This window comes from Bufo gargarizans, chromosome 6 (genome assembly GCF_014858855.1).
Source record: "Bufo gargarizans isolate SCDJY-AF-19 chromosome 6, ASM1485885v1, whole genome shotgun sequence".
NCBI lineage: Eukaryota > Metazoa > Chordata > Amphibia > Anura > Bufonidae > Bufo > Bufo gargarizans.
This window is the reverse complement of record NC_058085.1, coordinates 72,287,597-72,391,961: the sequence shown is the minus strand read 5'-3', so window position 1 is coordinate 72,391,961 and position 104,365 is coordinate 72,287,597. Positions and strand designations below refer to the sequence as shown.

At 44.1% G+C, this 104,365-nt stretch overlaps 1 protein-coding gene across 1 annotated transcript; it reads left to right on the top strand.

Annotated features, from left to right (window-relative positions):
• The first annotated feature begins 26,623 nt into the window (after positions 1-26,623).
• LOC122941568 (BPI fold-containing family C protein-like) lies at positions 26,624-60,781 on the top strand. The gene is made up of 16 exons (XM_044298900.1): positions 26,624-26,748; positions 34,190-34,318; positions 37,579-37,690; positions 39,002-39,130; positions 39,231-39,386; positions 40,368-40,431; positions 43,066-43,126; positions 44,279-44,370; positions 45,501-45,680; positions 45,762-45,809; positions 48,040-48,210; positions 48,295-48,380; positions 54,434-54,476; positions 56,714-56,777; positions 56,864-56,931; positions 59,467-60,781. The coding sequence occupies exons 2-16, from the start codon at positions 34,210-34,212 to the stop codon at positions 59,497-59,499; spliced, it is 1,416 nt and encodes a 471-aa protein (XP_044154835.1). The 5' UTR covers positions 26,624-26,748; positions 34,190-34,209; the 3' UTR covers positions 59,500-60,781.
• Positions 60,782-104,365: the final 43,584 nt, after the last annotated feature.

Sequence of the window (104,365 nt, the reverse complement as noted above, 5' to 3'; positions counted from 1 at the left end):
AGGCGGCAGTACCTGGTAATGCTGGATCCGGAGAACTGCGGCAGGCTGTTCCAGCAGTAACTCTGCCACAGATGTGAAACTAGCCTTACTCTACCCCCTGTTGAAGGGTTATGTATTTTTTTGTTATCTGTTCTCTTTCATTACAATAATATATGCTTCATGCTATTTCTTTTCAATAAAAAGTTTGAAACATAAAGGGGTTGTCAAAACTTAGAAAAAAGGATCTGTGTTTTCCTATGATACAGCACCACTTGTGTGCATGACATGTGCCTGGTACCTGCAGTACCATATATAGTCTACGAACAAGGGTGACACTGTTTCTGGGAAAAACAGACCTTTTCCTAATCTGTTCTAACCCTCTAAAACCTTGCTGAAATGGCTGATAGTATCTGTTTCTATTTTACATTGTGACAGGTGTTTGAGCTGTCAGAAGATGTGATATAATCATGTTAAATGCAGGCCTGGAATTCTTTATAAATTCCTGGTGACTCATAGGAAAAGCAGGATACTTAGAATGGGTGTTGTCTTCTGTCAGAACATAATAAAGGCACGGGTCCATTAAACTTGACTGGTGATGCCCTAAAGTATCTTCTAAATACACGTGAGAGTGTTCATAGATGGCATGACTGGGTTTTAATGATGTTAGCTATATCTCTCATTATTGTTAGTACCTATCTATTTACTGTACGTCAACTGTTGACTTTTGATTGGTTTATTGGCCTTGACTAATAAACAATAAGGGGTACAGGATATCAACATGTGGCACATGTAACTGAAAGGTGCTATGCAAATTGTCACATCTCATTTGTGGACTTTTATCTTAAAAGGATTGTCCCACAATAAAAGGGACTTAGACTTACCGGTAATTTGATTTCTACAAGTCCCACATGGCACCTCCCTTGGCGGATATACCCCTTGACCTTCTTGGGACAAGAAACAGGTTTAAAAGGCCCCTCTCAACTTCACTCTTACAGATTACTACACCAGGATGGATGTAATTGATTTATTAAAACCAAAACAATTCTTCATATTCTAAATTCTCATAGTAGTTGTTAAGAGAGAGAAGGTAAGGTTGCCTATCAAAAGGGACTCTTGGAAATAGAATTACCAGTAAGTCTTATTCTTGTTTACAGTTCCTCCCTCATGACAACAGCACTGGAGCAATACAGGATTAAATATTTTTAATGGGGGTTTGGTGGGTCTAAGGACAAATCTCACATAGAAAGTTCTGACTAGACAGAACATCCTGGAATAATTGTGAGGAACAGAAAAGATCTGTTAAACCTTTATTTTAGGGGATTCTATTTAGGATAAACACAACTATTTTTAGATCCCAATACACTGAAATTAGAAGTATTTGATGAAGAAGATCATATTTGGATATCCAGGGCAAAGTTCTGAAACTACAGATCATCATCCTAACTCCACCAGTCCTACATCTGTATAGAAACTGCTATACTTAATAAAATATATAAGTAGTTCAAAATATTAATGATCTGGAGCCTAGTTGCAAACGGCTAAGGGCCCTTTCACACTTGCGTTCTTTTCTTCCGGCATAGAGTTCCGTCGTCGGGGCTCTATGCCGGAAGAATCCTGATCAGTTTTATCCTAATGCATTCTGAATGGAGAGAAATCCGTTCAGGATGCATCAGGATGTCTTCAGTTCAGGACCGGAACATTTTTTGGCCGGAGAAAATAGCGCAGCATCCTGCGCTTTTTGCTCCGGCCAAAAATCCTGAACACTTGTCGCAAGGCTGGATCCGGAATTAATGCCCATTGAAAGGCATTAATCCGTATCCGGCCTTAAGCTAAACGTCGTTTCGGCGCATTACCGGATCCGACGTTTAGCTTTTTCTGAATGGTTACCATGGCTACCAGGACGCTAAAGTCCTGGCAGCCATGGTAAAGTGTAGTGGGGAGCGGGGGAGCAGCATACTTACCGTCCGTGCAGCTCCCGGGGCGCTCCAGAGTGACGTCAGAGCGCCCCACGCTCATGGATGACGTGATCACATGGCACGTCATCCATGCACATGGGGCGCTCTGACGTCATTCTGGAGCGCCCCGGGAGCCGCACGGACTGTAAGTATACTGCTCCCCCGCTCCCCACTACTACTATGGCAACCAGGACTTTAATAGCGTCCTGGCTGCCATAGTAAGGCTACTTTCACACTAGCGTTCATAGGTCCGTTCGTGAGCTCCGTTTGAAGGAGCTCACGAGCGGACCCAAACGCCTCCGTCCAGCCCTGATGCAGTCTGAATGGACACGGATCCGCTCAGACTGCATCAGTCTGGCGGCGTTCAGCCTCCGCTCCGCTCGCCTCCGCACGGACAGGCGGACAGCTGAACGCTGCTTGCAGCGTTCGGGTGTCCGCCTGGCCGTGCGGAGGCGAGCGGATCCGTTCAGACTTACAATGTAAGTCAATGGGAACGGATCCGCTTGAAGATGTCACCATATGGCTCAATCTTCAAGCGGATCCGTCCCCCATTGACTTTACATTGAAAGTCTGAACGGATCCGCTCAGGCTGCTTTCACACTTAGAATTTTTTTCCGTACTGAACGGAGCCTCCGTCTGCATTAATATGATCGGATCCGTTCAGAATGGATCCGATCAAGCGCAAGTGTGAAAGTAGCCTAAGGCTACTTTCACACTAGCGTTCGATCGGATCCGTTCTGAACGGATCCGATCATAATAATGCAGACGGAGGCTCCGTTCAGTACGGATCCGTCTGCATTATTTTAGCATATAACAGCTAAGTGTGAAAATAGCCTCGTACGGATCCGTCCAGACTTTCAATGTAAAGTCAATGGGGGACGGATCCGCTTGAAGATTGAGCCATATTGTGGCATCTTCAAACGGATCCGTCCCCATTGACTTACATTGTAAGTCTGGACGGATCCGCACGGATCCGCACGCCTCCGCACGGCCAGGCGGCACCCCGCTCGCTGCAAGCCGCGTTCAGCTGTCCGCCTGTCCGTGCGGAGGCGAGCGGAGCGGAGGCTGAACGCCGCCAGACTGATGCAGTCTGAGCGGATCCGCTCCATTCAGACTGCATCAGGGCTGGACGGCTGCGTTCGGGTCCGCTCGTGAGCCCCTTCAAACGGAGCTCACGAGCGGACAGCCGAACGCTAGTGTGAAAGTAGCCTAACACTGAACGCATTTTGAATACGGATCCGTCTTCAAATGCTTTCAGTTCACTTGCGTTTTTCCGGATCCAGCGTGTAATTCCGGCAAATGGAGTACACGCCGGATCCGGACAACACAAATGTGAAAGAGCCCTAACACAGTCTCCTAAAATACTAGTTTATATGGAAAGTACCAATGAGGAAAGAGCAGAGTCTACTCTAATCCTATGATAATATATTGTAATATCATATATAAGTACTGCACTTAGCATTAAAGAAAAACTGTCTTCAACTTTATGCTGCCCATACTAACGGTAGCATAAAGAAGAGACAGGTGAGTTGATTTCAGTGGTCTGTCATTTAAAAGTTAAATGTAAGTGGTTGGCGAGAACTAACATCACAATCATTGCAGACCGGGCCTGGAAAAGAGTCACGGCCACCTGAGAAGAGTCATGGTTATTCATGACTTCCTGCTCTCCTGCCCACCTGCTGATGTCTGACAGTCTTCTACCTAGTTTTCTCCCTTACTCTCTAGGAGATAACTGCCAATCATCAGCAGATGGGCGGGGAGTGCAAGAGATTATGAATAACCATAACTCTTAAGTAGATTTGACTCTTTTCAAGGCCTGGGCTGCAATGATTATGATGCTGATTCTCGGCAACCACTTACTTTTAGCTCATGAGTGACACACCGCTGAAATCAGCATTTCTGTCACTATTTATGCTGTCCTCAGTGAGGTCAGCATAAAGTTGATGACAGGTTTCCTTTAAGAATATTGCTACAAGTTGTAGGCCCTTTGCTGCTTGGAAAACTTTCTAAACTAAGACTGTTAGATGAAAGAAAGTCTTCTAATATTAGTAATACATGTGTCCCAGCGATTAACATAAATACAGTATTTCTTGAACTATAAGAAGCTCAGGACTATAAGACACAACTAAGATTTACAGGATCAAACCCCCAATCCTAATCAGACCCCCATTATTTATCAGACCTCAGATAAAATCCCCAAATCAGACCCCCAAGCTCCATCAGACCTTAGATCAGACCACACACCAGCCCCCTTAAGTCTCAGATCAGACCCCCATGAGCCTCAGATCAAACCCCTATGAGCCTCAGGTCAGACTCACAGCAGACCTCTGATCAGAACCCCATCAGCCTCAGATCATACCCCTTCAGACCTCAGATAAGAGATGAAAAAAAATATATAAGTGTACCTCTCCTACTGCAGACGGTGCTACCACTCTGCAGATCCGCCATTTACCGCTCTCTGCTCTTCTTCGTGGTGTAACCCTGGAAGGTGGTAATTCACGGATGTTGGAATAAACACATTAAAATCAATGGGTACATGTGCTGTAGGTGGAGAACACAGACAGAACATGTCCATGACTCACTGACGTCTGAATAAGGCCTAAGACTGCTGTGGTTGTAGTCGGCAACTGAATATACTTTCTACAGGCTGTTCAGTGAGATATATGTGCACCTAACATACTGTTTATTGTATTGTTCAGATCTTCAGAGAGGGGGCCAGTGCACGCTGCAGTCTGGTGGCGGGATGCACAGTATTGCTAATTGCTGGGATGCACTTGTACTGGCCCGGCAATTCATGTGTCACAAAGAGGGGTAGAGGGTTGTGACCACTGTCTCTACCCACACCCTTGTCCCTGCCTACTTGCACCACTCGTCCTAGGCAACGAGGTACAACTGGACGACGTTCCCTAGCCTGGGTAAGTGCGGAGGGACATACAAGACAAACAACAGATATGTCAGCAAGCTGAGTCAGAACCAGGATGTTGCTAAAGTACAAAAGGATAATCAAAGAGAAGTCAAGTCCACGCCAAAGGTCAAACCAGGAGAAGCCAATAAATGCAGGGAGCAACCGGGGACGAAGTCAGGAATGGAGCCGGGAATCTATCCGCATGTTACACAGAACAAGTTCAGGAAGAGACTGAATTCACAGGCAACCACCTGTGGCCAGCAGGCTGCCTGTTAAATAGTGGAGAAGAGGAGTCATGTGACGTGGCCAGCGTCACATGACTCATTCTCCTGAATCCAGCCGAGCACCGAGTGATCAGCTCGGCGCTCAGGCTTACCGCAGTTGCCATGGACATGAAAGACGCTGACTGCGCCAAGGTAATACGCGCGACCACATCCTCCCCGTCCCTCGTTGCTGTGGAGACGAGGGCGTAGCGCACGTCCTTGCTCTGTATGAACCGCAGAGCGCTGACAGCGGTGAATGGGGGGAACCTGCCGTCGGTGCCCCGTGACATCATGGTAAACCACATGCAGGTCTTGCGGCTGGACGGCACAGTGTATGAGCACCCTATAGATCTGTTAATTGCATGTGACTCGAGAGTTATCGTTACCATCCACAATTACACATGGATAGTGAGAATTGTAAAAGCTACGGAGCACTATACCACAACATTTGGTACAGGCTTTTCATACATGCCATGTTTTGTCAACATTGCCCAAATGTTTTTTTCCCATCTGTTGCTTAACAGTATGGAAATGTGTAGTTTATGAAGGATTAGACATCATAAATAGATCTGCATAGGAGCAATCCCATTTGTTCCTTCACTTTTTTTCTATACTCTTATTTTTCAGCTCAGTAATTACAATATGTTTTTCTGGAATAATTCCAAAATCCAAAATAATTCCACATCAATTATACGTTTTGATAATATGATAATTTTGTATCTCCCATCGAGATCTTAAAGGGGTTGTCTCACTTCAGTAAATGGCATTTATAATGTAGAGAAAGTTAATACAAGGCACTTACTAATGTATTGTGATTGTCCATATTGCCTCATTTGCTGGTGTTATAAACTTGTTAAAAATAGTAAGAAACTGATGGAGATAGTAAGTTTGTACAGGTAGCCGTTAAGGGCATGTTGCTGCTGGAGCAGCCTATCAAGCATATACAAGGTGGAGTTCCAGCGCATCAGGCTGTCACAAATCAGACGTCTGATGGGCAGGTGGTGTCGCCACTGAACTTCAGCAAGGCGAGCCATAGCCGTGTAAGATCTTCTAAAATGGCCAGAGATTTTCCTGGCCTGCCACAAGACATCCTGGACCCCGGGGAATTTGGCAACGAATCACTGCACGACTAAGTTCAGGACGTGTGCCATGCATGGCATGTGTGTCATTTTGCCCTGTTTCAGCACGCTCAGCAGATTGACACCGTTGTCGCACACCACTTTACCAACTGTCAAATTGAGCGGGGGGGTGCACACAGCAGAGAGTGAGGAGGCTGCAGATACAGAGGATGAGGAGGGTGCAGAAGCGGAAGGCTGAATTAGCCACTCAACCAACTCTGGTGCGTCCTTTGAAGAAATCGCACGTGCCTTCTCCAACTTCCCACTTAGGCTCCGGCCTGGTGCACCTGGCCGACCCCTAACACCCCTGCGGAACAGCCTGCCTCTTACTCTGCCTATCATTTTCAAAATGACCCTGTGCCTAAGTCCCTAGACAAGAGCAGTATTTGTGGAAGAACAGTTGTTTTGTTCAGAAATGCAGGGTCACAGAATGGCTGTACTGACTCAGAAACATGGTGACCGCCAGCGGCCAGTGGCGTACTTTTCAGCCAGATTAGATCCTGTCTCCAGAGACGCCCCCTCCTTTGTCAGGGCGGTAGCGGCAGTGCAGGCAATGATAGAAAAAGCCTCTGAAATTGTGTTAGACTACCCGGTGACTGTACAAACACCTCATGAAATACAGGGCATATTAACACAGGTTCAAACTAAGCATATTTCTATGGCCAGGCAACTCAGACTCCAATGTGCACTCCTCATGCCGCTAACATTTCTTTCAAAAGATGTACTACTCTGAATCCTGCTACTTTGTTACCAATCACAGATTCAGAAATGGGGGAAGGGGGCATAGAAGGTACAGGCAGCCTCCTAAATGACATGATGGAACATGACCCCCAAGAAACGTGAGGATTTATTCATGTACATGAAAACCCCCTTGATAATCCTGATGTTGAATATTTTTTAGATGGAAGCAGGTTCATGGGAGAGGACGGCTGGATCTGCAGTGGTCACACAGCATAAGGTAGGGATAGCTGAACCACTCCAACCTCACATGTCAGCGCAAGAGGCGGACCTGAAGGCACTCACTGAGGCGTGTAAATTGGCCAAGGGGAAGAAGGTGAACATCTACACGGACTCAAGGTATGCTTTTGGTATTGCACATGACTATGGACCCACATGGCAGTCTAGAAACTTTCTAACATAAGCAGGCTAGCAAATTAAAAATAAAGACTCTGTACTTGGACTTATGAACTCTCTGTTATTACCAGAGGAGGTTGCTATTATTAAGGTAAAGGCTCATATAAAATGTACCACGGTGGAAGCAAAAGGCAATGATCGAGCACACAAGGCAGCCAAACAAGCTGATCTCCAGCCATTAAATGCTGATGCCACACCGGTGAGAACCTTGAGACTGAGTACATTTCAGTAAGTACATTTCAAAGAATGCTCGAACAAGCCCCTCGTGAGGAAAAATAACTTTGGGCAAAACAAGGGGCCAAACCTGATAAACATGGAATTTGGAGAAACAAGGACAAAATTTGTCTACCATGCCCTCTATACCCAGCTACGGCTCAGGAGGCCCAGGGGCCCACTCACCTATCAAAAGGTGCCATGGTAATTGTGGTAAAAGCAGGGTGGATTGCTCCAGAATTTTCTATTGTAGCCGCTCGGTTTGTACAAGGATGTATGGTCTGTGCATTGAACAATCCCGGTCAAGTGGTGAAGACTCCAATAAGGCACACCCCCCAGGCCACTTTACCCGTTCCAGAGACTGCAGATAGACTATATACAACTGCCTAAGGTAGAAGTATATGAATTTGTCCTTGTGTGTGTTGATCTCTTTTCAGGGTGGCCGGAAGCCTTCCCATTAGCAAAGGCAAATGCAAGAAACATAGCAAAGAAGCTGGTCAGTGAACTGGTGTGCAGATCCATAAAAAATACCTGAAACCCACAGCCCACAGACAGGGGACTGGGTGTTGGTAAAGAAGCACACCAGGAAGACCCTAGAACCAAGATTTAATGGCCAATTCCAAGTGCTATTGACATCTCCAACTTCAGTGAAACTATAAGGCCCCCTTGTTTGCCATCCATTGCCCCTTGTGCCATCCATTGCCCCCTTGGGCCACCCATTGCCCCCCTTGTGCTATCCAGTGCCCCCTGTTTGCCACCCAGTGCCCCTGTTTGCCATCCAGTGCCCCCTTGTGCCATCTATTGCCCCCTTGTGCCATCTATTGCCCCCTTGTGCCATCCATTGCCCCCTTGTTTGCCATCCATTGCCCCTTGTGCCATCCATTGCCCCCTTGTGCCATCCAGTGCCCCTTTTGCCATCCAGTGCCCCTGTTTGCCATCCAATGCCCCCTGTGACATGCACAGCATAGCAATCAGCCTCTGTGGCTGATCCCTATGCTGTCATTCCTGCACAGCGCTTACATCACACTGTGTAGTAGTCAGTACAAGCTTCATATAGAAGCCTGTACGATACAGAGACTGGCGGCCAGCCGGCGGTCCTGCACATGCGCACTAGCATTCAGCCTAGTGCGCTGTGAAGACTTGCCTGCCGGCGTTTTCTTCAGCAGGCGGTGACGTCACTCGCTATGATCCATATCCTGCTGGAGAAAGAAAGAGAAGAAGAAGGTCTTTGCCCAGAAGCACAGAAAAGCCATCTGGAGGGATTACATGATCAGGAGGCAGATCTCAAAAACGGTTGCACTCTGGAAGGTAAGTATGTGAGCAATAATCTTTCCTCCACAGGTTAGCTTTTAATAGCCAAAAAAAGGATAAGCCCGGAGAACCCCTCTAAGGTTGCTTCCATTGTATTAGAGTATGCAGATACAGTTACAAGAAAAAGTATGTGAACCCTTTGGAATGATATGGATTTCTGCACAAATTGGTCATAAAATGTGATCTGATCTTCATCTAAGTCTCAACAATAGACAATCACAGTCTGCTTAAACTAATAACACACAAATAATGAAATGTTACCATGTTTTTATTGAACACACCATGTAAACATTCACAGTGCAAACTGAAAAAGTATGTATACCCCTAGACTAATGACATCTCCAAGAGCTAATTGGAGTGAGGTGTCAGCCAACTGGAGTCCAATCAATGAGATGAGATTGGAGGTGTTGGTTACAGCTGCCCTGTCCTATAAAAAACACACACCAGTTCTGGGTTTGCTTTTCACAAAAAGCATTGCCTGATGTGAATAATGCCTCACACAAAACAGACTTGCATAAAGCTGGAAAGGGTTATAAAAGTATCTCCAAAAGCCTTGCTGTTCATCAGTCAACGGTAAGACAAATTGTTTATAAATGGAGAAAGTTCAGCACTGCTGCTACTCTCCCTAGGAGTGGCCATCCTGTAAAGATGACTGCAAGAGCACAGCGCAGACAGCTCAATGAGGTGAAGAAGAATCCTAGAGTGTCAGCTAAAGACTTACAAAAGTCTCTGGCATATGCTAACATTCCTGTTAGCGAATCTATGATAAGTAAAACACTAAACAAGAATGGATTTCATGGGAGGATACCACAGAGGAAGCCACTGCTGTCCAAAAAAACATTGCTGCACGTTTACAGTTTGCACAAGAGCACCTGGATGTTCCACAGCAGTACTGGCAAAATATTCTGTGGACAGATAACACCATAGTTGAGTTGTTTGGAAGAAACACACAACACTGTGTGGAGAAAAAGAGGCACAGCACACCAACATCAAAACCTCATCCCAACTGTGAAGTATGGTAGTGGGGGCATCATGGTTTGAGGCTGCTTTGCTGCGTCAGGGCCTGGACGAATTTCTATCATCAAAGGAAAAATGAATTCCCAAGTTTATCAAGACATTTTGCAGGAGAACTTAAGGCCATCTGTCCACCAGCTTAAGCTCAACAGAAGATGGGTGTTGCAACAGGACAACAACCCAAAGCATAGAAGTAAATCAACAACAGAATGGCTTAAAGAGAAGAAAATGCACCTTCTGGAGGGGCCCAGTCAGAGTCCTGACTGTGACGAACTGTGACCGCCGCGGCCACAATACGCCACAAAACAGTCACAGCGCCCCTAGTGGCCAATCCGCAAACAGGCCTCCCAGACACTTTCAGCACACCGACAGTCTAACTTGAGTCCGTACAGTCGATAGGCTGAAAGCGCAGGGAGTGGACCGCCGATTAACCGCAATTGGCGCGTGAGCGACCGGACCGGAACCACACACAGGGTAGTTTAACTGCCACCACCTTGCAATTTATGGGAGCAAGGAACCCACTATTTAGATAACAGAACCGAGTAGCTTTCTCTTCGGAGAGGCTAGGGTAAGTTTTTGCAGTGTTTGAAAACAGGCATATGGCTAGAGAAATGACTTGGAGGTCATTTATATATATATATATACATACACACACAATACAAATTATCAAGATGTACAGTAATTATTAAAACAATAATCAAGGAAAGTATAGTCCAATAAACAAAAAGGGAGAAAAGAAAGAAAATACTTATTTTCTACAGAAGAGATGTCTGTTGGTGAAATAGTCTGTTGCAGGGATAAAGTCCAAGAAACCTTTGTCCAGAGTGTAATAATCCAAATATGCCTACAGCCCACGGGTTCTCTGGCTGAGGCCCTCTTCAGGTGTTGTTAAAAGTGGAGAACTCTTTTAGCAGATTCTAGGTCTTTGTTATAAGGGTCCCAGGATCAAGGCGGGTAATTGAGAGTACGCCTGCGTGGCAGGCTGTATTCCTGAGGTGAATGTCAGTTCTGACATATGGTATGTGCCATATCTCATGATGTCTCCTCTGTACACAAGTAACAAGCACATATTTACATTCCCCACAAAATATGGAGTTCAGGGATACCAAATGTGACTATTATAACTGGTTCTATGATGGGGTACCACCATAACTTTACCTGGGCACCTCCCAGAATTATGTCTGTCATATGTACATGTCCAGTGAATTCTGAGTGACACGATGATGTAATTTTTACGTCCGTAAGATGCATGGTCTCTCTTAAAAAGGTAAAAATCATATCTCAGATTCATGTGTCAATCTGGGAACCTTGGTGCCGGCCTGTCTGCATCAAGCTAGCTTACAAGCCCCTTATGGCAGCGACACCAAATGGCTCCCCCCAGGTTTAGTCTTCACACCTAGCTGTGATATCTCTGCAGAAAGGGAAGCTCTTTTGTCAACCTAAGGAAGCCAACTGTAATTGCGTTATCTGCTGGGCATCTATTGACTGACTTGAACAAAAGGACTATTTTGTTCTCTGGGTACACAGGAGGAGACGCTCTGAGTAATCAAATTGTAGGTTCTGGGCCTAGGGAAATAAATACTGTTTAATAGATCTACTGATCAATAAGGGAGAGTAATATTGATAATATTGGGAGGACAGTTCAATATTCTCACGGATCATCCGTGACATGACTTTTGTAACAACCCGAGTGCCCGATCTGTGTAAATCTGCACCATCTAACTGGAGAGGAGGTCCGCCCAATGTCAGGGCAGACCCCCCTGCCTCTGTGGGCCGTCCACCACAGAGACCACCAAGTGCAGCTACTGCTTCCAGACCTGGGGCACCTAATGGAATCACCTGTCACTACTGCCGCAAGCCTGGACATATGAAATTCAACTGTCCTGAGCGGAGACAGCCACAGCCAGCGCATCCCAGCATGAACCATCATCTTCAACTATTTTGTTCGCCGGTGGGGAGGAGATTCACCCCATCACCAGCAATCACCAGCTTGTCACGGTGAATGACCAGCTAGTCACCGGTTTCCGGGACACGGGAGCCGATGTCACCCTGGTGCGTCCGCACCTTGTGCCCACAAAGGACATCATCCCAGACAAGTATCTCACCCTCACTGGGTTGGGGGGCACTCTTTCTCACATTCCCCAAGCCCGGGTTTCCATCGACTGGGGGGTGGGTGTTCAAGAAAAGGTAGTTGGTATCCTAGACCAGCTACCAGTTCCTGTTTTGTTGGGGTCCGATCTAGGCAAGCTGGTACCCTATTATGAACCCGCCACAAACCCCTCGGGATCCCAGGAAGGGGGTCCGCCCTCTGCCCCCACCCAGGTGCTTGGCACCCGGGGGCAAAAGTCTGGGGGAGGGGGGTTGAATGTATCCAATATTAATGTTGATGATATGCATGACGTACCTGCTAATGTGATTTCTACATGTGATATTGAAAATGCTAATCTGCCTTGCTCCGAAGTCATACCTGTCCTAGCTGTGACTCGGAGTCGGGCAACCCAAAACTTGAACTCAGAACAGGGGGAAGAGGCTCCGGTCTCTTCCCACGACTCTGACCCCAGGGAGGGTGACTGTCAGCCGCAGGCCTCGTACACCACGGGCCAGCTGGCTGAAACGGATCAGGCGGCCTTCGAGCACGCACTTCAAACCGATCCTAGCCTCGAGGGTCTCAGAAGACAGGCTGCTGAGCCCCTCGCGGATGGGGCCGGGTTCAAAGTGTACTGGGAAGGTGGGAAGTTGTATAGTGAGGCGATACAACCCACTGAAGGCGAAGTGACCGTGAGTACCAAGTCGCTTGTGGTACCTAGTGCCTTCCGGGGGCATGTGCTGAAATCCGCACATGACATCCCCTTGGCAGGGCACTTAGGAATTGGCAGGACACTTGACCGTATTCAGGGGCATTTCTACTGGCCTAGAATGAGGATAGATGTCATCAATTATCTTCGCTCCTGTACGGTTTGTCAGAAGGTTAAACGAGCTGGGAATCCGCGCAAGGCTCCCCTGTGTCCACTGCCAATCATAAGTGAGCCATTTCGCCGAGTGGCAGTCGACATAATTGGACCTCTGCCCATTCCCAGCCGCAGCGGCAAGAGGTACATCTTGACGCTGGTGGATTACGCGACTCGCTACCCAGATGCGGTCGCCCTCTCCTCCCTGAGGGCAGACAAGGTAGCAGACGCGCTAATTACCATATTTTCACGTGTAGGGTTCCCTGCGGAGATGCTCACAGATCAGGGACCCCAGTTTATGTCTGAACTGATGGATGCCCTGGCGGCAAAGATCCAGATGACGCACCTCGTCTCCAGTCCGTACCACCCGCAAACCAACGGCCTCTGCGAGCGCTTTAATGCGTCATTAAAGCAGATGCTGGCCACATACGTTGAGTCGCAGGGTGGGGACTGGGAACGATACCTGCCTCATCTGCTGTTTGCCTACAGGGAGGTACCGCAAGAGTCCACCGGGTTCTCCCCGTTTGAACTCCTGTAAGGCAGGAACATCCGAAGGCCACTACAGCTGATGCGAGAGACGTGGGAAGGCAAAGGTGATCCCACGGATGTCTCTGTAGTGGATTACGTCCTGAAGTTCAGAGACAAAATGGAGTCACTCTCTGCCATGGTAACGGAGAATCTGGCTCAGGCCCAGGCCAAACAGAAACTATGGTACGACCGCACCGCAGGAGACCGGGCATTTGAAACAGGAGACAAGGTCTATGCCCTTCTTCCCATACGGCACAATAAGTTACAGGCGGCATGGGAGGGGCCATACACCATAGAGAAGTGTTTAAACCCCCTGACATACTTGGTGAACATGGGGGGTAGAAAACAGAAGGCCTTTCACATTAACATGCTGAAGGCTCACCACGATAGAACCCAGTATGTACTCCCAGTGTGCAGCCGGTTAGAACAGGGCGAGACAGACCCTCTGGTAGATCTGCTAGCTGACACCCGGGAGACGGACGGGGACATAAATGTCAACCCGCAGCTCTCCCCGTCCCAGAGAGATCAGTTACAGGAGGTGTTAGGTCGGTACCACCGGACCTTCTCAGGTATCCCGGGACGGACCAATTGGTCGCTCACCGGGTAGATACCGGAACACATCCCCCCATCAAGCAATCCGCCTATCGGGTCTCTCCGGAGGTGCAGGCGGACATGCAGCGAGAGGTGGGGGAAATGCTAGAACTGGGGGTCGTTTAGCGGTCCTGTAGTCCATGGGCGGCACCCGTTGTGTTGGTACCCAAGAAAGACAGGACGATGCGGTTCTGCGTGGACTACCGGAAGTTGAACGCTGTAACCACTACAGACGCCTACCCCATGCCTCGCATCGATGAGATGCTAGATAAGCTGGCGGCTGCCAGCTATCTATCAATCATGGATCTGAGCCGGGGGTACTGGCAGATCCCTCTTGCCCCGGACGCGCAGCAGAAGTCGGCCTTTATCACTCCCTTCGGGCTCTTCGAATTTACGACGATGCCCTTTGGAATGAAAAACACGCCTGCCACGTTCCAGCGGGCTATGAACGACCTGCTGGAGGAAATGCAACCGTTCGCTGCAGCATATTTGGACGATATTGCGGTGTTTAGCCCCACCTGGGAAGAACACCTCAAACATCTGTCCCAGGTACTGCAACGGCTGGCTGCAGACAATTTGACAGTTAAGCCAAGTAAGTGTCAGATCGGCATGATGGAAGTCCAGTATTTAGGGCACCGAGTGGGAGGGAACACCCTGAAACCGGACACGGGAAAGGTTGACGCCATCTTAGCGTGGCCTATCACCAAGCGACAGGTTCAGGCATTCCTGGGGACCGCGGGCTACTATAGGAAGTTTGTACCGGCCTATAGTGCCATCGTGAAGCCCCTGACGGATGCCACTGGCAAGAAGCACCCGAAAGTGGTTACGTGGATCCCTGAGTGTGAGAACGCCTTCCGGGCCTTGAAGCAGGCGTTAGCTAGCGCCCCTGTGCTTCAAGCCCCAGATTTCAGCCGTCGGTTCATAGTGCAAACCGACGCATCAGATTACGGTCTCGGCGCTGTCTTAAGCCAGGTGGATGGAAAAGGGGACGAGCATCCTCTTCTGTACCTGAGCCGGAAACTTCTTCCCCGAGAAGTCTCCTACTCAACTACAGAAAAGGAGTGTCTGGCGATTGTGTGGGCCCTACAGAAGCTTCAATCCTATCTGTACGGCCGCTCCTTCACAATCATTACGGACCATAATCCTCTCAGTTGGCTGAACCGCACTGCAGGGTCCAACGGGAAGCTCCTACGTTGGAGCTTGTCGCTGCAGCAGTACGATTTTACCATCCAGCACAGGGCAGGCAGCAGACATCAAAATGCAGATGGCTTATCCCGATGCAATGGCGATCCAGACCGATCAGCGCAGGTTAGCGGCGACGCCACCCGTCTTGTGGACGGATGTCAAGCCGCAGACGCAGGGGGAGGTGTCACGTATGATCCGCGAGAATATTGAACTGTCCTCCCAATATTATCAATATTACTCTCCCTTATTGATCAGTAGATCTATTTAACAGTATTTATTTCCCTAGGCCCCAGAACCTACAATTTGATTACTCAGAGCGTCTCCTCCTGTGTACCGAGAGAACAAAATAGTCCTTTTGTTCAAGTCAGTCAATAGATGCCCAGCAGATAACGCAATTACAGCTGTCTTCCTTAGGTTGACAAAAGAACTTCTCTTTCTGCAGAGATATCACAGCTAGGTGTGAAGACTACACCTGGGGGGAGCCATTTGGTGTCGCTGCCATAAGGGGCTTGTAAGCTAGCTTGATTCAGACAGGCCGGCACCAAGGTTCCCAGATTGACACATGAATCTGAGATATGATTTTTACCTTTTTAAGAGAGACCATGCATCTTACGGACGTAAAAATTACATCATCGTGTCACTCAGAATTCACTGGACATGTACATATGACAAACATAACTCTAGGAGGTGCCCAGGTAAAGTTATGGTGTTACCCCATCATAGAACCAGTTATAATAGTCATATTTGGTATCCCTGGACTCCATATTTTGTGGGGAATGTGAATATGTGCTTGTTACTTGTGTACAGCGGAGACATCCCGCGATATGGCACATGCCATATTTCAGAACTGACATTCACCTCAGGAATACAGCCTGCCCAGCAGGCGGACTCTCAATTCCCCGCCTTGATTCTGGGACCCTTTATAACAAAGACCTAGAATCTGCTAAAGGAGTTCTCCACTTTTAACAACACCTGAAGAGGGCCTCAGCCAGAGAACCTGTGGGCTGTAGGCATATTACACTGGACAAAGGCTTCTTGGACTTTATCCCTGCAACGGACTATTTCACCAACGGACATCTTTTCTGCGGAAACTAAGTATTTTCTTTCTTTTCTCCCTTTTGTTTATTGGACTATACTTTCCTTGATTATTGTGTTAATAATTACTGTGCATCGTGATAATTTGTATTGTATATAGATATATAATAAATGACCTCCAAGTCATTTCTCTAGCCATATGCCTGTTTTCAAACACTGCAAAAACTTACCCTAGCCTCTCCGAAGAGAAAGCTACTCGGTTCTGTTATCTAGATAGTGGGTTCCTTGCTCCCATAAATTGCAAGGTGGTGGCAGTTAAACTACCCTGTGTGTGGTTCCGGTCCGGTTGCTCACACGCCTACTTGCGGTCAATCGGCGGTCCACTCCCTGCGCTTTCAGCGTAACGACTGTACGGACTCAAGTTAGACTGTCGGTGTGCTGAAAGTGGCTGGGAGGCCTGTTTGCGGATTGACCACTAGGGGCGCTGTGACGGTTTCGTGACATATTGTGGCCGCGGCGGTCGCAGTTCGTCACATATTGGTGGCAGCGGTGGGATTCTTTTTTGCATGTGTTTAGAACATCTGAACAGAGATTAACTAATTTACCTCTGTCAGAACCAAACCAATTTGGTGGTGGTGTGGCTGAGTGCAATACATTTATCTGTGTGTACAGAGAGACTGTGTAGTCCAGTACCCTCCCCGAAATCTTGTTTTCTTTATCTTTCTTTTATTTGGCGTGAAAATGTCACCTTCTGGAGTGGCCCAGTCAGAGTCCTGACCTCAACCCGATTGAGATGCTGTGGCATAGTAACATAGTAACATAGTACATAAGGCCGAAAAAAGACATTTGTCCATCCAGTTCGGCCCGTTATTCTGCAAGTTGATCCAGAGGAAGGCAAAAAAAAAAACAGTGAGGTAGAAGCCAATTTTCCCCACTTTAGGGGAATAAAAAATTCCTTCCCGACTCCAATCAGGCAATCAGAATAACTCCCTGGATCAACGACCCCTCTCTAGTAGCTATAGCCTATAATATTATTACACTCCAGAAATACATCCAGGCCCCTCTTGAATTCCTTTATTGTGCTCACCATCACCACCTCCTCAGGCAGAGAGTCCCATAGTCTCACTGCTTTTACCGTAAAGAATCCTTTTCAATGTTTGTGTACAAACCTTCTTTCCTCCAGACGCAGAGGATGTCCCCTCGTCACAGTCACAGTCCTGGGGATAAATAGATGATGGGAGAGATCTCTGTACTGACCCCTAATATATTTATACATAGTAATTAGATCTCCCCTCAGTCGTCTTTTTTCTAAAGTGAATAACCCTAATTTTGATAATCTTTCAGGGTACTGTAGTTGCCCCATTCCAGTTATTACTTTAGTTGCCCTCCTCGGGACCCTTTCTAGCTCTGCTATGTCTGCCTTGTTCGCAAGAGCCCAGAACTGTACACAGTACTCCATGTGTGGTCTGACTAGCGATTTGTTAAAGTGGTTCTTATCACGGGCATCTATGCCCCTTTTGATGCAACCCATTATCTTATTGGCCTTGGCAGCAGCTGCCTGACACTGGTTTTTGCAGCTTAGTTTGCTGTTTATTAAAATCCCTAGATCCTTTTCCATGTCAGTGTTACCGAGCGATTCACACTAGACATCCCAAGAATATTGCTGGTTCAACCAGTTATTAAATCCAAGGGTTCACATACTTTTTCCACCTGCACTGTGAATGTTTACATGGTGTGTATTCTTTGTGTGTTATTAGTTTAAGCAGACTGTGATTGTCTATTGTTGTGACTTAGATGAAGATCAGATCACATTTTATGACCAATTTGTGCAGAAATCCATATCATTCCAAAGGGTTCACATACTTTTTCTTGCAACTGTATAGGCCCTTGTATTAATCGCCAATTGGAGGAGTCCATGTATGACCCTCCCCTCAACTAAGGGTATAGAATGCTTGTAACTTCATAATAAAGTTAAGCTTTGACCTGATACAGTGTCAGTGTAGTACTTCCGTGTACGTATTACATATAACCTAATTTGGAGCAGGTGAACAAAACTAAGCTCTGCTTGTGAGCATCAATATCACTGGCTAGATTCATTTTTCCATCACATTATACACTGCTTGTTTTCATGGTTATGACCACTCTGCAATCCATCAGCGGTGACAGTGCTTGCACACCAAAGGAAAATGAACCGGCCTCTTTGGTGGCCAGGACTGTGGGAGCACGCATAGGAAGGTGCTTTTTTCTATAGCATGCAAGCACAGTCACCACTGCTGAATTGCAAGGTGGTCATAACCATGAAAATGAGCAGTGCATAATGTGTTGGAAAAATGAATCTAGCCAGTAAAGGAATCAATATGGACACAATACATTAGTAAGTGTCCTGTATTAACGTTGTATACATGATAAATGCCATTTGCTGAAGTGGACAACCCTTTTAAATGACATCAAATTATCTGATGTCATGAATCATGACAAGCTCCATGACAAGGAAAATACTGTTTGCCTGGTGACCTTTGCTAATAACATTGAGCGTGCCATCAGCGTATACACAAGACAGACATATATTACTGCAATTTCTCTACCACTTATAGTTAAATAGTTTTTTCAATGCTGCAGTAAATCAAACCTGTTAGACTGGAAATCACATGTAGTAGGCCAGTTTAACATGAGCGTGTTCGGTCTGGGAAACACGGTCCTTCTAACCCAAACTGAAAGCATCATTATTTAAGTGGTAGACTGTAGAGAAAAAGATATGGGTCGCACACCCACGTCATGCATTTACCTATTGTTTCTCAGCATCATTTGTTAAGATCTCTATTGAGGCACTTAAGTATACATTTTGATCAAAATGCGTAGCTTCTTACTTGGCGTAGTGCCACATGGCAACCACTGAAACACCTGCAGCTGATGAGACCCAGCAGCCCAACAAAACAACTGCTATCAGACTAAGCCCCCATGGCACTGGACCCCACCAGCCCACAGGCAGAGCAGCAAAAGCCACCATACAGCACTAAATCATGTGACCGTATGAATGAGTCTGCATCTGTTCATTTCAATGGGACCACAAAAGATGTGAACAGCACACCGTGTGCTGTCTGCCTCCGTAGTTCTTTAAGAGGGGGACCCGAGGGAGTCCGTTGAGATACAGTGAACCACACAAAAATGAATGCACGGACAGTGAGCTGTGTGAACCAAAATAAATTTACTGACTCTAGAGGAGAAAACTATATACAATATAACGTACACCATGATCCAGCCAGACCACACAGAGTGAGGTGCGCTCCGGTGTACTGAAGTGGTGGCACAATATTGTCTAAAGTGGGACCCCCAGCTAGGAATTCTCTAATTTAGGTACTGTACCTTTAAGGATTTATATTTTGCCTAAATGCCGCTAAATACTGCAGGATCTCCTAACCAAACACGGAGAACCGGAACCACTGGGAATCAACACCAAATTTGGGGTCTGTGTACCTGGGATCCCGGCTGCGCCAAAACTTGTCCTCACCAGGGAGGGACCTGAGCTCAGGAATTAAGTCTCATTCAAAGTGCGCACTAAAGCCTCATGCACACGTCCGTGGAACACAGACTTTGAGATACCGGCCTGGATTCCTGCTGAGTGCAGGAGCGCACGGCGTCATTAGTTGCTATGACGCCGTGCACTTCGCGCTGCTGCTGCTGTACAGTAATACACTCATATAGATAATACGAGTGTATTACTGTACAGCAGCGGGCGCACAGCGTCATAGCAACCAATGACGCCGTGCGCTCCTGCACTCCTCAAGAATCCAGGCCGGTATCTCACGGTCCGTGTTCCACGGACGTGTGCATGAGGCTTAACCAAGTGGACAATATTTCAGGCTGAGATCTCCGGTGCAGGCCTGAATGGCAGCTTGGTTTTCTTGATGGATGATCCAACGCTGGCCTCAGGGCAGGCCTCTGATCTCATCAGCTCCTAATTATAAATGAAGACTACAGATCCTCTTTAGTAGGAAGCAGATCTTCAACAAGCGTCCCTTGCTCACTGTGGATGAAGCCTTGGATCTCTGGCTGATCATAGGACACCTCAGGTAAACAACTTAGCAGACACTTCTGAATCCTGCCACTTCCTCTCCCCAGCCCCTCTAGCTTTTTCCAAGAAGTCAAGCAAGAAAATAACACAATGCACAAAATAAATAAATAGCTACTTTTAAGGCCCCATTCACACGTCCGCAATTCTGTTCCCCATTTTGCGGAATTGCGGACCCATTCATTTCTATGGGGCCGCACAATGTGCTGCCCGGATACAGAATTCCGTTCCCGAAAAAAATAGAGCATGTCCTATTCTTATCCGCAATTGCGGAGAAGAATAGGCATATTCTATTAGTGCCGGCGATGTGCGGTTTTCGTGTTTTGTGGATCCGCAAAACACATTACTGACGTGTGAATGGACCTTTACAGACCATTTCAATAAGAAAGCAAATCCTGTGCAGCTATAAGATTACTTTTCTTTTTATATTAATTCAGTGGGGGGATGTCAGATGTACCTAGTCAGTACACAAATGTGATACCTCTTGGCGCAAACATGACTTCAATGGATGTTTATAAAATCTTTTTTTTATTTAGTAATAAGCGACAATGCGTTTTGGAGTAAGTGTACTCCTTTCTCAAGTCAGTGGGGTCCATGCTAATGCAGATAGCGTGGTTTCTCCCATGTGGATAGTCAAAGCTGTGGGATCCATGCAGATACAGGCAGCGCAGCCAGTAGCTACATGGATCCCACAGCTTTGACTATCCACATGTGAGAATCCACGGATCGCAGCCGGGTCAAACAGTTGTAGCACACTCTGACAGTGATACTTCACACTGTCTGCCTTTCCTCCAGATTGAGACACATCTAAGATCTAGCAGCAGGATTAAATAGGATCCCTGGACATGAGCATGCCTCAAGTCCCGGACTGAAACCTGGGGAACAGGCACCCACCCAACACATTGCCTGTTCCCAGTAAAAGCCCGCCCTGAACTAGCTGAACCAGCTACACTATCTATTTTCTGTGTCCACCAGCTAACTTGGTCACCTGAACTAGGGCTTTTACTCCGCCAAGGCCGGGAACCTTGGAGGCACATTCCTGGTAAGCAAGCGGCTTTAGAATGCTTGCTGCAACATTCTGGGTGACACATATCGCCCCGCATAGATGACTCCTGTCACCACCTCACAGGCCCTATAAGATCTGTGTATGTCGCTGGTTGGAGGACAACCCCTTTAAGGGCTCTTGTACTCAACCATACAGAGTTGTTTTCTGTCTGATTCATATTGAATCCAGTTGAAAAATACTGGCTTTATCTGATGTCATATTATGGACATACTGGGGCACATTTATTAAGACTGGCGTTTTAGACGCTGGTCTTAATAACCCCTATACATGGTGGTGGTGGCTCTGCCAGAGTTAACAAGAGGTGCCGGCTTCTACATAACTTTGGCAGATTCACCGCCACTTCTTAATTTGCACCTTTGCAAATTGCAACACCATAGGGGTCGTATATTTTGCACAATGTATATGTGGATTAAAATACGTGGGGAAGACATGTAGAATGTTCAAGAAGAGAATTTTGGAGCATATTGGCTACATATGTAATAAACGGGATAAACCACTCGTAAGACATATATGGCAGCACCATGCTGGTAATATCAAATCAGTAAATTTTTTCTATGATTGAAACAATCAAACACTCGATTAGAGGTGGTGATCTGGATAAGATCCTAAAACAAAAAGAATCAAGATGGATCTATACTCTTAGTACAGTAGCACCTTTGGGATTAAATGAATGTAATGATTTTGCATGCTTCTCATTATTTACCAGCCAACTAACCTTTTTTTGGAGGGGCCTTATTTTCTTCCATTTTTTTCATCTTTTATTTTTTATTTTTCCTTTAGTAGATAGGGAGTTTCTAGCCACTCCCCATAAAAATGTAATTTTGGCCCCCATCATACAATTAATAACTCCATCATTTTTTATACATATATTTATTTTCTGATTTCTTTCTACCACCAGTTTTATATCTTTGCTTACCCTGAGGATTATGCTGGCTTTTTTTTTATTTTTTTGCCTATTTGTTCCTTTTTGTCCACCCTATTCTTTGTTTACCTTTCGTTTATTCATCTATTTAATAGATCATGTGACTACCTCCTTCATTATCCATTATCTGGATGTGCTGCTCAAGAACCTTTCTGCTGGCCTGTCTGTCACGTGATCGGGTCTCCAAGTCACGTGACCACTGACGTGTTCTTCATGTGACCTGTATCCCGATCACGTGCACATGGCGGTCACGTGACACGCCGCTCTCCCGGGCGGGCGCCATAAATCTAGCGTGCCTCTCATTCTGAGGAGGGACACCATCGTGAACGCCAGGCGTATCTGGGCCCCCACCTCCTTCTGATGAGCTGGCCGCCACACGCTATCCTTGGGCACGCAAGTCATTTATCTATAATGTTATCTATGGACATTGCATGTCCATTTATAAGGCATGTATCTGCTATTCAACCTTTGGATACTATTATCTGCTTCTAATTCCTGAGAACCAAACCCATTTGGATATAAGCATTTTTCAGGAAGGGGGGGGAGAACTATATTTGGCACTATTTATATGTATATCTACATCAAATAGCTGGCATCTATCTGCCTCATTGTATCACAACCGTATTTTGCTGATTGATATTCCACCCAAAGGACAATTATATTGAAAGAATTGGAGACACTTTTATGTATACTCTCCTATCAAGTAAATACAATGTCCCCTGATGAGCCCTGTAATTAAATGGGCGAAACGCATTGGAACAGGGTTATCATTATAAACCATCTAACATATTGAAATTATCTGAAATTTCAATAAGGCATTACTTTGTGATACTGTTTTGTGGTGGACTGTATACTCTTTGAGGTCAAATCCCTGATACGGGATCGCCCCTATCGGGGCGGCCATTCCGTTTTGTAGGCAGGGCGTCAATACATAGGGCAAGACTTAGGGATAGAGACCCACAAAGAAACCGGTCTATACCCATGTATTACTGCCCCCTTCTTTGTTATTTTTTGTTATTCTATGTAAGTGCAATTATTTATCTTTTTTGGATTGGGGGTTATTTTAATTTGATATTGAATAAAGGCTATGTTTTAATGGCGGTCATCTGTGAGTACTTGTATGTTTAGACACCATTTTTTGGACCACACCTTCTGGCAGGTTATTGTCTTAGATGTGAAAATACTTCTGAATGTAAGACAGCCTCCTAGCTGTCTTACATTTAGGCCATTTCTGAACCTAAAACAGGTGTAGAAAATGGTAAATAGTCCTCTTCCCCGCCCATGACCCCTTTTTTAGACCTATATAGCGAAGAAGGACCGGCACTCACTTTCTTGATGATATGAATAGACGTTTATTCAAGGCATGATAGCATCATCAGTGACTAGTTTCGGCTCAAGCCTGACCCTTTTCAAACTGCAAAAAGTTTGCTGTTTGAAAAAGGCTCAGGCTTGACCTGAAACTAGTCACTGATGATGCTATTATGCCTTGAATAAACATCTCTTCATATCATCAAGAAAGTGAGTGCCGGTCCTTCTTTGCTATATACAAGTGCAAACTGCAGTGCCAACCCATCTTCTTCAAATACCCTTTTTTAGACCTGGCGTGAGCAGGGAGAAGTCACAGATTGCGGCACAAAGGATCTTTGTCCTACAATCTGCGCCAGAAATACGCCTAATTTAGGCGTATTTCTGATTGATAAATGACCCCCACTATGTCCCAATAAGCAGTGAAAATCAATTTACAAGGTACTGTGCAGAGGTACTATATGGCTGGAGTTATATCCATCTCCACCTCTGTCTAATCTATATGATCTGTTAAGAACATTTATTTTTAAATATGTGCACTGGCTATTCCTCTTTCACATTTGGACCACTGTATGTTCAACCCAGGGATTTAGGTATCCCGATTAGTTGGGGCTGATCCACCTAAGTGCTTGTTGGGTCTATGTTTATTGATGACATTTCATTTTTTATTGTGCTATAGAATCTAACTGAAAAAATAATAATAGAACCCTTAAAAAAATATACTTTTATTGATATCCTTAAAATGACCCTTATTGGTCAATATAACTAAATAATGAAATAGAGGAAAAAAAACTTATTCAGATACACAATGGGTCCAGAAGTAGGTATATGCGAGGATACCACCATAGGAGGCAAGGTCCTTTCCCTACAAAGGTCCTAATTAGTCCTCAGCCCGGAGGCATCCCCTGATGGTGGAAATCCTCTGTCCCCGTGCCTATCCTAAAACGCCCTAAAAAAAACACAATAAGTACACTGTTACCCCAACGCGTTTCCCCCACAGCATTTGGGTTCACCAGGGGGTACATACACAGGGTAAAGAAAGAACTAATCAAAGGCAGTAACTGTCCCACCCTCCACTTCTCCAAAATTGTGGTGGAAAGGAACAAGTGACGCCTGAAGGTGGGGCTGGTTGATACCTAGATATCCCATGTGGACATATGATCCAATATGCAACGTTTTTGCTGATCCATGACGGATCCAGCGAAAAGGCTGGTGTGAAAGTAGCCTAAAAGTGACGTTTTATTTACTTATTGTTCTTACTTTGAGCAAGTATCTCAGGTGGTATGGCATATTTGTGAACAATTTCTGCATTTTGGTGTGACAACCACCTATTGAAGTTGTGTTTTCTGTATTATATGGCACCACACACTGTGTGCATGAGAACTAAGAAAGTATCAAACCATTAAAACCAATATAAGGACTAAGGCTACTTTCACACTAGCGTTCAGAGCGGATCCGTCTGCATTATATTGTCAAAAAATGTCTAAGTGTGAAATTAGCCTGAACGGATCCGTCCAGACTTTTACATTGAAAGTCAATGGGGACGGATCCGTTTGTAGATTGAGCCATATTGTGTCATCTTCAAACGGATCCGTCCCCATTGACTTACATTGTAAGTCTGGACGGATCCGCTTGCCTCCGCACGGCCAGGCGGACACCTGAACGCTGCAAGCAGCGTTCAGGTGTCCGCTTGCTGAGCGGAGCGGAGGCTGAACGCCGCCAGACTGAGGCATTCTGAGCGGATCCGCATCCAGTCAGAATGCATTAGGGCTGGACGGATGCATTCGGGGCCGCTTGTGAGCCCCTTCAAACGGAGCTCACGGGCGGACAGCCGAACGCTAGTGTGAAAGTAGCCTAAGAAGACATTCATTGATTTACATTTACCATGTATCAATATGCAATGAAGAGAAGAATCTATCGGACAGCTTAGCAAAAAAAAAAAAAATGAATAGACTAGGGGGTAAAATCAAAGCTGTGGAGTCAGAGCCATGGAGCCAGAAAAAGTTTTGGAGTCAGAGTAAGGCCTCTTTCACACGACAGTATGTCCATTTCAGTGTTTTGCGGGCCGTTTTTCACGGATCCGTTGTTCCGTTTTTTGCTTCCGTTGTGGTTCCGTTTCCGTTCCGTTGTTCCGTTCCGTTTTTCCGTATGGCAAATACAGTATACAGTAATTTCATATAAAAAATTGGGCTGGGCATAACTTTTTCAATAGATGGTTCCGCAAAAAACGGAACGGATACGGAAGACATACGGATGCATTTCCGTATGCATTCCGTTTTTTTGCGGACCCATAGACTTTAATGGAGCCACGGAACGTGATTTGCGGCCAAATATAGGACATGTTCTATCTTTAAACGGAACGGAAAAACGGAAATACGGAAACGGAATGCACACGGAGTACATTCCGTTTTTTTTGCGGAACCATTGAAATGAATGGTTCCGTATACGGACCGTATACGGACCGCAAAAAACGGCCCGCAAAACGGAAAAAAAAAACGGTCGTGTGAAAGAGGCCTAAGTGATAAAAAAGAAATCTCAGATCTGGCACACGGATCCGTGTTAATAGCCCCATTGACTATGGGTCACTGTCCTTTCAATTTCAAAAGATAGCACACTGAAGAAAAATATGGTCATGTGCATGAGACCTAAATTTGGTATAAGCAATTATTATACCAAAATGAGCAAAATGAATGAGTCAAAGCGTGGAAACTTAGAGAATTTAAAGTTAGAAGTTTGGCTTACTCCACAGCCCTGGTATTATCCCGTTCATAAAAAGGTTTATATACATCATATACTGAATGATCATCCACAAAGCTATGTATGTATGCCATAATGTATCAGTCATAATGACCAAGGAACGTGTGCCCATGTTCAACTGTTTAAACAGTCAAAGTACTTTGGAAGTGTTTAATTACAGATCTTGTCATAAATATGAACATCCAAGAGTGTCCAGAGATGTAGATCATCAGACTCAAAGCAATTGTTTGATATGTATCACGTTCTATTGTTTTTATTGCACTGTTAGAAATAGGAAAGTAATGTCACATCACATGCAGCTAACTCCTCCCTATTTCCACGCCCAAAACAAAAGAAGAAGAACAAGAACAGTCATTGCTTTCAACTTTTATTAGCTGACTGTCTGTGATCTTCACAAATCAGAAGCAGATGACACTGGAGTGAGGAACATCACTTGTGGTTTGCATACAGGTACGTACCCAGGCTTAGATTTGTCTTCTTCAGGAACATAGCTGGATCCAAGGTAAGATCATAGGCTGGATAAGAAGACACAAACATAGACATTCAACCAATTAGGATACAGCCACACGGCCAGGTTTCTGCATGCTGTTTTTGGAAGCCACATCCAGGAGTGAATTAATAAGAGAAGTTTTCTCAGTCCTTTATACTTTCTCTCCATTTATGATCCACTTCTGTTTTTGACTTTGAAAATTAAATGCAGAAGCCTTACCTTGTGGTTCTATGCTGAAGGAACCCATAAACATAAGTCTAAAGTCGATTAATTAAAATGAATAATTTCAACCAAATTGATTATTCAATACTCAATAGGTTCTGGGGGTTACTATTTTTCCTTGTGGAAAGCACCTAGCAAGTATAAGGAGTCTTGTAGGTCACATAGTGCTCCTATGGGAAAAAGGTATGCACAGTAGCTCTCCAAAAAAAGAAAAAGCTGTGCCTCTGGTGGTGGATATCTATCCTATGAGACAGGGTCAGACATTGATTTATAGGATAGCTACTAGAGATGAGCAAAGCTTTGAAAAATTCGACTCGGCAACTTCACCAAAGTTCGCCAAGAAAGTTGATTCATTCTGAATTAATTTGTCACGATTCGCTATAAACCAAGTATACCCAGGCCACTCTGCCTTAGGGTATGGCCACACGGAGAGGCCATGCTGTGGGCGGGTTGTGGCCATGCTGCGGTAAAGAGCTGCGTGGCCAATTAGCTGCCTTTTATTTAATAATGACTGCACTGTATAGTCCTTCTTCATTGTTAATGGCCACGCAGCACCTTTAAACAGGAGCTATTGCTGGTATGGCGTTTGGCTGGTTAGGTGGGGGACAATATACATATTGTTGTTCTGGCTTGCAATCTCCTGCAGGTTATTTGACAGTAAACACAGAATCAATATTAATCAGCTCTAGCATACCCACTTCTCCAACCCCAGAGCTCTTCCGTCCTACAAGTGGGAGCCTTTCTTCACCATCTGCTTTTCCTCCTTTTCATATCACCTAATATTGATGAGAATATGTTATCAGGAACATCCAGCTCCTCTCTCTGCATTTTGCTGACTTTCCTCTCATGATCTTCCTGTCGACTTTGAAGGATGATTTGGAATAAGTAAAGGCAGCAAAAGATGAGAATGGTCATTATTAAGACGTGCCCCCCCCCCCTAAGGCCTCTTTCCCACGTGACAGATTGGCTCCGGACGAGTTCAGGGTGCGTTCAGTGAAACTCGCACCATTCTGCAAGCTAGTTCAGTCAGTTTTTTCTGCGATTGCATTCAGTTTTTTCCGCGCGGGTGCGTTTTGATGCGTTTTTCACGCGCGTGATAAAAAACTGAATGTTTATAAACATCATCTCTTAGCAACCATCAGTAAAAAATGCATCGCACCCGCACTTGCTTGCAGATGCAATGCATTTTTGACGCAGCTCCATTCACTTCTATGGGGCCGGGGCTGTGTGAAAAACGCTGAATATAGAACATGCTACGATTTTCACGCAACGCACAAGTGATGCGTGAAAAACAACTCTCATGTACACAGACACATTGAAATGAATGGGTCAAGATTCAGTGCGGGTGCCATGAGTTCACGTTACCTAAGGCCCCTTTCACACGGGCGAGTTTTCTGCGTGGGTGCAATGCGTGAGGTGAACGCATTAAACCCGCACTGAATCCGGACCCATTAATTTCTATTGGGCTGTGCACATGAGCAGTGATTTTTACGCATTATTTGTGCATTGCAAGCTCTATTTTGTGCGTTTGTCACGCGACGCAGGCCCCATAGAAGTGAATGGGGCTGTGTGAAAATCGCAAGCATCCGCAAGCAAGTGCGGATGCAGTGCGATTTTCACACACGGTTGCTAGGAGACGATCGGGATGGGGACCCGATCATTATTATTTTCCCTTATAACCATGTTATAACATGGTTATAAGGGAAAATAATAGCATTCTGAATACAGAATGCTAAGTAAAATAGGGCTGGAGGGGTTAAATATTTTTTTATTTAACTCACCTTAATCCACTTGTTCGCGCAGCCGGCATCTCTTCTGTCTTCATCTGTGAGGAAAAGGACCTTTGATGACGTCACTACGCTCATCACATGGTCCATCACATGATCCATCACCATGGTGATGGATCATGTGATGAGCGTAGTGACGTCATCAAAGGTCCTTTTCCTCACAGATGAAGACAAAAGAGATGTCGGATGCGCGAACAAGTGGATTAAGGTGAGTTAAATTTTTTTTTTTTTTTTTTTAACCCCTCCAGCCCTATTGTACTATGCATTCTGTATTCAGAATGCTATTATTTTCCCTTATAAGCATGTTATAAGGGAAAATATTACAATCTACACAACCTTGAACCTTGAAGTTCGGGTCTGGGTACCACAGTCAGTTTTATATAACGTGCGTGCAAAACACATTGCACCCGCGCTATAAAAACTGAACAACGGAACGCAATCGCAGTCGAAACTGACTGCAATTGGGTACCTACTTGCGCGGGTTTGCCGCAACGCATCTAGACCTTATCCGGACACGCTCGTGTGAAAGAGGCCTAAGGGGTGCAGATTGGAAGGTATTGGTTGGCACAATGGCAGTGGAATAATAAAGGCATCCATCTTATTAATTTTGAATTACATATCTTGCAGAATAAGTCTCCCTGCACTTTCCCTCTCCAATATTCTTCTATTAATCGTCTTCAGCAACACTATCCCTAATGTATGAGTACTTGTCACGTCTCTCCTTATGCTCAGCTCACAGGACAATGGTGTAAACTGCACGGGTTGAGGGGTTTTATAGGGCTGTGATATCAAAGGGAATGGCTATCTGCAGACTGGCTGGCTGAACGGCATTATGGGTGATCTTGCATTCCTGGACTTCTCGCTACACTTAGTTTTGCTTTGTAACACATGCAGCCGACATTTAAAAAAAAAACAGATTCATTACCACGAATTTCAGACAGAAATACTTCACTTCATTCAACACTAATAGCTACTTTCAAAATGGTGGCACTAGAGGCACAATATTCTCTTCCTTTTTGAAAGAGAGCCAATTTGCATATCATTCATCAGGTGAAATTGAAAATACTATGCACACCTTCAATAGCAATTCTTTCTTTCAAAGTAAGCCATTTCAAAGTAACAAGGGTTAAAAATCAGTCTGATTGCAAGCTGTCACAGTCTGTTTTCTTTGAATCCTGTCATCTGACGGTTCATGTGTAGTTCTTATTTCTGATCTCTTGACCTCAAAAACACGCATTTAAGCCATATTCTTATCGGTTTGACAAGAGTTGAGCTATACTGAGCAGGGGCATAGCTAAAGGCTCATGGGCCCTGATGCAAGAGTTCAGCTTGGGTCTCTTTCCCTTTGCTTTGTGCAAGGGGCAGGGGAGCACTTAGCCTTTCTGCTGCCTGAGGTAAAAATTTAAACGGCAACCCCCCATGCCAAACTCTTAATTTAACCCCTTTCCTCCAGTCTTACTGTTAAAGATATACTTAGAAAACATTACATACCACGCTACAAAACATACAGGGTTATACAGCAGCACATACCTCTTACATCCAGTGAGGTCTGCTCTCTTTCCTGTCACCCTCAATACTGTGCCCCTGTGCTCCCCAGTACGATATTGCAGAAACAGTCCCCCTGAAAATGCTAGTACCCCTCAATAACAATTTGCTCACAGTGCTCTCAAAATACCCCCTAATGTGTTCCAGTACAAAAATACCCCCTTATAGTGTATGCCAGTACAAAAATACCTCTATAATGTGTACCAGTACAAATACCCCCTTACAATGTGCACCACTGCAAAAAATACCCCCTTACCATTATGATCAGACCCCCATATCAGATCCTCAAATTAGACTGCCATCATACATCCTCAGAACCCCACATCAGATCCTCAGATCAGACCCCCATATCAAATGAGACTTCATCAGACCTTCATGTAATACCCCCCCCCCCCCATTTCAAACCTCAGATCAGCCCCCCATTAGACTGTTCTGTCAGACCCCCTTCCCTAATATCAAACCTCAGATCCCCATTAGACCTCCATGTCAGAAACCTCCCCCGCCCCCCATTTTAGACCTCAGATCAGATCCCTATTAGACCTGCATGTCAGACATTAGATCAGGACTCCATGTTTGATCCCCTTTAGACCTCCATGTGAGACCCCCATATCAGACCTCAGATCAGGAACCCATGTCAGAGCCCCCCCTATATCAGACCCGCTTTAAATCTCCATGTGAGACCCCCATATCAGACCTGAGATCAGATCCCCTTTAGACCTCCATATCAAACCCCCCATCAGACCTCAGATCATGACTCCATGTCAGACCATCCCCCCATATCATATCTGGGATCAGACCCCTATTAGACCTCCATGCCAGACCCCCCAAGTATCAGACCTCAGATCAGGACTCCATGTTAGACACCCCCCCCATATCAGACCTCAGATCAGAACCCCATCTCAGACCCCCCAAGTATCAGACCTCAGAACGGACTCCATGTCAGATTCCCCACCCCCCATGTCAGACCTTAGATCAGACCCCTATTAGATCTCTCGTGCACCCCCACTCCTCTCTGCGTCCGGCAGTGTCCCCTGCATTCTCAGCTACCTGTACGCAGTCAGGACAGGCAGTGCATGCCCGGAGAAGAACAAGCACAGAGGAGCTTCATTCCTCCTGCAGACTGGACATATTTGAAGCGCTCACTAGTATACGCGCTGTGTATGGTCACCTTAAATGAATAGTCAGGTCAGAACAGTGATTAAAGTAGCTGTCCAATAATAATAATCTTATCAACTATCTACAGGAGGATACACATAGGAGATCGGTATCTGATCAGTAGGGGGGACCCCACTGATCACATGCAGGGCAGACTGGGAACTTAAAGAGGACCTTTTTATGTTTTTGTATTAATTGAGATAAATACATTTACTTGCGGAGTACCCCCGCTGATGCTGCCACCCTGCCTGTTTAAAAAAAATAATAATCGCTCCTACGCCCCGATGTGCCCCCTGGAGAAAGGCATAAGGGACCATCATAGATGGGAGATATGTGTCACTGAGGATCCTGGCCTCGGTGAAGTAGGAGCCAGAAGTGCATATGTCCACAGCAGTTGCTGATGGACACTTTGATAGTTTGCATAGCTGTGAAAAGCTAATCCGGGCCAGCTCTTACTGAGAGCAGCCAAAGTGCAGGGTGGGTGGCTGTTCCCCATGGTCCAGGCCGGGTTTTGACGGGCTTACAAAAAGTCAGCCAGCAGGGTCAGGGGTGATGATTACCTGGCTGATGGTGGAGCTCTGTGTAACTGTGTGTTTTTGGAGCCGAGTGAAAACCAGAGGGTCTCTGCCGAGAGACAAAGGACAAAGCAAGGTTCCCATCCACTCCGTGGGGAGTACGGTACTGTGCCCTAAAACTTGATTGTTCAGATTCAAGACCGAATTGTTTTTCTTTACATGTCAGCTAAAGTAAGCTGATCACTACCGCCTGTTGAATTGTGGTGTGCCAACAATAAAAATATGTAGAAACCACGGCACTCAATATTAGATTATCAAAATTAGTTCATTTATTAATTGTCCATCCCAGGTAGGATCATTTATAATGCAAATGGCCAACAATATCGTTTCGGTCCAGCAGGACCTTGTTCACGGCCTTACTGCCGGTGATCTGGAGGCATCGGGAGGACTCCCGATGCCTCCAGATCACCTGCAGTAAGGCCGTGAACAAGGTCCTGCTGGACCGAAACGATATTGTTGGCCATTTGCATTATAAATGATCCTACCTGGGATGGACAATTAATAAATGAACTAATTTTGATAATTTAATATTGAGTGCCGTGGTTTCTACATATTTTGATTGACCCTTTCCACTGAGCACCAACAGCGACACACAAGGAGTGCCATCCACTATAATTTTTCATTGCCAACAATAAAATACATTTATTACTTTAATTTCCACCACTAAAAGGCTGGTGTGTATTTATCTGAAGGCTACCCTTTGGGAAATCCCTATACCCCCTATATTTTTCCCATTCAGTATGCTAATACTGAGCATCAGTACAGGGAGGAGGAGACGCCAGGGTTTCTGAATGGGCGTCTCCTTTTCCCTGGCTGTGACGTTCTCCACTGTGATTGGATCGCGGCACAGCCAGGGAGAAAGAGACACTCATTGAGAAACCCTGGCATCTCCTCCTCCCTGTACCAATGCTCAGTATTAGCATACTGAGCGTAAAAAATACAGGGGGGCACAGCGGGGCAAAAGGAGTGATATTTAAAAAAATCAGGCAGGATGGCAGCATCAGTAGGGGGTACCCCGCAAGTAAAGGTATTTATCTTAATTAATAAAAAAATATGAAAGATCCTCTTTAAAGTAACTCTGGAAAAAACCTTAAAAGTGACATCCTGACCCCAGCAATACTGTAGTGCAGCACAAAATACTGCCCTAACAGAATCAAATACCACAGTCCAGCATAAAATCCTCAGCCTGTGACATCATATCCATTGGTTACATGGTCTTCCTGCAGCTCAGTCCCATTCAAGGGAATGGTATTGAGCTGCAGTGCACATGACGAAGATATTGGCCATCATGCTCGCTACCCTGACCCACTGCCATGTTCCAAATAACGACACAAACACCCGGTTGGATTGAATCGGCCACAGCAGCCGTTTTATTATTATATATGTAAATTTCCCAATAAATTATCTGTACATATGACACCACACCCCCCCAACATATGTATAACATATAATAACGACGAGGGAGGTCCTCAAAGCCCCAACTGTTTTGGTAAATCCTTCTCCACGGGGTACTCCATCTTGCCCCCAGCCGATGAGCGCCAGCTCGGAGGCACCACTGATGGACCTAAAAACCTGCCCCGAAAATACAACCATGGGAGTCCAGCCCCAACCATGGAGCCCTTCCATCCTCCAGAACCTGATATTCCACCAACTCCAAGGACCTCCCGCCACCAGAATGTGCAGGCTTGAGCCCTTATGACTGCGCGTCCCTCCACACTCCCAAAGCCGTTTCTATGCCCCCATGCAATCCAAGACACCATAGATCTATGCCGACTGCATTAAGATGGACCCCATCGCTAAGCCAAAAAGCCCCTGACCCTTGCTCCAAATCAGCATGCCTAACTGCGACAGCCCCATTTTGTGCCATGAACCTTCCCACCGCCCAATTCACCTTGATCCAAGCTTTGTTCACATGATCTGCTGACCGTGCCCCCCGTCACACATGCCTGTAAACGACTCGCCATAATAAAAAATGTTCAGGTTACTCTTGAACCATAGACATCAGTGGAAAGAGGTTGCCATTATTCTCATTTATTGGGGGGCAAATAATCAAAGCTGATTTAATCATGATTTTTATGTGTTCTTAGTCCTAACAATTATTTTTGGTTGTATTTCAGTTGCCAGATATTAAAGAACAATGATGTGGGTTCCCTGTATCACATTCCTTCTGTTGACCCTGTCCACCATTTGTTTTGGAGACAATCCCGGGGCCACGATTCAAATCACAGACTATGGCCTAAAAGGTGGTACGTATCAAACTTCTGATGTGTCTATATTGTAGTTATCCAGTGCAGAATCAAGTTTTTCCTGAGCTAAATGGCTCATATCTATAAGGATTTGAACTTACTGTAGAAACTAACTATGGTAGAGACATCACACAGAAACTGTGCTTGGCTTCGAGACCCAAGTGATCGGATACAACATTGTGGTCACCATTAGAATGTGATGGCCTGTCCGTCTGTGTATCCACGTGAGACATAGTATGTCTGCGCCTCCCATTAAAACAAACTGGTACAGGTTCAGATATACGAATATTTAGAGAGGGCTCACCTGTATAATCAAAAAATGGTATGGGTGCTCCTACAGAGAGGATTCACCCGATCCTCTAAAAATATTGGAAAACAAGGGGAAAAGTAGTAGGGCACACCACTATTCGGTTCCACACGGATAGTTAATATAATATTTATTGGTAATATACACTATTAAATAAACATACTTAAAATACACAAGCTAAAATCAATAAAAATGTTAAATACAATAGTATCAATGCTGTATTTTGACCAAAGTTTGTTGTATGGTAAAAAAGTGTCTTTCCAAACGGGTTATTTAACCCGATCAATACCCCAATAGGTAAGGTCGCAATAGTAAAGGTGAACTTGATATTTGGATACAGTTTTTGAATAGTCACTTGTATCTGTGCGACTTAGTAGTCGTAACACTTGTATTATCGCTACAATGTTGTTGCTTGTTATTAGGAATAAGCCGGAGCTGTTTTACTCACAGTTATATATGAAGTGATGCCAGCTTTTGTTGCATCACTGGTGGCGTCCCACGTGTGATGAAATTCTTTACAGGCAGCGATACGGTATGTGGAGATTTGATTCCAACTAAGTTCAGTGCGGATTCGGGATCCTCAGTGATTATGTACAGCCGTACTGTATTGGGAGTCGATCGGTAATATATTCCTTCTGCGTCTTTAGTGGATATCTCGCAGGGATAAACTTTACCAGAAGAGTCGACTTTCCAGGGAGGCAGATATCCGGCTGGTTTTTGCTTTTATAAGCCAAAATTCACTGATCCCTTGCGTCTTTCTTTCTTTTTAAGCGCTTATTGATCCTCCGGTATTGTGCTTCATTTCATGGGGTAACTACCCCTCGCCCCTAATGTTTTAGAGAGTCGGCTCACCAGCAGACCCTCAACCATAATTTTTTCGATAATCAGCTCAGCAGCAGGCCTTCAACCATAATTTTTTCAATGGTCAGCTCAGCAGCAGGCACTCGCCCCTAATGTTTTAGAGAGTCAGCTCAGCAGAAGACCCTCACCCCTAATGTTTTAGATGGTCAGCTCAGCAGCAGGCCCTCGCTCAAATTTTTTTAGTTAGTCAGCTCGGCAGCAGGCCCTCACCCATAATGTTTTAGATGGTTAGCTCAGCAACAGGCCCTCGCCCATACTTTTTTCCATGGTCAGATCAAGCAGCAGGCTCTCGCCCTTAATTTTTCCTCTAAAATCAATTTTATCTTCGGTTTTGTGCGCATTATTGCCAGTCTGTAAAATTGGCGTACTACTCTGACAACATCGTTCCCAGCAGCAACCTGGGAGTCCAAGATGCATCCAGACATCCTCCCCATGCTGTTCCCAAACCAGTTCCATCAATTTCTGACCTTTTCATGTGAACCAGACACCCTCCCCACTTCAGAGCAGGGGGTGACTGGTTTCTCCCATTGACTTCCATTGTGCTCGAGCACCCGAGCACTTTTGTGCTCAATCAACACTAGTCACCAGAACTAATGGGCACACCTGTCCATTTGCTGTCTGAAGGGAATTTCATTGCTTACTAGGCACAATTCCATACTCTGTAATAGTGCTTGTGCCTGGTATTGCAGCTCAGTCTCATGCACTTAATTTGGACAAATTCTCAGTAAAACTGCAATACCAGGCACAACTAAGAGTTCAGAGCCTTGCCTGGTAAATAATGAAGAGGGTGCACCACTGTCCCTTCTAAAAACTGACTGGCAGGGGTTCTGAGAATATGAGCCCCACTGAACTAATATTGATAGCCATCCTAAGACTAGGCCATCAATTTTAAGGAATGTATGATAATTATTTTACACAAGCATGCACCACTATGACAGGTATAAAGAACAAAGCAACACCAATCCTGTTGGGCTACTTTCACATTTCCAGTAAAGATATCCAGCAGGCTGTTCCAGCAGAGGCTGTGTAGCCAGATAGGGCAGTGCACCGCCGAAGGCCACTGAGATGCACTGGTTTTTGTCTAGCTGAAGCCCGGCACTCATATCGGAAACCAGCCGAATTCCCACCAGATCTCATTATAGCCAACTGCAGTATGCGGCTAGGCCATGTCCAGTGAACTCCAGGGGGATACATATATCATGAGGGGGAAATTTTAAGTCAGTTATGCTTGAGTCTGTGTTGGAGTACTTTATATCCCATTTATCAAATGTCTCATGCTACTTGATAAATTTGGCTTATCCCTAGATCTAAATTTGGAGTGAAACTCATTAACAAAGCTTACCACCCCTACTTTTCCACCCACATTGCAAAATTGGAGTGAGTGGTGTAAAAATGTAAATAGTCGCAAAAGCCCTTTTTTTCAACTTTTTGACGCTAGAAATCTGGAGCGAAGGTATGATAAATCGGGGGCCAGGTGTCTGTTCCTCGGCCAGAATAACCTGTCAGATATCTTAAGAGCAGATGTGAAATTATGTTTATTGTGCACATACTGTATATTGGAGTTGCTCCAAAGCAGTTCTCTATGTGCCAACATATTCTGCAAGAACCTGTCCTTAATGGGGCACAAAATCTAATTTCACTAATAACTTATCAATATTACCTATGAAATATGGAAGCAGGGCTCCCAGAGGAAGGCCTCACAAACAATATGCAAATGTTCTTGCACTACAAATATACACCAACATACAGATGTGTCCTTCCTTACCTTTTTTCTTGGCTTGAGATATCACAAGATGATGTGGAGCGAAATGAATGTCTTAAAAAATACTCTGTTGATGTTCATCTGTGGCCACCTTGTGGTTGCGATGTAAATTGCAGCCTGCAAAGTGTTTAGCTAGCCTGTTGCTATATTACTGTATATTGAATTTGTATAGTGAGAAATTAGAATCCTTAACAAAATTATTATAAAGGTAATAGAGGACACATCTGTAAATGTTCTTAAGTTGAATAAATACTGGCAATGTTCAACTTTTATTTTTTAAATGCACTCACCTTCTTTATTTTTTTATTTTATTTTTTATTTTTTCTACAGGAGTGCAATATCTAGTGAATACATTGATGCCAAATAATACAGAATACCAGCTACCAAATGTGACCGGAACGGAAAACATAGGAAACGAGGACATGAAATATGAGTTCACACGGTGAGTAACTGTAGCTGTCAAGGTTACTGTTTACATATAAGGAACAGCATTAATGTGGTTGCATTAGACAGATATCCCCCAATGCAAGGCTTGCCAGGTATATGACTGTTATTGTACGATTAAGAGAATGTAATAAGCAACTTGCCCTATTTCAAACGCCACGCATAAAAGATGTATTGTCACTTGAGATCAGCAGTGGAAGGCTTATGTATAGTTACACAGAGAAGTGCTTGAACATCACCATCGCATGCTGTCCACGACCGTACAATAGCCATTGTTAGGCCTCTTTTACACGGGCGAGATTTCTGCGCGGCTGCAATGCATGAGGTGAACGCATTGCATCTGCACTGAATCCGGACCCATTCATTTCTATGGGGCTGTGCACATGAGCAGTGATTTTCACGCATCACTTGTGCGTTGCATGAAAATCGCAGCATGCTCTATATTGTGCGTTTTTCACGCAACGCAGGCCCCATAGAAGTGAATAGGGCTGTGTGAAAATCGCAAGCATCTGCAAGCAAGTGCGGATGCGGTGCAATTTTCTTGCATGGTTCCTAGGAGATGATCGGGATGGGGACCCAATCATTATTATTTTCCCTTATAACATAGTTATAAGGGAAAATAATAGCATTCTTAATACAGAATGCTTAGTAAAATAGGGATGGAGGGGTTAAAAAATAAATAATAATAATTTAACTCACCTCATCCACTTGTTCGCGCAGCCCGGCTTCTCTTCTGTCTTCTTTGATGACCAGGAGGAAAAGGATCTGTGGCACCACAGGTCCTTTTCCTCCTGGTCACCAAAGAAGAAGACAGAAGAGAAGCCGGGCTGCGCGAACAAGTGGATAACGTGAGTAAAAAAATTTTTTTTATCCCTCCATCACTATTTTACTAAGCATTCTGTATTAAAAATGCTATTATTTTCCCTTATAACCATGTTATAAGGGAAAATAATAAAATCTACACAACACCTAACCCAAACCCGAACTTCTGTGAAGAAATCCGGCTTCGGGTTTGGGTATGCATTAAAACGCTTTGCACTTGCGCAGAAAAATCGTGCATTTTCCCGCGACACACCCGCATCTTATCCAGCCCTCACACGCGACGCCCGTGTGAAAGAGGCCTTAATCTTCCCAACTTCCACATGCATAATCAATCAAGTATGCATTTTCAATAAAGAAAGAGGAATCTTCCACAGGAGCAAAGGATTGGGCATGCTGGAATCCAACATGGCTAATCCTTTGTTTCCCTTTCATCTAATGTGTCACTGTCAAACTTTTTAGCAAAGTTTTTTTTCTTTTTGTGTTCAAGGATACGCTTGGTAAAGTTTAATCTTGGCAATTTGTCTTCACAATGGTTGCCTGGGACTGGAATGCGTGTATCAATGAAAAATGGCAATGCTACAATCAACTGTAACTGGAAAATAGACAGCTGGCTAATGTAAGCATCTTGATACTGGAAAATGACCCCCACACACACACACAAAAACACACCACGTTTGAAAAAAAAATACAGAAAATAATTTTTATTTTATTTTCAGAAACGACAGTGGGACAGGTGTGATGACCTTAACTGGATTATCTATCTCCATGATCATGGGAGTTAGTCGAATCGATCCAGGTGTACCATCTGTACACCTTCTTGACTGCCAATCAAGTGTTCAAAATGTTGACGTCCAGATGTTGGGTGGAGTTAGGTAATTGATATAATATGGACATTGCTTTTTTTTTTTTTACTTCAAAGTTATGTTAATGTCCATGCCACACTTCATGTTGCCACAGTGTTAGACATCGGAGAGATACCAAAAAGCAATAATACTGTATAAAGTACATTTTTGGCCTTATGCCTCACCAATTTACAATGGGAACTCCTGATTTGAATCACTAGCAGTGAATATGACCTTCATCACACCAAAAATAAGTACAGAACTCCTAAACTAATACAAACTCCCTAAATAAATACAGACCCCCTAGACCAGACGCTCATTGATCACAGACCCCAGACTAGATTCCCCATACATACAGAACTCTATTCCTAAAATATACACCAAAAACCAAACTGTCCTCAAAATACACTACAAAAGTATACCCTATTTTTCCTTGTTTACTGGTCCATCATGCCCATTATATTCTATGGGTCCACAAACACAACATGGATGCCATTGTCCGTTTCGTCCATATTTCACGGATCGTTACTAGTAGATGCTTTTTTAAATTAATTTTCAACTTAGTGTCCATGGAATATAGATAACACACGGAGGGCAAAAAACTGGCACACTGATCAAATATGGATCCATCACAGAGGAACCACTGACCATCTTGTCACTGATGTCATTACAGATACGGACGTGTGAATGAGGCCTTAGGCATTTTTTTTTCCAAGATGAGCAAGAACAATTTTTATAGAGACCTTCCCTCCTATTTAATAATTTGGTTATCTGCCCATGAATCCTCTCAAGCTCTCTTACGTCCTTTTCAGTATGAGGAGCCTAAAACTGAATTCCATATTCTACATAAAGCCTTATGAGGGATTTATAAAGGGGTAATATTACATTGGAATCACGGATTTTCATCTTTCTTATTACACATCCTAAATTCTTATTTAGCATAGGAGATCTAACTACAATTTTCTAAAAGATTACACCATGTGACTCAATTTTTTTTTTCTCCTTTTCTAGCTATATCTATGAGAGTATAAAAGAATCCATTCAAGATGTGGTACGAAGAGCTGTTGACCAGCAGGTAAGAACTAGTGTGGGTACAATATTCATATAGAGAGAACTAAGAACTAAAGGGGTCATTTATCAAACTGGTGTAAAGTAGAACTGACTTAGTTGCCCCTAGCAACCAATCAGATCCCTCTTTTCATTTTCCATAGGAGCTGTCCAAAATGAAAGGTGGAATCTGATTGGTTGCTATGGGCAACTAAGTCAGTTTTACTTTACACCAGATAAACAACCCCCTAAATGTTTAGGTGTGGGTACAGTATTCATATAGATAAATCATGGTGATCTTATTCTTAAAGAGGTTGTTCTATCAGGACGCCCCTCTCCATATGCTCCATTAGGATAAAAAGCGCTTCTATTCTGAAGGACCGAGCGCATTGATGCATTACAAGAACGGTCATTTATTTGAGTGACCAGTGGGCTACATTTCCTCTAAAGCGGCCACTGCAACTAAAATGTATTGGCTTGAATGACTGTCCCCAGTCGTTAGAGCCGATCACTGGGGCTTAAAGGGAATGTGTCATCAGAAAATGACCTATTGTTTAAATTACGTTTTTATGTTTAAGATATTTTTAAAGAATTTTTGATTTTTTTTAATTTTCCATGTCAATATCTTTATTTAAACAAAAAACATAAATTCCTGCATTTTTCGCAATGGCCACTAAGAATAATAATAGGTGCCATTTCTTGGTCTGTACAGATCACTTTACTGCAGTTATCTGCTTATATAATATTCTAATCCTGCCTGTAATCATAAGGAGATATTGTTTATGCGTATAGATAAGACAGGATCCACCATTCACAATAAGTGATTGTCAAATCTTATCTATTCTTTCCTTGTACAATGACCTCTGCACAGATCACAGAACATGCCTAGAAAACTCTCCTATAGAAGTCAATAGGGTCCCCTCCTGACCATTGTGTCTATGGACCATGGGGCTGCCGTAAAGCAATTTTCTTAATGCTGTGTAAATGCTGATAAAAACAGCTCAGGCAAGATGGCCACCCTCATAATAGTGTTCAGGAAGTAGAATACAATCAGAAAATAAAAACTGATTAGATAAAAAGGAGACATGTCACTATCTGATTTCCACTGGCAGATAACATTTTTGGTGACACATTTCCTTTACCCTGGTTTCACACCTAAGCGTTTCTCAAACGCGCGTTTCTATGCGCGTTTTTGTCGCGCGTTTTTTTGTAATAGTAAACGCGCGTTTGGGTGATTGACAGCAGTGTTGTCCAAAGAGTCTATGGCCCAAACGCGCGTCAAACGCGCCAAAAAAAGCTCCTGTACTTGTTTGAGCGTCGGGCGTTTTACAGTGCGTTCAAACGCGCTGTAAAACGCGAAAATGTGAACCAGCCCCATAGGGAAGCATTGGTTTTCATGTGTTGCGCGTTTTACAGCGCGTAGGAACGCGCTGTAAAACGCTCAAGTGTGAACTTAGGGTTAAGAGAAGCTGAATCTACAGGGATCAGTTGAATTATTTCATGAGAAGATAACATTTTATCTGCCTTGTGTAAATGACGTGCAGTCTTATTATTTTATATATGTAGGAGGGTTTGATGTGATATCCGCCCAGTTTTTGTAAAGTACAGAGAATATTCACATACAGGTTGTATGTTCATATGTGATAACAAAAATAATAATTAAAAAATGATGGAAATACCCCTTAAAGGGGTTGGCTGATTTCCTTTGTTAATTACCTATCCTCAGGATAGTTCATCAATATAGGAATCTGGCCATGCCCTTTAAAATGGCTTATCTCATGAAGGTAACTTCACATTAAATTGAAGCCAGCCTGTTGACCATATGATCACCAAAGGCCCATGACTGGGCATGTAATATATGGAAGGATCAGGCAATGGAAGCCAATCATTTTGGGTAGCCCTCTGCTCTAGCTAATATATAATACATGAGTAGGGTCCTAAGCAGGGTTGGTGCACACACACACTTTCAGATATGCAGAGGAGATTCATACTGTAGGCCTCAATACACCCAGTCTATGCCAAAACAGTGTCCCTTTGGCATATGATGGCCACATATCCATTGGCATACCCAGGGGAGTAGCTAAAGGCTCATGGGCTCAGGTGCGGGAGTTCAGCTTGGGGCCCCCCCTCCTCTGTGCTTTATGGTCAGGGGAGCACATAGCCTTCTTGCTGCTCTCCGCCATGCCAAATTCTTGACCTAACCACTTCCCTCCAGCCAGAGATGTAACTTGACCAGCATGCACTTCTATAATACCAGTATCTTCTTATGTGGCACAAGGGTCTTTGGGCCCCCTCAGGCTCCTGGGCCTGGTAGCGACTGCTACCTCTGCACCCCCTATAGCTACGCCCCTGGGCATACCCTTTTTTTTATATTGTAAAGCATAGTCTACTGCACTTTGCTATATAGATAATACAGTAAAAGCATACTGAGCGGTGTAAGCTTTTTTACAATGGAAGTCAACGGCCGGTATATACCATTGTACCTATATAGTGGCATACAGTACATCAGAGGTATCCATCGAGGAATATTCCTGACTTATAGCTTTAACAGAAGCAAGAATCAAGTTGTATATTGCGCCTAGTCTGTGTTCAGCAGACATGTATTACTATATTGATTATGATATGCTAAATGATGACATGATCACTATTATCTTTATTACAGCTGTGTTCTTCTATTAGAAATGAAGCTAAGAAATGGGATCAGTGGTTAAGTAATTTAAAAAGTGAGTATAAGGGCATACTCTCCAAAATGGGTCCAAAATGACTGGTATGACACTAGTGGCCCAAAAAATGTGCATGATAGCAGTTAGAGATGAGCGGCTCCTGTGCCAAATTTTCAAAATAATTTGCATAGGGACAAATTACTTTGTCGCAAAGCACATTTCTTTGTAAGTAGTGGGCGCAATGACGGGGGGAATAGCGATTGTTACACCCAACCGTCAATGAACCCCTCAGATGCCGCTTTCATTGCGGGATCTGATGTAAAAATGGAGGCCTTTCAGGGCTTAAAAATATTATACTAACCTTATCCGTTTGAGAGCAAAGAGGTTGCCGCAAACATCCTGCTTGAAGATCCCGCGGTGTGTGTGATGACATAATAACGCTGGCTAGCATGGTGACGCCATAAGATTTCATGCGGTATCTTCAAGCAAGATGTCCGTGGCGGCCTCTTTGTGCTCAAATGGATAAGGTGAGTATGATTTATTTTTATTTTTACCGCCATTTCAGGGAAAATTCATTCGTTACCATGAAGCATGAGGAAATTTGGCTTCGCGGTGAATCGACTTTTCACTGAAATTCGGATCGAAATGCACTCCGGATTCTTCGATTCGCTCAACACTAATAACATTAGTCATATGCAATTAGATTTTAGTGCCAAATGTTACAGTTGCATTCACATCAGAACTGGGGGCCAGCTGTCAGCTTTTAGAATGCTGGTACTGTTTGGCAATATAATGTGATTAGAGATGAGCAAATTTCCGCTTATGGAATTCGTTCACACTTCGTTTGGTGGTAAAAGGTGAATTGCGTTATGGATTCCGTCACCATGGACCATAATGTAATTCTATGATGGAATTCATCACAAAATGCCTTTATTCATTCCATCCCGTTTCCGCTATGCAGGGGAGTCCTCTCCTGCATAAGGGAAACGGGACGTATCCATTTTGCAGCCCATAGACTTCTATTATGACGGAATGCCTCTAAAGGCATCTAACATTGAGGCAGTTACAAAGATCTTTCCGATAAACATGATGTGTGTAAGGAACATTACTCTCAAGCAATGTGGCAATATCTGGAAATATCATAAAAGGCATAGATTCAAATTTTCTTTTAACAAGCATTGATTGACATTCTTTTATTACACTTATTTTTAGTGAAATTGCCAGTAAATCGTTTAATGGAGCTTGATTTATCTCTTGTGGGTAATCTAGAAGTTTCAGACTGCTATGCTAATATAGGATTAAAGGTAAGAGTTTTTCATCAGCCCAAGTTTGGTAAGATACTGCATGATCCAAATGGTTATTTGTAATTCCATAAAAATCACTTGTCAGAAGGATCAACCCCATTAACCCAAGCATACTGCTGATTAAAATGATACTTGTATTGAGAAAATCAGTTGCAGCTTTCCTGAGACAAAAGACTTTAAAAACGTTAACTCTTTACGCAAATGTGGGCTTCAGTGCACCGAGGGGTGGGGCCAGCACTGGAAATCTGAGCTTGCATTAACGGGTTAGGCCCCACCCCTCGAGGCACTAAAGCCCTCAATTGCATAGATAATACAAAATATTTTTTTCTCTGGATCGTCGCGACTGGTTTTCACAAGTATCATTTTAATCAGCAGGATCAACTCTACCAAGCGGTATGTCTGTTTTTCAAGGGCGTTGATCCTGCTGCCGGTGATCTTTAAGTACAAAACCTATTTTGGGGTTAAAGAGAATGTGTCATCAGAAAAATGAGCTATTGTTTTAATCAAGTTTATGTATATATTTTTTTAGAATTTTTGGAAAAAATTTGTTTTTTTTTTAAAATTGCCATTATATATGTTAAAAATATCCTAAAATGGTGCAGTTTAAGCACGGCCACTAGGCTTAATAATATGCTGAGACTTCCTATCCTAGTCCTCTGCTTCATTCACTTCTATGATACTAAGGGCTCATGCACACAACCGTATGCCCTCTGAGACATGCGGTCTGTGAGCGGGCCATATGTCCTGGAGCGGCATACATCGTGTGCACAGGAGCACACAGCATCATAGGTTACTACGATGCTGTGCGCATCGGGCTGCCCGCTGGACTATTGTCCTGCACTCATATGACATTATGAGTGCAGGACAATATTCCGGCGGGCGGCCCGATGTGATCGCGGAACATACATACCGACATACATATGGCCTTCTTTATATATATAGATGAATAAGAGAACTGAGACCTGGTTTACCTGAGCTAGCCATCAGTGAACCATGTCTGGCCTAACTATTTGATCCCAGTATCTGTGAGAATTAGGCCAGGCACAGAGGATACAAAATAGCACAGTTCTGTGCAAAACAGCACAATACAATATGAATATTCCTAAAATGAGATTATCTCCTCCACACAGGGCTTTTTCCAGTCACTTATCAAGTCACATGGTGAGACTGCTTTCTCTCCAGCACCCATGACACTCCCAGTCCAGCATGACTCAATGTTTTATGTTGGAGTGTCCCAGTCTTTCCTGGATTCCCTCGGTTCTGCTTGCTACTCTGCTGGATTTTTGACTTTTGAGGTCTCACATTTGGTGGTAAGTATGAATGATCAGGAGAGCCACGCATATTATCCCATCCTCTTCACTTGTCAATGATGATATAAATATCTTGTGCAGGGCTCCAAAGACTTGACAACCTCAGAGTTGGCTACTTACATGCCGGAGGTGAGTGCAATACATGAATGTACTGATTGGAACATGTTTTTAGTAGTTCACGTGGGATCTTCAGAAAGGCAAAGCTGTGATCTACTGAGATGCCCCATGGCAGTGCTCAGCAACCTACAGCATTTCATCTGCTGTAAAAAGTATAACTCACATCATCCTCTGTTCACTTTTATGGGTGTTCCAAGAACTAGGTGTGCAAGCTGGGAGTTATGGTTTCACAACAGCTGGAGTTCTGAAGGTTACTATACTGACCTCTTCCCTATGGCCTTCAGGGAACCTTTTGGGATTGCACACTGAATGTTATGTAATCCCACTCAGCTGAGTCTGATAGGGATGCACTGCTTCTCATGCAGCATGTGCTCTGATCAATTCATTAAACACTGTTTCGGAGGTCACAGAGTGGGTGCATTGCGAGCCATTAACATGGTCTGTATATCTGCTTCAGAGGATCACAAAGTGTAGCCCTAGTCATAAGTTGGATAAAAATAAACTGTAAAAGTAAAGTTGTTAAAATTAGAACTTTTGGCAATTTAATGTATGTTGTCATGTAAATGTAAGGTTACGTTTCATATTAGTCTTGCTGTACACATGACTCATTGTCATCTTCCTCCAATATCCATATGGTGTGCTGTTGGTGGATTTGGAGGACTGCTGTCAGGCCTTCAAATACAGTAGTCTCCGCTAAATGGCCAATGGATAACTATAGTGACTAGTCACTGATAACTGTACATACAATAGACAGAACATCACCCATGCCATGGTGCATAGTCACCACTAATGAGATCTGAGATTTGTATGAGTGACAATGAATATATGCAGAATCATAAGGTTGGTGTTTATTCAATCCGTCAACCTGTATGGTGGTAGAGCAACCCCCTCCAGATATGTACAACAGTATTCATGGTTGTCTGTACTAAAAAGCGTATGACATGTTTTCCCCAGCTTGCTATTGGTCTTCTGGCAAAGACCAGAACTACACTGCTGCATTGTATAATACTACATATATATTTGTATTTTATAGTAATATGTTGTTTGTCTTGTCATTGTATGGGTTCTAGTGTTTTGGAGGTTCTCCTAACTAGGACTTGCTTTTGCCTTATCTTAGATGTGATGAGGAAGTATGTCTCCGGGTGCCTTGAATGGTGGGAAAGAAGCATGAAAATGCTTGGGGGTCAGAATGCTACACTAATAGGGCAAATTAGCCTTTAGGGCTCATTCACATGACTGTATGGTTGCAGTGCTCTTATTGCAGACCGCAAATAGCAGTCAGCAAAACACGGGCACCAACGGTGTGAACTTCGCATCACGAATGTGGACCTGTTGACTTGAACGGGTCTGTGATCTGCAAGATATGGCAAAAGTTAGAAAATGTCTTATCTTTTGCGGTACGGAGACATGGATCCAAAAACCCATAGAAACACTAGCAAGCCCTTCCATGGGCTTTCGGGTCCACAACCCTGTCTGTGATGCACCATGGCCACTCAATAAATGTTTGGGCTTTAGAGCCGAGTGTGATGATGCAGCATCCTGGCACCATATTCAGTTAGTTTTCATGGATGCGGCACCTAGCACGTTTGCCAGTGTTTCTGAAAGTTCAAGAGGGTATTCTGGAAGACTTGGCAAGAATGCTGTAACGTCAGTGAAAATGACTCCCCTCACCATACTCAGCTGTACAAACAATTGACCCCAATAACAATTATCACAAGGGAAAGCAATCTTTAATTTCTTCACATACCACTGTTTTCCTTGAGTTTTTCCCTTAGTTATGGCTGTTTAAACATTTACAATATGAGAACCTTCTCAAGATGGCTCCTCTGCCAGTTCTCTGAGGCCAAAACTGCTTTCCCTCACTTCCCATACACTCTTACTGTAGCCAGCAGCTCCCTGCCAGCCAATCAGATTGGATTACTGAGATACACACCTCCTCACTCTGAAGCCTAATGCAGGCATGCAGTGTGAAGGACCACCCCTCCGTCTTCCTGTCTTCCTAGCCGGAGACAGACAAGCCATAGCAACGTTCTTTTAAGAGAGCAGTGGAAAGGGAGAGGGGACATTAATGAAGGCTGTTATTATAAGGTAATTACAGATCTTTTGACAATCATTGACAGACTAACTTAGGTATAACAGACTAGCTCTAATAAACTAGCAAAAAAATAAATAATATATGACAGTTATACTTTAAGGTCAGTTTGCATCCCATAGACATTAACTACTGTGCTATAATTTCTAGATTTCTCAACATTTTCCAAACCCTGCACCAGTGAAAATCAAGATGTATGCAACAAAGTCTCCAATGGTATTTCTTCAGTCAAACAATTTGACTATCCAGTTTAGTGGAACCTTGCAAACATATGTCTATCCTTCAAAGAACCAAACCGAGAATCTCTTCAGTGTTAACTTAGTAAGTATCCTGCATTTCCACTAGAAATGATTGAAGAATATAATGCAAACATGAAAGTCTGTAATGTGTGTGTTTCTTGTATAGGTGGTTAACTTACAAACCGATATTTCCTTGTCGCAAGCCAAAGGAGCTCCGGGTTTGAATCTCACAGGTTCCGTGATCTTAGACCGGTAATTTCAGTCTTCCTTTTCTATGCCTTGTTCATTTAGACACCATCCTTGTATGATTCTTCTACATTTCATGATGCTAGAAGAATATAGGTTTCCATATACATACTACTAAGGGGATTCACTAAGAATCTATAAATGGTGTGTTATCTGACTACCTACGGTAGGTTGTCTAGTCATAGGTCAATGAGGTACAGACTACTATACAGATAAGAAGTCTTTCACATTAGCGTTTTCAATTCTGCTATTGAGATCCGTCATAGGATCTCAATAGTGGAAAAAAAACGCTTCTGTTTTGTCCCCATCCATTGTCAATGGGGCAAAACTGAACTGAATGAAAAGGAACGTACCAAATGCATTCTGTTCTATTTGGTTGCGCCCCCATCATGGACAGAATAACTCTGCAAGCAGCGTTTTTCTGTCCACGATGTGGTGTGGAGCAAGATGGATCTGTCCTGGCACACAATGTAAGTCAATGGGGACGGATCCGTTTTCTCTGACACAATAGAAAATTTATCCGTCCCCCATTTTCTTTCAATGGTGTTCATGACAGATCCGTCATGGCTATAGAAGGCATAATGCAACCGTATCCGTTCATGGTGGATGCATGCGGTTGTATTATGGTAACTGAAGCGTGATGGATCTGCAAAAAACACTAGTGTGAAAGTCTGTCACCCCCTTAGCCATATAGTCTAGGTTGCAACCATTTCTACTGATGTTTTTTGGTAATGCAGTAAAGAAACTTTTTGGTATTGGAATGGGGAGTACTTGTTGTAAGTAGTTGAGTTTGGGAATGATCAGGGATGTGATAAGGTTCTTCCTTCCAAACCATGAAAGAGTTTGAAGATCTATTTGGGTAATTTGTTCTGTTACTGCATGGAGGATGGGGTGTAGTTTAGTCTGAAGAGATCTTGGGGATCTGGGCTTATTTTAATCCCCAGCTACGTGATATGTGGAGGGTCCCAGTTGAAGGGAGATTTGGTTTTTAGGGAATTTGCTACAGAACTATGGAGGCCTACGCCCATGACCTGGGATTTATTCATATTTATCTTAAAGTTACATATTGGACTGAATTTTTCCAATAAATTGTAGATGACAGTCAAGGAGGACTGCGGATAAGTAGTTAGAATCAGCAAGTCATCAGCAAAGGCGGCCGTTTTGTGTTCTTGTTTCCCCAATTTAATTCCAATTATTTTAGATTCTTGTCTGATGGCTTGGAGGAGTGGTTCCATTGTCATGACAAAAATTAGGGGGGATAAGGGGCATCCCTGTCTAGTTCCATTCCGGATACCGAAGGGGGGGGGGAGATAGACTCGTTTACCAGCACTGATGCAGAGGCATTTGTATACATAGCAAAGGTGGCAAGTATGAATGGCATTGGAAGGTCAAAGCTTGTCATCACATGGCACATGAAGTCCCAATTGACCCTATCAAATGCCTTTTCTGCATCAGTGCTCAGCAATGCAAGGGGTATGGAGTTCTTTTTAGCGTGGAAAAGGGCATTAATAATTCTTGTTGAGTTATCCTTACCTTCTCTACCCTTGACGAAACCCATCTGGTCTTTGTGTATTAACGAGGGGAGGAAAAGAGAGAGACGGTTTGCAAGCATTTTGGCCATTAGTTTTAAATCTAGGTTTAGCAAAGAGATAGGGGGATAACTTGCACATTGGGCAGGGTCTTTCCCCTCTTTGGGTATTATGGTGATATGTGCTCTAGTCATATCTGGTGATAGCGGTGAGCCTTGGAGGGCTAGATTACATATGGGTAAGAGGTGGGGAATTAGGGATTTACTGAAGGTATGTTAATATGTGGACGGGAGACCATCAGGGCCTGGGGCTTTACCATTTGGAAGTTTGTGGAAAGTTTTTTCAAGTTCATCGAAGCTAAAAGTTTTGCTGAGGGACAGTTTTTGGGCAGAGTCCAATTTCGGAAGAGATATAGATCTCAGGAAGGAATTAATTATGTCTGAAATGGTAATATTGGACTCTTCTGGGGGGGTTGAGGGATGTTGTATAGTGACTGGTAGTATTTTTGAAATTGAGTAGCTATCTCCTTGGATGTTATGGCTGAGCCACCTTCTTGTTTATGTACTTTAGTAATGTATTTCTGGGTCTTCCTTTTTTTTTTATAAAACTCATCATTAATTTGGAGGCCTTATTACCATGAGCGAAATATTGAAATTGGGAGTGTAGGAAATATTTGGCCGATTTGAGGTTGAGAAAGCTCCTATTCCAATAATGATGTTTTGTGAAGGCTCTCAACCCTTTGCATTTCTGAGAGGAGCATCTCCATCTTAGCCATTCTTTTATTTTTTTAGTGTGAACCTAGTTTAATAAATTGGCCTCTGATAAAAGCTTTTTGGGCATCCCACACCACATGGGGAGATGTTTCGGGAATGGCATTCAGAAGGAAATACTCTGCCAGAAGGTCTTGGACCTGTGCTGTAATATTTGGAATGGTGATTAATTGTTCATTCAATCTCCATTTGAATGTTTTGGGGGCAAGATTGGGGGAGTTAAGGGGCAGGTGAATTGGGGCATGGTCTGAAAGGTGAATAGATCCTATTTCAGCTTTAGCGCAAAGCTGAAGGTGTTCCTTGGATAAAAATAAATAATCAATTCTATGGTAGGATTGGTGGGGGTTGGAATAAAAAATGTAATCTCTACCAGATGGGTTTAAGATTCTCCATGCATCAATCATCTGTGAGTTATGAAATAGTTTTTCGGATTGTTTTCTCGGAGAGGGGGGATTTTTGTGAGGAGGAGTCTAGTAAGGGTTCCAGTGAGATATTAAAGTCACCGCCCATGACTACTATACCTTCTTAGAAATCCTCTATTAGTGGGAGGAGAGTTTTGAACCACTGGCATTGGTGGGAGTTGGGAGCATATATGTTGATGAACGCATACATTTGGTTTGCAAAGGACCCTTTAAGCAGTAAGTAACAACCTTCCGGGTCTAGCAATTGTGAGGAAAATTGGAAAGAGCTCCCTTTCTTGAAACCAATACTGACGCCCCTGGAGGCTGAGGAGGCTGAACCACAGTGATACCACATAGGGAAATTAGAATATGAGAGGTTAGGGTAGTGATCAAATTTGAAGTGTGTTTCTTGTAGAAAAATTACTGTGCTGCCAGTTTTCTTTAGATGGGAGAAAATTTGACATCTTTTTGAAGGTGACTTAAATCCTTTAACATTATAAGAAATATGGAGGTCAGACATTACTTTTACGTTGTGGAATCCAATTGTGCTGAATAGGTATAATATGGATGTGGGTTTCAAGTGCCCAGCCTCCAGAAGGGTCCATACCACTCAGAAGGTGACCATACATTATATACTTATATCTGATTCTTACTTTGGTACCTATCTGTACCCATAACAAAATAATAGGAACGGAACAAATAATCCAGAAAATTATTTTGGACATTGTAGTATAAGAAACCTTTAACATCTTAAAGTGAAACTTATAGAGAGGTTCCAGTTTCTAATGAACTGGAGTAGATTGAGAGAAGGGGAAAGAGAACTTGGTTCTTTGTTATATCACCCTAGGTTAATTTTGGTAACCATTAAGTATATCGAAGCCAAGGAGAGGCATACTGTTTGTAAGGTATAGAAGAAGGTAGGTGACAGGGGAAAGGTTTGGTGGATTTAGAGATAGATGAGGATATAACACATTAAGAAATCCGAAAATGCACCGTTTTTCATCAGCGGCCGTGATCCGTGTTTCCTGTCCGTCTAAAAAATAGTACCTGTCCTATTTTTTTGACGGACAACGGTTCACGAACCCATTCAATCAATGGGTCCGTGAAAAAACACGGATGCACACAAGATTGGCATCTGCGTCTGTGATCCTTGGCCGTTGGTTACTTTCATACAGACGGATCCGAAGATCCGTCTGCATAAAAGCTTTTTCAGAGCTGAGTTTTCACTTCGTGAAAACTCAGATCCGACAGTATATTCTAACACAGAGGCGTTCCCATAGTGATGGGGACGCTCCTAGTTAGAATATACTACGAACTGTGCACATGACTGCCCCCTGCTGCCTGGCAGCACCCGATCTCTTACAGGGGGCTGTGATCCGTACAATTAACCCCTCAGGTGCCCACCTGAGGGGTTAATTGTGCATATCATAGCCCCCTGTAAGAGATCAGGGGCTGCCAGGCAGCAGGGGGCAGACCCCCTCCCTCCCCAGTTTTAATTTCATTGGTGGCCAGTGCGGGCTCCCCCCGGCCCCTCCTCCCTCCCTCTATTGTATTAATTTCATTGGTGGCCAGTGCGGCCCCCCTGGCCCCCCTCCCTCCCTCTATTGTATTAATTTCATTGGTGGCCAGTGTGCGGCCCCCCCTCCCTATACTGTATTAGTTTCATTGGTGGCCAGTGTGCGACCCCCTCCCTCCCTCTATTGTATTCGTTTCATTGGTGGCCAGTGTGCGGCCCCTCCCTCCCTCTATTGTATTAATTTCATTGGTGGCCAGTGTGCGACCCCCCCGCCCCCCCCTCCCTCCCTATATTGTATTAGTTTCATTGGTGGCTGGTGTGCGACCCCCCTCCTTCCCTCTATTGTATTAGTTTCTTTGGTGGCCAGTGTGCCCCCCCCCCCCCGATCATTGGTGGCAGTGGAGAGTTCCAATCGGAGTCCCAGTTTAATCGCTGACCGGTAACCATGGCAACCAGGGCGCTACCTAAGTCCTGGTTGCCATGGTTACTTAGCAATATTAGAAGCATCATACTTACCTGCTGCGCTGTCTGTGACCGGCCGGGCGCTCCTCCTACTGGTAAGTGACAGATCATTAAGCAATGCGCCGCACAGACCTGTCACTTACCAGTAGGAGGAGTTCCCGGCCGATCACAGACAGCGCAGCAGGTAGGTATGATGCTTTGAATATTGCTAAGTAACCATGGCAACCAGGACTGCAGTAGCATCCTGGTTGCCATGGTTACCGATCGGAGCCCTAGCGATTAAACTGGGACTCCGATCGGAACTCTCCGCTGCCACCAATGATGGGGGGGGGGGAGGCCGCACACTGGCCACCAATGAAACTAATACAATAGAGGGAGGGGGGCCTGGGGGGGCCGCACACTGGCCACCAATGAAATTAATACAATAGAGGGAGGGGGGGCCGGGGGGGCCGCATACTGGCCACCAAAGAAACTAATACAATAGAGGGAGGGAGGGGGGCCGCACACTGGCCACCAATGAAATTAATACAATAGAGGGAAGGAGGGAGGGCGGGGGGGTGCACACTGGTCACCAATGAAATTAATACAGTAGAGGGAGGGGGGGGGCCGGGGGGCCGCACTGGCCACCAATGAAATTAAAACTGGGGAGGGAGGGGGTCTGCCCCCTGCTGCCTGGCAGCCCCTGATCTCTTACAGGGTACTATGATACGCACAATTAACCCCCCTTAGGTGCGGCACCTGAGGGGTTAATTGTGCTGATAACAGCCCCCTGTAAGAAATCGGGTGCTGCCAGGCAGCAGGGGGCAGTCATGTACACAGTTCTTAGTATATTCTAACTTGAAGTGTCCCCATCACCATGGGAACGCCTCTGTGTTAGAATATACTGTTGGATCTGAGTTTCACGATCTAACTCATATCCGACAGTATATTCTAACATAGAGGCGTTCCCGTTCTTCAAGTTAAAATATACCATCGGATTGGAGAAAACTCTGATCCGATGGTATAATAGGGACTCCTGGCTTTACATTGAAAGGCAATGGGGGACGGATCCGTTTGCAATTGCACCATATTGTGTCAACGTCAAACGGATCCGTCCCCATTGACTTGCATTGTAAGTCAGGATGGATCCGTTTGGGTCCGCACGGCCAGGCGGACACCAAAACGATTTTTTCTTCATGTCCGTGGATCCTCAAAAAATCAAGGAAGACCCACGGAAGAAAAAACGGACACGGATCACGGACCTACGGACCCCGTTTTTGCGGACCTTAAAAAAAAACGGTGTGCATGAGGCCTAAGAATAACAATACCGTTGATAATCAGATTGTATTACAGCCTACGTATGTGACAAAGGATACTAAAGTTATAATTTGCCGTCCTACAGGTTACAAATCGAAGGGAGTGAAACTGTCATTAAAGTAGAAAAGGTAGGTTAAATACCCATCACTCTGTCATCAATACAGTAGCTGATATGACTCATGATATTGTACGAGTTTCCATACAGGATTTCAGTTGAGTCATGTCTATTAATTGCTTCATTGGTGATGCCATGATGATGACAAATGCATTTGTATTCAGCACCAGTCAATCACATCCTGAGGGCTAGGCAGAGCGCCCTCCTCATGAATACACCGCACTCAAACTATTAAAGGGATTATCTGAGTAAAATTTTTAAGGCAGAAAATGTATTAAACTAATAAAAAAAATATACACATCATCCTTCTGAACCCTCTCTGTTCCAGCGCTGTTGCTTCAGTGTTCCCCACCAATGCAGCTAATTGGATATATAGCCCAAAAAATGCTGAGGTCAGTGATTGACTGCAGAAGTTATATATATTTTGTGACAACTCTGGGTCACTTAGCTCTCCAGGATCGCCGTCTTCTCCGCTTAGACGGTTGGCACAACTCAAGAAGTCACTTCAACACTGCAGATTTTGGTGCAAACTGGCCACGGACAGCTTTATCATCACTTTTTACAGCAGACCAAAACATAAACCTAAAACCTTGGTCGTCTGGCCACTGACTATGCAAAAGTTCTCCCTCTCTATCAGGATCTGGGCCTACCACCCAGCTCCCCAAAACACAGCAGTGCTGACCCCACACGGGGTTAGAGGGTCCCGGCTCCTTCCCCAGACAGACAGCCCTGATTGAGGAGCTCAGCCCGCATTTACCTGAGCTCCTCAGCTAGCTGCTAATTCTCTTAGTTACCAGCCTGGCTGCTGCAGACAGTGGGAAAAAAAACACTTTCCTGCTCTCGCCCAGGCTTCATTTCCAATGAAGTTCTGATTTCATTACTATACAGAGGTCAGTGCAGGAGCTCTACGGGTATATGCATACGATGTGTATGATGTGTTTTGTCTGCGCTGATTTTTTATTTTTTTTGCAGAAAATCTGCAACACAAGGGCTCATCCAGACGGCCGTATGCTGTCCGCAAAAATGAGGTTCAGTTCTTTTGCGGATTAGATGCTGTCCCATTCACGTCTATGGGGTCTTTTCTTTTACTGCACGGCTCAGCAAAATAAATAAAGACATGCCCTATACTAGTCAGTGAAAATCAGGACATGGAGGACATGGCCCGATTGAAGTCTATGGGTCAGCAAAAAAAAACAGAATGCAATACGCTTTTTTGCGGACATGCTGAACTGTCCACCAAAAAATTGATACACATTTTTGCGGACAACATACGGCCGTCTGAATGAGCCCTGGACACTGTAGAGACTTGGAGCTGCAGACTTGTGTGCAGAAAATTTGCATTAAATTTGCACCAAAATTGCACAAAGTATGCACATAAAACCACACTATTTGGCCTCATGAATAAGGCCGTGCCATTTTTTGCGGCAACGAACCTACAGATTTGCAAAAAACGGAAGCTGCCCGTGTTGCCTTCCGCAATTTGCGGAACAAGTGCCGGCAATATAAATGCCTATTCGTGTCCGCAAAGCGCGGACAAGGATAGGACATGTTATATTTTTTTAATGGGGCTGCAGAACGGAGCCACGGACGGACAGTACACGGAGTGCTGTCTGCATCTTTTGCGGCCCCATTAAAGTGAATGGGTCTGCATCCGAGCCGCCAAAATGGCGGCTCGGATGCAGACCCAAACAACGGCCGTGTGCATGAGGCCTTATTGCAGTTTTTGTGTGTTTTTTGTTGTGGATTTTCTGTTTATGTTAACAACCCCATTAAAATCTATCGGGAAAACCACTCTAAAGAATGTGCAGAATCGCACAAACAATTGACATGCTGTGGGTTTTAAAAAACGCACAACAGGTCAATTTCCATATGGAGGAAAAACACAAAGTATACATGTAAGTGAGATTTGTCATATCTCATACACTTTGCTGGTAATTGTATTACGGTGTGGTTTTTCCACACTAAAATCTGTGTGGAAAACCGCACCTAATCCGCGTTGTGTGCTGGTGGCCTCATAAAGTACCGACAAAGTTAATGAGAGTTTCCAAATGTCCCTTAATGCGCACTTGCAGTTCAAAGGGTGAAATCTGGGGCAAATCCCTGTCAAAATCCGCAAGTAACATGTGCAGATTTGAGTGTGGAAAAGCAGAGGAAAACCTGCATAAACTATACTGCTGTGTGGATTTAGCATACATCTTCCCTAAAATGCTCAGAACTCTGTAATAAGTGACCATACTCTCGTTGTGCCAGGGGGTCGTGACAGAAAATGGAGTCCAGCAGCTCTTCCAGGAGATAGTAGTACCAAATGTGAATGGTAAGAACTCCAATCCAACTCTAATTGGACAATTCCTCACCACTGTTCACAAGCCCATTCATGTATTCTAATATTTTCATTTGTAGAACAATTAGCAAGTGGAATTTATATTCCCATCAAGTTCGTGACAAAGACGTCGGTCCATGTTAAGCAGGTGAGAAGCTTCTCGATGTGTAAAGCAATGTTCATTCACGTCTCTACTCTCTCCATTAGGTCATTTATGATGTATGGTGACTTTCGTTGGCTCTATTCACATCACTTTATGTTAAGGATTCAATGTATGTACAGGGGGAGCTCTCAGGACATACACCGAATGTAGCCTTAAGCCCCTTTTACTCAATGGAAAGACAAAAGGGTGGCCATGCCCATTTGTCCAGGGGCTATGTGTTGGCACACCTTTTTTTAACTGTATAGAGTGTAGTCAAGTGCATGGTATATGTATTTTTTTACATTCTAGCTACTATAGGCCGTGCTGTGTGCCTCTGCATGGCCATATAGTGACATACTGTATGTTGGAGCTTCCCCTCAGAGATATATGTCAGGGAATACTCCTGATGTATAACCCCCCACCTAAGGCTCTGACTAGACATGAAAAGAGTGAGGATGGATGCCCCACCGCTCTGAGTACTTTTACAGGGCTTTTCTCTACTAAGATATATGTCCTGTAGATTTAATGGTACTAGGATATGGCAGAAATATCTGCTATGAGGTTCCACTTGCTATAGTCCTGCTGATCACTAGAATAATAATGACTATAATAGTCCAATCATATGGCCTTGGAAAAAAACTGACAGGTGCCAACTTTGGTTGCTAGGGTTGTTGATTGGTTGCTCAAATGTACAGTAAGTTCCTGCTAGTAGACAATAATACAGGACCATGGGGGAGATTACAGCTAATGAGGCCTGTGCCAACAAGCCATATGATTGGTTACAGTCTCTGTGGTACTGAGACATAATTATACAGTCATGTGAAAAAATTAGGACACCCTTTGAAAGCATGTGGTTTTTTGTAACATTTTTAATAAAAGGTTATTTCATCTCCGTTTCAACAATACAGAGAGATTAAAGTAATCCAACTAAACAAAGAAAACTGAAGAAAAGTCTTTTCAAGATCTTCTGTAAATGTCATTCTACAAAAATGCCTATTCTAACTGAGGAAAAAGATAGGACACCCTCACATGTATTCCCTCTTAAATTGGCTCAGATCTCACACAGGTATATCACACCAGGTGCACATAATTAGTAGATCGTTACTCTGCATGTTGAATGAGGCTTGCCCTATTTAAACCTCAGACATTTAGTTTGGTGTGCTCCTGACTGTTGAAGTGAGAGTGAGCACCATGGTGAGAGCAAAAGAGCTGTCAGAGGACTTCAGAAAAAAGATTGTAGCAGCCTATGAGTCTGGGAAGGGATTTAAAAATATCTCAAAAGATTTTGAAATCAGCCATTCCACTGTCCGGAAGATAGTCTACAAGTGGAGGGCTTTCAAAACAACTGCCAACATGCCCAGGACTGGTCGCCCCAGCAAGTTCACCCCAAGAGCAGACCGCAAGATGCTAAAAGAGGTCTCCAAAAACCCTAAAGTGTCATCTCGAGAACTACAGCAGGCTCTGGCTACTGTTGATGTAGAAGTACATGCCTCTACAATCAGAAAGAGACTGTACAAGTTTAACTTGCATGGGAGGTGTGCAAGGAGGAAACCTTTGCTTTCCAAGAGAAACATTGAGGCCAGACTGACATTTGCCAGAGATAAAGTTGACAAAGACCAGGACTTCTGGAATAATGTTCTTTGGACAGATGAGTCCAAAATTGAATTATTTGGACACAACAGCAGAGGACATGTTTGGCGTAAACCAAACACAGCATTCCAAGAAAAGAACCTCATACCAACTGTGAAGCATGGAGGTGGAAGTGTCATGGTTTGGGGCTGCTTTGCTGCAGCAGGACCTGGTCAGCTCACCATCATAGAATCCACGATGAATTCTACTGTGTATCAGAAGGTGCTTGAAGAACATGTGAGACCATCAGTTAGAAAATTAAAGCTGAAGCGGAACTGGACCATGCAACATGACAATGACCCAAAACATACTAGTAAATCAACCAAAGATTGGCTGAAAAAGAAGAAATGGAGAGTCCTGGAATGGCCAAGTCAAAGTCCAGATTTGAATCCCATTGAGATGCTGTGGGGTGACTTGAAAAGGGCTGTACGTGCAAGAAACCCCTCAAACATCTCACAGCTGAAAAAGTTCTGCATTGAGGAGTGGGGTAAAATTTCCTCAGACCGATGTCGAAGACTGGTAGATGGCTACAAGAACCGTCTCACTGCAGTTATTTCAGCCAAAGGAGGTAACACTCGCTATTAGGGGCAAGGGTGTCCTATCTTTTTCCTCAGTTAGAATAGGCATTTTTGTAGAATGACATTTACAGAAGATCTTGAAAAGACTTTTCTTCAGTTTTCTTTGTTTAGTCGGATTACTTTAATCTCTCTGTATTGTTGAAACGGAGATGAAATAACCTTTTATTAAAAATGTTACAAAAAACCACATGCTTTCAAAGGGTGTCCTAATTTTTTCACATGACTGTAGATATACTTGATGACTCTAGATCAGCTTCTCACCATAGATAGTTAGCATTGAATGGATGGAAGCTTTTAGATTATTGCATATAATTAGGAATATCATTTCTTTCAGGGATTTGCGATGTTGGCAGCTGATCTGAAGTAGTGGTCTACACGCCTGAGGCTTCAGATGACATATAATTGGATGTGTTCTGCATCTTCCCAGCAAGCATTGTATGATTTTCGCTGAGTGCTACAAGTGTGGGACATCGTGATATGCATTGTATCCCGGCTGTATATATAGAATCATTTTATATTTATATACCTCAGGATATCTTCATTATCTACCATATTAAACTGAATAGAAATGATGGCTGGACGCTCTTTTCACCGACTCTGAGGGATGTCCAGCAGCTGCCATTGACTCTTGAATATATTTGCTTGGCTGTCCTCCATGTACATGTTAATGGAGAAACTGACATCTTAAAGGGGTTGTCTCAGATTAGAAAACAGGTCAGATTTTTTTTTCACAGAAACAGCACTACTGTTGTACAGGGTCTGTGTATGGTGATGTCCTTTTTTTTTTTTTTTTCCCTCTGCATATTATTTTCACATGGACCATTGCCACCAAGTCTCCATATACAGCTAGTTGTACCCCCTAAGTTATGTTTTAAATGGTTATCTCACAAAACGTATTTATCTGTTGGATAGTAGTGTGATCCAATTGGTGGGACCCCCAGGAAGGGTCCATACTCCGAAAAGAGTGTTAGTCCACATGTTGGTCCACTGCGCCATTTCCTTTTAGAAGACTAATGGAGCGCTGTCTGTGTCAGACCCATAGAAGTAAATGGAGGGGTGGGCCGACATGTGCACTACTGCTCCATTCAGAGGGGATCCAAATTCGCTCAGAGTCCCAGCTGTTGGTTAAACCACCCCCACCTGGGCAATCTGACATTTATCACCTATGGGTTGGTGACAAATACTGTGGGATAACCCCTTTAATTGTATGCTGAGTGGTCTCACAATAAGGGCTCATACACATGACCACGCTGTCTGAAAAACACTTATGCCGGTCATGTGCATTCTGCAATTTGTGGAACTGAACAGGGTGCCCATGATAGAAATGCCTATTCTTGTCCCCAAAATGGACAAAAATAGCACGTTCTATTATTATTATTTTTTTTGTGGAGCCACGCAACAGAGCATCTTTTGCAGCCCCATTGAAGTGAATAGGTCCGCATCAGAGACACAAGAAATGCGAACCCAAATAACAGTCATGTGCATGAGCCCTAATACTGTACATTTAAGTTCCCCCGTCACCAAAAAATGAGTCCTTTATTCAATGATACATAAGACTTCTATATTAAGTATTCCTGTTGTACATATTTCATGTAACAAATGCAATTATTTGTATATACAGTAAATAAATGTGTTTCACTTATGTGTGATGTATACTAATAATAATCTTTATCGATAAAACTCCAACATATTCCGCAACGCTTTACAATCAGGGGGTTCATGTACAAACAGAGTCATAAATAACATAGCTGCAAACAGGTCAACAATTAAAACAGGAATGAGGGCCCTGCTCACAAGAGCTTACAGTCTATGAAGAGATAGGGTGAGACAAGAAAAAGTTAACAGGTGCTTGATTTGTACAATGGTCTGGCCATCTTAACACAATAGTGGAGTAGATCTACAGGTGGATTTAGATGGGCCGACTGAGCGGCCGATTGTCGGGAAGTAAGAGTTCCTTTCCAACAGTCAGCTGCTCGTTCAGTGAAGGAGACCGCAGAATTTACATGCAGCTATCTCCTTAAATGTATGAGGACGGGGGATCGCTATAGCAATCCCTCGTCCTCATACGGAATCATGACTTCTGAGAAGCAGCTGTTTAGACCACACAATCTGCTGACCCATGATCGGTGATGCCTGCATGAACGACAGGATCACCCGATAAACGAACGTTTTGCTTGCTCATTAGGTGATCGGCAGCACATTTAGACAGCCAGATGACCGGTCGTTCCCAATAATCTGGACGATTATTGGTGCATCTAAATGCACCTTAAGGCTACATGAGCTGTCACCAGTTAATATCTGTAGTGCTTCTGAGTGAAAGGGGGGTGGTGGACACTGACGGATTAGGGTCAGAAGAATGATGCTGAAGGGGGACTGTGAATGGAGAAGAGTTAGATTAGGGGACGTGATAGGCCAATCTAAAGTGTTGTGTTTTTAGGGAGCGCCTAAAACTGTGGATGTTATGAATTAACCAAATTTTTTGCGGTATGGGCATTCAAGAGAACTGGTGCAGCTTGGGAGAAGTCTTGGAGACAGGAGTGAGAGGTTCGGATGTTGGATGTCAGTCGTAAGTCATTAACTGAACGGAGGGCACGGGTTTGGTGGTTGACAGAGATGTAAGGTGGTGCAGCACTGTGAAGAGCTTTGTGGGTGAGACTGAGGACTTTAAATTGAATCCCGTACTGTATGGAAAACCATTGCAATGACTGGCACAGGGGGGGGGCACTGAAGCAGCAGGTGGACGATAGATGAGCCTGACTGCTGCGCTCAGGATAGATTGGAGAGGGGAGAGTCTGCTAAGGGGAGACCAATTAGTAATGAGTTACAGTAATCCACACGAGAATGGATCAGGGTAACAATGAGTTTTCGTTGCTTCCACAATAAGGCCCCATACGGTCGTAGACATTTTTGCAGTTCACAGTTTGCGGATCCGCAAAACACAGATACTGACCGTGTGCATTCTGCATTTTGCGGAACGGAACGCCCTGCCCTCTGTAAGAACTGCCTATCCCTGTCCGCAAAATGGACCAGAATAGTATGTGTCCCATTAATTTTTTTGCGGGGCCACAGAATGGATCTGCGGAAACGAACAGCACGCGGTGTGCTGTATGGATCTTTTGTGGCCCCATTGAAAAAATGTGGATCAGATGCGGACCAAAGCCACAGTTGTGTGCATGAGGCCTAAGAAAGGAGAGGATGTATACCTACAGTACAGACCAAAAGTTTGGACACACCTTCTCATTCAAAGAGTTTTCTTTATTTTCATGACTATGAAAATTGTAGATTCACACTGAAGGCATCAAAACTATGAATTAACACATGTGGAATTATATACATAACAAAAAAGTGTGAAACAACTGAAAATATGTCATATTCTAGGTTCTTCAAAGTAGCCACCTTTTGCTTTGATTACTGCTTTGCACACTCTTGGCATTCTCTTGATGAGCTTCAAAAGGTAGTCACCCGAAATGGTTTTCACTTCACAGGTGTGCCCTGTCAGGTTTAATAAGTGGGATTTCTTGCCTTAAAAATGGGGTTGGGACCATCAGTTGTGTTGTGGAGAAGTCAGGTGGATACACAGCTGATAGTCCTACTGAATAGACTGTTAGAATTTGTATTATGGCAAGAAAAAAGCAGCTAAGTAAAGAAAAACGAGTGGCCATCATTACTTTAAGAAATGAAGGTCGGTCAGTCTGAAAAATTGGTAAAACTTTGAAAGTGTCCCCAAGTGCAGTCACAAAAACCATCAAGCGCTACAAAGAAACTGGCTCACATGCGGACCGCCCCAGGAAAGGAAGACCAAGAGTCACCTCTGCTGCGGAGGATAAGTTCATCCGAGTCACCAGCCTCAGAAATCGCAGGTTAACAGCAGCTCAGATTAGAGACCAGGTCAATGCCACACAGAGTTCTAGCAGCAGACACATCTCTAGAACAACTGTTAAGAGGAGACTGTGTGAATCAGGCCTTCATGGTAGAATATCTGCTAGGAAACCACTGCTAAGGACAGGCAACAAGCAGAAGAGACTTGTTTGGGCTAAAGAACACAAGGAATGGACATTAGACCAGTGGAAATCTGTGTTTTGGTCTGATGAGTCCAAATTTGAGATCTTTGGTTCCAACCAATGGAAGGACTCTACATGTCTGGTTCCCACCGTGAAGCATGGAGGAGGAGGTGTGATGGTGTGGGGGTGCTTTGCTGGTGACACTGTTGGGGATTTATTCAAAATTGAAGGCATACTGAGCCAGCATGGCTACCACAGCATCTTGCAGCGGCATGCTATTCCATCCGGTTTGCGTTTAGTTGGACCATCATTTATTTTTCAACAGGACAATGACCCCAAACACACCTCCAGGTTGTGTAAGGGCTATTTGACCATGAAAGAGTGATGGGGTGCTGCGCCAGATGACCTGGCCTCCACAGTCACCGGACCTGAACCCAATTGAGATGGTTTGGGGTGAGCTAGACCGCAGAGTGAAGGCAAAAGGGCCAACAAGTGCTAAGCATCTCTGGGAACTCCTTCAAGACCATTTGTTGGAAGACCATTTAATGAGCTTCAACTACCTCTTGAAGCTCATCAAGAGAATGCCAAGAGTGCGCAAAGCAGTAATCAAAGCAAAAGGTGGCTACTTTGAAGAACCTAGAATATGACCTATTTTCAGTTGTTTCCCACTTTTTTGTTATCTATATAATTCCACATGTGTTAATTCATAGTTTTGATGCCTTCAGTGTGAATCTACAATTTTCATAGTCATGAAAATAAAGAAAACTCTTTGAAAGAGAAGGTGTGTCCAAACTTTTGGTCTGTACTGTATATCTAACTTCCTTTACTTTGGCCCGCAACATCTATTCCACTCTACAATGAGGAGGAAAGAAATAAACACGTACTGTATTGTCACGGTACCTGACAGAGGTTAGAAGATCAGAGAGACTGATTTCATGTGAGGTTATCTGACAGTCTCTTGATTCTCAGTGTTGTGGTTTGGTAATGACCACACCTCTTGTCAGGTGCAGCTGGTGGTCATTACTGCTTCCCTATTTAGTTTGGTTGCACACTTCATACTATGCGGTTGATATTCTCTGCTTGGATTTGAAAGAGTTGGTGTGTGGACCTTATCCGTGTTCCTGCTTATCCATTTTCTATAAGATAAGTTGTACTGATAAGATAAGTTGTACTGCTCTTTGTATTTGGTTGTTCCCTTGTGCTTCCCTTTCACTATTGCTATGGTATCTTAGGGCTCCTAGGGTTTAGGTTACGGCGTATGTATTTTCCCACCTTCAGGGTCTATACACACTGACAGGATTCATGGCCAGATCTAGGGTTTTCCTAGGAGGTGACCTTTCCCTTCTACCTAGCCTTGAGGCCTAGTTCTTTGTCCTCTCCCTTCTGTTGTCTTTCTGGTGTACCTCCTCTCCCCATTATTCGGGACATGTATAGAGTAATGATAGTAAAATTATTGAAGGGGGTGTCTTATCTGTGACATTGGTGGCATAGCGCTAGGATATCCCACCAATGTCTTAAAATACCCAAGCACTGGCTCAGCTATTTCCAGCATTCCCACAGTGCGCTCTATTTTGGGGAGCCATTTCTGGAGATGGGAGCGGGTCCCAGAGGTGGAATCTGCACCAATCCTACCGATATGCCACCAATGTCTCAGATAACACAACCCTTTTAACTTCCCAACCAGGGTCAACAGTGTCTGAATGTTACGAATGAAATGTCACTTTTGAGAACATTTAAAGGGGTTGCCCAGGATGTTTATATTGATGGCCCATCCTCAGGAAAGGCCATCAATATCTGATCAGTGAGGAGGTCGTGATGATGTCTTTGGGACCATCCTGCATCGTACCACTGCCTTCAGGCCTAAACCTTCAGCCTATGAAAATGAACAACAGTTCACAGGAGCCATTGGTTCATTTTCCTGCCGTTCAACTCCAGCACCCCCCTGCAGCGCGGTGGTTGAGGATCTCTGCGATAAAGGACCAATGACCTCATAAAGGTCCTGCCACTGTATACTAAAACATGTTATTCAACTGCATACTTGACAGCTGGGCTCGAAACGCAATATGGATTTTTCTTAGGGCATGGCCATTTTCCTAAAGCCCCACCTCTGTCTCAGAAGATCCCACCCCTTATTGTGACACCCTTTCAAGGCACATATGGGCACCTGGGCTGTGTAAAATCATGCAGCATCCTGACGCCACATACAGTTAGAACCCGTGGAGGGATACCTCCATGAGCTGTGCCAGAAATTTGCCAGCCCTTCCAGGAGTCCAGGAGGTATCTCTGTTTTCCAGGAGGATTAGTAAGTGTGTTTAACTGCTATGTCTCTACCTTTCTTGAAAGCCCCTTACAGATGTTTTATTTTTCACCTACTTTGCAGTATAATAAAGCATATTATTATTATTATTATTACTATTATTTATTTTAAAGCGCCATTAATTCCAAGGTGCTGTACATCCAGGCAGTGTTGCACAAATATAAAAATACAATTAACAAGAAACTAATAACAGACTGTTACAGAGGGGAATAGGACCCTGCCCACAAGAGCTTACAATCTATAAGGGAAGGGGAGAACACAGTAGGTGAGGGTATAGGCTGCTCATGTGGCTGTGTGGTGGAAGCATGTTCATTGCAGATGGTAGGCTTTCCTGAAAAGGTGGGTTTTAGGTTACTCTTAAATGTGTGGATGCTGGGGAAGAGCCTGATGTGTTGGGGTAGTGAGTTGCAGAGTAGGGGAGAGGCAGGTGAGAAATCTTGTAGTCAATTGTGTGGGGATGTATCGAGAAAGCAGGTCAGAGATATAAGGAGGTTGTGGACAGACTTATATGTAGTGATGTCCCGAACTATTCGCCGGCGAACATGGCTTGTTCGCGTTGAGCAAACTTTGACCCTGTACCTCACAGTCAGCAGACACATTCCAGCCAATCAGCAGCAGACCCTCCCTCCCAGACACTCCCACCTCCTGGACAGCATCCATTTTAGATTCATTCGGAAGCTGCATTCTTAGTGAGAGGAGGGACAGTGTAGCTGCTGCTGATTTAATAGGGAAATCGATAGCTAGGGCAGTGTTCTGTGTCCACAGACTCATCTGCTGTAAGGACAGCGTCCTGACAGCACCCCAAAAAGCCCTTTTTAGGGCTGGTACATTAGTCTGTTTTATTTTGTTTTATATATATATATATATATATATATATATTGCAGTTGCCTGCCCGTGTGTGAGGGGCTGCAGGCCCACAGACTGTACTGTGTGCACACCACTCATATAGGGTGTTACAGTACCTTGCAGATAAAACTAAAGTCAATTTATTTTTTATCTGCAATAAATATAATCGCAGTTGCAAGCCAGTGAGTGTCTGGCCCATAGACTGTACTGTGGCCACTGGCCAGGCCACCACTCATACCGTTATAGGGTGTCACAATACCTTGCAGATAAAACTAAAGTCAATTTATTTTTTCTCTGTGATATAATCGCAGTTGCCAGACAGTGAGAGGCTGCAGGCTCACAGACTATACTGTGTGCACACCATTCATACAGGGTGTCACAATACCTTGCAGATAAAACTAAAGTCAATTTATTTTTTCTCTGTAATATAATCGCAGTTGCAAGCCAGTGAGTGTCTGGCCCACAGACTATACTGTGGCCACTGGCCAGGCCACCACTCATACCGTTACAGGGTGTCACAATACTTTGCAGATAAAACTAAAGTCAATTTATTTTTTCTCTGTGATATAATCGCAGTTGCAAGCCAGTGTGTGTCAGGCCCACACAGACTGTACTGTGCCCACTGCCCACTACTTATATAGGGTGTCACAGCACATTGCTCTGTGCACGCGCAGTGCCCCAACTTGGGAGCAAGAGGACCGACCAAGCTGCTTTTTCCATCTCCCGGTTCCTAAAATCAATTCAGTTTGGTGTATCTGAGTTTGGTCTGTCACTGTGAAGGCAGTCGAAGGTACCCGGCCTAAATTTTTTTTTCACAAAAGGCAATCCCTGATATGGGACGTAACAGGGATTAAACTGATAGAAATAGTACTAGTTAAGACACCACTCATATAGGGTGTCACAGCACATTGCTCTGGGCACGCGCAGTGCCCCAACTTGGGAGTAAGAGGACCGACCAAGCTGCTTTTTCCATCTCCCGGTTCCTAAAATCAATTCAACACAAGTCCCCGGATAGGGGAAGTAACAGGGATTAAACTGATAAGAATAGTACTAGTTAACACACCACTCATACCGTGTGGCAGAGTACATTGCACGGCGCACGCGCAGTGCCCCAAATTGGAAGTAACAAGAAGGACGCACACAGATAAATCACATTTCTGCAAGGAGTTTGTCAACTTTTGACAACTGTTTGCGGTTGTCTAAAATCCATTCAATACACGTCCTGAAAGGGGACGTAACAGGGATTAAACTGATGAGAATAGTACTACAGAAAATACCACTCATATCGGGTGTGACAGTAAATTGTACGGCGCAGACTCAGTGACAGTGGATTAAAACAAAGGGGAGGGAGCCAGCGTTTTTTTTTAACCATCTCCCCGTTCGAAAAATCAATTCAATAAATGGACCGCAGATTGAGGACGTAACAGGGATTAAACTGATGAGAAGAGAACTACAGAAAATAACACTCATATCGGGTGTGAGAGTAAATTGCATGGCGCAGATGCAGTGACCGTGGATTCAAACAAAGGGGAGGGAGCCAGCCTTTTTCTAACCATCTCCCCATTCGAAAAATCTATTCAATTCACCTTTCGGGGACCCTTGGTGTTGTACGTGGCTGGGGGAGTTTGCAGTTGGGCAAATGGACTGTTTGCGGTTGTTTGCGGTGCATTAAAAGGGGAGTTTGGTCTGTCAATGTCTGTGCAGCGGGCGTAACCCTTACACTACCTGATCGATACAACATCATACCTGATCGTATACACACACTGGAGGATTTAAACCACGTTGTTCAAAAAAAATTAGGATTGTTAGGTGATTTATGCCCTTTATGGATTAAAACCCAACTCTGCGTCAACTATGTAATTTTCCATGGGAGTTTTGCCATGGATCCCCCTCCGGCATGCCACAGTCCAGGTGTTAGTCCCCTTGAAACTTTTCCATCACTACTGTGGCTAGAAAGAGTCCCTGTGGGTTTTAAAATTCGCCTGCCTATTGAAGTCTAAAAATGTTATGTTCGCGACATCTCTACTTATATGTAGTTGTAAGTATTTTAAACTGAATTTGCTGGGCATTGGGGAGCCAGTGAAGAGATTGGCAGAGGGGGAGGCAGAGGAGAAACGAGGGGAAAGGTGGATTAACCAGGCAGCGGAGTTGAGAATAGTTTGGAGGGGAGTGAAAGTACTGGATGAAAGGCCACACAGGAGGATGTTGCAGTAGTCCAGCCGGTGGCATGCACTGGTATTTTAGTTGAATAAGGGGTGAGGAAGGCATGAATATGAGTGATGTTCTTAAGATGAACACGGCAGGTGGAGGTGAGGGTTTGGATGTGTGGCTTAAAGGACAGGGCCGAATCCACTATACCCTCTTTAACCTTTTGTCCGCTGTTTTGGATTTGTCTTTCCTGGCTCTGACCCTGCTTCTTGGCTACCATTCTTTGCACCCAGGTCATTCTGGTTGGTCTGCCTCTGGCAAATCTGCACCAGTTTTCTGTTACCTTACTTTTCAGACATTACCAGGGTTTCTAGCAACCACATCTGTCCGGCCTCGCAGCAAGCTGTGGTGATGAACCAAGGTATAGCCTTAGCTTCCTACCAACTTGAGTGGTTACATTTGTTATATGGGAATTAATTTTAAAAAAATACTGAAAATACTTAAATATTACTTTATTATAAATATATTCCCAAATAACTTTAATTAGTTATAATGGCTCATTTTGTCTGGGGAACTTTCATCTGGAGAAATAAAATGGCCACCATGCTACTAAGACAGACAAAACCTGTCCTAATCACACAGCAGCACTTAGCTAAATAGCTGCCTCATCCTCCTCTCTGCTCTGCTTGTCAGGAATTAAGATCCTGAATACAGTTTAATATGATCTTCAGCTGAATCTCTGTAAGAATGGCGTTCATGAGGAGACGTGAAGTACAGAGAGGCTGGAGGGAGTGATGAGCAGCAGCACTTGTATGCAGTCTCCATTACCAAAGCTACACATTACCACAGTCTGTCCTGTGTGTATATATACTGTAATATTTATATATATATATATATATATATATATAAAGGAAAAATGGCGGCACTGGCTGCACTAGGAGAAAAACGGGTGCACGCTCCTGGGGAATCGACCTTACCCCAACCAATATATCCAGAAAAAGGACGGCACTCCAGCAGGATGAAAGTGAAAAGCTTCTTTAATCGACCATACGGTGCAACGTTTCGGCTCAACTGAGCCTTTCTCAAGCAAAGAGAAAGGCTCAGTTGAGCCGAAACGTTGCACCGTATGGTCGATTAAAAGAAGCTTTTCACTTTCATCCTGCTGGAGTGCCGTCCTTTTTCTGGATATATATATATATATATATATATATATATATATATATATCAAACAAATAAAGTAGCAGCACATCACTAAATGCACTAAGACTGAGTATACAGGTGAATGTGTGAACGGGGTCAAATACATGACGCCAATATTTACTGCAAATGCAGTGAAGAAGCTCTTAGCGCATATTATTGATCAAAAATATGTCGGGCCCACCTACCAGATGACAAGGTAGCTTCTTATCAGGTGGGACCTACTCTAACATGGAGGGTCCAGCTCCATTTTCACTCTGATTTAAAAACACCAAGGGCTGGGGGATGGGCGGGGTGTGCTAAGTTCCAAAGAGGATGCCTGGTCCTCTATAATATACATATAAGCAAAAAAACGGAACAGCACCTCCTGAGACAAATCGTAGGTGTAGCTTGCACCTGCGATTTGTCTCAGGAGGTGCTGTTCTGTCCATCCATTTGTCCTTCCAGTTCGGCCTGTCATCCTGCAAGTTGATCCAGAGGAAGGCAAAAAAAACCTGTGAGGTAGAAGCCAATTTTCCTCACTTTAGGGGAATAAAAATTCCTTCCCGACTCCAATCAGGCAATCAGAATAAATCCCTGGATCAACGATATCTCTCTAGTAGCTATAGCCTGTAATATTATTACGCTCCAGAAATACATCCAGGCCCCTCTTGAATTCCTTTATTGTACTCACCATCACCACCTCCTCAGGCAGAGAGTTCCATAGTCTCACTTCTCTTACCGTAAAGAATCCTCTTCTATGTTTGTGTACAAACCTTCTTTCCTCCAGACGCAGAGGATGTCCCCTCGTCACAGTCACCGTCCTGGGAATAAATAGATGACGGGATAGATCTCTGTACTGACCCCTGATATATTTATACATATTAATTAGATCTCCTCTCAGTCGTCTTTTTTCTAAAGTGAATAACCCTAATTTTGATAATCTTTCAGGGTACTGTAGTTGCCCCATTCCAGTTATTACTTTAGTTGCCCTCCTCTGGACCCTCTCCAGCTCTGCTATGTCTGCTTTGTTCACTGGAGCCCAGAACTGTACACAGTACTCCATGTGTGGTCTGACTAATGATTTGTAAAGTGGTAGGACTATGTTCTCATCACGGGCATCTATGCCCCTTTTGATGCAACCCATTATCTTATTGGCCTTGGCAGCAGCTGCCTGACACTGTTTTTTGCAGCTTAGTTTGCTGTTTATTAAAATTCCTAGATCTTTTTCCATGTCAGTGTTACCGAGTGTTTTACCATTTAATAAGTACGGGTGACTTGCATTATTCCTTCCCATGTGCATAACTTTACATTTGTCAGTGTTAAACCTCATCTGCCACTTATCTGCCCAAGCCTCCAATCTATCCAGATCCCTCTGTAGTAGTATACTGTCCTCTTCAGTGTTAATTACTTTACACAGTTTAGTGTCATCTGCGAAAATTGATATTTTACTATGCAAGCCTTCTACAAGATCATTAATAAATATATTGAAGAGAATAGGGCCCAATACTGACCCCTGAGGTACTCCACTAGTGACAGTGACCCAATCTGAGTATTTACCATTAATAACCACCCTCTGTTTTCTATCATTGAGCCAGTTACTTACCCACTTACAGACGTTTTCTCCCAGTCCGAGCATTCTCATTTTATATACTAACCTTTTATGTGGTACAGTGTCAAATGCTTTGGAGAAGTCCAGATACACGACATCCATTGATTCGCCGCTGTCAAGTCTAGAACTTACCTCCTCATAGAAACTGATTAAATTTGTTTGACATGATCGATCCCTCACGAAGCCATGCTGATATGGCGTTATTTGCTTATTTCCGTTAAGATGCTCTAACATAGCATCTCTCAGAAAACCTTCAAACAGTTTACCCACAACAGATGTTAAACTTACCGGCCTATAGTTTCCAGGCTCTGTTTTTGGACCCTTTTTGAATATTGGCACCACATTTGCCATGCGCCAATCCTGTGGGACATTCCCTGTCAATATAGAATCTGCAAATATCAGAAATAAGGGTCTGGCTATGACATTACTTAATTCCCTTAGGATACGAGGGTGTATGCCATCCGGTCCTGGCGATTTGTCTATTTTAATCTTTTTAAGTCGCTGTTGCACTTCTTCCTGGGTCAGACAGGACACTTTTAATGGGGAATTTATTTCAACATTCGGCATGTCATCTGACAGTTTATTTTCCTCAGTGAATACATTGGAGAAAAAAATATTTAACAGCTTTGCTTTCTCCTCGTCGCTCTCTGCGACTCCCCCCTCATTACTCTTTAACGGGCCGACACCTTCAGATTTATACTTTTTAACATTTATATAATTGAAGAACATTTTAGGGTTAGTTTTACTCTCTTTGGCAATTAATCTCTCAGTCTCTAGTTTGGCCGCTTTTATTTGTTTTTTACATGTTCTATTTTTTTCCTTATAGTTTTTCAGTGCTTCCGTGCTACCTTCCTGTTTTAGTGTTTTATATGCTTTCTTTTTGTCATTTATTGCTTTCTTTACAGTTCTGTTTATCCACATTGGTTTCTTTTTGTTCCTTAACCTTTTATTCCCATACGGTATGTACCTCTCACAATGAGATTTTAGGATGCTTTTAAAGATATCCCATTTTGTGGCTGTATTTTTATTTGTGAGGACTTTATCCCATTTAGTTAGGCCTATGGCCTCTCTTAGTTGGCTAAATTTAGCTTTTTTGAAGTTTGGTATTTTTGTTCCTCCCTGTAGAAACGCTCTCTTGAATGATAATTGGAAGGTTATTACTTTGTGGTCACTATTTCCCAGGTGTCCCCCAACCTGCACGTCTGTTGTTCTGTCAGGCCTATTGGTTAATACTAAGTCCAGTATGGCCGTCCCTCTAGTCGGGTCCTGAACCAGTTGGGAGAGGTAATTGTCTTTGGTTATTGCCAAGAACCTGTTTCCTTTATGAGATATACAAGTTTCAGTTTCCCAGTCTATATCTGGGTAGTTGAAGTCCCCCATAATAACCACCTCATTATGATTTGCCGCCTCGTCTATCTCGTTTAGTAGTAGATTTTCTGTGGACTCTGGTATGTTAGGTGGTTTATAGTAAACTCCTATTAGTAATTTATTATTGTTTTTAGCGCCATGTATCTCTACCCACAGTGACTCCACATGTTCATGTCCCTCACTTATATCTTCACGGAGTGTGGTCTTTAGACCGGACTTTACATAAAGGCAGACCCCTCCCCCTCTCCGGTTTTGACGATCCTTTCTAAACAGACTGTAACCCTGTACATTAACTGCCCAGTCATAGCTATCATCCAGCCATGTCTCAGTTATTCCCACTATGTCATAGTCCTCCTCACACATCACTAATTCCAGTTCACCAGTTTTATTAGTCAGGCTTCTGGCATTAGTATACATACATTTGAGAGGTTTATGTATATTTTTTACTCTACACCTTTCCTTCTGAACTGTTCTAGTCCCTCCTTCCATTCCTCCCCCAGTCTCACTACCTTGCCCCCGGTCTCTATCTGCACTATCTTCCCATTCTATAACATAATTACCCTCCCCCCCAGTCCCTAGTTTAAACACTCCTCCAACCTTCTAGCCATCTTCTTCCCCAACACAGCTGCCCCTTCCCCATTGAGGTGCAGCCCGTCCCTACGATAGAGCCTGTAGCCGACAGAGAAGTCGGCCCAGTTCTCCAGGAACCCAAACCCCTCCTTCCTACACCAGTTTTTGAGCCACTTGTTAATTTCCCTAATCTCCCGCTGCCTCTCTTGTGTGGCCCGTGGTACAGGTAGTATTTCGGAAAATACTACCTTTGAGGTCCTTGCCCTCAGCTTTTGACCTAAATCCCTGAAATCATTTTTAAGGACTCTCCACCTACCCCTAACTTTGTCATTGGTTCCGATATGGACCATGACCGCTGGATCTTCTCCAGCCCCTCCCAGTAATCTGTCAACCCGATCCGCGATGTGTCGAACTCTAGCGCCAGGAAGACAGCACACTGTTCGGCGATCACGGTCTTTGTGACAGATTTCCCTATCTGTTCCCCTAATAATTGAGTCTCCCACTACCAGCACCTGTCTGGCCTGCCCTGCTCTCCTGGTCCCCTGCTTACCGGAGCTGACATTCCCCTGACTGGCAGAGGAAGTGTCTGGCTGCGGCAGTGCCATCCCTGGACTGACATCCCCCTCATCTGCCAAACGTGCAAACTTGTTGGGGTGTGTCAGATCAGGGCTAGCCTCCCTGACACTCTTCCCTCTACCCCGCTTTCTTAATGTTACCCAGCTAGCTACCTCACTTTCCTCAGCCTCCTCTCTGTCACCCTCCCCCTCATCTACCCCAAAGAGTGCTTGCTCGGTGAGAAGCAAACTCTTTTGCAAATTGTCAATGCCTCTCAGTGTTGCAATTTGCCCATTTAGAGACTCGATTTGCGATTCCAAACGGGTAATTTGCTCACATCTTGAACAAAGATATGCACCCTTGAACTCCTGTTCCAGGACTGCATACATCATGCAAGATGTGCACTGGACTGCGTTGTCAATTGTGCAACACATACTAAATGGGGATTACACCAGCAAAGCAAAAAATACAATATAATGTAGTACTAAGAAACTGGCTAATTACAGTCCCCCACTGAAGTCCCTGAATCTAAAGTCACTTAATCTTAAGTCACACACTTACGCAACCACACTTAAATCAACCACGCGTCGCGGTCAAACTCGCGTTATATATCTCCTTATATAACTAAATATAGATGCAGCTCACTACACCAGCCTGGTTTGTTTCCCCTCTGGAATCAAAGAGGCTGTGCTGCTCACACTGCTGAGTTTTTATAGTCTCCTAATTAGACAACCACACCCGAATTAGACAGCCACACCCTAATTACTCACCTGTGCATCCCCTGGAGAAGGGAAAAAAAAAGTGTTATCACAGCATACAATACAGTCAAATACAGCCACTCAATGTCCACAAATAATTTAGCTCTCAGATACTCCCTCACTTAATCTTAAGTCACACACTTACGCAACCACACTTAAATCAACCACGCGTCGCGGTCAAACTCGCGTTATATATCTCCTTATATAACTAAATATAGATGCAGCTCACTACACCAGCCTGGTTTGTTTCCCCTCTGGAATCAAAGAGGCTGTGCTGCTCACACTGCTGAGTTTTTATAGTCTCCTAATTAGACAACCACACCCGAATTAGACAGCCACACCCTAATTACTCACCTGTGCAATCCCCTGGAGAAGGGAAAAAAAAGTGTTATCACAGCATACAATACAGTCAAATACAGCCACTCAATGTCCACAAATAATTTAGCTCTCAGATACTCCCTCACTTAATCTTAAGTCACACACTTACGCAACCACACTTAAATCAACCACGCGTCGCGGTCAAACTCGCGTTATATATCTCCTTATATAACTAAATATAAATGCAGCTCACTACACCAGCCTGGTTTGTTTCCCCTCTGGAATCAAAGAGGCTGTGCTGCTCACACTGCTGAGTTTTTATAGTCTCCTAATTAGACAACCACACCCGAATTAGACAGCCACACCCTAATTACTCACCTGTGCATCCCCTGGAGAAGGGAAAAAAAAAGTGTTATCACAGCATACAATACAGTCAAATACAGCCACTCAATGTCCACAAATAATTTAGCTCTCAGATACTCCCTCACTTAATCTTAAGTCACACTTACGCAACCACACTTAATCAACCACGCGTCGCGGTCAAACTCGCGTTATATAGCTCCTTATATAACTAAATATAGATGCAGCTCACTACACCAGTTTGGTTTGTTTCCCCTCTGGAATCAAAGAGGCTGTGCTGCTCACACTGCTGAGTTTTTATAGTCTCCTAATTAGACAACCACACCCGAATTAGACAGCCACACCTTAATTACTCACCTGTGCAACCCCTGGAGAAGGGAAAAAAAAGTGTTATCACAGCATACAATACAGTCAAATACAGCCACTCAATGTCCACAAATAATTTAGCTCTCAGATACTCCCTCACTTAATCTTAAGTCACACACTTACGCAACCACACTTAAATCAACCACGCGTCGCGGTCAAACTCGCGTTATATATCTCCTTATATAACTAAATATAGATGCAGCTCACTACACCAGCCTGGTTTGTTTCCCCTCTGGAATCAAAGAGGCTGTGCTGCTCACACTGCTGAGTTTTTATAGTCTCCTAATTAGACAACCACACCCGAATTAGACAGCCACACCCTAATTACTCACCTGTGCATCCCCTGGAGAAGGGAAAAAAAAGTGTTATCACAGCATACAATACAGTCAAATACAGCCACTCAATCTCCACAAATAATTTAGCTCTCAGATACTCCCTCACTTAATCTTAAGTCACACTTACGCAACCACACTTAAATCAACCACGCGTCGCGGTCAAACTCGCGTTATATATCTCCTTATATAACTAAATATAGATGCAGCTCACTACACCAGCCTGGTTTGTTTCCCCTCTGGAATCAAAGAGGCTGTGCTGCTCACACTGCTGAGTTTTTATAGTCTCCTAATTAGACAACCACACCCGAATTAGACAGCCACACCCTAATTACTCACCTGTGCAATCCCCTGGAGAAGGGAAAAAAAAGTGTTATCACAGCATACAATACAGTCAAACACAGCCACTCAATCTCCACAAATAATTTAGCTCTCAGATACTCCCTCACTTAATCTTAAGTCACACTTACGCAACCACACTTAAATCAACCACGCGTCGCGGTCAAACTCGCGTTATATATCTCCTTATATAACTAAATATAGATGCAGCTCACTACACCAGCCTGGTTTGTTTCCCCTCTGGAATCAAAGAGGCTGTGCTACTCACACTGCTGAGTTTTTATAGTCTCCTAATTAGACAACCACACCCGAATTAGACAGCCACACCTTAATTACTCACCTGTGCAACCCCTGGAGAAGGGAAAAAAAAAGTGTTATCACAGCATACAATACAGTCAAATACAGCCACTCAATGTCCACAAATAATTTAGCTCTCAGATACTCCCTCACTTAATCTTAAGTCACACACTTACGCAACCACACTTAAATCAACCACGCGTCGCGGTCAAACTCGCGTTATATATCTCCTTATATAACTAAATATAGATGCAGCTCACTACACCAGCATGGACAAATGTCTTTTTTCGGCCTTATGTACTATGTTACTACTATGTTAGTGCATTTAGTGGTGTGCTGCTACTTTATTTGTTTGCTTGTGAAAATCAGGAGTTTGAGCAGCTCTCACCTGCCAAGGATTCCAGTAATATAGCGCGGACCGGCTCCTTCACCCGAAATAGGAGAAATATAGATATGAGGAAGAAAAGGGATTGTTGGTCCAGCTTGTATTCGTGGTAATCCAAAGCTTTATTCAATATTCAGTAAAATCCAGGTACAGGAATGCAGGTCTACATGTTTCAGGCACAATAAAATCCTAGCCCTTACTCATGACTCATGATTTTACTGAATATTGAATAAAGCTTTGGATTACCACGAATACAAGCTGGACCAACAATCCCTTTTCTTCCTCATATTTATTTGTTTGCTGTATTATTGCCGGGTAGCTTGCACCTGCGATTTGTCTCAGGAGGTGCTGTTCCGTTTTTTTGCTTATATATATATATATATGTATATATATATATATATATATATAGATACGAAAAATGGCGGCACTGACCCTGTGTAGAGAAAATTGGGTGCACGTTCCAAGGGAATAGACTTCTTACCCCAAGTTAATATATCCAGAAAAAGGACGGCACTCCGGTCTTGTAAAAGTAGAAAAGTTCTTTATTCAACCATGCGGTGCAACGTTTCGGCTCCACTGAGCCTTTCTCAAGCAGTGTTACAAATCAAGTGATTGCAATTATATAGGTGAGTTAATTAAAATTCACATCATGTGATCACACCACACCCATAGGGGCGTGTTCAAAAAATACCATTACATAGAACATAAGATGCACAGTGCAAGTGCAAAACTAGAGCAAATGTCATATATCTAGTGATAATACATCATGAAACTGTAATCAAGTACAAAATCAGACATTTGCGTATTAAAGTGAAAGAGGACAGACCCATCGATCGCACCCTTATACAAGTGCACAACCCATGGGTATGTCCAGTGTACATGGAAACACACCGAGGGGGAGGAGCTGAGGGACGTATTAAAGGACACCTGCAAACATTAAAGAATTCCTTCCATGCGTACACTAGATTGTCTATACACATACACTTACATCGGAGCGGCATAGCATCAGACAGGAAGTAGTGATGACATCAACTACAGGACGCCGAGCGTCATCAGAAGCGGCCCACGTTCCTACGTCACCACAGCGCCACCGCAGTCAGTCTGGGCGTATTGCGGCGCATGCTCCGTCCATAGACACTCTCAGGACGCCATCTTGGAAAATGGAAAAGCAGCCCTTACCTGTATGCGGCCACCAGCAGGGTATTGCAAATTAGACCAGCACGGGCAGCCCGGTAACCAGATTGCCCTCATGCTGCACCCTGATTATAGGCCACTGACAATACGGAAAACCCGTTATGTACAGAAAGATCTCCATCAGGGGTGTCTGGTCGCATATATACCCAAGGAGGGTTCTCCTCCAATTAGTGCCCAGGTACCACAGGGAGCAAAGCCATACCAACATGATGGAAAAGCAGTTATAGCACCATCACAGCCCAACTGTAGTACTCATGATGCGTACCGAATCCGACAGTGAAAAAATTTTTTTCATATAAAAATTAGATCAAAACTTCTTTAATAGAATAAAAAAGAAAAAAACATATAGTTTCTAGAGGTATCCACCTCATATGTATAAAGATGTGTCCACTTCATCCTTGAGCTCCACCCCTCAATATGTGAAATACTGGTGATCTGTGTGCAAAAAAGAGAAGAAAAAATTACTGTTAGTCCAACAGTTTTAAAAAATAATAAATAAACACAGTGTGTACACAAAAGTACCTTGGCATAATCAGCATAACACAGGAGGCAAGCCATTCCTCACACCACCTCCCCAAAGTTAAATTCTACATTCAATCCATTGGGTCTAAGGCTGTTAAGCCTGTGGATCCAGCACAACTCCCTACGTTTAAGCAACTTAGACCTGTCACCGCCACGTCTGGGTTGTGGCACATGGTCGATGATCCAAACTGTCAGATCACCCTCCCTGTGCCCAGCCTCAGAAAAATGTTTAGAAACTGGTAAATCGAGACGTTTCTTACGAATGCTCAGGCGATGGTTGTTAAGGCGGGTCTTCAGGTCTGTTGTTGTCTCTCCAACATAGAGTAGGTTGCATGGACATGACAACACGTAAATCACGTAGTTGGAGTTGCACGTGAGATTAAATGATATCCCATAGGATTCACCTGTATGAGGATTTATAAATGTTTTTGCTTTTTGGATGTATCTACAATTGACGCACCCTAAGCAGGGAAAACAACCCAAGCCCGGCTGCGTCAATGCTGTCTGTCTGAAGGATTTCTTAGGACCAATATCCGCCTTGACCAGCTGGTCACGAAGATTTCTAGAACGGCGGTAGGAGAACAATGGCGGGCTTTGAAACTCTGGTATCCCCTTGAAAGAAGTCCCAAGTAGATCCCAGTGTTTCCTGACAATCCTATTGATAGACGGGCTGAGCTCACTGAAAACTGACACAAAAGGGATCCTGGCTGATCTCTGTGCAGTTTTTCGCTGGGTCAATAATATCTCCCTGTCCATAGCCCGTGCTCTATCCATATGCTGGTTTAGCAATCGCTTGGGATATCCCCTATCTCGGAATCTCACGGCCATGGACTCCAGGGTTGCATCTGATTTGTGTTCATCAGAGACGACTCGTCTAACCCTCAGGAACTGTGAAAAGGGAAGTGACTGTATCATTCTCCTGGGATGGGAGCTATTATAGCACAGGAGGGTGTTAGTATCAGTGGGTTTGGTGTATAATTCCGTATGTAATACTCCCTCATTATATACAACCCTGGTGTCCAGGAACTGAATGTCCGTTCTTGAATGTACGAGAGTGAATTGTAAGTTAGGGTCATGACCATTAAGAAAGGCATGAAACCCACTCAATTCCACCTCGTTACCTGTCCATATGAGGAAGATGTCGTCGATATATCTCCACCACCTCAGCACATGGCTGAAGTGGTGGGACGGATAGACGACATCTTCCTCATAATTTCGCATGAATATATTCGCATAGGTGGGGGCCACGTGAGACCCCATGGCCACACCCCGCTGTTGCAAATAATACACATCCTGAAAAAGAAAGTAATTGTACCGGAGAACAATATTAAGCAAATCAATAATGAAATCAATAGCATCCGAAGTATATGGGGACTTCATGAGCATTTTCCTGACAGCCATAACACCACTATCATGTGCAATAGACGTGTAGAGTGATGTGACATCGAATGATGCCAGAAGTATTGAATGGACCTGTGACACATCAGTATCCCGTAGTTTCACAAGAAAGTCTGATGTGTCCTGTATATAAGAGGACCCACCAGTGGAAAATTCACGCAATATTTTATCCAGATGCACATCATATGCACATCATATGGACAGGTAACGAGGTGGAATTGAGTGGGTTTCATGCCTTTCTTAATGGTCATGACCCTAACTTACAATTCACTCTCGTACATTCAAGAACGGACATTCAGTTCCTGGACACCAGGGTTGTATATAATGAGGGAGTATTACATACGGAATTATACACCAAACCCACTGATACTAACACCTTCCTGTGCTATAATAGCTCCCATCCCAGGAGAATGATACAGTCACTTCCCTTTTCACAGTTCCTGAGGGTTAGACGAGTCGTCTCTGATGAACACAAATCAGATGCAACCCTGGAGTCCATGGCCGTGAGATTCCGAGATAGGGGATATCCCAAGCGATTGCTAAACCAGCATATGGATAGAGCACGGGCTATGGACAGGGAGATATTATTGACCCAGCGAAAAACTGCACAGAGATCAGCCAGGATCCCTTTTGTGTCAGTTTTCAGTGAGCTCAGCCCGTCTATCAATAGGATTGTCAGGAAACACTGGGATCTACTTGGGACTTCTTTCAAGGGGATACCAGAGTTTCAAAGCCCGCCATTGTTCTCCTACCGCCGTTCTAGAAATCTTCGTGACCAGCTGGTCAAGGCGGATATTGGTCCTAAGAAATCCTTCAGACAGACAGCATTGACGCAGCCGGGCTTGGGTTGTTTTCCCTGCTTAGGGTGCGTCAATTGTAGATACATCCAAAAAGCAAAAACATTTATAAATCCTCATACAGGTGAATCCTATGGGATATCATTTCATCTCACGTGCAACTCCAACTACGTGATTTACGTGTTGTCATGTCCATGCAACCTACTCTATGTTGGAGAGACAACAACAGACCTGAAGACCCGCCTTAACAACCATCGCCTGAGCATTCGTAAGAAACGTCTCGATTTACCAGTTTCTAAACATTTTTCTGAGGCTGGGCACAGGGAGGGTGATCTGACAGTTTGGATCATCGACCATGTGCCACAACCCAGACGTGGCGGTGACAGGTCTAAGTTGCTTAAACGTAGGGAGTTGTGCTGGATCCACAGGCTTAACAGCCTTAGACCCAATGGATTGAATGTAGAATTTAACTTTGGGGAGGTGGTGTGAGGAATGGCTTGCCTCCTGTGTTATGCTGATTATGCCAAGGTACTTTTGTGTACACACTGTGTTTATTTATTATTTTTTAAAACTGTTGGACTAACAGTAATTTTTTCTTCTCTTTTTTGCACACAGATCACCAGTATTTCACATATTGAGGGGTGGAGCTCAAGGATGAAGTGGACACATCTTTATACATATGAGGTGGATACCTCTAGAAACTATATGTTTTTTTCTTTTTTATTCTATTAAAGAAGTTTTGATCTAATTTTTATATGAAAAATTTTTTTTCACTGTCGGATTCGGTACGCATCATGAGTACTACAGTTGGGCTGTGATGGTGCTATAACTGCTTTTCCATCATGTTGGTATGGCTTTGCTCCCTGTGATACCTGGGCACTAATTGGAGGAGAACCCTCCTTGGGTATATATGCGACCAGACACCCCTGATGGAGATCTTTCTGTACATAACGGGTTTTCCGTATTGTCAGTGGCCTCTAATCAGGGTGCAGCATGAGGGCAATCTGGTTACCGGGCTGCCCGTGCTGGTCTAATTTGCAATACCCTGCTGGTGGCCGCATACAGGTAAGGGCTGCTTTTCCATTTTCCAAGATGGCGTCCTGAGAGTGTCTATGGACGGAGCATGCGCCGCAATACGCCCAGACTGACTGCGGTGGCGCTGTGGTGACGTAGGAACGTGGGCCGCTTCTGATGACGCTCGGCGTCCTGTAGTTGATGTCATCACTACTTCCTGTCTGATGCTATGCCGCTCCGATGTAAGTGTATGTGTATAGACAATCTAGTGTACGCATGGAAGGAATTCTTTAATGTTTGCAGGTGTCCTTTAATACGTCCCTCAGCTCCTCCCCCTCGGTGTGTTTCCATGTACACTGGACATACCCATGGGTTGTGCACTTGTATAAGGGTGCGATCGATGGGTCTGTCCTCTTTCACTTTAATACGCAAATGTCTGATTTTGTACTTGATTACAGTTTCATGATGTATTATCACTAGATATATGACATTTGCTCTAGTTTTGCACTTGCACTGTGCATTTTATGTTCTATGTAATGGTATTTTTTGAACACGCCCCTATGGGTGTGGTGTGATCACATGATGTGAATTTTAATTAACTCACCTATATAATTGCAATCACTTGATTTGTAACACTGCTTGAGAAAGGCTCAGTGGAGCCGAAACGTTGCACCGCATGGTTGAATAAAGAACTTTTCTACTTTTACAAGACCGGAGTGCCGTCCTTTTTCTGGATATATATATATATATATATATATAATACTATTATACACTATTTTTTACTGCTGTCAGTATATTGCTATACGCTGTTATATACTGATGTATGCAACTACATGCTTTATATACTGCTGTATAGTTCTATACACTGTCATATTCTGCTGTGTATTGCTATACACTGTTATATACTGCTTGTCATAAATATGATGTGGAAGTGCATACTTGTGGTAACCATTTTAGAATTATATGAGCGTTGTATCTGTTGTATACGGTGTGATTTCTGCAAATGGCTGACTGATTTGAAGCCTCCATTCTATCCCAGCAGGGTGGAGTAGGGCAGGCTGGGTCTCTGCTAGCTACAAGAAGTGCAAATAGACAGAGTTCTCCTCATCATCCTGTCGTATCTAATGCCTCTGGCTGCCAGGTACAAACTTCAAAAAAGCATCTGCTCCCCCCTGCTAAACCGGATAGGTAGAGGAAGGGGACTCATTTTGGAAGGAGATTAAAAAAAATTAAAACAAAAACATTTCAATATTGCTCAATAATTCTCCCCACTCCCCTCATTAATTCCCCCCCCCCCCTCCCCCCATGGCAGAACTGGGATTTGGATAGTCAATGACTGGGCAGACCTGAAACTGTAAACCAGTCCTGATTTAATTTGTTTCACCATGTGGAAGTCACAGCCGAACTGACGGGTATCCTTTTCTTCCCCTTCTCCCGGGTACAGTAAGTTCTTATTACAGGATTTTCTCCCATTTATTTTACTCTTACTGTTTTGTACATTATTTTTACTGTGTATCATTTTATATCTGTTTTTGTAAGCACTGCACTATTTTTTGTGTATAAAATATTCCCTTTATAAGTCCGCCTTGTAGCTCTAAAGAATCCATAGCTTGAATGTGTGATTGCTTGTGAGCAGAACATTTATACGTGGCTTTTGCAGCGTTTCCGATTACGTAAAAGTCGGTGTTGACAGCTGGTGTTTGGGGTATTGGGTCTGTGGTTGTTTGGGGTGTTGGGTCTGTGCGTGTTTGGGGTGATCTACACTCACTTTACGGCCTGAGTGTGTGGTGTGCGCGGAGTGAGAGCTTGGAGGTAGTCTGGCCCCTGGCAGACCCATCCACTGGTCGAGAGATGCAGGTGCATACGTGACTACTGCTATATACTACTATACACTTTTATATACTGGTGTATAATGCTATATGCTACAATATGCAATTATATACAGCTGTATACTACTATAAACTGTTATATTCTGCTGTATACTACCATATACTGTTATATACTGTTGTATGCTACCAAACACTGCAGTATACTACCATACACTGTTATATACAGTAAAAAAGAGAAAGCTTGATCCAGCACTTGTGGGATAGTTGCTCCAACTTTATTGATGAAAATTGATCACATAAAGTAGACCCCTCTGCCCACTGGTAACCCTTTAGTTAACATGTTTTAACCACTTCTTGGTCTTAATCATAACTCTCTGCTTGGTCTGTATCTCCTTCTTTAACCACCTCAGCCCCCCTAGCTTAAACCCCCTTAATGACCAGACCACTTTTTACAATTCTGCTCTACACTACTTTCACGGTTTATTGCTCGGTCATACAACTTACCACCCAAATTAATTTTACCTTCTTTTCTTCTCACTAATAGAGCTTTCATTTGGTGGTATTTCATTGCTGCTGACATTTTTACTTTTTTTTTATTAATCGAAATTGACTGAAATTTTTGCAAAAAAATGACATTTTTCATTTCAGTTGTAAAATTTTTCAAATAAAACTACATTTCTATATACATTTTTCTCTAAATGTATTGTTCTACATGTCTTTGATAAAAAAAATGCAATAAATGTATATTTATTGGTTTGCACAAAAGTTATAGCGTTTACAAACTATGGTACAAAAATGTGAATTTCCGCATTTTGAAGCAGCTCTGACTTTCTGAGCACCTCAGCAGTCATGTTTCCTGAGGTTCTACAATGCCAAGACAGTAAAAACACCCTGCAAATGACCCCATTTCGGAAGGTATACACCCTAAGGTATTCGCTGATGGGCATAGTGAGTTCATGGAAGGTTTTTGTCACAAGTTATCGGAAAATGATTGTAAGAAAAATAAATAAATAAAGTCTCATATTCCACTAACTTGTGACAAAAAATACATTTTTACATGAACTAACCATACCCCTCACGAAATACCTTGAGGTGTCTTCTTTCCAAAATGGAGTCATATGTGGGGTATTTATACTGCCCTGGCATTTTAGGGGCCCTAAAGCGTGAGAAGTAGTTTGGAATCCAAATGCGTAAAAAATGCCCTGTGAAATCCTCAAGACACTCATTGGAATTTGGGCCCCTTTGTGCACCTAGGCTGCAAAAAAGTGTCACACATGTGGTATCGCCGTACTCAGGAGAAGTAGGGCAATGTGTTTTGGGGTGTATTTTTACATATACCCATGCTGGGTGAGAGAAATATCTCTGTCAAATGACAACTTTGTATAAAAAAATGGGAAAAGGAGAAATCTCGTCTTGCAGCGTCGTATACACCGACTTTTGTGTAATCTGACAGCAGCGCAATGCTTCTGTCAGAATGCACATCAGTGCTGCAGCTGGTCGATCGGTTGGTCCACCTAGAAGGTAAAAAAAAAAAAAACACGCTGCAATGCAATAAATTTATTAACATTAACTTTATATAACATTTGAAACAGAACATTAACTTTTATAAACTTTATTGCACTTTTGGAACATGAACTTTTTGCTTACCTGTGATTTTTTTTTTTTTACCTTTATAGGACAAACCTTTCCTTCCCCAATGGGACAATGTGCAGTTCTTTGTTAAACAAGGCAGCCCTCTCCCCCCTTGCAAGACGGGTGGTATCGAGCCATTGGGGGAAGCCCTGGCGACTAGGTCGCGCGGTGCCACAGCAGCCAATCTGTTGTAGAAACAAATGCCTGAAGAGGGCCACACTTGTGTAGAAATTGTCCACATAAAGATGGTACCCCTTGCCAAATAAGGGTGACACCAAGTCCCAGACTGTCTTCCCACTGCTCCCCAAGTAGTCAGGGCAACCGACCGGCTCCAGGGTCTGATCTTTACCCTCATAGACTCGAAATTTGTGTGTATAGCCTGTGGCCCTTTCACAGAGCTTATACAATTTGACCCCATACCGGGCGCGCTTGCTTGGGATGTATTGTTTGATGCCAAGGCGCCCGGTAAAATGTATCAGGGACTCGTCTATGCAGATGTTTTGCTCAGGGGTATACAAATCTGCAAATTCGGTGTTAAAGAGGTCTATGAGGGGCCGAATTTTGTGGAGCCGGCGGGGTGGGCGTGGGTGAACGCACGTGTGGGCGACCAATCAGGCCTGATCGGGCAAACACTGCGTTTTGGGTGGAGGGTGAGCTAAGGTGACACTAATACTATTCTAGATCTGACTGTGATCAGTTCTGATCACTTACAGATACTATAAAAGTACTAATGCTAATTAGCGATACACTAATCAGCGAATCAGTGACCGCGGTGCGGTGGGCTGGGCGCTAACCGAAGCTAACTACCTACCAAAGGAGCCTAAACTAACCTAAAACCTAACAGTCAATAGTGGTGAAAAAAAATGTGACAGTTTACACTGATCACTTTTTTTCCCTAGTGATTGACAGGGGTCATCAAGGGGTTAATTGGGGTGATCGGGGGGGGGGGGTGATCTGGGGCTAAGTGTGTAGTGTTTGGTGTACTCATAGTTAACTGTGCTCCTCTGCTGGGACCAACCGACGAAAAGGACCCAACAGAGAGCACAGAAGCCATTTAACACACTATATTTATAAATATAGTGTGTTATATGGCTTGTGATTCGATTTTTCAAAAGTCACCAGCCTGCCAGCGATAATCATTGGCTGGCAGGCTGGTGACGAACTTCTTCTGCACCGATTCCGGCCCGCACTGCGCATGTGGGAACCGGCTATGCTCGAAATCTTGCGTCTAGTGAGAGGACGCATCGGCACGTCCAGGAGGAATAACCGGGCCGCCGCCAGGACGCAATCCTGCGTTCGGCGGTCCGGAGGTGGTTAATACACATCCCCCACCTGTATCCACAAGAAGGGGGAGGGGAACAATGCCAAATGGCAAAACCAAGCAGATACACCCCTGTGACATCATTTACCTATATACACATTGGTTGCTAGCTAAAAATAAATACTAAATATTCCATGTATACACATACTAAAAGTTCATCACTCAGGTAATCACATAGTAAACAGACATGAAAGTATATATAGATGAAAATAAAAACATCTCATGTAATGTCACTTTCTCTGGTCCAACCTGGCAAAATCGCATAGTGTGAACATGACATATAAAATGAGGTAAGAACAAATGTCACTGAATATGGGAATACAAGCATGCAAACACAAGTGGGATTACCCTTATATTATGAGTTAATTATCTTGCAATTCCAATTTGTTGGCTCCTATTTATCCCAAACAGTGATGGTCAGTTTGCCGTGTTTGCCCGCGAACACATGCGGGCTGCCATCTTAACTCACAAGTTCGGCGATTCACAGGTAAGTCCTTACCTGTGCCGGGAGCCGGTCTGAAACAAATGCGGTCACCGGGAGCAGGCAGTTCCGAAAACAGCCCGATGAAGGCCCCCGGCAGCTGTTCGGGAGCAGGCAGTTCCGAGAACAGCCGCCAGGGGCCTTCATCGGGCTGTTTTTGGAACTGCCTGCTCCCGGTGACCGCATTTGTTTCAGACCGGCTCGCGGAGAGGCACAGGTAAGGACTTACCTATGCATCGCCGGACTTGTGAGTTAAGATGGCAGCCCGCATGTGTTCGCGGGCAAACACGGTGAACTGGCCATCACTGATCCCAAATTCTATATGGCTTGTCTTTAATAGATTACGGTATAAGACATCAACATACATTAAAACATGAAATATACACACATCATTTCTCTCCTTAGGTTGAGTCCAGGGCCCTTTCTTAGACCGGGCAGGCCGGGTCGCCGTCCGGGGCACTGTCAGAAGGGGGGCGCTGGTAGGGCACAGCAGGAGATGAGCGCTGCGCTTCCATTGTGGAAGCGCTCACTCATCTCCACAGTCATCTGTATCGCCGTCCTCAGGAATTATAGGGACAAATTATTGAAGCATAAAAGTGTGACAACTATTTAAAGTTTAAGCATTGAATGAAAGGATTTAGCGTGCATTAATTACTGAAGAATTTATTAAATTTTATTCCCTGTCAACTATGCAGAGCAGGGGTTTCTATCCGGCAAAATTAGAAAAATGTCACCTGCCAATGTAATTGACGATTTTTTTTAATTTACAGTACAGACCAAAAGTTTGGACACACCTTCTCATTCAAAGAGTTTTCTTTATTTTCATGACGATGAAGGCATCAAAACTATGAATTAACACATGTGGAATTATATACATAACAAACAAGTGTGAAACAACTGAGAATATGTCATATTCTAGGTTCTTCAAAGTAGCCACCTTTTGCTTTGATTACTGCTTTCCACACTCTTGGCATTCTCTTAATGTGCTTCAAGAGGTAGTCCCCTGAAATGGTCTTCCAACAGTCTTGAAGGAGTTTCCTGAGATGCTTAGCACTTGTCGGCCCTTTTGCCTTCACTCTGCGGTCCAGCTCACCCCAAACCATCTCGATTGGGCTCAGGTCCGGTGACTGTGGAGGTCAGGTCATCTGGCGCAGCACCCCATCACTCTCCTTCATGGTCAAATAGCCCTTACTTTCAAAGTTTTCCCAATTTTTCGGCTGACTGACTGACTGACCTTCATTTCTTAAAGTAATGATGGCCACTCGTTGTTCTTTACTTAGCTGCTTTTTTCTTGCCATAATACAAATTCTAACAGTCTATTCAGTAGGACTATCAGCTGTGTATCCACCTGACTTCTCCTCAACGCCACTGATGGTCCCAACCCCATCTATAAGGCAAGAAATCCCACTTATTAAACCTGACAGGGCACACCTGTGAAGTGAAAACCATTTCAGGGGACTACCTCTTGAAGCTCATCAAGAGAATGTCAAGAGTGTGGAAAGCAGTAATCAAAGCAAAAGGTGGCTACTTTGAAGAACCTAGAATATGACATATTTTCAGTTGTTTCACACTTGTTTGTTATGTATATAATTCCACATGTGTTAATTCATAGTTTTGATGCCTTCAGTGTGAATCTACAATTTTCATAGTCATAAAAATAAAGAAAACTCTTTGAATGAGAAGGTGTGTCCAAACTTTTGGTCTGTACTGTATGTTCCTGTCACCTATGTAGAGGTGCCCTAGTGACATCCACCATCCATTTGGATATCTTGTCTATCAACTTTCAATGTTCTTTTCTGAGCCTACCATGTTGATCACGGTTATCGGCGAATTAAGGTTCCACGCGTGAGGGAGCGTGAGAAAAAGAGACCAAATTTAACCGCCTCCGGACCGCCTAACGCAGAATTGCGTTCCGGAGGCGGTCGATTCATTCCTCCTTGAAGCTTTGGCGCGTCATCTCGCGAGACGCGAGATTACGCGCACAGCCGGCCCACGCATGCGCATTGCGGGCCGGCAAGAGTTAAAGGAGGAGTTCGTCACCAGCCTGCCAGCCAATGATCATCGCTGGCAGGCTGGTGATTTTAAAAAAATCGAATCACAAGCCAGTTAACACATTATATTTATAAATATAATGTGTTAAATGGCTTCTGTGCTCCTCTGCTGGTCCTTTTCGTCGGTTGGTCCCAGCAGAGGAGCACACATCACTGTGAGTACACCAAACACTACACTTAGCCCCAGATCACCCCCCATCACCCCAATTAACCCCTTGATCACCCCTGTCAATCACTAGTGAAAGGGAAAGAAGTGATCAGTGTAAACTGTCACTTTTTTTTTCCACTAGTATTGACGGTTAGGTTTTAGCTTAGTTTAGGCCCCTTTGTTAGGTAGTTAGCGTCAGTTAGCGCCCAGCCCACCGCAGTCACTGATTCGCTGATTAGCGTAATTATTTTATTTTTTATCACTGCACAATCACTTTACAAGCGCTGCGGCGATAAAATATTTTTTATCAATCGCAGCGGCTTCCGGTACTTTGCTAGCCTCCCATTTATAAGACAGGCTTGCTTTTTTTCTTGGGTAGTCTCAGGGAATACCCCCTAAATTTAGTTGACCAAATGGCAAGTAAGGGGCATTCTTCTGAAGAGGCCTACAGGCTTCTGACCCAGTCGGATGAGGAATGGGAACCCTCATCTGACAAATCCAGCGGATCAGAATACGAACCTGTAGAAAGCAGTGGCAGTCTGACCCAAAGTTCGGACGATGAGGTTGAGGTCCCTGATACCACCAGGCGTACCGGCCCCGTGTTGCTAGACCACAGGTTGCGCAGGATCCGCTTCAAAGGCAGCAGAGTGGGGCAGGCACTGTCGGATTACATGGTGAGGCATACACCAGCAGCCCATCCTGGACCTAGTACCAACAATGCCGTAGAACATGGTGAAGTGGCGAGCACAGAAGGGCAGCTGAAGCTGGTACGGTGGCACGTGCATTAGTTCCCCCGTCGCAGCCACCGCACAGACAGGTCCGTAGAGCCCCTAGAGTCCCTGAGGTGCTGGCAAACCCTGACTGGCAGCCCCCAAGTTCAGCCGCACCATTAGTTCCCCCTTTCACCGCCCAGTCTGGGGTTTGGGTTGAGACAGATCAGATCGGATCGGCACAGTTTTTTTTTTTCAGCTGTTCTTGACTGCGGAGCTCTTGGACTTAGTCGTGGCAGAAACAAATCGGTATGCCATTCAATTTATAGCCGCCAACCCGGGAAGCTTTTATGCCCAGTCTTTCTGGTGGAAACCCGTCCAAGTTTCCAAATTTAAAACTTTTCTGGGCCTTCTCCTCAACATGGGCCTGACAAAAAAGCATGAATTGCGGTCATATTGATCCACGAACCCAATTCATCACATATAATTTGCTCATGGGAGAGGTGGACTTCATTGACCAGATGTTGGCTCCTTATTTAGTGTCCCGCCGCACCAGACGCTGGTATAAGAAGGTGTCTGTATATTTAATTCAATTGGCTGTGTATAATAGTTTTGTTCTCTACAGTAAGGCTGGGAGAACAGGATCCTTCCTCAAATTTCAGGAAGAGATCATCGAGAACCTCCTGTATCCAGGAGGTTCCGTGGCCCCATCCACCAGTGTAGTGTACCGTCTACATGAGCGACATTTCCCCAATGTCGTTGCTGGTACCTCAACCCAAGCGCCACCCCGAAAAAGATGTCGTGTCTGTAGCAGGAATGGAATAAGGCCGTGACACCCGCTATTTCTGTCCTGACTGCCCTGACCACCCTGCCCTATGCTTAGGGGAGTGTTTCCAGAAGTACCACACACAGGTACACTATTAGCATAGGGACTGCGTGACACAGGACAGGCACACAGGGCTCTTAGGGCCCTTTCACTCACAGCTGCTGCAAACCTCTCCTTTCACCTGGAACAAAGTGCATAATGTACTTCGCCACATCTCTGGGCGATTTGCGCTTTGCACATTGTCGCATGGGGAAGGAGAGGTTTGTCCTATAAAGGTAAAAAAATTGAAATCGCCGGTAAGCAAAAAAGTTAATGTTCTGTTCCAAAAGTTCAATAAAGTTTATAAAAGTTAATGTTCTGTTCAAATGTTATATAAAGTTAATGTTAATAAATTTATTGCGTTGCGGCCTGTTTTTTTTTTTTTTTTTACCTTCTAGGTGGACCAACCGATAAACTAGCTGCAGCACTGATGTGCATTCTGACAGAAGCATTGCGCTGCTGTCAGATTACACAAAAGTCGCTGTATGCCGTGCTGCAAGACGAGTTTTCTTCTCTGCAGTATAAAAGATACGTTTGCCGAGGCTTATGAGCTGAGGGGCGGTGTTCATATGCTTTAGCAAACACTTGCATATATAAAAAAAAATAAAAAATCCCAGCAATGATTTATTCATCCACATCGATTGATGTGAATGGAGAAATCGGGTTTGACATGGCATACGAGCTGAGTGGGTTTGGATGTTGGGCGGTGCTCCTATGTCCTGGCAGACGCCTTTCCCCTCCTTTTTTTTTTTTTTTGGGCAGAGATGTTTTCATCCTCATTGATCGATGCGAATGAAGAAATCTGTGCTGTTCATTTTTTCTTTTAGCCCAGAGGCTAAAATCTCATTACCCGTATGCTCAATATAAGGAGAATAGCAGAAACTCCTAATGTTGGCCATACATATAATGATTGTGGAGACCCTCAAATGCCAGGGCAGTACAAACACCCCACAAATGACCCCATTTTGGAAAGAAGACACCCCAAGGTATTCGCTGAGGGGCATATTGAGTCCATTAATGATTGAACTTTTTGTCCCAAGTTAGCGGAAAGGGAGACTTTGTGAGAAAAAAAACCAAAAACAATTTCTGCTAATGTGGTATCACCGTACTCAGGAGAAGTTGGGCAATGAGTTTTGGGGTGTCTTTTTACATATACCCATGCTGGGTGAGAGAAATATCTCTGTCAAATGACAACTTTGCATAAAAAAATGGGAAAAGTTGTCTTTTAGAGAGATATTTCTCTCACCGAGCATGGGTATATGTAAAAAGACACCCCAAAACCCATTGCCCAACTTCTCCTGAGTATGGTGATACCACATGTGTGACACTTTTTTGCAGCCTAGGCGGGCAAAGGGGCCCTAATTCTAAAGAGCACCTTTAGGATTTCACAGGGCATTTTTTACACATTTGGATTTCAAACTACTTCTCACGCATTAGGGCCCCTAAAATACAAGGGCAGTATAAATACCCCACAAGTGACCCCATTTTGGAAAGAAGACACCCCAAGGTATTTTGTAATGGGCATAGTGAGTTCATGGAAGTTTTTATTTTTTGTCACAAGTTAGTGGAATATGAGACTTTGTATGAAAAAAAAAATCATCATTTTCCACTAACTTGTGACAAAAAATAAAAACGTCTATGAACTCACTATGCCCATCAGCGAATACCTTAGGGTGTCTACTTTCTGAAATGGGGTCATTTGTGGGGTGTTTATACTGTCTGGGCATTGTAGACTAGAACCTCAGGAAACCTGACAGGTGCTCACAAAGTCAGAGCTGCTTCAAATGCTGAAATTCACATTTTTGTACCATAGTTTGTAAACGCTATAACTTTTGCAAAAACAAATAAATATACACTTATTGCATTTTTTTTTTTATCAAAGACATGTAGAACAATAAACTTAGAGAAAAATTAATATAGAAATGTAGTTTTATTTGAAAAATTTACAACTGAAAGTGAAAAATTTCATTTTTTTCCAAAAAATTCATTAAATTTCGATTAATAACAAAAAAAGTAAAAATGTCAGCAGCAATGAAATACCACCAAATGAAAGCTCTATTAGTGAGAAGAAAAGGAGGTAAAATTCATTTGGGTGGTAAGTTGTATGACCGAGCAATAAACCGTGAAAGTAGTGTAGTGCAGAATTGTAAAAAGTGGTCTGGTCATTAAGGGGGTTTAAGCTAGGGGAGCTGAGGTGGTTAAGGGAGATAAATTTATAAAAATATTTTGGGATCGAGTGGAAATGTGGTAAAAGTTGTTAAATTGCAAATGTGGGACAAATTACAGAAGCCCAAATGTGGGCCAGAAAAGTAAAGCGGAATTATGGGAAAAATTATTGAGGTTAAAATTTTGGACAAATTACAGAAGCCCAAATGTGGGCCAAAACAGTAAAGCGGAATTATGGGAAAAATTATTGAGGCAAAAATTTTATACAAATTACAGAAGCCCAAATTTGGTCCAGAAGAGTAAAGAGGAATTATGGGAAAAATTATTGAGGCGAAAATTCTGGACAAATTACAGAAGCCCAAAAGTTTAAAGCGGAAATGTTGAGAAAAGCTGTTGAAGAGAAAATGTGGTACAAATTACAGAAGCCCAAATGTGGGCCAAAAGAGTAAAGTGGAAATGTGGGACAAATTATTGAAGCGCAAATGTGGTACAACTTGTTAAAGTTTAAGCATTGAATCAAAGGAGGTGGCGCGCATCAATTAAAGAAGAATTTCTGAAATTTTATTCCCTGTCACCTATGCAGAGCAGGGGTTTATTCTCGTCTAAAATGGTATAATGTCAACCCAAGAATGTAACAGAAAAATGTGTGAAATTTATTAACCTGTCTACTTGGTAGAGCAGGGGTCTATGACAGAAAAAAATTGTTTGTCACTCGAAAATGTTAAAGAAAAATTATTGAAATTTATTAAGCTGTCAACTAGGTAGAGGAGGAGTATATTACACCAAAAAATTTGTGAATTCCACCAAAAAATGTAACTGACAATTATTATTATTTTTAAACCTGTCTACTAGGTATATCAGTGGTACATCACACCCAAAAATTGGTGAATTTCACCGGAAAATGTAACTGACTATTTATTTATTTTTTAACCTGTCTATTAGGTATAGCAGTGGTACTTCACACCCAAAAATTGTTGAATTTCAACTGAAAATGTAACTGACAAATTATTTGATTTTTTTTTACCTGTCTACTAGGTATAGCAGTGGTTACTCCACACCCAAAAATTGGTGTATTTCACCCGGATATGTAACTGACAAAGTAGTGAAATGACAGAAAATTAAATTCGTACAAATAAAAAAAAAAATGGATTTATGAGGTGGAGTTCCATATGGAGTAGGAGTTTGAGGAGGTGGTGGACGTAGCGGCGTAGGTGGACGTAGCGGTGGAGGAGGACGAGGTAGCCAACACTGGTTTTTGGTTTTAAATTTTAATATTTTTTTTAATTAGGGTGCACTCTAAAAGTGTGAAATATCCAAAATACAAGAATGAGCAATTGCGCTGCAGTATAACAATGGCTGGTTAGTGCCGGTATACATGTCTATTCTGCACAAGGTACGGACAAGTCCTGAGGGATCCATGCCTGGTTCATTTTAATGAACGTGAGCTTGTCCACATTGGCTGTGGACAGGCGGCTGCGCTTGTCTGTGATGACGCCCCCTGCCGTGCTAAACACATGTTCAGATAATACACTGGCTGCAGGGCAGGCCAGCACTTCCAAGGCGTAAAGGACAAGCTCAGGCAATGTGCCCAATTTTGAGACCCAGAAGTTGAAGGGGGCAGACCCGTCATTCAGTACGTGTAGGCGTGTGCACACATACTGCTCCACCATGTTGGTGAAATGCTGCCTCCTGCTAAGACGTTCCATATCAGCTGGTGGTGCTGGTTGTTGAGGCAAGCTGACAAAGCTTTTCCACATTTCGGCCATGCTAACCCTGACTTCTGAGGTGCTGGCGGTGCAACCGGCTGCGTTTGCGACCTCTTCCTTCTCCTCTGCCTTGGCCTTGTGCTTCCACTGTGCCCCCGCTGTCAGGTGGGAATGCCACCAGTAGTGCGTCTACCAGCATGCGCTTGTACTCGCGCATCTTATGATCACGCTCCAGTGACGGGATTAAGGACGGTACGTTGTCCTTGTAATGGGGATCCAGTAGCGTGGCCACTCAGTAATCAGCACAAGTTAGAATGTGGGCAACTTGGTGGTTGTTGCGGAGACACTGCAGTATGTAATCGCTCATGTGTGCCAGGCTGCCCAGAGGCAACGAAAAGCTGTCCTCTGTGGGAGGTGTATTGTCTATGTCCTCTGTATCCCCCCAGCCACGCACCAGTGATGGCCATGAGCTGGTCTGGGTGCCACACTGCTGTGAATGTGGTTCCTCCTCCTCCTCAATCTCCTCATCCTCCCACCTCGTCATCCTCCGGAACTGTGCCCTGGCTGGACAATTGTGTACCTGGCGTTTGTGGGTGCAGGAACCCACCCTTGGAGCCACTTGGGAATGACTGTCCGGAAACCCTACGAAATGATCCCTCTTCCTCCTCCCTTGCCACATCCTCTTCCATCATCACCAGCAGCGTTTTTTCAAGGAGGCATAGAAGTCGGATAGTTACGATGAGAACGGCGTTATCGGCACTGGCCATGTTGGTGGAGTACTCGAAACAGCGCAACAAGGAACACAGGTCTCACATGGAGGCCCAGTCATTGCTGGTGAAGTGGTGCTGTTCCGCCGAGCGACTCACCCGTGCGTGCTGCAGCTGAAACTCCACTATCGCCTGCTGCTGCTCGCACAGTCTGGCCAGCATGTGAAAGGTGGAGTTCCACCTTGTGGGCACATCACATATGAGGCAGTGAGTGGGAAGGCCGAAGTTAAGCTGCAGTGCTGACAGGCGAGCAGCAGCAGGGTGAGAACGCCGAATGCGCGCACAGACAGCCCGCACTTTATGCAGCAGCTCTGACATATCGGGGTAATTTTTAAGGAATCTCTGCACATGCGCTAGGCTAGGGATGTGCGTCAAACTGGCTAGTCCCCGATCTGCTACGAGATTTCGCCCATTATTGCACACTACTAGGCTGGGCTTGAGGCTCACTGGCACCAACCACTCATCGGTTTGTTGTTCAAGGCCTGTCCACAGCTCCTGCGCGGTGTGGGGTTTGTCCCCCAAACAGATAAGTTTTAAAACTGCCTGCTGTCGTTTACCCCTTGCTGTGCTGAAGTTGGTGGTGAAGGTGTTACGCTGACTGGATGAGGAGCTGGTAGAGGATGAGGAAGCAGAGTAGGAGGAGGAAGCAACAAGAGGCAAACTGAAGCACCCTGCAATCCTCGGTGGTGGAAGGACATGCACCAAACTGCTATCCGCCTCAGGCCCAGCCGCCACTGCATTTGGAAGCAGGATGAGCCAGAGACCTTTCTTGGTTTTTGAGGTGTCTAGTCCACTGCAGTTCGTGCTTTGCACTTAGATGCCTGGTCATGCAGGTTGTGCTCAGGTTGAGAACGTTTATGCCTCTCTTCAGGCTCTGATTGCACAGCGTGCAAACCACTCGTGTCTTGTCATCAGCACATTGTCAGAAGAACTGCCACGCCAGGGAACTCCTTGGAGTTTGCTTTGGTATGCTAGGTCCCTTGCTGCGGTGGGCAGTAGCAGGCGTACTGTCTAGAGCACGGCCACTCCGCTTTTACACCCTGCTCCCTCTTCTGCTGTGCTGGTGGCTCTGTGCGACCACCGCCTCTTCCTCCGAACAACATAGGTCACTCGCATGACCTCGATTCCATGTGGGGTCGAGGATCTTATCGTCCTCCACATCATCTTCCCCTTCACCCCTGCACTCCTTGTTGGTCTGCACACTTTCGAAAGCCACAGCAGTTGGCACCTGTGTTTTGTCATAATCCGAGACGTGCTGCGATGGTCCTCCCATTGACTCATCTTGAAAGATAATTGGTTGGGCATCGGTGCACTCAATCTCTTCCACTTCTGGGGCAGGGCTAGGTGGATGGCCCTGGGAAACCCTGCTAACAGTGTCATCAAAAAGCAGAAGAGTCTGCTGCATTACTTGGGGCCTAGACGACTTGGCTGATTTGCAAGGGGGTGAGGTGAAAGACTGATGGACATCGGCTGCAGGTGCCAACTGTGGTCTTTCAGCATGAGACTGGGTGGGAGACAATGTTAAGGAACTGGAGCCACTGTCAGCAACCCAATCTACTATCGCCTGTACTTGTTCAGGCCTCACCATTCGTAGAGCCGCATTAGGCCTGCCCAAATACCGCTGCAGGTTCTGTCGCCTACTCGCACCTGAGGAAGGGGTTTCACTTGTGCGTGTAGCTGGCACAGATCGACCACGTCCTCTCCCTGCAACAGGAGCACCACCAGCAGGGCCACATCCCTTATTTGACGCTCTCCTCATATTTCTCAAATTTAGGATCTTGCCCTAAATGGGTGTTTAATTAATAGTAATAGAACGACAGTATGTACAGGGTGTATCTCACACACCCTGAAACAGATTAGGCCTCAATTAAAGATTTGTGCACCAAATGGAGGTATTTCAAATACCTGAATACACCCTTTAAATACAAGGGTTCTATCTCACACGCCCTGACCCACACTAGGTCTCAATTAAAGATTTGTGCACCAAATGGCAGTATTTTAAATATCTGAATATAACCCAAATATAGAAAGGGTGTATCTCACAATGACATCTGCAGCAAAGGCTGCCAAATAATTTTTCTTTTGCCCACAACGGGTGTTAGTTTAATAACTGAATATGACAGCAGTATATAACCCTGGAATTTCAAACGGCTTGCTGCTGCAAGGGCGGAAATATTGTGTATTTTGCACAAAAAAGGGTGTTTTATTAATAGAATAATATAACCACTGTATATACAGGGTGTATTTCACACACCCTGAACCAAACTAGGCCACAATTAAAGATTTGTGCCCAAAAAGGCTGTATTTCAAATACCTGAATAGAACCCCTGTATTTAAAGGGTGTATCTCACACGCCTTGACCCACACTAGACCTCAATTAAAGATTTGTGCACCAAATGGCGGTATTTCAAATATCTGAATATAACCCACATATATAAAGGGTGTATCTCACAGTGACATATGCAGCAAAGGCTGCCAAATAAACTTTTTTTGCCCTACTGGGGGTTTGTTTAATAACTGAATATGACAGCAGTATATAACCCTTGAATTTCACACGTGCTGATGCTGCAAGGGCTAAAATTGTGTATTTTGGACAAAAAGTGTGTTTTAAAAGACCCAGAAAATTATGGCTGTATTTCTAGCTTAAATTGCATACTGACTAATCCAGATGTTGTATAATGCCAGAAAAGTTTTTGTTTTTTTTTACTAACAGAATATGAAAGCTGTATATATTAAACCTGAATTTCACACTTGCTGTAAAATAGTGTTTTTGGGCCCCAAAAAATTGTGCTTTTAAAGACCGAGAAAATTATGGCTGTATTTCTAGTTTAAATTGCACACTGACTAATCCAGATGTATATTGCCCCCAAAATTTTTGTTTTTACTAACAGATAATGAAAGCTGTATATATTAAAAAGGACCTCTCACCTGAAAATGCAAGTTAAACTAAAGATATACCCTTACTTGCCGGCCCCCGGTGGTGCTTATTCAGTTCATTTTGCACTCAGTGCCCCCGTTTGTCCGCGATGCCCCCCGCAATATTTCCCGCCTTCTATGCTAATGAGCCATTTGGCTCAACTGGGCAGCCCTGCAAAAGTTCTCCAGGGCGTGTCTTTCTTCTCCCTGGCACGGAGCGCATCCAATCAGCGCGCTCTCCTCTTAGCCAGGGAGAAGAAGCTCCAGTTCTTACGAGGTTCACGAGAACTGGAGCGATTTCATTCATCCATCCTGAGCCGGCGCCATCTTGGATTCCTGCGGCGAGCATTGGAGCAGCGTCGGATGCAGCGGCTCAGTATGGATGAAATCGCTCCAGTTCTCGCGAATCTCGTGAGAACTGGAACTTCTTCTTCCTGGCTAAGAGGAGAGTGCGCTGATTGGATACACTCCGTGCCAGGGAGAAGAAAGACTTTTGCAGGCCCGCCCAGTTGAGCCGAATGGCTCATTAGCATAGAAGGCGTGGGGGGCATCGCGGGCAAACGGGGGCACGGAGTCCAAAATGAAGAACTGAATAAGCACCACCGGAGGCTGGCAAGTTAAGGGTATTGTCACGGATGGCTTAATCCCAAACTAAGGAGCATAAAGGTGACCCCTGTAAAACCCTAAGAGCTCACCATGACTGCTAAGCACATACAAGGGTCTCAGAGGTAGACAATTGCATGCCCTCGTACCTAAACTGTGTGACACCTGAAAACCCTATAATAGTGAGGGAACACGACCACCGGCTCCCTGCACTTAATACGGAGGGAGTCAGGGTCACCTAGAATTAAGCCAGCAAGGAATCACAATACATGAAAGGACTTATCTGAACAAGCAGTAACAGAAGTCTCCAGCAGTGATCACTTCAATCCAGGAAGTAGTATAAACCGCAAAGTGAGGCAGTATGGGAGGGAATATAAAGGGAGGCAATTAGTGTGAATAGGTGACAGCTGGGAGTAGGAAAGGAGATGACAAAGTGAAACCAAAATAAAGAACATCGTGCAAGAGGTACAGAAGAACGTCTGCCAGACCTTCTCAGAGAGCTGGCAGTGACAGTACCCCTCCCTCTACGAGTGGACTCCAGACACTCAGAGCCTACCTTCTCAGGATGGGACCTATGGAAAGCCCTGATGAGACAAGTGGCCTTAATGTCCGCCACTGGGACCCACATCCTCTCCTCAGGACCAAAACCCTCCCAATGAACGGGGTACTGGAGAGAACCACGGATAATGCGAGAATCCACAATCCTAGAGACCTGAAATTCAAGATTACCATCAACAACAATCAGAGGAGGAGGCAAAGAGGAGGGTACAGAGGGTTGGACATAAGGTTTTAATAGGGACCTGTGAAAAACATCAAGACAGACCTGTGAGGAAGATCAAGACGGAAGGCAACAGGATTGATGACGGACAAGATCTTGTAAGGACCAATAAACTTAGGACCCAACTTCCAGGAGGGAACCTTCAGTTTGATATTCTTGTAGACAACCACACCAGATCACCCACATTCAGGTCCGGACCAGGCACACGTCTCTTATCCGCCACACGCTTATATCTTTCACTCATCCTCTTCAGATTACCCTGAATCTTTTGCCAAATAAATGACAAAGACGAGGAAAATCTCTCCTCATCAGGTAAACCAGAAGACCCCTCTCCAGAGAATGTCCCAAACTGCGGATGAAAGCCATATGCACCAAAAAATGGTGACTTATCAGAGGACTTCTGGTGACGGTTATTTAAAGCAAACTCAGCAAGGGACAAAAAAGAACACCAATCCTCCTGATTCTCTGCCACAAAACAGCGCAGCTATGTCTCCAGATTCTGATTGACACGTTCGGTCTGACCATTCGACTGCGGGTGAAAAGCAGAAGAGAATGACAACCGAAACCCCAAGCGAGAACAGAAGGCCTTCCAGAATCTCAAAACAAATTGCGTGCCCCTATCAGAAACGATGTCTGAAGGAATACCATGCAATTTGACAATGTGATCAACATATGCTTGCGCCAACGTCTTAACATTGGATAACGCAGGAAAGGGAATGAAATGTGCCATTTTGCTAAAACGGTCCATTTCTACCAGAATCACAGTCTTCCCTGAGGAACGAGTCAGGTCCTGTAATGAAGTCCATGGACAGATGTGTCCAAGGACGGGAAGGAATGGGTAACGGAAGGAAAGAACCCGATGGCCCTGAATGAGGGACCTTGGCACGATCGCAGGTCTCAGCAGGCTGCCACAAAACCCTTAACCGTCTTACGAAGAGTCGGCCACCAGAATCTCCGAGCAATGAGATCCACTGTGGCGTTACTCCCCTGGTGCCCAGCAAGGACAGTATCGTGGTGCTCCTTAAAAACCTTGTGTCGTAAAGCGAGAGGCACAAACAACCTCCCAGGAGGACAAAGATCAGGCGCCTCTGCCTGGGCTGCCTGAACCTCTGCCTCCAAATTAGGATAAAGAGCAGAGACAACCACCCCTTCAGCCAAAATGGGACCCGGGTCTTCAACGTTCCCCCCTCCCGGAAAACAACGTGAGAATAAAGACCATCTGGCCTGTCTCGGGTTCAGACGCTTGGCTGATTCCAAGTAGGCCAGATTCTTATGGTCGATAAACACGGTAATAGGGTGCTCTGGCTCCCTCTAGCCAATGGCGCCATTCCTCAAAAGCTAACTTGATGGCCAACATCGTAATTTCTTTCTGCGGAGGAGAGTTTCCTTGAGAAAAAGTCACACGGTCGCCATTTGGCAGGAGAGGACCCTGAGATAAGACCGCACCCACACCTAACTTAAAAGCGTCCACCTCAACAATAAAAGGTAGAGAGACATCAGGTTGTACCAAAATGGGAGCGGAAGCAAAACTCTCTTTGATACTAGAAAAGGCTTTAAGAGCATCTACCGACCAGGAGGAAAAATCTACCCCCTTTTTAGTCATATCAGTGAGTGGTTTAACAACAGAGGAATAAACTGAACTTTCTGTAATAATTGGCAAAACCCCAAAAAACGCATCAACGCCTTCTGATTCTCAGGAAGCTCCCAATCAAGCACAGCGCAGACCTTCTCAGGGTCCATGCGAAAACCAGAAGCGGAGAGAAGAAAACCATTAAATTGAATCTCCGGAACCGCAAACACACATTTTTCCAGTTTAGCGTACTATTTATTCTCCCGCAGAATGAGCAAGACCTGACGTAGGTGGTCCCTATGAGTTTTGAAATCAGGAGAAAAAATCAAAATGTCATCTAGATACACCAGTACAAATTTCCCCATTAAATGATAAAAAACGCTGTTCACAAAATGTTGGAAGACGGGCGGGAGCATTCATCAAACCAAAGGGCATAACCAAATTCTCGAAATGACCCTCAGGGGTATTGAAGGCCGTCTTCCATTCGCCCCCTTCCCTGACTAGGCTGTATGCCCCTCTTAAATCCAACTTAGAAAAAACTTTAGCCCCAACAATCTGGTTAAACAGGTCCGGGATCAGAGGAAGCGGATATGGGTCACGAATTGTGATACAGTTCAGCTCCCTGAAATACAGACAAGGTCTTAAAGAACCATCTTTTTTCTAAACAAAAAAAAAAAAAAAGCGGCAACAGGTGACTTCGAGGGTCGGATGTGTCCCTTTCTCAGGCTCTCAGAGATATAAGTACGCATAGCGACTCTTTCAGGTTGGGAGAGAGTGTATAAACGTGATTTTGGCAGCTTGTCGCCTGGGATGAGATTATCAGGGCAATCGTACTCCCGATGAGGGGGCAGCTCCTGGACACCACTCTCGGAAAACACATCCGAAAATTCAGAGAGAAAAGATGGTACGGTCTTGGTAGAAACCTCTGAAATAGACGACGTGAGGCAATTCTCTCTGCAAAACTCACTCCAACCATTTATTTGCCTTGCTTGCCAATCAATGGTGGGGTTATGTTTAGTGAGCCAGGGTAGCCCCAACACTAGAGGAGTAGGTAATCCGCTTAGGACGAAACATGACATATCCTTAACATGAGCATCACCCACAGTCAAACGGATATTGTGAACTATGTCCTTTAACGATTTTTGAGAAAGTGGAGCAGGAATCGATAGCAAAAACAGGTATATCCTTTTCCAAAGTGCATACCTGGAAACTATGTGTTATAGCAAATTGATTATCAATGAGATTGACAGCTGCTCCACTATCTATAAAAATCTCACAAACAATGTTCTTGCTATCTAGCGCCACCCTGGCAGGTAGGACAAAACGGGAACTACAAGCAAATGGAAAACCTTCAAATTCCGCATTAACCTTGCCAATAGTAGCAAATGGAAAGTTTTTAGAGGGTTTTTTCTTTTTGTTTCTTTATTACCCTCAGAAAACTCCCTGAATCTCCTAGAGGGGCAAACATTAGCCACATGATTTATACCCCCACAACAGAAACAAACCCTCCTCTGAGAGCTGAATCCTCTACTATCAGAGGCAAGCAAACCCAGCTGCATGGCCTCCTGCTCAGAGGGGATTGAGAGAGACTGAGGCCCCTGGTCACTGAATGAGATCGCCCCACTGTCCTTGGACTGAATATGACAGGAAGGAGTGGTCTCTCCTCTCTCTCTAAGACGCCTGTCAATACGAACAGCTAGAGACATGGCAGACTCTAACGAGGCAGGTCTCTCATGAAACGCAAATGCATCTTTCAATCCCTCCGAAAGACCATGGCAAAATTGACTTCGGAGCGCAGCATCGTTCCAACCAGTATCAGCTGCCCATCTCCGAAATTCAGAACAATATATCTCTGCGGACTGTTTACCCTGGCATAAAAGATGCAGTTTAGATTCAGGCAGAGCAATACGATCCGGGTCATCATATATCTCCCCCAGGGCTACAAAAAATTAATCCACCGATCGAGGGGCCGTGCCCCCACTGGCAGCCAAAAGGCCCAAGACTGAACGTTATCCCTGAGCAGCGAGATGATGATCCCCACCCTCTGCTCCTCATCACCAGAGGAATGGGGAAATAGGCGAAAATGGAGTTTGCAAGCCTCTCTAAAACAAAATTCTCACTACCCCCGGAGAACGTATCAGGAAGCGAGATCTTAGGCTAGGCTCGGAACAAACTCCATGAACGCAAGCAGAACCGGTCACCTGAAACTGAGACACAGTTTTACAGAGATCTGCTACCTCCAGTGAAAGACCCTGCATGCAAGTCAATCAAGGCTGAAACCAGATCCATGCTTAAGACGGTAATGGCGGTTTATAATGTCATGGATGATGTTGCAGATAACTGGAAGTTATGGATAAACATCCGACTGGCTTAATACTAAACTAAGGAGCATAAAGGTGACCCCTGTAAAACCCTAAGAGCTCACACTGACTGCTAAGCACATACAAGGGTCTCAGAGGTAGACAATTGCATGCCCTCCTACCTAGACTGTGTGACACCTGAAAACCCTATAATAGTGAGGGGACACGACCACCGGCTCCCTGCACTTAATACGGAGTGAGTCAGGGTCACCTAGAATCAAGCCAGCAAGGAAACACAATACATCAAAGGACTTATCTGAACAAGCAGTAACAGAAGTCTCCAGCAGTGATCACTTCAATCCAGGAAGTAGTATAAACCGCAAAGTGAGGCAGTATGGGAGGGAATATAAAGGGAGGCAATTAGTGTAAATAGGTAAAAGCTGGGAGTAGGAAAGGAGATGACAAAGTGAAACCAAAACAAAGAACATCATGCAAGAGGTACAGAAGAACGTCTGCCAGACCTTCTCAGAGAGCTGGCGGTGACAGGTATATCTTTAGTTTAACTTGCATTTTCAGGTGAAAGCTCCTCTTTAAACTTGAATTTCACACTTGCTGTAAAATAGTGGTTTTTGGAACAAAAAATTTGTGCGTTTAAAAAAAACCTGAAAATTATGGCTGTATTTCTAGCTTAAATTGCACATTGACTAATCCAGATGT

Coding starts and splice junctions, on each gene's coding strand:
- LOC122941568 (XM_044298900.1), top strand. CDS start 34,210: ATGATGTGGGTTCCCTGTATCACATTCCTTCTGTTGACCCTGTCCACC. Junction 34,319..37,578: donor AGACTATGGCCTAAAAGGTG/GTACGTATCAAA, acceptor TTTTTTCTACAG/GAGTGCAATATCTAGTGAAT. Junction 54,477..56,713: donor CTGTCATTAAAGTAGAAAAG/GTAGGTTAAATA, acceptor TCGTTGTGCCAG/GGGGTCGTGACAGAAAATGG.